Source organism: Podarcis pityusensis (assembly GCF_964106645.2).
Source record: "Podarcis pityusensis genome assembly, chromosome: 2".
Lineage (NCBI taxonomy): Eukaryota > Metazoa > Chordata > Lepidosauria > Squamata > Lacertidae > Podarcis > Podarcis pityusensis.
In genome coordinates, this window is record NC_138029.1 from 113,342,708 (window position 1) to 113,481,990 (window position 139,283).

At 46.7% G+C, this 139,283-nt stretch overlaps 8 protein-coding genes and 2 long non-coding RNA genes across 16 annotated transcripts in view; 5 read left to right on the plus strand and 5 right to left on the minus strand.

Moving 5' to 3' along the window:
• The first annotated feature begins 1,560 nt into the window (after positions 1-1,560).
• On the plus strand, positions 1,561-72,461 carry LOC308470060 (E3 ubiquitin-protein ligase TRIM11-like). 2 transcript variants are annotated; one of them, XM_080993307.1, is made up of 3 exons: positions 1,561-1,796; positions 68,261-68,515; positions 69,957-72,461. In XM_080993307.1, exons 2-3 carry the CDS (start codon positions 68,392-68,394, stop codon positions 70,592-70,594), a joined length of 762 nt encoding a protein of 253 aa, XP_080849433.1. In that variant the 5' UTR covers positions 1,561-1,796; positions 68,261-68,391; the 3' UTR covers positions 70,595-72,461. The 2 variants fall into 2 exon arrangements, with proteins under 2 accessions (XP_080849433.1, XP_080849434.1); XM_080993308.1 differs by lacking the exons at positions 1,561-1,796; positions 68,261-68,515 and adding exons at positions 63,575-63,713; positions 67,269-67,472.
• LOC308469758 (tripartite motif-containing protein 10-like) lies at positions 2,962-19,276 on the plus strand. Of its 3 annotated transcripts, none has more exons than XM_080992674.1 (8): positions 2,962-3,130; positions 6,249-6,674; positions 9,237-9,332; positions 11,516-11,746; positions 12,299-12,321; positions 13,278-13,393; positions 15,653-15,706; positions 17,236-19,276. In XM_080992674.1, exons 2-8 carry the CDS (start codon positions 6,261-6,263, stop codon positions 17,781-17,783), a joined length of 1,482 nt encoding a protein of 493 aa, XP_080848800.1. In that variant the 5' UTR covers positions 2,962-3,130; positions 6,249-6,260; the 3' UTR covers positions 17,784-19,276. The 3 variants fall into 3 exon arrangements, with proteins under 3 accessions (XP_080848800.1, XP_080848801.1, XP_080848799.1); XM_080992675.1 differs by lacking the exon at positions 2,962-3,130 and adding an exon at positions 3,724-3,792; XM_080992673.1 differs by lacking the exon at positions 2,962-3,130 and adding an exon at positions 5,134-5,303.
• Positions 21,635-38,796, plus strand: LOC308469738 (zinc finger protein RFP-like). The gene is made up of 8 exons (XM_080992629.1): positions 21,635-21,710; positions 24,551-24,964; positions 27,659-27,754; positions 33,192-33,422; positions 35,285-35,307; positions 35,431-35,549; positions 36,599-36,625; positions 37,614-38,796. The coding sequence occupies exons 1-8, from the start codon at positions 21,648-21,650 to the stop codon at positions 38,159-38,161; spliced, it is 1,521 nt and encodes a 506-aa protein (XP_080848755.1). The 5' UTR covers positions 21,635-21,647; the 3' UTR covers positions 38,162-38,796.
• LOC308469924 (uncharacterized protein) lies at positions 46,099-53,908 on the plus strand. Of its 2 annotated transcripts, none has more exons than XM_080993038.1 (5): positions 46,099-46,302; positions 48,512-49,004; positions 50,446-50,550; positions 50,815-50,889; positions 53,270-53,908. In XM_080993038.1, exons 2-5 carry the CDS (start codon positions 48,512-48,514, stop codon positions 53,755-53,757), a joined length of 1,161 nt encoding a protein of 386 aa, XP_080849164.1. In that variant the 5' UTR covers positions 46,099-46,302; the 3' UTR covers positions 53,758-53,908. The 2 variants fall into 2 exon arrangements, with proteins under 2 accessions (XP_080849164.1, XP_080849165.1); XM_080993039.1 differs by having other exon boundaries at positions 46,294-46,383.
• LOC308470202 lies at positions 54,065-61,498 on the minus strand. The gene is made up of 3 exons (XR_013982253.1): positions 60,528-61,498; positions 54,280-55,570; positions 54,065-54,212 (listed from the first exon to the last, which is right to left on the minus strand). It is a non-coding gene; the product is annotated as an uncharacterized lncRNA (long non-coding RNA).
• A 509-nt stretch (positions 72,462-72,970) lies between the features above and the next one.
• Positions 72,971-90,763, minus strand: LOC308469989 (32 kDa beta-galactoside-binding lectin lec-3-like). Its single transcript, XM_080993174.1, has 9 exons — positions 90,706-90,763; positions 86,997-87,076; positions 86,715-86,874; positions 84,686-84,790; positions 81,148-81,246; positions 79,668-79,781; positions 76,718-76,797; positions 75,246-75,417; positions 72,971-73,188 (listed from the first exon to the last, which is right to left on the minus strand). The coding sequence occupies exons 1-9, from the start codon at positions 90,712-90,714 to the stop codon at positions 73,042-73,044; spliced, it is 966 nt and encodes a 321-aa protein (XP_080849300.1). The 5' UTR covers positions 90,715-90,763; the 3' UTR covers positions 72,971-73,041.
• On the plus strand, positions 77,516-111,675 carry LOC308469697 (uncharacterized protein). Of its 3 annotated transcripts, XM_080992536.1 has the most exons (11): positions 80,756-80,856; positions 91,564-91,730; positions 93,321-93,394; positions 95,253-95,379; positions 96,954-97,067; positions 97,507-97,589; positions 98,665-98,791; positions 99,372-99,482; positions 100,175-100,435; positions 101,703-102,116; positions 109,998-111,675. In XM_080992536.1, exons 3-11 carry the CDS (start codon positions 93,371-93,373, stop codon positions 110,342-110,344), a joined length of 1,608 nt encoding a protein of 535 aa, XP_080848662.1. In that variant the 5' UTR covers positions 80,756-80,856; positions 91,564-91,730; positions 93,321-93,370; the 3' UTR covers positions 110,345-111,675. The 3 variants fall into 3 exon arrangements, with proteins under 3 accessions (XP_080848664.1, XP_080848662.1, XP_080848663.1); XM_080992538.1 differs by lacking the exons at positions 80,756-80,856; positions 96,954-97,067 and adding an exon at positions 77,516-77,530; XM_080992537.1 differs by lacking the exon at positions 80,756-80,856 and having other exon boundaries at positions 100,178-100,435.
• Positions 111,676-118,066: 6,391 nt separating this feature from the next.
• Positions 118,067-124,876, minus strand: LOC308470057 (butyrophilin subfamily 1 member A1-like). Its single transcript, XM_080993303.1, has 4 exons — positions 124,778-124,876; positions 123,078-123,167; positions 120,266-120,349; positions 118,067-118,941 (listed from the first exon to the last, which is right to left on the minus strand). Exons 1-4 carry the CDS (start codon positions 124,857-124,859, stop codon positions 118,418-118,420), a joined length of 780 nt encoding a protein of 259 aa, XP_080849429.1. The 5' UTR covers positions 124,860-124,876; the 3' UTR covers positions 118,067-118,417.
• Positions 124,877-130,685: 5,809 nt separating this feature from the next.
• LOC308470213 overlaps positions 130,686-139,283 on the minus strand; it is a 143,058-nt gene continuing 134,460 nt past the window's right edge. The window contains exon 2 of the long non-coding RNA XR_013982266.1: positions 130,686-131,010. This is a non-coding gene — a long non-coding RNA (uncharacterized lncRNA). The remainder of the gene's footprint in view (positions 131,011-139,283) is intronic.
• The window catches only part of LOC308470058 (butyrophilin subfamily 1 member A1-like), an 8,951-nt gene continuing 353 nt past the window's right edge, over positions 130,686-139,283 (minus strand). The window contains exons 1-4 of the mRNA XM_080993304.1: positions 139,142-139,283; positions 136,517-136,606; positions 134,453-134,536; positions 130,686-133,007 (exon numbers count right to left, since the gene is read on the minus strand). The exon at positions 139,142-139,283 is cut by the window's right edge and continues 353 nt beyond it. Coding sequence (XP_080849430.1) covers positions 132,487-133,007; positions 134,453-134,536; positions 136,517-136,606; positions 139,142-139,223 — 777 coding nt within the window. The 5' untranslated portion in view covers positions 139,224-139,283 and the 3' untranslated portion in view covers positions 130,686-132,486. The remainder of the gene's footprint in view (positions 133,008-134,452; positions 134,537-136,516; positions 136,607-139,141) is intronic.

Consider the following 139,283-nt stretch of genomic DNA (forward strand, 5'->3'; position numbering starts at 1 on the left):
AAGCCAGTTTAGGGGAGATAGCTTTGTGAACTAGCAGGCTGGAATGGTGGAGAGAATGCCAAGCCTGAATTCGGAGTCCAAGGCTGTGGTTATGGGAGAAGACCAACCCTTTTGGGGTGTTATTACTATTAACCCCTCCATCATAGGCTCAGGTTGTATATACAGTGGTACCTCGGGTTAAGAACTTAATTCGTTCTGGAGGTCCGCTCTTAACCTAAAACTGCTCTTAACCTGAAGCACCACTTTAGCTAATGGGGCCGCTGCGCTGCCGCAGCACGATTTCTGTTCTCATCCTGAAGCAAAGTTGCTGGTTTTTTCCTTCATTTTGGGGGGGGAAAGTTTTTATTATTAAAATAATTCAACATTAATACACACATATTGCAAATATACAAACATACATTTCATACAATCCTTAAAAATGTTCAAACATACCTACACTCAATCCCACAGATAATTCCTTCTGGAGGTCTGTTCTTAACCTGAAACTGTTCTTAACCTGAGGTACCACTTTAGCTAATGGGGCCCCCTGCTGCCGCCACGCCGCCAGAGCACGATTTCTGTTCTCATCCTGAAGCAAAGTTCTTAACCTGAGGTACTATTTCTGGGTTAGCGGAGTCTGTAACCTGAGGTACCACTGTAGGTGTCAATAAACCATATATCCTGGAGACGCCGCAGTCTCTGCTGTGCCTCAATTCCAAAAGGAAACACGAACCCTGCAGCAACGCCTGGAACCCCTGAAATGTCACCTTTCAGAGTTTGGGGTGGTGGTGAGCAACACTATTAAACCCTGCATGCGTTAGTAAGACTAGCATCTTGGCCACATCAGGCTGCTTATCCCATTAAAAAGCCCCCCTTTATGTTGCTTCCTTTCAACTTGTGTGCACAAAGAACTGGATTATCCAAAACATTGCAACGGAGAGAAGCTGCTAATCTTGTTTTGTGGTCTTGGCAGTGATCCCTCTTTTTAACGCCAAGGACACACAGCTGTTCCACCTTTCTTCATCTTTTGACGGTTAGCAAAACCTAGTAGCAAAGGTGCATTTGCATGCAACCCTATTTGAGTCCTCGGCCAATAAAGCAAGATGAGCGCCTCAACCCATATTCCCCTCTTTTCCCCTTTCTCCTGTGATGAGGCTGTATTTTAATGTTTTAATGTTGTATTTTAATCTTGTTTTTAAGTTGTATTCATTCAACTTGTTTTTATTGCTTGTTAGCTGCCCTGAGCCCAGCCTTGGCTGGGGATGGCGGGGTATAAATAAAAATTATTATTATTATTATTATTATTATTAAACTCCAGAGTCATTCACGACTGGACTTAGCTGTCAGAGGTCCTTTACATTTGCCTTTTTTATTGAGTTCTGTGAGGTTTCTGTCAAGGAAACACCAGATTGCAGCCATGTTACCTTCCCAAGGAATCTAGTTTTGGCTCAACCAGCCAGGCAGGACCTGGGGGGGGGGGCACCTCAGGTTTCCCACTCCCCACCCCCTGTTTTGCATATGGTAGGTGAGAGTTCGCACCAGAAGCTTCCATGGGCATAACCAGGATTTAGGAGGGGCAGGCTTTGTGTTGGGGGGGGGGGGCAGAACTGAGTTATCTGTGACACAATTGGCCAGTTAAGTATTTTATTTACTTACTTACTTACTTACTTGATGGGACGCGGGTGGCGCTGTGGGTTAAACCACAGAGCCTAGGACTTGCCGATCAGAAGGTCGGCGGTTCAAATCCCCGTGACAGGGTGAGTTCCCGTTGCTCGGTCCCTGCTCCTGCCAACCTAGCAGTTCGAAAGCACGTCAAAGTGCAAGTAGATAAATAGGTAGCGCTCCGGCGGGAAGGTAAACGGCATTTCCGTGCCCTGCTCTGGTTCGCCAGAAGCAGCTTAGTCATGCTGGCCACATGACCTGGAAGCTGTACACCGGCTCCCTTGGCCAGTAAAGCGAGATGAGCGCCACAACTCCAGAGTCGGTCACAACTGGACCTAATGGTCAGGGGTCCCTTTACCTTTACTTACTTGATGGGGGGCAGCTCTCCCCCCCCCCCAGGCTATGCCCATGGCAGTTCTCCTGCTTCACCCTCAGACCCTAGAGAGTGAAATATTTTGATTTCCTTTTGAACAACACATAAAACACTACGGTCATACCTCATGTTACGTCCGCTTCATGTTACGTTCTTTTAGGTTACATCCTGCGGGGACCTGGAAGTACTGGAAAGGGTTACTTCCGGGTTTCGCCGCATGCGCAAAATGATGTCACGCGCGTGCGCAGAAGTAGCAAATCGCAACCCACACGTGCGCAGACGTGCTGCTGCGGGTTGTGTTTTTTTCATGTTGCAAACGGGCCTCCAGAATGGATCCCATTCGCAACCAGAGGTATCACTGTATATGCATATACCACTGTATATGCATATATGGTGTACATTTTTAAAGCAATAATCTTAATTGCATTATCCTTTTTTTGTAAACCGCTTTTGGAGGTTTTTCCCTATGACTGAGCCATAAATAAAATTTTATGAAATAAAAAATTTATAAATACAGGAAGATTTCCTTCTCCCTCCCCCCCCAATAAAAGCTCATAAAGATCCCATACAAAAATAAATTTTTAAAATCTTATTTCATATCCTGGTGGGCTCTCCTTCCTTGGAGGTTTTTAAGCAGAGGTGGGATGGCCATCTGTGACGGATGCTTTAGCTGAGGTTCCTGCATTGCAGGGGGTTGGACTAGATGACCCCTGGGGTTCCCTCCCAACTCTAAAATTCTAACAATTCCTTACACGGAGGTTTTAGAGAGGGGACTCATGCAGCCACTTTGCACAGGGAGGGTCCCAGGTTCAAATCCCCGTGGGAGGCAGCTAGCTCTTATTCCCAATTCTTCCCACCCCAGACAGCATCGCAGGAAGGGCTGGAAAGAAACGAGATTTCGGGGCGGGGTGCGTTTATGTGTTGTAATTGCCCTTGGTCCGCCCCGCCCCTCTCCCCGATTGGACGGAGGAGCGCAGCCTGAGCCGTCCTGACCAATCCCAGGCGAGGCGCTTTCGAATTTTCAGAGGGACTAGCGCCTTTTATCCTCCTGTTTTGGTTTGTCTCCCATTCGCAGCCTGGGAAAGCGGCGCTCGCTCTGCAAGCGGATAAGCTAAGGTGATGGTTTTGTGCAGAAGGGCTGTGAGAAGCGAGAGAGCCTTTGGGGGGGGCGGGGGGTTGCAGGGTTTGGGTGGTCCGCTGTCCTGAGCAAACAAAACAAGCCACCGTGCAAGAAATTCAATCCTCCTCCTCTTTCGTAGAAATGTTAGAAAGTATGTATTGTATTTGCTTGCATTTTCTATCCCGTTTTCCATCCAAGGAGCGCAAGGTGGCGCACGTGGTTCTCTTCCCGTTCAAAATTATGTGTAATTTATTAGTTTATTTCTGAATTCTTTTTTTTTAAAACGCTGTGTTTTAAATGGCTGTGACCTGTCCCGAGGCCTGGGTAGGCAGTAAATCAAATACAGCCAGTAAATAAATAAATAAATCTATATCTGGGTTGCTGTTCTTTTAATTTTAATTTACCTTAATTGCCTTCTGGATTTCAGCTGCTTCTCATCTACCGTTTTTACTAGAGACTGCTTTGATTAAGCGGTTTATAAATGCTATTAGAATGAAGAGTGACACACGTGGGTTTAGCAAAGGGGTGTGTAAGTGAGAGTGAGGGCTAAGCGTTTCAAAGTGCCAATTTTTTTAATGACACCCCGCCCCTTGAGTTTGCAACAGGGTGTGGCTAGCAGCCAAGAAAGCTTCAGCTTTCATGTTGGAGGCAAAACGAGGTAGGGCAGGGCCTTGTTGTTCCAGTGTGTTAGCCCCACTCCTATTCAGTATTAACTGCTGAACATTAAACGTATCAGCTATCAGCTCCCCTTTCCCATCTATGGTCCATTTGTCCCACAGCCCCATGCAAAGATTTATTCTACAGTGGTACCTCGGGTTAAGAACTTAATTCGTTCCGGAGGTCCGTTCTTAACCTGAAACCGTTCTTAACCTGAAGCACCACTTTAGCTCATGGGGCATCCTGCTGCCGCCGCGCAATTTCTGTTCTCATCCTGAGGTAAAGTTCTTAACCTGAGGTACTATTTCTGGGTTAGCAGAGTCTGTAACCTGAAGCGTCTGTAACCCAAGGTACCACTGTACTTGAACTGTGCCCAGTAGTGTGTGAAATGGTATTCAGACATCTTGCGAAGGCGTATCTTCTTCCTCAGGAGTTGCCTGCTCCTTTATTTTATTATTGTGTTTATATCACATTTTCTCCGAAGAGCTCAAGGTAGCACCCACCCTCCTTTTTTCAGGGTTTTTTTAACAACCCTGTTAAGCTGAGAGTTGGAGACTGGCCCAAGGTCACCCAGCCAGCTTCTGGTTGTTGGGGATTTTAACATTGGTCTCCGGAATTTCTGTTTTTATAATGCTGTTTGTTTGCATTTTGTGTGTGTGAGAGAGAGATAGGTAGTCTTTTAGTCTTTATTTGTTATTTTGGTATATCCCCTGGGAATTTTAAAGTGGTTTAGGCATGGATTTCGAATGAGATAAAATCTCAAAAGGATATAGTTCTTGAGCAAGTACAGAGTAATAATGACTCTGAGGCTCCCCTTCCAAAATTGCAAGTGCTGTTCTTCCTCCTCATAGGAAGAAAAGCACATTAAAAAGAAAAGGTGGAAACAGGATCCCTCTTTTGCCTTCAGCTTTGTCTAGCACAACAAAAGGATGTGGGAGAGGAAACATTTTTTTAAGAAACAGTTTGATTGGTAGAATTAAGTAGCAATGGAAAATTTAGTTTTTTCTCAGTGTACAACAGCCAAGCTCTACAGATTCCTCTTTCCGGTCCATCTTAGGGAGCAAGAGTTGTGTCTGTACTTCCATAGGTGGTGGTTTGGGTGATGGTAAAGGAAGGGATGGATTATCCCATATAAAATAATCAGAGCAGCAGAGGAGTGAATGTAAAAGAACTGGAAAAATACATAAAAAAGAGGTATGTGAAAGCAGTCATATGGACCCAGGGGATCTGAGTGGGTCTCCCTGCCCCCATCTCCCACAGTTCTAGGCAGGGAAAGGCAGTGCGGTGTAGTGGTTAAGGCTAGGACCTGGGAGACCAGGCTTCAAATCCCTGCTCAGCCATTTTGTTCACAGGGTGACTGTGAGCTGGGCATGGTCTCTGGTGCCCTTCCTCACATGGTTGTTGTGAGGAAAGACCACGCACGCTGCCTTCAGCTCCATGGGGGAAAGGTGCGATCCGGCACCTCTCAGGTGGGCGCCATTGCCATCCTAAGAGAACAAGGAGGCGTTCATGGTGAGTTCCGGCACCTCTTTTTTCCCTAGAAAAACAGCACCGGATAAAGATGTACAGTGGTACCTCGGGTTACATACGCTTCAGGTTAAATACACTTCAGGTTACAGACTCCGCTAACCCAGAAATAGTGCTTCAGGTTAAGAACTTTGCTTCAGGATGAGAACAGAAATCGTGCTCCGGCGGCGCGATGGCAGCGGGAGGCCCCATTAGCTAAAGTGGTGCTTCAGGTTAAGAACAGTTTCAGATTGAGTACGGACCTCCGAAACGAATTAAGTACTTAACCTGAGGTACCACTGTACAGTGGAACCTCGTGTTACGGACAAGATCCGTTCTGGAGACCCGTCCGCAACACAGAACTGACACATGCCGAAGCGCTGTGTCTGGGCACGCACGCAGCACAATTTAGTGCTTCTGCGCATGCGCGAGCAGCGAAACCCAGAAGTAACCCGTTCCGGTACTTCAGGTTGCCGCGGGACGCAACACAAAAACACGTAACCTGAAGCAGTCACAACATGAGGTATGACTGTACAGTGGTACCTCAGGTAAAGAACTTAATTCGTTCTGGAGGTCTGTTCTTAACCTGAACCGCCACCAGAGCATGATTTCTGTTCTCATCCTGAAGCAAAGTTCTTAACCCGAGGTACTATTTCTGGGTTTGCAGAGTCTGTAACCTGAAGCGTATGTAACCTGAGGTACCACTGTAGTGATAAATAAACGAAGCACAGCCTCATTGGGTTGGACAAATTCATGGCAGACCGAACTATCAATGATGACCGTATCAGAGGAAATGCTCTGCTGAATAACAGGGGGAAGGGAGGGATGTTGTCCTCACGTCCTGCTCACAGGCTTTTGGTTGGCCACTGTGAGAAAATATTGCAGGCCTTCGATGGGCCTTTGGCCTGATCCACAGAGCTCTTGCTAACCAAGCCTGTCCTTTTGCTTCAGAGGGAGGCAGCCATGGCAACCAGGAGTCCCACCAGCGCGTCATTCTACGATGAAGTAACCTGTCCCATCTGCCTGGACTACTTCGAAGACCCAGTGACTGTAGACTGCGGGCACAACTTCTGCCAAACCTGCATCACCCAATATTTGGGGGAGTCCGACACAGACCCTTCCTGCCCGATGTGCAGAGAACGGCTTGAGGCAAATAACTTCAACCCAAACTGGCAACTGGCAAGCCTTGTGCTTATCAAGAAGATTCAGGAGGAAAGACAAGTCGAGGGAAAGGATGGGGTGTGCAAGACGCACGGGGAAGCCCTGAAACTCTTCTGCATGGATGACGAAGTCCCCATCTGTGAGGTGTGCGACGGGTCGAACTTGCACAGAGGCCACAGTGTGTTTCCCGCTGAAGAGGCTTCTCACCAGTATAAGGTAGGAAATTGCCATAGCAGGTGGGTGAGGAGCAGCGTTCAAACTTAGCCAGGCGCCAGGCGCATTTTGCACCTGGCTCCCGGCCACTTGCTGGGACGCGGGTGGTGCTGTGGGTTAAAACCACAGAGCCAAGGACTTGCCGATCAGAAGGTCAGCGGTTCGAATCCCTGTGATGGGGGTGAGCTCCCGTTGCTTGGTCCCTGCTCCTGCCCACCTAGCAGTTCACAAGCACGTCAAAGTGCAAGTAGATAAATAGGTACCGCTCCAGCGGGAAGGCAAACGGCGTTTCTGTGCACTGCTCCGGTTCGCCAGAAGCGGCTTAGTCATGCTGGCCACATGACCCGGAAGCTGTCTGCGGACAAACACCGGCTCCCTCGCCGTATAGAGCGAGATGAGCGCCGCACCCCCAGAGTCGTCCGCGACTGGACCTAATGGTCAGGGGTCCCTTTACCTTACCGGCCACTTGCGACCCATTGAAGATGCCTGGGTGTCAGGATGGCGCCTGACATCTCCACCATCTAGGGATCTTTGGATCTGGACTGTTTTCTTTTTCTTCTTTTCAATTTTTAAAATTAATTTTCACATTAATCACATAGAAAAGAAACAAGAAAAAAAGAAACATTACAATACACAAAAATAAAGAAAAACACATAAAAAAGAATTTTAACTTCCAAATCCTAATTTCTTTACATTGATAACTGACTTTCTCGGATCCCCTCTAACTGAATTTCATTATATTGCCAGATTAGCAATTCTCCAAATTCATATTTCTAATAATATTAACTTCTTTCATTTACTAACTTCTTTTCCATTATTAATACTCCATTCCTTAATATTCATTAACAACGTAATCTTATTCTAACCCTAGGCCTTTTTTTTACTTCCAAGAGGTTTCTCTTTATCTTATATTACAGTATTTAGCCAAATATTCTTTAAAATTCTTCCAGTCATTTTTGTGTCTCTTCTTCTTTCTGGTCGCGGATTCTTCCAGGCAGGTCGGCCAGCTCCAAAAAATCCATCATCTTCATCTGCTATTCTTCTATTGTTGGTATCTCTTGTGATTTCCAGTTTTTGGCTAATAAAATTCTTGCCACTGTAAAGGTAAAGGGACCCCTGACCATTAGGTCCAGTCGTGGCTGACTCTGGGGTTGCGGCGCTCATCTCGCTTTTTTGGCTGAGGGAGCCGGCGTACAGCTTCCGGGTCATGTGGCCAGCATAACTAAGCCGCTTCTGACGAGCCAGAGCAGCGCACGGAAACGCCGTTTACCTTCCCGCCGGACTTGCACTTTGACGTGCTTTCGAACTGCTAGGTGGGCAGGAGCAGGGATTGAGCAACGGGAGCTCGCCCCGTCGCAGGGATTCGAACCGCCAACCTTCTGATCGGCAAGCCCTAGGCTCTGTGGTTTAACCGACAGCACCACCCGCCTCCCCTTTGTGCTGTAGTGGCATACAAAAACAATCTAACATCTTTTTTGGGCAATTCCAATCCTATTATTCCAAGCAGAAAGGCTACTGGATCTGGACTGTTTTCACACACTAATACCCCCATCCTGTAGAATTCTATCCATTATATTTTATCTGCGCAGTCGGAATGAATATATTGGAACCCAAATGCATCTTCTGTGCAGCCTGAGCGAGAGCAGTCACCATTAAGGAACAGAGGCAGAAATAGGCTGATATATATGTGGACTGTCCCTGGGTCAAGTGACTTTTAAAAGGGACGCTGATGGCACTGTGGCCTAAACCACTGAGCCTCTTGGGCTTGCCGATTAGAAGGTCGGTGGTTCGAATTTCTGCATCGGGTTGAGCTCCTGTTGCTCTGTCCCAGCTCCTGCCAGCTTAGCAGTTTGAATGCACACCAGTGCAAGTAGATAATTAGGTACCGAATGGCGGGAAGGCAAATGGCGTTTCCGTGCGCTCTGGTTTCCGTCACAGTGTTCCGTTGCACCAGAAGTGGTTCAGTCCTGCTGGCCACATGACCTGGAAAGCTGTCTGTAGACAAACGCTGGCTCCCTTGGCCTGAAAGCGAGATGAGCTTTCTCTGGCAAGTCTTGCCCAAAAAGGTCTTGCAAAACTAGGATCCGACACTGATTGAGCGCTGGAAAGCCCTATGCAAATGTCCAGTACTATTATGGTTATCTCCATTTAGGCATAGTATTTAATAATAATAAGTTTTACTTTTGTTTCAAACCTTCTGGTTTTCCTGTTTTCAGTTGCTGTTTGCTGTTCTGTTTCGCATTGCCTAGAGACTTTGGTATAGAAGGCAATTGATAGCAATAACGAAGCATGTGACCCCAAAGTTTCAACTTCTTATTGACGTTCTTCCCATCTCTTCCCAAAATATCACCACTTTGAGCAGGCTAGTCAGAGATGGGGACAAGAAGAAGAAGAAGAAGAAGAAAAAAGCAGTGATACTTGATTGTCCTGGAATAAAGGGGAGGCAGGCAGGGCAGGGAAGAATCTGTTGCCTTGAATCGGGGTTTATTTTCTAAGGAAATGGCTGCTTAATATCAGGTGGGTTGAACTCCTGACCAAGCTAAATGACTTTTCTGTTCTCTTCAGGAGAGAATTGGTGTCTATGTGAAGTGTTTGAAGCAAGAGAGGAAAAGGCTTGTGGACCGGAAATTAGCTAGAGATGAGAAAAAGCAGAAATGTCTGGTAGGTTCATGTCATTACGGTGGGGAATCTGTGGGCCAGTATTGACAGATGGGCAGGGGCCACCCACCTATCAATCAAATGACATCATGGCCAAGTGACTGATAAAGTCACCTGTCAAAGTCAACTTGCAGGGCTGAGATGGGGACGGGTTTGCCTCTCCACCACATTTCATGCAGACAATCTCTTGTCAGAGAGATTGTGGGTACGATATCGAGTCAAGGTGCCCCCTTTTCTGTACCCGCAAGTTCTGAACAACCAGCTATGTTGGTTTTTGTAATTCAGACCTCCCTGGCTTGGTAATTCAGAGGGCTCCCTGGCCCTCAAGATTGTTTAAAAAATACAGTGGTACCTCTGGTTAAGTACTCAATTCGTTCCGGAGGTCTGTTCTTAACCTGAAACTGTTCTTAACCTGAAGCACCACTTTAGATAATGGGGCCTCCCGCTGCTGCCGTGCCACCAGAGCATGATTTCTGTTCTCATCCTGAAGCAAAGTTCTTAACCCGAGGTACTATTTCTGGATTAGCGGAGTCTGTAACCTGAAGCATATGTAACCTGAAGCGTATGTAACCCGAGGTATCACTGTAACTAAATTATTAAGACTTTTCATAATGTGTTACACTAAAAAACTTAATCTAAACAAAACTAAAACAGAAAAAGAAGAATACAAAATCCTCTCTCCATCGGCATAGCTAAGGGGGAGCAGGGGCCAGTTGCCCCCCCCCCACAGTAAAAATAAAAACAAATCTGAAGTTCTGTCCTCCTAGCAAAAGCCTGCCCCATCCCAAAAAATCTTGGCTACTTCCATGCCTCTCTCACAGGTAGATCTTATCCCACTATGAAAGAGGTAAACTCTCCCAGCCGTCCCTTGGGAGCTTCTCTTCCCATCAGTCCCAACAAGGACAAGCAATGACCAGGATGGTGGGATTTGTTGTTCAGCAATATCTGAAGGGCCCAAGGTTCCCCAACCTGATCCGACTCTTCCAGTGCTAGATTCACGTATAAGCTAAACAAGCTGTAGCTTAGGGCCCCACCCTCTTGGGGGCCCCCCCAAAAAAATAAAGGGGAAAAAACTGGGTGTACATTTCCAAAATTGTATTTCAGTTCAACAATTACTTTGATAAAATACATATTTTGTTATGTGCAAATGGCTTTAGATACCTATGGAGAGCCAGTGTGGTGTAGTGGTTAAGAGTGGTAGTCTCGTAATCTGGGGAACCGGGTTTGCGTCTCTGCTCCTCCACATGCAGCTGCTGGGTGACCTTGGGCCAGTCACACTTCTCTCTGAAGTCTCTCAGCCCCACTCGCCTCACAGAGTGTTTGTTGTGGGAGAGGAAGGGAAAGGAGAATGTTAGCTGCTTTGAGACTCCTTAAAGGGAGTGAAAGGCAGGGTATCAAATCCAAACTCTTCTTCTTCTTCTATGAGGTACATAAATTACCATATAGCATATATTCAACACAAAACACAGCGACAATTTGTTGTTGACAAAGGACAGCTGGACATATAAAGGGCCCCATTACCCTCAGTAGCTTGTTGTTGTTTAGTCGTGTCCGACTCTTCGTGACCCCATGGACCAGAGCACGCCAGGCACTCCTGTCTTCCACTGCCTCCCGCAGTTTGGTCAAACTCATGCTGGTAGCTTCGAGAACACTGTCCAGCTATCTCGTCCTCTGTTGTCCCCTTCTCCTTGTGCCCTCCATCTTTCCCAACATCAGGGTCTTTTCCAGGGAGTCTTCTCTTCTCATGAGGTGGCCCAAAGTATTGGAGCCTCAGCTTCAGGACCTGTCCTTTCAGTGAGCACTCAGGGCTGATTTCCTTCAGAATGGAGAGGTCTGATCTTCTTGCAGTCCATGGGACTCTCAAAAGTCTCCTCCAGCACCATAATTCAAAAGCATCAATTCTTCGGCGATCGGCCTTCTTTATGGTCCAGCTCTCACTTCCATACATTACTACTGGGAAAACCATAGCTTTAACTATACGGACCTTTGTTGGCAAGGTGATGTCTCTGCTTTTTTATATATATCATATATTCAACACAAAAAACAGTGACAATTTGTTGTTGACAAAAGACAGCTGGGCATATAAAGGGCCCCATTACCTTCAGTAGCTTAGGGCCTCCTCAAACCTAAATCTGGCCCTGTTCTTCTCCCTTATTTTTCCTTAATGTATTCTCTCCCACTCCCAGAAACAGTTAGAAACGGAGAAGCAGAAGATCATGTCCGCCTTTGAGAAAATGCACAAGTACCTCGTTCAGAAACAGCACCTCTGGCTAGAGCAGTTGGAAGACCTGACCAAAGAGCTGGAGAGGAAGCAGGAAGAGAACCTCACCAGAGTCTCTGAGGAGATTTCCCGGATCAATGGGCTGATTGCGGAGATGGGAGGGAAGTGCCGGCAGCCCCCGAGCGAATTCTTGCAGGTGAGACTTAGAATCACATACACACAAACAGACACAAAATGCATGTTTCAGGACCCTTGGAATGAAGGAGGCACGATCCTAGGAATGGCCATTTGCTTTCCACAGACAAAGAAATCACCACTAGGACAAGAGGAAGCCCTGTGTGTGTTTTGTCTGTGTAAAGGTAAAGGGACCCTTGACCATTAGGTCCAGTCGTGGCCGACTCTGGGGTTGCGGCGCTCATCTCGCTTTATTGGCCGAGGGAGCCGGCGTACAGCTTCTGGGTCATGTGGCCAGCATGACTAAGCCGCTTCTGGCGAACCAGAGCAGCGCACGGAAACGCCCTTTACCTTCCCGCCGGAGTGGTACCTATTTATCTACTTGCACTTTGACGTGCTTTTGAACTGCTAGGTTGGCAGGAGCAGGGACCGAGCAATGGGAGCTCACCCCGTCGTGGGGATTCGAACCCCTGACCTTCTGATCAGCAAGTCCTAGGCTCTGTGCTTTAACCCACAGCGCCACCCGCGTCCCTTTTGTCTGTGTAGCTGAGATCTATTTCTCTCTTTCTTTCAGGACGTTAGCAATGTTATCAGTAGGTATGTAGCTCCCCTTTTCGTGTCCTTTGCTCTTTGCATGGACGAGTTTCGATCACACTGGGGGGGGTTCCTGCAAACAAATGACGCGGTTTTCCTTCACTGTGTGTGGTTCACACTGTTGTCTGTCTGTCTCTTTTAATTTTGAGTTGGTGCTGCTCTGCTATTTTTCCCCGGGGGGGGGGGGGTGGTCCCACCCCCCCACACATTTGTTTTCATTTTAAAAAACAAGCATAAATGGATCTCTGCAAAATATGGTTCTAACATTCCTTAGATACACTCAACTGCTGCAAGCAGTTTTCTTCGTAGGGGTAATATGGAAGAATGTGACTTTCTTATTTCCTCTGCAATGTGAGAGCTGTCTACCTGCTTTTGGGGTTTCATGGAGGATAAGTTTATCAACGACAAAAGGATGCCGGGCCAGATACAATCTGGGCCTGATCCAGCAGGTCTCTTCTTACTTTAGGAGAGCAGCTCTTTTTTAATTACTATTTTACATTGTTTTATGTGACCCACTTGGAGGTGTTTTTTTTCTTTTATGATTAAGTGGTCTATAATTTTTATTTTTGCAGTGGTACCTCGGGTTAAGTACTTAATTCATTCCGGAGGTCCGTTCTTAACCTGAAACTGTTCTTAACCTGAAGCACCACTTTAGCTAATGGGGCCTCCTGCTGCCGCCACGCTGCCGGAGCACAATTTCTGTTCTCATCCTGAAGCAAAGTTCTTAACCTGAAGCACTATTTCTGGGTTAGCGGAGTCTGTAACCTGAAGCGTATGTAACCTGAGGGACCATTGTACTAAAAATAAATTTTAAAACATACAAGAGGTCTCAGGCTTTAAAATGCCAGGCCCAGGCACTTGTTCAAGAGTGGTTCTTGAGTTAAAAGCCCGTATTGTCCTTTAATGATACAAGTTCACAGGAGAATGGCATTATTATACTATTTTGTATTTCCTTCCAGGTGTGAGGAGAATTTAGTAGAGCCTGTGGTGGACCTTCATTCCTGCTTGGAAGCCCGTTTCAGAATCGCCATTCAGAAAACCACCGCTTTAGAGGAGGCCATGGAGAATTACAAAGGTAGTTTGTTGATGTCTGTGCGGCATTTACACTTGGGTTTTCTTCTTCTAATAGACTTGCAGCGGAGTTTCCTTTTAACTGAGTATCTTTATTATTTACAAAGATGTACACTGGTTGGATACAAATAAAATAACACAATCCTTTCCTCTTCCACCCATCTGGCCAGAAACGACCCTTGTTGATCACGTGCCCTTAGTAAAGGCACCTGTTGCTGGGTAGATTTTTCTGTTGCCAAGCAACCTGTTCAAGACCAATTCTCAAGTTCTTTCTAGAATATTCCAACACAGTTGACATTTGAAGGAAGGGAAATGGCTACAGGTGTTCTCAGAAAGCTCCAATTTCAGGCTCCTCTGCATAGCTGTCAACGTTTCCCTTTTCTTGCGAGGAATCCTATTCGGAATAAGGGAATTTCCCTTTAAAAAAGGGAAACGTAGACAGTTATGCTGCTCTGCAACGAATGTAATTTAAAAAGGGGGGGGGGAGAGAGAGAATTCCCCTGCAAAGTCCCTCTGTAGGTCTTCAAAAAAAGGCATTGTCTGCTTCTATTTCTCCTTCACACAATATATATTCCAGCTACGGAATTTGCCACCACAACATGTAAGGCTGCTGTCTTAGATGAGTTTACAAAAGGCTCTTGGTGGCTACAAATCATGATAGCTGCAAGTCCTGTGAAGGTCCAAAAGTGTAGGTGGGTCCCCATGAGACAAGACACAGTGATAACAGCAAGAACATTTATTGAACTAGCAAAACTCGACAACAGGGGCAAAGCAACTGCTTATATACATTTCTGAAGGCCTGGGCCACTCCCACCCCCAACGTGATTGGCTGTCTGAACTTCCAAGCTGCCAATCATGACTCAGCGTTTCAGGGCCAATGGCAGAGGCCCAAATCCTGAAATGTCCTGTGATTGGATATCATGTATCGAATCAGAACACAGCGGCTCAGAATCCGTAGTCCAGACTCAAGCTCAGGCAAACAGAGCCCACTGAATAAATAACAGGTCCCATCTGCGGTATATTGGAAGGTGGGTGCTTTTGACGGGGTGACCCTTTGTGGCTTGCTCAGTAGGGCAGGTGGGCATGGTTGACCGAAAAGGCTTCACAGGTATAAACGGGCAGATACAGTACCACCATTGCTCTGTCTCTGCCCCAGTTAGCAAAAAGTCTCTGAGTGCACCGGCACAAATGGAAAGAGCCTCCTCTTCCTGCTTTGGGAATCCTCCCCTCACTTTCACCTCCGTATGTCGTTGGACTCGATTACAGGCTTTAAGAATACAGTGTAATTCCAAACAGCATGATCTCAATTTAAATGCTGACTCCCTAGGGTTTTCTGCACCTTGAGAGAGCTGGTTTTTGTTGGTGTTGTTCATGAAATCACCATCAAAATAAAATTTATATACCGGCCTATACCTGCAGGGCGGTTCACAAGATAAAATTACAATAGAAAAACACAAAATACATAAAATATAAACAAAAGTGGCTGGATAACACCCCCCCCCAAACACACACACGCAGAGTGTTAAAACAATTTTTAAAAACGTAATTAGAAAGCAGTTTAAAAGAATGTAAGCAGTACTCTCTGCTGGGTGGTAAGCAGTCCTTTTGTAGTCTAGATTCAGGTAGGTAACTGTGTTGGTCTGATGCAGTAGAAATAATAATAATAATAATAATAATAATAATAATAATAATACAGTGGTACCTCAGGTTACATACGCTTCAGGTTACATATGCTTCAGGTTACAGACTCCGCTAACCCAGAAATAGTGCTTCAGGTTAAGAACTTTGCTTCAGGATGAGAACAGAAATCGGGCTCCGGCGGCGCAGCAGCAGCAGGAGGCCCCATTAGCTAAAGTGGTGCTTCAGGTTAAGAACAGTTTCAGGTTAAGAACGGACCTCCGGAAAGAATTAAGCACTTAACCCGAGGTACCACTGTAATAATGAATTGTCCAGTAGCACCTTAGAGACCAACTAAGTTTGTTCTTGGTATGAGCTTTCGTGTGCATGCAAAATACCAAAAGCAGATACCAAAAGCAGATACTAAAGCTCATACCAAGAACAAACTTAGTTGGTCTCTAAGGTGCTACTGGACAATTTATTTTATTTTTAATACATATTTCTTTTGTAGTCTGTCAGGCCCCACTCTAGGCCTGGGGAAGAGAGGCAGGAACAGGACCCTCAAACTCTCTGCAGATGTTCCTTCCTTGCCCATGGCCATTTTCTTTATGTTTGAGGGTCTAAGCAATTTCCCTCTCCTTCACAGATTCTCTGGAGCGAGCTCTGGACGCAAGCAACTTGGAGGAAGCTGTCAACACAGGTAACTTCCCTGGCAAGACAGAGAGAGGGGACATTTTAACAGAAGGTGGTACTTAGGCGTTGGGGGCTACTTTTGCAATGAGGATGTACGGGAGATGGAATAGCATAGGATGAGGGCACTGCCCTGAGTGTGAGATCAAATGGCACTCCGGCCACAAACTCACAAAATTGGTTGGGAAACCTGTGGCTATTTGCTGTGCCTCCTTGCCTACATTCAGCTGAAGTTTTGGGGAAGAGTCTGGGGGTGATTCTGCAGCAGGTGAAGATTATCCTTTGCATGGGAAGCTGTGTTGTACTGACTCCAACTACAGTGGTACCTTGGTTCTCGAATGGAGTCCGTTCCGTTCAAGATCCGAAAATGTTCAGAAACCAGGGTGCAGCTTCCGATTGGCTGCAGGAGCTTCTTGCACTCCGCTGGAAGCCATGTTGGACATTCAGCTTCCAAAAAATGTTTGCAGACTGGAACACTCACTTCCAGGTTTGTGGCGTTCAGGAGCCAAAACGTCCGAGTCACAAGGCGTTCGAGAACCAAGGTACCACTGTATTGGCCGATCCAGTTCAGTATGGTCTACAACCAGGGTTCCCCGAACTTAGGTCTCCAGCTGTTTTTGGACTACAACTCCCATCATCCCTAGCTAGCAGGACCAGTGGTCAGGGATGATGGGAATTGTAGCTGAAGACACATATTTGGGAAACCCTGGCCTCTCCCGGTATGCCCCACGGAGAGCCTCAAGGTCCATAAATAGTAACACCCTAGTGGTCCTGGGCCCTAAGGAAGTTAGATTAGCTTCAACCAGAGCCAGGGCCTTCTCAACACTGGCTCCGGCCTGGTGGAACTCTCTGTCTCATGAGACCAGGGCCCTGCGGGATCTGATCTCTTTCTGCAGGGCCTGTAAGACAGAGTTGTTCCGCCTGGCCTTTGACTTGGAGCCAATTTGATTCCCTCCCCCTCTTTCTTTTTTTCCTTTCCTTTCTCCTCCTGCGATGAGGCTACATTTTAATATTTTAATGTTTCAATATTTTAATGTTGTATTTTAATTTTGTTTTTAAGTTGTATTCATTCAACTTGTTTTTATTATTGCTTGTTAGCTGCCCTGAGCCCGACCTTGGCTGGGGAGGGCGGGGTATAAATAAAAATTATTATTATTATTATTATTACTCTGACTGGTAGGGACCTTCAGGCTTCTCAGGCACGGGTCTCTCCCAGCCTTACCTGGAGTTGCCCGGGATCTAACCTAGGGCTTTCGACATTACCTGTTTAGGGAAGCTTTTAATGTTTAATGTATTACAGTATTTTAATATTTTTTTGGAGGCCGCCCAGAGTGTCTGGGGAAGCTCAGCCAGATGGGCGGGGTATAAATAAATTATTATTGTTGTTGTTGTTGTTGTTGTTGTATAAATAAGTTGTTGTTGTTGTTGTATAAATAAATTGTTGTTGTTGTTGTTGTTTATTATGCAAGGCATGCACCTCTACCGCTAAGCCACAGGCCTTCTTCCCTGAAGCCACTCAATCTTCCCTCTTTCCTACAGTGAATGTCATTCTGGATCCAAACTCAGCACACCCCTATCTCGTTCTCACTCCGGACCGGAAGAGCGTGCGATGGGAACCGTCGTGGAAGGAGAGGGAGTGGCGGAAGAAGAACGTTTCCCAGCATTTGGACAGATTTGACTGGGAGGTCTGTGTGCTCGGCCGCGAGAGGTTCATTTCGGGGACGCAATGGTGGACGGTGGAGGTGTTGGGAGAAGGAAGCTGGACCCTGGGGGTGGCGAGAGACTCGCTCGCGAGGAAAGGATCCTTCAACTTCAGCCCTGACGAGGGCATCTGGGCTCTGAGGAAGCCGTTTTGCGACCTGCCTCACAAAGTCTTGGCCTTAACTTTCCCCGAAACCACTCCGTTGATGTTGACCAAGGAGCCCAAGAAGATTCTGGTGGCCCTGGACTATCCGTTAGGCTGGGTGGGCTTCTTTGACGCCGATACCGACGAATTCATCTTTGCTTTCCACTCGGCATCATTCGCTGGGGAGAGGATCAGGCCCTTTTTCCAGCTGCGGGAGAGGGGATTCGCTCTGAAGTGCTGACTCTTGAGGGGGCCTCCTGTCACCCCCAAAAATCCCACCCAGAATGGTGGTGACACACTAGAGCTTTATCTGTGACTATATAAGGGCGGCCATTTTAACTGGTTTTCAGGCAGGATTCCGTTTCCTGACCACAGCTTTTAGATTGTTTCCCCATCTGCTTTATTTGCATGTTTCCAAGAAGGCTTAGAGGCCCTCCGTGTCATTACTGTGTTTTGAAATAATGATTCCTTCTAACTTATTTTTTATATATAAAAAAGCTGCAGACAATTGAAAAATTTAGGGGTATTGATCCAGTACCTTTGACAGGGGGGGAAATGAACGGATTTGAGAATTGCCCTCACTGTGCAAGTGTCGGGGGCAAACAGAAAATGTGAACTCTACCAGAAAACCTTTTCAAAAATTATTTTGGGGTAGAAAGTAGGTTTATTTTAGGATATTGCAGTTGGAAGAAGCGTCATAACTGTGCTCACTTAGGGCTTTTGCATTTATTTCCCTGCGCTTTATTTCCACCATTCTTTCCCTCCATATGAAGGAATATATATATCTGTCCCTCAACAGCTGCAAAGGGGCAAGTTTCCCCCTTGTAGCCATTCCACGCAATTGGGTCCCCTCCACAACTCCACAGGGGTTGTGATCGCAAAGAGTGGTCTGTACTTAAACAGCTGCTCATGCCTTACTCTCTCTTTCGGAAATGTCAGAGGGTGGCTTTGGGGTGCAATTTTGGGATGGGGCTCACGGCGCATGCCTCTGCTTCCCTTCTACACAAAGAGGCTTGTAGCTGCAATGGGGAGGTCTCACGGGTGAGGAATACGTTTATTTTGGTGGGTGAAGGGTTTATGTAGTCACGTGACATTCTAGGTCAGGTGACTGTGAACCTGAGAGCCTAGGCAGGAGTTTCCTGCGGGAGGGGAACCACTATAAAGAGTGGACAAGTGTGGTAGTGGAATGAGGTCAGAATAAGACAAACTTAATTCCCATCTTTGCAGTACGTTTGAAGCTGTTTTGAATAGTCATGGCTTCCCCAAAAGAGTCCTGGGAACTGTAGTTTATTAAGGGTGCTAAGAGTTGTAAAGAGCCCTCTATTTCCCTCGCAGAGCTAGACTTTCCCTGGGAATGGGGAATGATTGGAAACCTCTCTGGAAATTGAGGCGTGTAGGGGTTTCCTAACAACTCTCAGCACCCGTAACAAACTACAGTTCCCAGGATTCATTGGGACTGTTCAAAGTGGCACGCTACAGCTTTAAATATTTAGTGTAGGTGGGCCCTTAGAGATTGGGACATACCCCTCAAGTGATTTGATTGCTAATAGGGAGAAATTCCCACTTTTAAAATTCTTCTTTTATTACCTTTGACACGATACTGATTTGGGAACATACAGCTCACACTTTCCTCGTAAAAGTGTCGTTACTTCTGTTTTTAGGGGTTTTTTTAGCCATCATTTGTGTGCTTTTAAAAGGATTGTGTAACAGAGAATAAAGTTACTTTTTTTGAAATTTTCATTGCTTCAGCTGGCTATGTGTGTTTCCCCCCCCCCCAAAAAAAAACCCTGCAGGTGTTCATAACATTTTAAAATACTTGCAATTTGAATGCTAGCAGCTTGAATTAAATACTTCTGTCCTGTCATTCTGCACTCTTACGATATTGCATCCCTGATTTTAAACACACACACACACACACACACACACACAAGCAAGCAGCTAAAACGCACCGGTTCCACTTTAAAAACTGAAGCAAAATATTCCCGATAGGCATGTTTTAGAAAACAACCAACACAAAACAGCTGTTCTCAACATTTTGGGCCTTAAAGCACTCTCTAAAGAAGAGGTGGCGAACCCGGTGACCCTCAGGATAATAGAGTTTTATAAGCAGAGATTGGATGGCCATCTGCCATGGATGCTTTAGCTGAGATCTCTGCATTTCAGGGGGTTGGACTAGATAACCCCCGGGGTTCCCTCCCAACTGTATGATTCTATGATCCTTGCAGATCCTGCCATCTTAAATTCTGTCGATGTGGAATAGCATAGACGTTGCTGAGACAGGTGTGTGAACACCTGACCATGGACCTGTTTACTAGCAAGCAGGGCATCACTCGCAAACAAAAACTCTTCTGAGAAACGAAGCTGGTGGAGGCGAGAGGACAGAGAACATTCTGGACAAAGAGGATGATTCGGAGATATCATTAATCCTCTCCAAGGTTGCAGAAAAGGCCTTGTTTCCTTCTCAGTTCTCCTCCAAGGCCAAATCAAGCACTCATTTGCCTGCCAAAGCCTTGTGCTCCGTTGACTTGCATGCAGACTGGTTACGCTTTTAGATATCATAGTAGAGTTGGAAGGCACCCAGTGGTCATCTGGTCCAACCCCCCGCCACAATGCAGGAATCCAAGCTAAAGCATCAGTGACAGATGGCCCTCCAACCTCTGCTTAAAAACCTCCCAAGGAAGGAGAGCCCAACACCTCCCGAGGGAGTCCGTTCCACTGTTGAACAGCTCTTACTGCCAGAAAGTTTTTCCCCATATGTTTACAGTGGAACCTCGGGTTAAGTGCCGTATTTTTCGCTCTACAGTGGTGCCTCGCAAGACGAAATTAATCCGTTCCGCGAGAGTCTTCGTCTAGCGGTTTTTTCGTCTTGCGAAGCAACCCTATTAGCGGCTTAACGGATTAGCGCTATTAGCGGTTTAGCGGCTATTAAAGGCTTATCGGCTTATCGGATTAGCTGCTAAAAGGCTATTAAAGGCTTAGCGGCTTAGATAAAGGGGGGGAAAGCGAAAAAAAAATCGCAAGACTCGCAAGACATTTTCGTCTTGCGAAGCAAGCCCATAGGGAAATTCGTCCTGCGAAGCAACTCAAAAACGGGTTTTCGTCTAGCGGGTTTTCCGTCTTGCGAGGCATTCGTCTTGCGGGGCACCACTGTATAGGATGCACCTTTTCCCCTTCAAAAATTAAGGGGAAATGTGTGTGCGTCCTATGGAGCGAATGCAGGCTCCCTGGCTTCAGCGATAGCAACACAAAGCCTCCGAAGCCTGCGCTCCGGAGGGTTTGCGTTGCTTTCGCTGAAGCTAGGAGAGTCTGGTCTTTGAGGCTGGCGGTGGGGGAAAGCAGTGCTTCCCCCCACCGCCAGCCCCACAGGCTCGGTCGAAAAGCCCGCAGGAGCCACACGCTCTTTAAAAGGTGCGCGGCTCCTGTGGGCTTTTGCAGGAGATGGAATCCCCCCACCTCCCGCAAAAGCCGCGCGCTCTTTAAAGGGTGCGCGGCTTCTGCGGGCTTTTCTACAAGGTGGGGGAATTCCCCCACCTCCTAGAAAAGCCCGCAGGAGCCGCGCAGCCTTTAAAGAGCGCGCTGCTCTTGGGGGCTTTTCCCCAAGGAGGAAAAAGGGACAGACTGGCCGAGTCAGTCCCTTCTCCCTCCTGTGGGCTTTTGCGGGAGATGGGGGAATTCCCCCACCTCCCGTAATAGCAGGGAGAAGGTCTGGGAGAAGTGCACAGGCTGCGTGTAGCCTGTCCGCTGCTCCCAGAGCTGGGGGGGGGGGGGAATCATATTTTTTCCCTTTATTTCCCCCTCTGAAAACTCAGTGCGCCCAATGGTCAGGTGTGCCCTATAGAGCGAAAAATACGGTACTTAATTCGTTCCGGAGGTCCGTTCCTAACCTGAAACCTCTGGCTAGGTTTCCCCAGCCACTCTGGGCGGCTTCCGACATATACAAAAAACATAGTAGAAACAGAAAGCTCCAAAGAAAAGCAGGTGGTCTCCTCAGGGAAATACTGGAAGGGGAACTCACTCGCCCCAATAGCTGTGGGTTCAGCCTGGGCAGCCAAAAGAACCCAGACCCCAATTTGTCAAACCGGGCGCCTTTATTAAAAGTGTTGCAATGGTTGTCACTTCACCCCCACAGATTCCCTTTAGGCAAAGAGGAAGGTGCCACTGCCTCAGGGTAAAAGACGCCACAATATTGATGCCTCAAGCATTCATAAACAGCAGATGTTCTGTCTTGCTCCAGCAAAGTTGCATAGCAACGGCCTTCGGCCTTCACTCCTTATCTTCTCTTCCCTCCAACCTCCTCCTGCTTGCGTGCTACTTTGACCTTGTCTTTTGGAAACACAAGCTTCCCATGCTGAACCCTTCCCACACATATTTCACTTTTCATTCTATAGTTTCTATAATCACTCCAAAAGCCTGAGTGGGCTTATTCAGGCACCCCAAGCAATTTTGTGGGGGTGAGAATGAGTTAACCAGCTTTTATCCACTGCTCGTATTAAAATGTCCCATCTAAAGTTTCTTTGACATTGGCTGAAAACATTTCTCCCATGCGTTGACAAATGAGAATCAGAGAATTGTAGAGTTGGAAGGGACCTCAAGAGCCATCTAGCTGAACCACCTTGGCCATGCAGGAATCTCAGCTAAATTAGCCTGCTTTAATTTCTGCATTTTTTCCATTCATGTCGGTTTGGACACCTTAATATTGTTTCTTTGCAATCTGTATACAGTGGTACCTCGGGTTACATATGCTTCAGGTTACAGACTCCACTAACCCAGAAATAGTGCTTCAGGTTAAGAACTTTGCTTCAGGATGAGAACAGAAATTGTGCTCCGGCGGCACGGCAGCAGCAGGAGGTCCCATTAGCTAAAGTGATGCTTCAGGTTAAGAACAGTTTCAGGTTAAGTACGGACCTCCGGAACGAATTAAGTACTTAACCTGAGGTACCACTGTAATGCTTTATTTCATAAAATGTGTACACTGGTACCTTGGTTCTCAAATTTAATCCGTTCCGGAAGTCCGTTCCAAAACCAAAGCGTTCCAAAACCTAGGCGCGCTTTCCCATAGAAAGTAATGCAAAATGGATTAACCCGTTCCAGACTTTTAAAAACAACCCCTAAACACTCAGAATGGAGCACGTTTGGCTTCTGAAAATAGTTCGCAAACCAGAACACTTACTTCCAGGTTTGCAGTGTTTAGGATCCAAGTTGTTTGAGTACGAAGGCATTTTGAGAACCAAGGTACCACTGTATACCTCTTGATGGTAAAAAAAGAAAAGTGGTTTTGTAGAAACGATAAAATGATGAGTACAAACAGCTATTTAAAGCATTCAAAAAGTAATCAGAATCAACAATAGGCTAATAACGGACGCAAACACATGTCAAATGTTGTAAGGTGGTACCTCGGGTTACATACTGTCAGAGTTGCTTCCAGATCCTAGCTCACAGAGGATCACGCTAGCCAGCGATCATTAAATAAAAGTCTTTATTGAGTTACAGTTTCCATTCTCAAGCTGCTGCGTGCAACCCTACGTCTAATGGTTAGATCGGCGAAGCTCCATCTGAGTCTCCGCCCCTTGTACACCAACTTAATATCCTAGCCTTGCTCCACCTTTTCCGCCTGACTGTTCTTCTCTGGGTCCCTCTGCCCCCCGGGGTCTCTTCCTTCCGGGATTCCTCTGACGCTGACGCTGACCCCCCTGACTCTTCTCCCTCCTTTCGGCGGGCTTTAGGACCTGGCTCCCTTTCCGGGCTGCCTACTGCGCCACCTTCCTGTGCATTTGAACTTGTCGCGCGCGCCCAACCTTCCACCTTCCGTCTGACCGTTTCTTCGCTCCCCGATGGAGGTGTGGCCACTCCTGACTCGTGCCCTCCCCCCTGTTGTGAGCTGCCAGCGCTTGATCCCTGGCGCCCTTCCTCTTCCCTGCTCTCTGGCGGTGACGCTGGTCCCGATTTCCAACTGCTCCCCTCTGAGTCCCCTCTGGCTCTATCTTCCTGGGGTGTCCCCCTAGGCTCCCCCCTTGCCCTGGCCACTGGTGCTCCTTTCTGTGAATCTTCTGATTCACTGGAAAGACTCGGAGATCTCGGGTCGTCGTCATCACTCATCTTTTCTTCTGCCTCCTCCCCCTCGCTCTCTGTTTCCTCCCTTGCCCTTGCCTCTGCTCCTGAACCCCTGACACATACGCTTCAGGTTACAGACTCCACTAACCCAGAAATAGTACCTCGGGTTAAGAACTTTGCTTCAGGATGAGAATGGAAATTGCGCAGCGGCAGCAGGAGGCCCCATTAGCTAAAGTGGTACCTCAGGTTAAGAACAGTTTCAGGTTAAGAAAGGACCTCCAGAACGAATTACCGTATTTTTTGCTCTATAAGACTCACTTTTTCCCTCCTAAAAAGTAAAGGGAAATGGGTGTGCGTCTTATGGAGCGAATGCAGGCTGCGCAGCTATCCCAGAAGCCAGAACAGCAAGAGGGATTGCTGCTTTCACTGCGCAGCGATCCCTCTGGCTTCTGAGATTCAGAATATTTTTTTTCTTCTTTTCCTCCTCCAAAAACTAGGTGTGTCTTGTGGTCTGGTGTGTCTTATAGAGCGAAAAATACGGTAAGTTCTTAACCCGAGGTACCACTGTATTTTGTAAGTGTTATTGTCAGGTGGATGGTTTGACTGGAGATGGGAAGCTGTTCTATGGTGGCATACATTTTTGCAGGGCTTTTTTCTATTTTAAAAAAAAAAAATTAAGGTAATCTCATTTTCCTACTCATATTGAAATACTGCCCCTCAATGAGGCCAGACGTAGATTCACAAAATGTTTAGGGGTATGCGTCCCCCCAGAAAAAAAGCACTGTGTTTTTGAACGAATCTTTGGCAACAGTCAACGCCCACCTTTTAATATGAAGGGATGTGGCTTAGAACGCTTAATCTGGGATGACTCATGCTGGAGAGGCTGGCAGTTCCAGGAAACAGTCGGCGCCTTGAAACCAAAAGCAAAACACCCTCCCTTTCTCCCTTCTGTTTCAGAGCGGAGCAGACATGGCAAGCGTGCTCCTCGCCCAGCAGTTCCTGGACGAAACCTCCTGCCCCATCTGCCTGGACTATTTCACAGACCCGGTGATTCTGGACTGCGGGCACAGTTTCTGCAAAGCCTGCCTCACCATGTGCTGGAAAGAAACCCAGAGACCGGCATCTTGCCCCCATTGCAGGCAGGTAGCCCAGAGAACCAGCTTCAGGCCGAACCGGCAGCTGGCCAACGTGGTCGAAATAGCCAAGCAGTTCAGCTCTCAGGCGGAGACAACCGATTGCGAGAGACATGGGGAGCCCTTGGAGTTTTTCTGCAAGGTTTGTGCAGCCCCCATCTGCAACGTCTGCAAGAGGTCGCAAGAGCACAGCGAACACGCCTTGATTAATCTGGACCAGATTTCACAGCGGATGAAGGTAGGAAATCTCCTTCAAGCATCAATTCTCAGAACTGTGTCTTAGGTTGCATGAGCACTCTACCTGGAAAGCCCATTTTCCCCTTCAAAGAATTCTGGGTGTTGTAGTTGGTTCCTGAGAGTTGTAACCCTGCGTGGGGTGAACTATAGCAGCCAGAATTCTTTGAGGAAGGAGATGTGCTTCAGAGGTCTAGCTTTAATCCTCACCGTGCTATGATGTATAGATGGTACCTAACGCCAAGCAAATTAGCCAAAATATACCGTATTTTTCACTGTATAAGACACACAAGACCACAAGACGCACCGTTTTTTGAGGAGTAAAAACAAGAAAAAAAATATTCTGAATCTCAGAAGCAGTGAAAGCAGCAATCCCTCTTGCTGTTCTGGCTTCTGGGATAGCTGCGCAGCCTGCATTCGCTCCATAAGACGCACACACATTTCCCCTTACTTTTTAGGAGGGAAAAAGTGAGTCTTATAGAGCAAAAAATACGGTATATAAATCAACGTCAGATCTTTGTTGGAAATGTAAAGAAGTAGAAAGTATTGTATAAATAAAAGTTTGTAGGGAGGTAAAAAGAAATTATATAAGAAATATGTAACTGGGCGGTATAAAGTAATGGATAGATAAAGTACAGTGAGATTAATTGGAAGTCAGTTTTAAATTTCTTCTCTATAAGTTTTATAATTGTGTTCAATACCAGAAGTATATACAATGAGGATTATATTAATTTTCTTATATCTTATAGTGTGGTGGTTTGTTTGATCTTTCTGTTATTTGTTTGATTGACTGTATGCTTGTTTACCTGTATATACGTCTGTTTTTTCATAAATGTGTTTATTTTAAATTAATAAAGATACTTTTTTTTATAAAAAAAAAAGAAGAAGTAGAAGGCTCCTTTTACCACATGTGGCGGATGTGCAAAGTAGCTAAGGAGTTTTGGGAGATTGATTTATAATGAGTTGGAAAAGATATTTAAGGTAGCTTTCCCAACAAGACCGGAAGTGTTGTTGTTTGTTTCCTAAGGTTAACTGGAGCAGCCTTTTCCATTTGCAGCTTCTGCTTAAAAGGGGGTAGCTGAGTCACCTCCAAAGTGCACATCTGTCCTTTAGCATGAGAAAAGTTGAGCTACAGCAGACTTCACCCCTGAGAATAAGGCCAGGGCAAAAGGTTTAGCGCAGTGATGGCCAGACTCGGCCCTCCAGCTGTTTTGGGACTACAACTCCCAACATCCCTAGCTAACAGGACCAGTGGTCAGGGATGATGGGAATTGTAGTCCCAAAACAGCTGGAGGGCCGAGTTTCGCCATCGCTGGTTAGCGGTTTCCAAAGATGGATTTGTTATCAGTAGGAAGTGGTATCGTTGATTTTGCGGCTTAATTCTATGTTTTTATATTGTAAAGTGCCCTGTGATCTTTAAATCTTCAGGCGGAGTGTAGCGTTTAAATTTAATACAGTGGTACCTGAGGTTACATACGCTTCAGGTTACATATGCTTCAGGTTACAGACTCCGCTAACCCAGAAATAGTGCTTCAGGTTAAGAACTTTGCTTCAGGATAAGAACAGAAATCATGCTGCGGTGGCGCGGCGGCAGCAGATGGCCCCATTAGCTAAAGTGGTGTTTCAGGTTAAGAACGGTTTCAGGTTAAGTACGGACCTCCGGAACGAATTAAGTACTTAACCTGAGGTACCACTGTAGATGTAATAATTAATTGCCAATGGATTGTGTAGTGCGGAGCCTACTAATAGATCTTTGGTGATGGAAGGAATCGGGAGGAAGGATTCCACTTATAAATGGAATTAAGATTTATTAAGGATTTCTGACTCTTAATTGTTTCACAATGGCGCCACCTGCACATTTGGAGCACTATGCGTTTAATACCATTTCAACAGTCATGGCTGTTCTGGGGGCTGAACGTTGTTAGGAGACTCACTCTTCTCCTCACAGCTACAGTTCTCAAAATTCCCAGGGAAGAGGGATTGGTTGTTAAACTAGGGTTCTCATATTTCAAAAAAGTGAAAATCTGGACACAAAGGTGTTGAGGTGTGGGGTTTTTTTGGCAGAATCTCCAAAAATATTTTAAAGGAATTTCCCCCTCAGACATTGTAGACGTCTGGAATTGTACCTCTGAGAGGCGAATGAGGGGGTCTCCAAACAGCTCTCAGCACCCAAAGCAAACTACAGCTCCAATAATTTTTTTGGGGGGGGGCGGGAAGCCATGACTGTTTAAAGTGGTATGGCAGTACTTTAAATGGGGATAATGACAACAGCAAAAAGACCCTTTCTTTCTCTCTCTCCACACACCCATCAAACTTCTGAAATGAGGAAGCTTGTGGGGCAAAACTGGGTTCTTGAAAAGTGTGGTTAAAAAAAAAAAAAAGACTAATAGCATGTACACATACCCCACAAATGAATAAAAATGAATGCTCAATAAAGACTGGACATAAGGCACTTCCAAATGACTTGTTTATTGAGCATTAATTCTGATTTGTTCGGAGGCTATTTGATTAGCGTTAATTCCGGTTTATTTCTGGGGAAGTTCGATGACTTTTATCCCATGCTTTCCAGTGCATTTCCTTGTCACTCTCCTTATTGCAAAAATAAAAACAAATCCAATATTTTGTGGGGGGAATTGTGTCTGGGCATCAAACTGGCTGATTTCTCACAGGTCAAAAAGTCTCATTTTGTTTTCCACAGCAAGGAATCCCGACTCGGGTGCAGTTTCTGGTGAAAGAGAGACAAGTGGTTAGGGAATGGAAACGGGCTGAAGAAGAGAGGATCAAGGCATTTCCGGTAGGTCTTTGCTGTTATAGTTCCCATATTGGGGATGAGTCTTGGCTGGACAACAGTTCTGTCATCCTGGATATGTATGCCGGCAGATATATCAGGCTGTGTTCACGTTTGTTTGTTCTTAATGATTTTTATTAAGTTTCTAGGGACACGGGTGGCGCTGTGGGTTAAACCACAGAGCCTAGGACTTGCCGATCAGAAGGTCGGCGGTTCGAATCCCCGCGACAGGGTGAGCTCCCGTTGCCCGGTCCCTGCTCCTGCCAACCTAGCAGTTCGAAAGCACATCAAAGTGCAAGTAGATAAATAGGTACCACTCCAGCGGGAAGGTAAACGGCGTTTCCGTGCGCTGCTCTGGTTCGCCAGAAGCAGCTTAGTCATGCTGGCCACATGACCCGGAAGCTGTACGCCGGCTCCCTCGGCCAATAAAGCAAGATGAGCGCCACAACCCCAGAGTTGTGGTCAGGGGTCCCTCTACTTTTATTATTAAGTTTCTAGCAAATATAACACCTATTACAACAGAAACTGAAGAGACAAAATTAAAAATATAAACAAAAAAGATAATAAGAAAAATAAAAACACATATTAACACACACCCAAACCACACAAATTAATTGACTGTTTAAACTTCTAGCGTCATTAACATCATTTGGACTTCCTCTGAGCCCTCCCTTCTGAATTTCCTTGTATTTAAATGTAGCAGTTTTCCAATATCATTATTAAAACACAACATTCCAATTAAATTCTAATTTGTTAACTTTTCTTAAAGTTCAGATCTCAGTTATTTTAGCAGTGGCGTAGCGTGGGGGGTGCAGGGGGGGCCGGCCGCACCGGGCGCAACATCAGGGGGGGGCGCTCGCACTCGCAGCTCTCTGCCCCTACCTGGCTCACTCACTCTCTCTCACTGCAGTGCTGGCTGTGCGAATCCGATCCGAGCCGCTGGGTCGCCGCCCACTGTGGAGGGGGTGGGTGCCAGGCGTGCGGTGCGGAGAGAGAGCAAGGGACTATCTGGGGGAGGGACAGTGCAGCGGCCGCCCAGCGCAGCGCTGAGCGCAGGAGAGAACCACACCAGACCAGACCAGGCAGCAGCAAGAAGAAGCTGGCAGCGGCGGCAGGTTAGGGGTTAGGGGGCGCAAATTACTTGCCTTGCCCCGGGTGCTGACAACCCACGCTACGCCGCTGTATTTTACAACTCTTACTTTCTAATTTCTTAGTTTCTAATTAGTACTTTCTTTTTTTTTTTTTTTAAATAATGTTTATTAAAATTTTCAAAAATACAGAAAGTAAAAAGTTAAAATACATTCAGAACCTTATTTTCATATATCCACTTTCTGGGACTCCCCCCTTCCCCCACCCCTATCATATTCCTGTTTCATATTGTTGGCTCCACAAGCTCTCAATTCTGATTAAAAACTTAATTTGTTTAGACCATTGTTCGAATTTAAAATTCCTACACTCCTCATCAATACCCTTAATCAAAAGCCAAAAATTTCTTTCCCAGGGCCCACCCCATGTTTATTCCACAATTTCCCTTTTTTTTTTTTTAATAATAAAGACTCCCCACATAATAAAAATATCAGAAATAAGAAATAAAAGATAGAATAGATGAAACAAAACCAGTTCAAGAAAAGAAATTGACAAGCCTTTGGATTTTAGTTCTCCCCCTCTGTCCCCGGTTTAATTTCCCCCTGACCACCAAACCATGTTATCCGCCTGGAATTCTTACAATCCATAAATCACCTATTTTCCCCCAACTCCTTGCTGGTTTTTTTTTTTTGTTTGTTTGTTTTTTCCCTTACATAATTTATTTTTTAAAGCACTTAGCTTCAGATCTTTAATAAAGCTCCCCCCATTGTTCTTTCCAAATTGTAGTCCAGTTTCCTCTTGTTCCGCTGCTGAAACGTTCTAATTCAGAAGCTTAGTAAGTCTGCAGGGATTATTGTTATTCAGGAACAAAAACTTGCGTTCAGTCCCTTCCTTTCTTCAATAGAAAATTCTATTGTCTCCTTTAGCTGTACACCCTGTAGACAAAATATTATTTCCGTTTTGCAGCTTTCCCAGAAGATAACCAGTTCTATAAAATTCCAATGGTATTTTTCCACTTACGACCATCTTTGTAATGTCCCGAAACTCCTCTAGGGGGATTATTGTAACTTTGTTTTCTCTAGTCCAAAAGTCCGATTGTTATCCATGTTTTCGCCATTTTGTATCCAAGTTTTAAAAAGTTGTAGCAAATTGTAACAAATTTAGCCAGCAAAGTTCTCATAATAAAATCCTCGACTTTGACAGCTACTTTGACAGCTGTCAAAATCTCCGACTCTTTTCACCAGGCTCTCTCTTCAATCACCCCGGTTCCCAGGGGGGGGGTTACGTTTCTTCTCCCTCAATTCGTCCTCCAGCACAGTTCTTATAATTTCCCATCGTGGAATTCTTAGGTTTTATCAGCAATACAAATCTTTTTGGACCTTGGTTTCCCCGTCCTTGTCTTAGAAGGTTTACAATAGGGGGGGGGACTGACTTCCTTTTTGGATCCCCCCCCGCTCGTGTCCAAATCGAAAGGAAATTCTTTTTTTTTTCCTCCTTTTAAACCCAGTTTCCAAATTACTCACGGGTTGTTGTTAAAAAGTCCGAATTTTCAATGGAAGAAGTCAGCGCTCTCCGCCGGATGGCATGCGGCTGCGCTCGGCAGGGATAGCAGAGGACTCAAAGCACCACGCTTCTCCCCGGCACCCGATCCGTAGCCTTTAAAAAGGCTCCTTCACGAGTCGGGAGGGCGCTGACGGTGCCAGCCGAGTCTCCATGTCCACGGCCCTCGTGGCCGTGGTTTTTAAGGGTCCCCGCATCGCCGGTGCGGTAGGACCCAGCCCCTGCCGAGCAGGCTCCCTCCGGAGCTCGGAGGGAGTCCGCCATTCGGCGATGGCGCCAACCCGGAAGTCCTAATTAGTACTTTCAAGTAGTTTCTAATTTTTAATATTATAATATTTGTTCAAATGGTCTCTAAATTTCTTCCACTCTTCTTGATGTTCCTCTTCTTTCTGGTCGCGGATTCTTCCAGTAAGGTCAGCCAGCTCCATATATTCCATCATTCTCATCTGCCATTCTTCCACAGTTGGTAATCCTTGTGTTTTCCATTTCTGAGCTATAAGAATTCGAGCAGTGGTTGTGGCATACAAAAATAACTTTACATCGTTCTTGGGCATTTCAGAACCTATTATCCCAAGGATAAAGGCATCTGGTTGTGTTTACGTTGTTAGGATATTTCCGTTCCACCTTAAAAGGGAGCAGGCTTTGTGAGTCACAGAGTCTGCGTATTTCCTGTTCACAGGAAGTTTATGTTTGTACATTGCTTTCGTTTTTCTCTCTGTGCCTGAGACATCGAAGCAGGCAGTCATGTTTTTTTCTTTGTTCGGATCAACGCTGAATAAACTTGTAAATATGCTCTCCTGAGTGCACCTTTCGTTGTGCGAACTCTGCTGATAGAGCGTGCACGAGCTCTGGAACGTGGAAAGCTATTTCTGAGGCTTCATGTCGCTAATTGACTGATACTGCGTATCTACCAGAGATCGATGGATCGTCCGGCATCGGCGTGGGGGCATGATGGAATTTGTCTCCCTGGCAGTATCCCAACACACGTTTCTGCCTTGTTGTTGTTGTTTAGTTGTGTCCGACTCTTCATGACCCCATGGACCAGAGCACGCCAGGCACTCCTGTCTTCCACTGCCTCCCACAGTTTTGTCAAACTCATGCTGGTAGCTTCGAGAACACTGTCCAACCATCTGTGCTGGGTGCCCATTTGCAACTGGCTCAGTGTCTCCTGTGTTAATATGAAGAGCCTTGAACATCTTGCGTCCAGGATACCTTAAAGCAGGGCCGGCCCAGGACATTTTGCCAGCCCTGCCACCAAGACCACCCGAGCCCTTCTAATCAAAGACGGGGATAACATGAGGGAGCAATGTTAGTTGTTTCAAGGGCTTTTTCCCCCAGCCGGAGCCCGGCTTGGGAATCTCTCAAGTGGCCGCCATTCTAAGAGAACAAGGGAGAAGTTCGTGGTGAGCTTCCAGCACCTCTTTTTCTAGAAAAATAGCACTGGTTGTTTCCCATGTTAGAGAGGCCTGGCAGACCTCCACAAGAAATCAGGTGTTTCGTGTCGCAGATCCCATGTTGTGGAATGCTATTCCAACAGATAAATGGCAGGCAGCCTTTGCAGGGCTGGATTAAGACCGTTCAAGGCACTTAAAAATTTTTGGTGCTCCCATATACAGTGGTACCTCAGGTTACATACGCTTCAGGTTACATACGCTTCAGGTTACAGACTCCTCTAACCCAGAAATAGTGCTTCAGGTTAAGAACTTTGCTTCAGGATGAGAACAGAAATTGTGCGGCGGCTGCACGGCAGCAGCAGGAGGCCCCATTAGCTAAAGTGGTGCTTCAGGTTAAGAACAGTTTCAGGTTAAGTACGGACCTCCGGAACGAATTAAGTACTTAACCCGAGGTACCACTGTATATCTAATTCAAAATATAAACACGTAAACCTTGGTGAACCGCGTGGCCGTTTTTACCAGTTACCTGATTCTAATTTTGTTGCATTCCCAAGATTAACGTATATCATTACTCTCTAATGTTGCTATTTATGTATGTATGTATGTATGTATGTATGTATGTATGTAGTGTGCACTGTGTGTACAGTGGTACCTCGGAAGTTGAACAGAATCCGTTCTGGAAGTCCATTCGACTTCCAAAACGTTCGGGAACCAAGGCGCGGCTTCCGATTGGCTGCAGCGGAAGCTGCTTCAGACGTTCGGGTTCCAATGAACGTTCACAAACCGGAAAAGTCACTTCCAGTTTTGCGGCGTTCGGCAGCCAAAGCGTTCGACTCGCAATGCGTTCGGTAGCCGAGGTACGACTGTATGTAATTTTTTTTTCATTTATTGTGAGAGCCTTTCCCCCCCAGCTTGCACCATAAGCTCCATGGTAAATCTGGCAACGGAAAAATTTCTGCGGTGTCCCCCTTCCAAAGTCAGTACAATGATACCTCGGGTTAAATACGCTTCAGGTTACATACGCTTCAGGTTACAGACTCCGCTAACCCAGAAATAGTACCTCGGGTTAAGAACTTTGCCTCAGGATGAGAACAGAAATCGACCTCCGGCGGCAGTGGGAGGCCCCATTAGCTAAAGTGGTGCTTCAGGTTAAGAACAGTTTCAGGTTAAGAACGGACCTCCAGAACAAATTAAGTACTTAACCCGAGGTACCACTGTACCACAAACAAAAAAAAAGGTTCATTCTTAAGAATCCTGTGGAAATTTACTGCACTGTGGTATGTTAAAGAAGCATTATGTGTAGAATTCTTTTGCAGTATCCATCGCAGGCCTGTAGCTATGCTCCCTTGGACGGCACTCAGCTTCCATCTCTACTCCCTCCCCAATTTCTATTTCCCCTTCAGGCGGAGCTAGAGGAGGAGAAGAACAAGATCGCAGGCGCTTTTGAACAAATGCATAACTTCCTGCATGAGCTGCAGCGCTTTTGGCTGACTGAGCTGGAGGATCTGGAGAAAGAGATGAAGACGAAAAAGGAAAGTAATATCGTCAAGCTCTCACAGGATATCGCCTTTCTCAGTAGCCACATCACAGACATGGAAAAGAAGCGCCAACTGCCGCCTATGGAGTTCCTGCGGGTGAGACAGTGAAACACAAAGGCAGCTCCCTGATCCTGGGAGTACGGGTCTTGACTCAGAGTCAAGAGTGGATTTCATGCTCTTTATTCAGCTCATAGTGGTGAGGAGGAATGAAAGTTCCCCCAAAGTATCTGCTTTATATACATTATTTACACAATGGGCTGCACATGATTGGCTAATTCTGGAATTCTACTGTAAGCCAATCAGGTTGTGGATTCACTTCTATCTGGAGCATGATTGGGTGGTTCCTGCCAACCAATCATACTGCTGCATTGTTCTAGGACCAATCAGACTGCTGCATTCTGAATCCTATTGTTCTAGGACAAATCAGACTGCTGCATTTTGGATCCTATTGTTCTAGGACCTATCAGACTGCTGCATTTGGATCCTATTCAACTCAGTACATAACACCTGGGGAGGACACTTGGGCTCTGTACAAACTTATTATCCATTTGTTGCACAAAGGAGTAGCTTTTTCTCAGTGTGGAACCATGCATGCTCATCCTCAACATTCTGGTTTCAGTCCAGGTTGCTTCTAGAACCTTCCATCCCCCAAAGTGGGTGTGATTACTTGATACACATTTGAAGATGCTCTTTCGGATTAGATTTCTCCTGACTTTTCCTCCCTGCCCCATATCCCAGGCGAACAAAAAAGGAATTGGGGGTTGAAATCTTGGTGTACGCCCAGCCACAGTGACATTGGGCAGGTCCCAGCCCCCATTGCTGGGGCTGCCTCCGTCCATTTTCAAATGGAGGGGGGCGGGTAACGCAGAATTGATCTGCGTTAAGCTTTTATTTGGAGAACGAAACTGATGTGTGAAAAAGCGCTTTCCCCAGGGCAACGAATGTGTAATAGGTCCAGGTTGTGTATGGACTACTTGATAGAAGAAAATACAATCTCTGTGTCCATTGAATATACAAAGTTTCTGTGCGCTCTGGCTTCTGTCACGGTGTCCCGTTGCACCAGAAGCTGTTTAGTTATGCTGGCCACATGACCCAGAAAGCTGTCTGAGGACGAACACCGGCTCCTTCAGCCTCAAAGCGAGATGAGCACCGCAACCCCATAGTTGCCTTTGACTGGGCTTAACCATCCTGGGGTCCTTTGTTGTTGTTTAGTCGTTTAGTCGTGTAGGACTCTTTGTGACCCCATGGACCAGGCACTCCTGTCTTCCACTGCCTCCCGCAGTTTGGTCAAACTCATGCTGGTAGCTTTGAGAACACTGTCCAACCATCTCATCCTCTGTCGTCCCCTTCTCCTTGTGCCCTCCATCTTTCCCAACATCAGGGTCTTTTCCAGGGAGTCTTCTCTTCTCATGAGGTGGCCAAAGTATTGGAGCCTCAGCTTCAGGATCTGTCCTTCCAGTGAGCACTCAGTGCTGATTTCCTTCAGAATGGATAGGTTTGATCTTCTTGCAGTCCATGGGACTCTCAAGAGTCTCCTCCAGCACCATAATCCAAAAGCATCAAGGTAAAGGGTAAAGGTAAAGGTAAAGGGGTCCTTTACCTTTTTATAATATTGTGTGCATGGAGCCTTCCAAGAAAAGTAATATCCAATACAGTCATACCTCGAGTTGAATGTGCTTTGGGTTGAGCGCGTTCGAGTTGCACTCTGCGGCAACCCGGAAGTAACGGAGCGCGTTACTTCCGGGTTTCACTGCTCGTGCATGCGCAGACGCTCAAAATGACGTCATGCGCATGCACAGACGCACCGTTGCATCTTACGTTCCGTTTGGGATGCGAATGGGGCTCCGGAACGGATCCCGTTCACATCCCGAGGTACCACTGTAGAGCAAAATGCCCTGTTTGTGTTCTGCCTGTGCAGCTGAGACCCATTTCTCTCTTTCTCTCTTTCTCTCTTTCAGGGCCTTGGGACTACGGTGGTCAGGTACGTGGCTCTTTCTCAGTCTCCTTCCTATTCTTTTCCAGTGGCCGGTCACACACATTGGGTGCTGTTGCTGCTGCTGCTGCTGTTTAAACCATCTCTTAGGCTGACCCACCTTCCTTACAGGTTTGTGCTGTGGAAAAGAAAGCGGACAGTGCTGGGAATCTCTACAGGCATGGAAGAGAGACTCATAAGTTACACTCAGAAAAATTCATTTCTGAAGGATACCATGGAGAAATGCAAAGGTATTTTTTGGGGTCGGGGGGTCAGTTCATGGAATGAGGAAGGACGCTGTTTGTCAGGCAGTTCCGCATCTCTGTTGGTTGCTGCGAAAGTCAGAATTTTGCTAAAGAGGAGCTGACTCTTACCTGGAATGATCCAGCGGGTCTCGAATCACATTTTCCCTCATTCCATCCACTTCCTAGAATTCCTTTGATGCCGTGGCCTCCTTGGCTGTGCACACACGTAGCCATTTGTAGCACAAAAATGCAGTTGATCTCAGTCTGGAATTTTTTCCTCCTCGTCCTCAACATGCTGTTTTCAACCTAGGTGAATTCTAGATCCTGCCATCCCTAATGGGGCGTGTGGTTGCCCTCTAGGTGTTTGAAAACCCTTCCCTTGAATAGGTTATCCATGCCTTTCCCTCCCTGAACATGCCCCAGGTGAGCGAAGAAGCAAGGAAGCGGTGTTTGTGATCTTGGTATATACATGGCAAGTTCACACAGAATCCATTTGCGATTATATTTTTTTCTCCACATACCAGGGATACTCTGAAAAGGAGAGGGGATGAGAAAACCTGGGATTGGGGAAGGCGAAAGTGTGGGGAGGTGCTGATTTAGAGAAGACCCATCATATTGACGGAACCTTACGGCCCACATTAAACAACAGTATGGACGAGCCCTTAGCTGAGAAGAGGATGGAGAGAAAACTAGAAATAGTTTTCTTTGCTTGTCATTGACTCTGGCGCCATCTAAAGTTTGCCTTTATGCCTGCCTACCCCCCATTCCCAATGGCAGAAATCCACTGCTGATCTATGAGCAGAACGTGTGCCAATTTTATTCACAGTTGTAGTTTTTCTTTTTAGGCGATGCATATCCTTGTTTTTCGTCCGTGAGTAATTGGCCACCTGACCCATCTTCTGCCCCCCCCCCCCCAATTATATCCACGATAGGCCTCATTAACCAAGAATTTAGTATGAGGGTGGGGCTTGGGGGGCAGGGACGGTTAACAAATGATATACTTGATGGACTTTTGACCACGTTTTTAATTAGTCGCTCTTTCTTCTGTGTAACAGAGCTGCTGATGCAGGCACCGAACAAAGGTAAACTATCTGTAAGGAATGGAAGAAAAGAAAATGTTCACCAGTGTCAACCCCTCGTTCAAGTATTTCAACTGGTTGCCTTCATTTTTCTTTTATTTAGTTTGTTAAATTTATATACCCAATCTTAATTAGAATATCTCAGGGCCTTAGGCGGGTGGCTTGTTGCAACCCTCTTCGGGAAAAGTCAATTTATTTCCTTTCATATGAACAGAAATTGGGCTCATCAGTGAGAGGACAACTAAGATACTGGATGGCAGGGATTCCACATGTGGTATAGTCAGTGCCTGCTTAATCCAGAATGGGGCAGCTAGACTGGTGACTAGGAGCAGCTGCCGAGACCATATAACACCGGTCCTGAAAGACCTACATTGGCTCCCAGTACGTTTCTGAGCACAATTCAAAGTGTTGGCCTTTAAAGCCCTAAACGGCCTCGGCCCAGTATACCTGAAGGAGCGTCTCCACCCCCATCATTCAGCCCGGACACAGAGGTCCAGCTCTGAGGGCCTTCTGGCGGTTCCTTAACTGAGAGAAGTGAAGTTACAGGGAACCAGGCAGAGGGCCTTCTCGGTGGTGGCACCCACCCTGCGGAACGTCCTCCCCTCAGATGTCAAGGAAATAAACAACTACCAGACTTTTAGAAGACATCTGAAGGCAGCCCTGTTTAGGGAAGTTTTTAATGTTTGATGTTTTGTTGTGCTTTTAGCTTTTTATTATTATTATTATTATTAATAATAATAATAATAATAATAATTTAGGAATGTGGGACTTCCAAAATATCCATATGTGAGTGGGTGTCCACAGTGCCTCTCTGTCCTCAACCTGCCTGTAATTGAAGGAGTGGTCCTTTCCACTCTTTGCTGGGCCCCAGAAACAGGCCTGGAGTGTTTTCGAGTCTCTCTCCAGTAGTGAGACCGAGCCTTCACCTGGCATCATCAACCACCCAACCTCCTTTGTCATATCCTCCTCCTCTTCTTCTTCTTCTTCGCAGTGAGCATCACTCTGGATCCAGGAACCGCCCACTCCTTTCTTGTAGTAACCGAGGACCTGAAGAGTTTGAGAAGAAGAAGGGAAATGCAGGACGTTCAGGACAACCCTGGGAGATTTGACAGCATGCTCTACGCGCTGGGCCATGCAAAATTCACCTCAGGAAGATATTGGTGGGAGGTGGTGGTGGAAGAGGAGAAGGAGGAAAGGGAACGGGCCAACTGGGCCGTAGGGGTTGCAAAAGAGTCTGTCAGGCGCAAAGGCTTTGTCCGCATGAGTCCTTCTGAGGGGATCTGGGCCATTGGGAAGGGAAAGGATGAGTCAGCCTCATCTGATCCCTTCTGGGCTTCAACCCTCCCTGAGCGGACCCCTTTGAGCTTGAGCTATGAGCCCAGGAAGATCCGGGTGTCCCTAGACTATGATCAGGGCTGTGTGGAATTCTATAATGCCCACACCGATGACTTGATTTTCAATTTCCAACAAGCCTCATTCTCTGGGGAGAAGGTCCAGCCCTTTTTCCATGTTTGGTGGGGAGCTGGTCTGAAGTGTTGAGTCCTGAGGACGATCCTCACCGCCCCCTGCTCTACCACCCCCACCCTGAGAGAAGGTGACAGCCTAGCATTTTCTCTGCAGTGTTAAGAGTTTGTGGGTGCCAGGCACCCTAAATTTCTGGATCCAGTAAATGTTAGAATTTAATCTGTGTGTGGTGTGTTAGAACTGGATGCCAGACAGTAGGTTTAGCAAGCATTAAAATATAAACCAGGCCAGCTCCCCCATGTCAGGAAGTGCCTGGGAGACGAGCCATAGCTCCCACAACATTATTTTTCCACTTTATTTTGTACAACTTTATTTTGTGCAACTGAAAAACTTTAAAATGTTAATAATAATAAAAACTACATGGTGGAAGGAAGAAAAGAAGGAAGGAATGGGCCATTAAGAAAAGTCAAGGAGAATGGGATTCTGGACCAGATAGCTGTTGGGTGGGGCCCCTCCTGCAGTTCTGAGTTGGTTCAGAAAACAAAGCAGAGTTTGAAAGGAGAGTCTTTAGAATTGGTGACCTAGGGGGAAAAGGTTGCAGTCTGGTAAAGGCGGCAAGCTGGGGAGAGGGTCAGAGCACAACGGTTGATGTTATTTTCTATGGAAGAGTTTGTTTTTTGATAAATAAAAAAATGAAAAAAACCTACAAACTTTTGCAATCCTATTTCATGTTCTTCACACACACATTCCTATGAGGTCAATAAAGGTAAAGGGACCCCTGACCATTATTAGGTCCAGTCGTGGCCGACTCTGGGATTTCGGCTTCTGGCGAATCAGAGCAGCGCATGGAAACACCATTTACCTTCCCGCTGGAGCGGTACCTATTTATCTACTTGCACTTTGACGTGCTTTCAAACTGCTAGGTTGGCAGGAGCAGGGACTGAGCAACAGGCGCTCACCCCGTCGCGGGGATTCAAACCGCCAGCCTTCTGATCGGCAAGTCCTAGGCTCTGTGGTTTAACCCACAGCACGTCCCATGAGGTCAATTTGTTGTTGTTGTTTAGTTGTTTGGTTGTGTCTGACTCTTCGTGACCCCATGGACCAGAGCATGCCAGGCACTCCTGTCTTCCACTGCCCCCCACAGATTGGTCAAACTCATGCTGGTAGCTTCGAGAACACTGTCCAACCATCTCGTCCTCTGTCGTCCCCTTCTCCTTGTGCTTTCGCAACATCTTTCCCAACATCAGGGTCTTTTCCAGGGAGTCTTCACTTCTCATGAGGTGGCCAAAGTATTGGAGCCTCAGCTTCAGGATCTGTCCATCCAGTGAGCACTCAGTGTGGTGTAGTGGTTAAGAGCGGTAGACTCCTAATCTGGGGAACTGGGTTCGCGTCTCCGCTCCTCCACATGCAGCTGCTGGGTGACCTTGGGCCAGTCACACTTCTTTGAAGTCTCTCAGCCCCACTCACCCCACAGAGTGTTTGTTGTGGGGGAGGAAGGGAAAGGAGAATGTTAGCCGCTTTGAGACTCCTTAAAGGGAGTGAAAGGCGGGATATCAAATCCAAACTCTTCTTCTTCTTCTTCTTCTTCAGTGCTGATTTCCTTAAGAATGGATAGGTTTGATCTTCTTGCAGTCCATGGGACTCTCAAGAGTCTCCTCCAGCACCATAATTCAAAAGCATCAATTCTTTATGGTCCAGCTCTCACTTCCATACATCACTACTGGGAAAACCATAGCTTTAACTATACGGACCTTTGTTGGCAAAGTGATGTCTCTGCTTTTTAAGATGCTGTCTAGGTTTGTCATTCCTTTTCTCCCAAGAAGCAGGCGTCTTAATTTCATGGCTGCTGTCACCATCTGCAGTGATCATGGAGCCCAAGAAAGTAAAATTTCTCACTGCCTCCATTTCTTCCCCTTCTATTTGCCAGGAGGTGATGGGACCAGTGGCCATGATCTTAGTGCACTATACAGTAGTGGAATAGCAGACTTGTAGAACTAACCTTTTGTTTATCTATTGAAACATGCTGAGAGTAGAAAGGACATTGACTGGAACAGTTGCTTCAAAATGTCAAGGGAAGGGTTTTCCTCTGATTACTTCCTCTTTTGATGCTGCTTATCTAATTTCTATTCCCACCCCCCCACCCCCCCACCCCCACCCTGCTGCTAATATAAATAATTACTCCAGTTTCCGGAGTCAAAAACAGTGGGGTGGACAGGCACTTACAGTAATAGCCTAAAATGGGTTTGAGACCCTAAATGCCCCTACTCCAGAGTAACCCACCCGAACAGTGGGTGATTTACTCCTGATCGACGCCTCATGATCACATCACCCTTTTTTATTTTTTTGCAAGCAAACAAAAATTTGCACAGACTTAAAGCCAGATGGGAAGCCACAATGCAGAACAGCTTGTTCACCGTATGTGAAAGGAACTGAGCATTTCCTAGAAATGATTAAGCAATCGTGAGGATTTGAGGGAAAGCGGAGGAGATTTATGCCCATTTTATGCATGGAACATAGCAGAACATGCATTAAAAATGCTACACAGTGTGCATAGAATTCCAGATCTGATTCCCCAGAGAACTTAAAAATGGAAAATGGACAGTTGCAGAGTGCTAAGGACTAGAGATGATAATACGTCCGTTTCAGTCTCACTCTGTTTCTTATTGTTCTATACTTCAATTTACCGTATTTTTTGCTCTATAGGACACACTTTTTCCCCTCCAAAAATGAAGGGGAAATGTGTTTGCATCCTATGGAGCGAATGCAGGCTCCTTGGCTTCAGCGATAGCAACGCGAAGCCTCCAAAGCGCAGAGGGAGAGCTCCCCCCGCGCTCCCGAGGCTTTGCGTTGCTTTTGCTGAAGCCGCCTGAAGCCCCCGGAGCGCAGGGAACTCCCACTGCGCTCCGGGGGCTTCAGGCAGCTATCCGCAAGCCTTCTGAGCACAGCAGGAGTTCCCGTTGCGCTCCAAAGGCTTGCAGATGACCACCTGAAGCCTGGAGAGCGAGAGGGGTCGGTGCACACCAATCTCTCTTGCTCTCCAGGCTTCGCTTCATTGGAGAGGCGCTGCACAGTTTTCCCTCTCTGAGCAGCGCCCCTTCAGCGAAGCGGGAGGAGAAATGGAAGGGGCTCCGTTTCTCCTGCCACTTCGCTGAAGGGGCGCTGCGCAGAGAGGGGGAGAAGTTTTTTCCCCCTGTTCTCCCCCTCCTATGGTCCGGTGCATCCTATAGAGCGAAAAATACGGTATATCCTGCCTTTCCTGCAAAAGGAGCCCCGGCCAACTTAGGCAGAAGGCAGCATTCTTTGGAGAGGTCTGGGACCCCTTCCTGACCTCTTTAACTGGAACTTTCTTAGGTCTAGCTTGAGAGTCTCTGTGGCCCCACCAGGAATCCTGGGAACTATAGTTTTCCCCTGGAAAAGGGTGCCATTTGTGGCATCCTCAACAAACCACAGTTCCCATGATTCTTTGGGGGGGGGAAAACATGTGCATTGAATATGCTTTAATTGTATAGCACGGATCCACCCTAAAAGCTTTTATTCATGCTAATCAATAAAATTGGAAATAGAACTAGCGTGGCTTTCTGACCAGAGATGTTATATTGTAGGTGTTAAGTTGTGGGCGAACATATCAGACGACACAGCGATTCTTCAAACAGCTCTTCTTTATTCTGAGGCCAGAACTGAACTGAGCTAAAGGGCTCAGTCAGCCTGCTTATATAGAGCGCCAGTACCTTGTTACTGTAACAACTTTCTAAAACTATCCAATCACTGAACGTCACTTTCGATCCTTCATTTGCATACAAACTATCCAATCACTGAACGTCACTTTCGATCCTTCATTTGCATAACTATCTACAGTATCCCCCTGCTGGCCCAGGGTGAGAACTTCAGTACATAACAGTAGGAACCATTAATGCCTCCATGTTCTGGTTGTCACAAGATCCCTTTGCGGCCATCGCTCATCCACAAGCCTAGGGGCTGAGGTCCTTTCACACACACCCCAATAAAATATTTGAGGCAGCTGCCCGCCCAGTTGATGGCCATTGCCATTCAAATGGTGTTCGTGCACCCCGTCATGTGATCAATTATGTGAGGCGACGCTTACCTGGGCTCCCCATTCAACTTGGCACCCCTGTCGCCAAAGGCATAAAGGTGCTTCCTCACACCACTGAGGCTGGGTTAGGTGAAAGATGTGCACCTGTTCTGTTGACCTGTATCCGAGATAGATAAGGTACCTCCAGAATGGAATTCAGTTATGTACTGTCAAATTCAGATTGCACCATTGAAGTTGATTTGGCGCTGTTGTGGATTAAACCCGCTTCCCCTACAAAAGCACTGGGGAAATGCTGGGGAAAAGCACTGGGAGGTGTCAGATAACACTTGCTTTGACGCAACATCATTTAACTTCCCTGAAATCAAATCAGGATGTTCCATAAACAGCCGGTGTCCCTGTAAGCTTTCTCAAAACAAATCAGACATGTTCTCCGGAAGCTGATAGCTGAATAGATATCACTGGGCAGATTTCATCAAGGCTGTCCAATTCTGGAATTAATTTCTGACCAACTGGAGGCAACAGGGACAATTCCGCTCAGGGTCAGCCCAAGACATTTTGCTACCCGACAGAGAAGAGCAAATCACACACGCACACACCAGTCAAAGCGCACCCCAAGTTATTTTGGAATCCTATAAGGACCTCTTCCTTTCCCTAACTGGAAAAAACACAGCTGTGATAAATAAAACAATTTGAGGCCCTTTCATGATGCCAAAATTCATGTCACCTGAGGCAGCCCTAAAGTTGGGGCTGGCTCATTGTAGGGCACTGTCTCTGCATTTTGATGGGGGGTGGGGTGGAATACAGATATTTCTCAAACAGGGGAGCTTGTATTGCTGGTGCTAGTCTGAGCAAGCAAGCTCTCCTAGCGATCAGTTTGTTGCATTTGATTTTTGTGACTGCCAGCTGAGTTAAGCGTGGTTTTTCCTACCTTTAGCCCAGTCAAGGTAAAAGTGAGAACGGAATCCCCAAACCTTTTAACAAGCTTGGTAAGTTGACTGTTTTTGTGCTGGTTTTTCATACATATTTTTCCGCTTGGCCACAGGGAGGTGTGGGGTGGGGACTCCCGGCCATAGCAATAGTTTGGAATGGGGATTGACTGAGCTGATTTGACAGAAAATCGCCCCAAGGAGTTCAGGTGGGGAGGTGAGGAGGTATGGTTTTGAGAGAGGAAACCTTTAACTTTTAGCTTTCCATTCTCTTTGCCAGATATCGGGTGCGTTAATGATGTACAGTTATATCCCTAAGATGCTGAAGAAACCCTGAGGAGAATCTTTGTGGCCTTTTGGGTTGAGGCATAACCTTTCATGGAATAGTCTACTTCAGAAGGTGCATGAAGTGGTGCATGTGTTGTGCTAAGTGCTTACTTTGGTGCTACTTTTGGATGTGAAATTATTGATGAGCATTAAATGCTGATATATGTCAAACGACTTGCTTTCTGTAGGGCTGTAGCAATATACAGTGGTACCTCTGGTTACGAACTTAATTTGTTCTGGAGGTCCGTTCTTAACCTGAGATACCACTTTAGCTAATGGGGCCTGCCGCCGCTGCGCAATTTCTGTTCTCATCCTGAGGTAAAGTTCTTAACCCGAGGTACTACTTCTGGGTTAGTGGAGTCTGTAACCCGAAGTGTTTGTAACCCGTGTTGTTTGTAACCCGAGGTACCACTGTACGGTGGTACCTCGGGTTACATACGCTTCAGGTTACATACGCTTCAGGTTACATACGCTTCAGGTTACAGACTCCGCTAACCCAGAAATATTACCTCGGGTTAAGAACTTTGCTTCAGGATGAGAACAGAAATCGTGGTCCGGCGGCGCAGCAGCAGCAGGAGGCCCCATTAGCTAAAGTGGTGCTTCAGGTTAAGAACAGTTTCAGGTTAAGAACGGACCTCCGGAACAAATTAAGTACTTAACCCGAGGTACCACTGTATCTTTCATTGCTATTGTATTACTGTATTTGGGTTGCACTCGGCCAATTTTTACTCGGAGTAAGACCCATTGCAATTAATCGCCATGACTTGGTTCCCTTTGTTTCCACGGGTGTATTCTGAGAAAAAGTTGGTGGACTACAGCCCGTTGTTTTATTGTGAACTGCTTTAGACCGCTCCTCTTCATGTGAACCGTGTATTATCTGTTGGAAATAAAATATATTAGGGGCCGAACCTCTGCTTGCTCTGCTCACCAACCCCTTGGCAGTCCACCTGCTGCATCAAACACCACGGCAGCCATGATGGGGCTCAACTGGACGACAGTCATGGGAAAACTCAACTGTCTGCTGCTTTGGTGCACTTTCGCTGACTCTCAGGAACAAGGTGGATGATCGTTAAGATTAAAGACAACATACCCTCAGCATAAACAGGATGTTCTTTGCCTCTTGAGAAAACATGAAGAAAATAACACCACAAAGCAAACGGAATTGTAAAACATTGTTTGAATGTTTCAGACGAATGTGCTGGAAGAGCAAGGGTGCCAGCCGTACTTTCCTCCAGGTTATGGCAACAAAATGTGAAATGTAATAAAACTGATGTAAAACATGTCTCATGGTGCAGTTCTTGACCACTGTTCAGCCCGGACACTGAGGTCCAGATCCGAAGGCCTTCTGCAAGAAGTGAGCTTACAGGGAACCAGGCAGAGGGCCTTCTCAGTAGTGGAGCCCTGCCTTAAGGAGATAAAGAAATACAGTGGTACCTCAGGTTAAGTACTTAATTCGTTCTGGAGGTCCGTTTTTAACCTGAAACTGTTCTTAACCTGAAGCACCACTTTAGCTAATGGGGCCTCCTGCTGCCGCCGTGATTTCTGTTCTCATCCTGAAGCGAAGTTCTTAACCCGAGGTACTATTTCTGGGTTAGCGGAGTCTGTAACCTGAAGCGTCTGTAACCCGAGGTACCACTGTACACAACCTTTAGAAGACATTTGAAGGCGGCCCTGTATGGGGAAGTTTTTAATGTTTGATGTTCTATTATGTTTTTATATGTGTTTGTGTGTCTTACCCTAACCTACATCACAGGGTTGTCGTGAGGATGAAATGGGGAGAAGGAAAACCCTGTACACCTGTACATACTTGAGCTCATAGCTGTCAATGTTTCCCTTTTTAAAGGGAAATTCCCTTATTCCGCATAGGATTCCTCGCAAGAAAAGGGAAAAGTTGACAGCTATGCTTGAGCTCCTTGGAAGATGTAAAGTGGTAAAGGTAAAGGGACCCCTGACCATTAGGTCCAGTCGTGGCCGACTCTGGGGTTGTGGCGCTCATCTCGCTTTATTGGCCGAGGGAGCCGGCATACAGCTTCCGGGTCATGTGGCCAGCATGACTAAGCCGCTTCTGGCAAACCAGAGCAGCGCACGGAAATGCCGTTTGCCTTCCCGCCGGAGCGGTACCTATTTACCTACTTGCACTTTGTCGTGCTTTCAAACTGCTAGGTTGGCAGGAGCAGGGACCGAGCAACAGGAGCTCACCCCGTCGCGGGGATTCAAACCACCGACCTTCTGATCGGCAAGCCCTAGGCTCAGTGGTTTAACCCACAGCACCACCCGCGTCCCGTAAAGTGGTATATAAATATAATAAAGAAGTAAAATAAGGCATTTAAGTCATATGCCAAAGTTAGATTGTTCCACGAATAGGGCAACCCATGAAATTAAAAAAAGAAACCGGCGCTTCTTTTGACATGCACTGGCCAAGGTCGGCTATACTACGAAGGGCTGCCTGAGGGCAAAGAATGAGGCAACCACAAAATCGGGGTCCCCAGAGTCATCTAGTCCACCCCCCCTGCTATGCAGGCCTCCAACCTAAAAAGGAGGCGCGTGGCTGAAGGAGCTCTGCTGCCCCCCAGCGCCAAAACCCGGAGTAGCATGCTTTCAGTAACGATACGCGCACACATCCCAGTGCACCTCCCAGGAAGGAGCAATCCGAAAGCAAAGCTCCACGGATCCAACCACTTCCGCTTTCCGCGCGGGGCGGGCGCAGAAAGCCGTGCGAATCCGCGGTGCCCCCCCCGCCCCCCCGCCTCGCTCCACGATTGGACGAGGGGGCTTCCTGGAACGTTCCTGAGCCGCGCCAGGTCCAATCAGAGGAGCCGCTCCGCGCCGCCACCCCCGGCGACTCGAGCCGCCTTTTGTTTTGGGCTCCGCTTTGCAGGCGCGGCTCCTCCTCGTTGCTTCTTCTCTGCAAGGTGTTTGGTGAAAAATCCGTCGGTGGTTTTTTTGGGGGGGCGGCGGGGGGGTGCAATAGTTTCCGCGTGGACTCCCACCTCGTAAGCTGTTGCTGCCAAGCGGGGAGGCAGGCGGCGGGTGCCCCCTCTGCGCTGAATCGGGTGGCATTTTAGGGTGGGGTGGGGCAGATGCAGGGCCGGATTGAGGTTTGATGAGGCCCTAAGCAGCCTTTCTCAACCTGTGGGTCTCCCCAGATGTTGTTGGACTACAACTCCCATCACCCCTAGCAAGCAAGGCCAGAGCTCAGGGATGATGGGAGTTGTAGTCCAACAACATCTGGGGACCCACAGGTTGAGAACCGCTGCAAGGTAATGGGGCCCTTTATATGTCCAGCTGTCCTTTGTCAGCAACAAATTGTCACTTTTTTGTGTTGAATATATGCTATATGGTAATTTATGGACGTAATAGGTATCTAAAGCTATTTGCACAAAACAAAATACAGTCATACCTGAGGTTAAATGTGCTTCAGGTTGAGTGTTAAATTGGAATTTCTAAAATAAAATGCTTTTGGAGGAAAAATCTTTATAAAGATAGTTTTCTATTTAAGTTACATTATAGTCCATCAGGAAATAAGGATTTGTTTTAAGTTTTTCATGTGTGCTAAAACTCAGGTTAAGGCTTAAAAAAAGAAAAAAAGAAAAATGTTTAACCGCATCAGTTAACAAACCTGGATACATATGCTATAATGTTATTGTTTTAGTTAAATAAATTGTTCAAATTGTTATTAAGGAAATGATTATTTTCCTCCTTCCAATAAAGTACAACAGAAAAGTTGTCCAAATATAAACAGTTAACTTATTAAACCTCATAAAATAATTTCATAATTATCGGTCTATGTATTTCTAATAGCATAACCGAATTAGTAACTGTAAAAACTACTCTGAAAATTTGTTATTCCAAAAACGAAGCCTTCATCTGGTTGTAAATATTGAGATTATACCAGCAAGAATGTCTTTCTGTAAAAAAATGATTTAAATCAAGTCTTACCACCCTGCCTGTGAGGTAGGTTGAGTCTGGGACTGACTCCCAGAGTTGCTTCATGACTGAGTGGAGGATTATGAACCCTGATCTCCCAGGTCTTAGTCCAACACTCTAACCCCTACACCACTCTGGCTTCCTAGAGTACTACTGCTAGGGCGGAACTCTAAAGATTAAGTAGGTAAAGAAATACGGGGAAAGCAAAGTGTCACTTACAGAAGGATCTGAACTATTTTCCTTGAAGCTTGAATTTGTTTTATCCTGGATGGTTTTATTTGATGTTTTTATATGTTGCAAACTGCTTGGAGGTTTTTTTTTCATCTTTAAAATATAAAGCGGCATAGGAACGAGGTGAATAATAAAAAATAAATTTCGTTTTTAAAAAGGTGCCTAGACATTAGGTTCTGGTGACTGCAACCTAGGCTTAATTTGGCAATTAGCTTAGAGGTCTGAATTTCTAACGCTGGTCCGGAGGGTTTCAGACAGGAGAACTCTCCCAGCTCTTCCAGGACATGCCAGAGACTGAACCTAGAACCTACCTGAGAGTAGGAGTAGTAGTAATAATAATAATAATAATAATATTACTAATACCCCGCCCATCTGGCTGGGCCTCCCATCACTCTGAGCAGCTCCCAACAGAATATAAAAAACACGATAAAATATCAAGCATTAAAAACTTCCCTAAGCAGGGCAGCCTTCAGGTGTCTTCTAAAAGTCAGATAGTTGTTTATTTCCTTGACATCTGATGTTACAGCCCTTTTCCATTCCCCTACATGACAGCGATACTGTAGTACAGTGGTACCTCGGGTTAAGTACTTAATTCGTTCTGGAGGTCCGTTCTTAACCTGAAATTGTCCTTAACCTGAAGCACCACTTTAGCTAATGGGGCCTCCTGCTGCTGCCGCGCCGCCGGAGCCCAATTTCTGTTCTTATCCTGAAGCAAAGTTCTTAACCTGAAGCACTATTTCTGGGTTAGCGGAGTCTGTAACCTGAAGCGTATGTAACCTGAAGCGTATGTAACCTGAGGTACCACTGTAGTGGTTTTCCTGTATTGATAGGTGATAGAGCTAGATTAGCTTTTTTGAGGTCTCTTTAGTTTGGTTAGCTTTTAAGGTTCTGTCGGTTGTAGCTTATGCATTCTCTGCGTGCGTTTCGAAACTCTCTTTGTTTTCCTCCCCGTCGTTTCGATAGATGACTGGCCACAGCAGCGCGGGAACCAGCAACGGCCGCAAGGGCCGTGGCGTTTCGTGGCGGCTCCAGGAAACCTTGAATCTCCTGGACATCTGGGGAGAGCAGAAAATCCAGGACCAGCTCCGCAACAGCCACCAGAACATAGACTTTTTCGAATACATCGCCCAGAAGATGGCCACGCGGGGCCATCGCCGGACCGCCCTGGAGTGCCGCTCAAAGACCAAAGTGATGAGGCTGGAATACAAGCGTGTGATCGATCACAACTCCAAGGCGGGGAGCAGCAAGGTGACTTGCCCTTTCTACGAACAGCTGCACCGCATCCTCCAAGGCAACGCGAGCATGAAACCCAGCCGGGTGGGGCGAACCCTGAGCTTCCACCTGGTGCCACAGCCGGAAGCGGCGCAGGAACAGCCGCAGCCGGCAGCGGAAGAAATCATCCCACCCGACGTCCATGTGGTTAATGTCGGAGAATACCTCAAGCAAGAGGACTCTGGTAGGTTTCCACAGCCACAGCTGCCCTGAGTCCTGCTTACGCTATTCGGTCATTTTAATACAGTGGTACCTCGGGTTACGTATGCTTCAGGTTACATACGCTTCAGGTTGCAGACTCTGCTAACCCAGAAATAGCGCTTCAGGTTTAGAACTTTGCTTCAGGATAAGAACAGAAATCGTGCTCCGGTGGCGCAGCGGCAGCAGGAGGCCCCATTAGCTAAAGTGGTGCTTCAGGTTAAGAACAGTTTCAGGTTAAGAACAGACCTCTGGAACGAATTAAGTACTTAACCCGAGGTACCACTGTATTTCTCCACACCGATATTTAGCGATGCCTGCTCAACAGGATCATTTCTAGGGAGGGAGTTAGATTGGCAGTATGTGTTGCGGCCTCCTCTTTTCTTTCTCAACAGAAAATTGCCGCAGTTATAGTTTTGCTCTGTAGCGTACAGTGGTACCTTGGTTCTCAGACTTAATCCGTTCTGGAAGTCTGTTCCAAAACCAAAGCGTTCCAAAACCAAGGTGTGCTTTCCCATAGAAAGTCATGCAAAATAATAATAATAATAATAATAATAATAATAATAATAATGGATTAATCCGTTCCAGACTTTTAAAAACAACCCCTAAAACAGCAAATTAACATGAATTTTACTATCTAACGAGACAACTGGTCCATAAAATGAAAGCAATAAACAATGTACTGCAGCCACACAATCAATCAGTAAGTAGCAGAACTGGGTTCCACACAGTCACAGAAACGAAACAAAAAGAGCTGCAAAAAACGCAAAATTAGCAAAGACAGACAGACCTCAGCGTGGCACTCAAAACGGAAGTAACACTCAAAATGGAGCACATTCAGCTTCTGAAAAAAGTCCGCAAACAAACACTTACTTCCGGGTTTGCAGTGTTTGGGTTCCAAGTTGTTTGAGTACCAAGGTACCACTGTACATGAATAAACGCTATTCTCTATGTTATCTTTTTCAGTCCTTGGTGGAACTGAAATGAAATTTGGGGGGGTCAAAGTTTTTTTACCCGTTTCACTAGGCCAGCCTTCCCCAATCTAGTTTCCCCCAGATGTTTGGGGCTACAGCCAGTAGTCTAAACATCGGGGGGGGGCACCAGTTTGGGGAAGGCTGACCTGGGCTATTGGTCATTTTTACCTGGTGATATCCTATTATTTTAGCACCTGCCATGAATTGTTGAGGGTCAAGCATCAGGGGTTGGCATGAAAGAGAAAAAATTAAGCCACAATTTTAAAAAAAAAAAAAGCATTTCTTTATTATTTTCTTAAGTTGCGTTACAATCCGAACCAGTTGTCTGAAATATTTGTATAAGAAGTAAAGCACCGCCTGTGTCTTGGGAACATGTCTCTGTGTCTATTTCCTTTAGCTGTTTTAACTTTGACTATTGGTGGGTATTTTTTCCCTGCTTGCTTTGTTCTCCAGATGACACAGGAATGGTGACTGGGAATGGCACTGAGGAAGACACGGCAGAGGCTGGGGAGAACGACATGGCAGCGATGAAGGAGGAAGACAGCAATGAAGGCAGTGGTAAGAGTTGGCCCCTTGAACTGTGCGTTTGGTGGGTGTGTTGCTTTGCCCTGTGGGTGCTGGAGAAATTGCGGTGAAAATGTTCTGCAGGGTGACTCTGCTATGAATCTTTTTGCTGTTTCATTTGCAACACCCTTAATCTTTTTGTGCAACAATTTTTTAAATAAAAAAACCTGTGCATTTCTGTTGTGCAAACCCAGCTATGCTAACCTCCATTGGTCTCAGATGTTTCTGTTTTGTTTTTCTCCCTGCGTTTTGCCACAGGAAGAGACCTGGATAATCAGAGACCCCAAGTTAACCAAATAAGCCCCTCGCATCAGGATGCCCACGTCAACACAGGTACGCGTCGTCTAAATGCAACTCTTGGTTTGGTTTTGTGTGCAACATAAATTTACATTCAAGGATAGTCACGGCTGATGTTTTTACTGTTCCTGCAATTGGTGTACAGTCGTACCTTGGTTTTCGAACAGCTTAGTTCTCAAACGCCGCAAACCTGGAAGTGACTGTTCCGGTTTGTGAACTACTTTTGAAAGCCAAATGTCCGACGGGGCTTCCGTGGCTTCTGATTGGCTGTAGGAGCTTCCTGCAGCCAATCAGAAGCCACGCTTTGGTTTCCGAACATTTTGGAAGTCAAACGGACTTCCGGAACGGATTCTGTTTGACTTCCAAGGTATGACTGTAGCTGTTGCTTTCTTTTGTTACCATAGTAACGATTACTAAGTTTTTTTGAACTCTGTATAGTCTGTTAGTCGCCTGGAGACTATTTTCATATTAGATGACTAATAAATAGATGATAATAATATCGGTTCAGCCATTTGAGATAGATGGAAGAATTCATTGTGATCTGTGCTCAGTTACTCAGTTGAAGAAGTTCCAGCAGATCTGATTCTTGAGTACAGTGGTACCTCAGGTTACATACGCTTCAGGTTACAGACTCTGCTAACCCAGAAATAGTACCTTGGGTTAAGAACTTTGCTTCAGGATGAGAACAGAAATCGCGCGGTAGCAGCTGGAGGCCCCATTAGCTAAAGTGGTACCTCAGGTTAAGAACAGTTTCAGGTTAAGTACAGACCTCCAGAACAAATTAAGTTCTTAACCCGAGGTACCACTGTAATGTGGAAAGAGCTTTGGCTCGGTTGCATCAGGTTTTCTGGGAGTGGTGAGATTGAGCCCAAAGTGTCCGCAGCCTCTTCTTCTGCTTTCCATCAAGTCTTTTTCACACACACACACACACACACACACACACACACACTCACGGTTGCCAGGACATGGCTATAAGGGACGAGGCCTTTTCCTTGACCTCATGCTACCTCTTAAAAATGTAGTGCAATGGAAGCGCCTCTGCAATCCACCTCTGGCTCAGAGCCAAGAGGGGCATTCTGGCTTTCTCTGCGGGTGGCTGGTACAAACTGTTCCAATGGCGGGAAGGGGTGGGGTTCTCCGTTGCTGATGGGTTTCTGAGCAGAGGCTGGACCTCTCCTGCAGTACTGTCATGGTTCATGTTTATTAAAGTCAGGAAACCTCTCGTAGACCTTTTGCACTAAAAAGAAATAATGACATTTGGATTTGAGAATAGAAGATAATGGTTTGTAGAAAGTGGCTTTATTAGTGGCTTTATACTGGAGTGGATGAAGTGAATAATGTCTATATATAGTGGACAGAGGAAAAAGCAGAAGTTATTTAGCTTTTTAACTTTTTTCTTTTTCTTCCTTTTTTTCTATTTCACTTTCACTCTTTCAATTCCTTTTTCTTTATATCTCCTTCCTTCCTTCCTTCCTTTCTCTCTCTCTCTCTCTCTCTCTCTCTTTCGCTTGCTTTTTCCTCTTCTTTACTTTGGACAAAAAAAAAGATATTTGACAATAATCTTTCTATTTTTCTTTATAAATTATTATTATTATTATTATTATTATTATTATTATTAAGGAATGCTGTAGTCCTTGATTTCCTGCTTTGGTAGGGGGTTGGGCTAGATCATCTGACTCCAAATAATACTACAGTGGCACCTCAGGTTAAGAACTTAATTTGTTCTGGAGGTCTGTTCTTAACCTTAATCTGTTCTTAACCTGAGGTACCACTTTAGCTAATGGGGCCTTCTGATGCCGGTGCACCCCTGCTGCACGATTTCTGTTCTCATCCTGAAGCAAAGTTCTTAACCCGAGGTACTATTTCTGGGTCAGCGGAGTCTGTAACCTGAAGCGTCTGTAACCCGAGGTACCACTGTACATTGTTTATTGCTTTCATTTTATGGATCAGTAGTCTTGTTAGATAGTAAAATTCATGTTAACTTGCTGTTTTAAGGGTTGTTTTTAAAAGCCTGGAACCCGAGATACCACTGTACAGTGGTACCTCGGGCTAAGTACTTAATTTGTTCCGGAGGTCCGTACTTAACCGGAAACTGTTCTTAACCTGAAGCACCACTTTAGCTAATGGGCCCTCCTGCTGCCGCTGCGCCGGAGGAGCACGATTTCTGTTCTCATCCTGAAGCAAAGTTCTTAACCTGAAGCACTATTTCTGGGTTAGCGGAGTCTGTAACCTGAAGTATATGTAACCTGAAGCGTATGTAACCCGAGGTACCACTGTACCTGTGTGGGAGAGCATCTTTTGACAAACCATTGTTTCATTTCTTCTTCTTCTTCTTCTTCTTCTTCTTATTATTAAAAAGTTAAATAAAAGTAAATCAGTAAATAAATTTATCATTTGTATTTCCTCCTGCCCTCAGAACCCCCCGTGGCCCACCCGCCCCCAGCCCCATCTCCCCTGGCTGACTTTGCCATACTGCGGCCCAAGAAGAGGAAAGGGGCCGAGACCCTGTTCCAAGAGTTGCTGCAGCAGTCGAGAGAAGAGCAGGAGGAGCTTCTCCTCGAGATGGGCCGCGACAGAGAGGTGGCGCTCAGTCTCCTGAAGACCCTGAGGCAGGACGCGGCCGGGTGCCGGGAGGAGCGGAGGCAGATTATGGAGACGATGCGCGCCCACAACGAGATTCTGAAGGGACTCGCCGCCAACCTCAGCAGCCTCACCGACGCCTTTGCCAGCCACCCACAGGCCAGGACACCTCGCCCCGGCGTGCCAAACAGCGCTGCGGCCCCGAGGGGCCACGCCAGGCCCAATGACGAGAACTGCAGCCCGCGCAGCCCTCTCCGTCGGTTGCACTCCAACAACCTGTCCTCATCGCTGTTCCCTGCCAACAACACGCACCACGTAGCCTAGCCTGGGAGAGACCAAAGAAATGGCCGCCGCGAATGGCAGCCACGGAACTTGTGGGTTTTTTTTACCAAGAGACATTTTCCAGTAAGTTTTTGAAAACAGCTTGTTGTGAAAGAACAGGTAGCTTGAAATAAACTTGTTGCTGAAAAAGGAACTCCGGATCACCTGTTTCTCTGCGGGGCCATTCATCCAACTGCTTACAGCACAAAGGTATCTTTCAAAGGGTGTCAAACCGCCCTGGTCCATTGGGAAAGGCAGGAGGAAATCATCCTTTAGTTGGGAGCCCTTAGTTGTCTAGCTAGTGCTTCCCGTGCATGCTGAAATAACAACAACAACAATAATAATAATAATAATTTATACCCCACCCATCTGCCTGGGCTGCCAACAAAATATTAAAATACAGTGGTACCTCAGGTTAAGTACTTAATTCGTTCTGGGGGTCCGTTCTTAACCTGAAACTGTTCTTAACCTGAAGCACCACTTTAGCTAATGGGGCCTCCTGCTGCCACTGCGCCGCCAGAGCACAATTTCTGTTCTAATCCTGAAGCAAAGTTCTTAACCTGAAGCACTATTTCTGGGTTAGTGGAGTTTGTAACCTGAAGCGTATGTAACCCGAGGTACCACTGTACCGCAATGCATCAAACATTAAAAGCTTCCCTAAACAGGGCAGCCTTCGGATGTCTTCTAAAAGTCTGGTAGGTTTTCTCTTTGAGGGCGTTCCACAGGGCGGGCGCCACTACCGAGAAGGCCCTCTGCCTGGTTCCCTGTAACTTGGCTTCTGGCAGTGAGGGAACCGCCAGAAGGCCCTCAGTTTTGGACCTCTGTGTCCGGGCTCAATGATGGGGGTGGAGGCACTCCTTCAGGTGTACTGGACTGAGGCTGTTTAGGGTTTTAAAGGTCAGCACCAACACTTTGAACTGTGCTCGGAAACATACTGGGAGCCAATGTAGGTCTTTCAAGACCGGTGTTATGTGGTCTCGGCGGCTGCTCCCAGTCACCAGTCTAGCTGCCGCATTCGTCCAGTCCCTGGCTTAATTATTATTTATTGAATTTATATACCAAGGAATTCAAGGTGCTATACAGGGTTTTCCTCCTCTCTGTTTCCTCTTTGCAACAATCCTGTGAGGTAGGTTAAGGTAAGAGATGGTGGCAGCTTCAAACACATGTGAAAACATAATAGAACATCAAACATTAAAATCTTACTGATACAGGGCTGCCTTCAGATGTCTTCTAAAGGTTGTGTATATCTTTATCTAAAGGGAGGGCTTTCCACAGGGAGGGTACCACTATTATTACCTTATTATTATTGATGGAATTTATACACCGCCCTATACCCGGAGGTCTCAGGGCGGTTCACAAAACAAAATCAAAATATAAAACCATCAAATACCTAATCAAAATAAAAACAACAACCCAATAACCTCACCCCACCCCCATTTTAAAAGGTCAACCAACTGAACCAAAGGCCTGGTTAAAAAGGAGCGTTTTTGCCTAGCGCCTATTGGTGTATAGTGAAGGCACCAGGCTAACTTCCCTGCGGAGAGCATTCCGCAGACAGGGAACCACCGCAGAGAAGGCTCTGTTCTCGTGTTGCCACCCTCCGAACCTCTTGAGGAAGAGGCACACGAAGGAGGGCTTCAGAAGATGATCTCAGGGTCCGGGTAGGTTCATATGAGAAGAGGAAGTCCCTCAGGTATTGTGGTCCTTAACTAGAGTGTTACATCTTCCCTCTTGTTTTCTCAAACAGTTTCTGGGGTGGTTTAACAATCCCTCTCTCCAGGGAACTGGGAATGGTCGTTCATGGAATAGGGATCTCCTGGTGTTAGGTGGTGGGTTGACATAGTAGCCGGCACAGCGATTTCTTCAAGTAGCTCTTTATTATGGTAAGCTGGAATAGAACTAACTGCGAACAGCTCAGCCGGCCTGTATTTATAGGCAGCCGGCTGTCAACATTGTAACCACAACAGCCCAGAGTTCCCGCCTAAAATAACTGCCGCGGACCTGAGTGAAAACTATCTACAGACCTGAGTGAAAACTATATACAGTATCCCCCTGTTGGCCCAGGGTGAAACTACATTACATAACACCCCTCCCCACCGAGATAAGGCGTTAGTTACAATCGTAATGGTTTCCTTATATACAGCACTACGCGTAATGGTTCAATTAAGCACAAAAGCATATCGGTTACATTTCCCATACTTAGACCAACAGTGATACCTGTCCAACAACATAGTCCTTTAAATAAGTTGGGCGCTTGGAAACTCTGCCAGACCGCCGGGGACTGGTAGCCAAGTCCGGAGGGCCACACAGTTCTCGCTGAGGCTGTGGTGCGACCCTAGGTGGCGTTGGAACCAACTCCCCTGGATCCGCTGCTGTGGGTGGAGCCTCCGCAAGTGGAGTGGTCTGAGTCTGTTCTGAAACGGCTTGGTTCGGCTCCACGCTGGCAGTTTGCGAGGGAGGTGTAGGTGGGGCCTCGCCATCTGTACGTGTCTCTTCTGGAGCCGCAAGCGCAGTTGGGGGCACCTCGGTAGTGTCCAAGTCCCCAACCCTGCACCTAAGCTGGTCTATGTGCCGTCGCCACAAACGTCCGTCTTCGAGTGCCACCTGGTACGAGCGAGGTCCAGTGACTCCCACTACTGTGGCTGGCACCCAAGGGATGTCCCCCACATAGTTCCGGGCAAAGACCTGGTTTCCTGGGACAAATGACCGTGGTGCGTTGGCACAGCCTGGGGGTTCAGCCACGGCAAAGTCTGGGTGTAGCCGGTCGAGCGGTGACCTGAGGCGGCGGCCCATAAGCAGTTCAGCAGGACTCCTCCCTGTGGCCGCATGAGGGGTGATGTGTTGCACGAACAAGTATTCGGCGACCCGCTCATGCCAGTCTCCCCGGTCCAGGCGCGCCAGTGCCTCTTTTGTCGAGCGCACCATTCTTTCCGCTTGCCCGTTGCTGGATGGATGAAAAGGTGCCGTTAGGGCATGGCGGATGCCCAGTCCCAAAAGATACCGCTCAAACGTGCCTGACGTGAACTGCGGTCCGTTGTCAGAGACAAGGACATCAGGACACCCATGCGTTGCAAACAGGCCTCGCAGCACCCGGATGACAGCTTCGGTAGTGGTGGAGGGCATCAGGGCGACCTCCAGCCATTTGGAATAGGCGTCCACCACTACCATAAAGGTCCGGCCGTGAAAGGGGCCAGCCAGATCGATGTGCACCCTCGACCAGGGTGTCTTTGGCGTCTCCCAGGTGTGTCCCTTAGCTGCCGGTGGTGCAGGCCTCGACTCCTGGCACGCTTGACAGGCGGACACCCAGGCAGTGATGGCATCGTCCATATTAGGCCACCAGACGTAACACCGAGCCAACGCCTTCATTTTGACAATTCCCGGGTGGCCAACGTGCAGAGCCTCCAGGACGCGCTGACGGAGTCCCTGGGGAATCACGACGCGGTCTCCCCACAGCAGGCAGCCACGATGAGCTGAGAGTTCATGTTGTCTGGTTGCGAAGGGCTGGAACTCCGATGCAAAAGGCCCTTGTGGCCACCCCCTCCACACCCAGTTGAGCACCCGGCTGATGGTGCGATCCTGGGCAGATGCGGAGGCCACAGTGGCAGCCGATACAGGCGCTGCCGGAAGATCCTCAATCAGAAGGAGCGATGAAGCTGGAGCCGGGTCTTCCACAAATGCTGGAAGAGGGCAACGGCTGAGGGCGTCGGCATGGCCCATCGATTTCCCCGGGCGATGGATGAGCCGGTAGTGGTAGGCAGCCAGGAAAACAGTCCATCGCAGCATGCGTGGTGAGAGGACCGGTGGAGTTGGACGATCACCGGCGAGGAGGCCCAGGAGTGGCTTGTGGTCAGTGATGAGGTCAAAAGTCCTGCCATAGAGGTATTCATGGAACCTCTTCACTCCAGCCACAAGTGCCAATGCCTCCTTGTCGAGCTGGCTGTAATTCCGTTCCGTCGGAGATAGTGTCCTGGAAAAGTAGGCGAGCGGTGCTTCTCTTCCATCTGGAAAACGGTGACTAAGGACAGCACCGATGCCAAAAGGTGAGGCGTCGCAGGCAAGGACCAGCGGCCTGGATTCACTGTACTGTACCAGCACACTGTCTGAAGAAAGGAGAGCCTTGACCGCGTTGAAGGCCGCCGTCTCCCGATGACCCCAGGCCCAAGGCGTCTTAGTGCTAAGGAGTCGGTGAAGAGGCTCAGCCACTGTGGCTTTGTGGGGCAGGAACATGTTATAAAAGTTCAGCAGCCCCAGGAATGCCTGCAACTCCGTTTTGTTCTTTGGGGTGGGGGCCTGCTGGATAGCGCGGATCTTGGATGTGGTTAGATGAAGACCGGAGGCATCGATAAGATAGCCCAGGAACTCTACCTGTGGAACGGCGATCTGGCACTTCTCCCTCTTTACCTTGAGCCCGGCCTCCTGGAACCTGGTCAGCACGGCACGGAGGCGCTCGAACAGCTGCTGGTGTGAGTCTGCAGACACCAAGACGTCATCAAAATATGGTACCACGCCCGGAAGCCCTTGCAGGAGACGCTCCATAAGGCTTTGGAAGATGCCAGGAGCCACACTCACCCCGAACTGCAACCGGCGGCAACGGAAAGCCCCCGGTGGGTGACGATCGTCTGGGCTTCAGCAGTGGCATCATCGACTGGCAGTTGTTGATAGGCTTGGGCAAGGTCCAGCTTGGCGAAGACCTTACCCTCACCCAGGGAATGCAGCAGGTGTTGGACAACAGGAACCGGATAAGCGTGCTGCTGAAGTGCCTTGTTGATCGTGCACTTGTAGTCAGCGCAGATTCTCACCGACCCATCTGGCTTGACAGGCGTGACGATGGGGGTTTCCCACTTTGCGTGGTCAACCGGCTCCAAAACTCCTTGGGCGATCAGTTTGTCCAGTTGTTCATCCACCTTAGCCTTGAGAGCAAAGGGAACCCGGCGTGGCTTTAGCTTGATGGGGGCGACTTGTGGATCAAGGCTAAAGGAGATGGGCGTACCTGTATATTGGCCCAAGGTGCCGTCAAAAACCTCGGCAAAGTCTTTGACCAGACCCTCAGTCTCTGCGTTAGAGATGCAGTTGATGCCGGTGACTTCCAGGCCGAGGGCATCAAACCAGTCTAGCCCTAGGAGGCTTGGCCGCTGACCTTCGACCACCACCAACCGGAGCAGGCCCGAAAAATCCTTGAAGGCGATCCGGAACCGGCCAACGCCTACCACGGGAATGTCGTTTCCCTGGTAGTCTCTCAGGTGTACGCGGTGAGAGTCGAGTTGCCTTTTGGACACTCTGGGTACCAGTCTTTTGATGGTGCTCCATGACACGATGGACAGGGCAGACCCGGTGTCGATCTCCATGTCACATGGAGCTCCTTCAATGAGCACCGTGACGTTCAGCTTGCGTCGCGTAGGCGAGTCGGTTTGGCCAATCGTGGTTCCAGACGGGCAGCGGCAGTTGGTGAGAGCGAAACAACTTTTCTTGGCAGACTGGAGTGAAGACTTGGACTTGCGAATCGATGAAGGGGGGGTGTCAGACGGAGCCGATCGGCAGACCTTAGCGATGTGGCCCCTTCTGGAACACTTCCTACAGATGGCGTCTCTGAATCGACACTTGGCACGGGAATGGTTGCCTCCGCAGCCAGCACATTCCGGTTGGCCCTTGGACTTCTGTTGGAACTTCCTGCGCTCCCGCTTTGTCTGGTGCACGTCATCGTCTTCACTGGAGGATGCCTCCTCACTGCTGGCCTTTTCATGATGCACCGGAACTGGCTCCCTAGCAAGACGCGGGCTGCTGGACTTGCGGATCTCCTGGGCGGAGCGTTCAGCAGCTTCTGAGGCCACAGCCTCCTCAATGGCTTTCTGTAGCGTGAGGTCTGGCTTGGCTAGGAGGCGCCGTTGCAGATGGATGTCCCGGACCCCGCAGACGATTCGATCCATCAGGGCATCGTCTAAGTCTCGGAACTCACAGTGCATTGCAGCCTGTCGCAGGGCGGTGGTGTAGTTGTTGATTGACTCCCCCTCTGCCTGGTTCCGGTGGTAGAACGCATGGCGGGCAGCAATCTTGGACGGCTTTGGTGCGTAGTGGTTGCGGAGCTTCTCTTGGATTGTGTCCCATGGTGTTGCCTGGACTGCTTCAGGCGCAACCAACGCTCAGGCCGTCTCAAACACCTCAGGCCCACAGAGGCTGAGGAATAGGCCCCGCTTCCGCTCCTGTGATACTTCTGTCAGCTCGTTGGCTTGGAGGTAGCAGTCGAACCGAGCGAGGTAGGAGTCCCATGATTCAGAGGCTGGCACAAACGGCGGTAGAGGCACAAGTGAAGCCATGATTCCGATGCCGGCGTGAAGGGCGATGGATGGAACACAGTGCTCTAGCCAGAACAGTCAGCTCTGAATTGGTTCTGCCCAGTGATTTCGCTCAGTGATTTCGCTCTGTGATTCAGCTCAGTGATTCAGCTCAGTTCAGAGGCTGGCCGCATCTGGCTGTGCTCTGATGTCCATCAATCCCATCCTCGTCGCCAGTGTTAGGTGGTGGGTTGACATAGTAGCCGGCACAGCGATTTCTTCAAGTAGCTCTTTATTATGGTAAGCTGGAATAGAACTAACTGCGAACAGCTCAGCCGGCCTGTATTTATAGGCAGCCGGCTGTCAACATTGTAACCACAACAGCCCAGAGTTCCCGCCTAAAATAACTGCCGCGGACCTGAGTGAAAACTATCTACAGACCTGAGTGAAAACTATATACAGTATCCCCCTGTTGGCCCAGGGTGAAACTACACTACATAACACCTGGCAACACTTTTTAACAGATTACATTTCCCAGGATTCTTGGGGGAAGCCATGCCTGTTTTAAAATGGCGGGACACTTCTCTAAATGTAGAGAGTCTTGTGCATCTGTGGTTGCTGTTTTGTATAATTTGTTCCTTTGGAAATAAACAGTTAAAGAGCAACTGCCGCAGAAGAGCTATGGAGTTTCCACCCTGCGGTTTCTGTTTTTCGTAATCACCAGCTTTCTTTTTCTCCTAAGTTTCAGTTTCCTGGGCTGACCCTTTGAACCACTTGGTAAAAACAGTTGCGGGGGTTAATGATGATAATTATATTATTTGTGCTCTGGGTTACCCCAGCCAAACTCTGTGGCTTCCCGCATATAAACAAACATAATTAAGCATTAAAAACCTCCCTATACAGGGCTGCCTTCAGAAAACAACCATCGTGTTATCATGGAAACCAAATAGAGTTGGTGAGACCATTTCACTCCTGCACAAAAACATATACAGTGGTACCTCGGGTTACATACGCTTCAGGTTACATACGCTTCAGGTTACAGACTCCACTAACCCAGAAATATTACCTCAGGTTAAGAACTTTGCTTCAGGATGAGAACAGAAATTGTGCTCCGGCGGCGCAGCAGCAGCAGGAGGCACCATTAGCTAAAGTGGTGCTTCAGGTTAAGAACAGTTTCAGGTTAAGTACGGACCTCTGGAACGAATTAAGTACTTAACCTGAGGTACTTCTGTACTCCCAATTTTCCAGGTGTCTGCTGTGAGCTCTAGCTGGCTAATCCACCGACACAGCTTTTTCCACCCTCAACTTTTATACTTGCAAGCCGCCTGGAAGCTTCAGAGATCTTTGACAGACCACTTCATAAAAAATATATTTATTTACAAAATTTCTACGTCACCTTTCTGTGATTCTATGAGAGTGGATAGGGAAGGGGTTGTACCATTGCAGTGTGGCCTGGGGCTGGTCCTGGGATCACTAAGGTGATTTGAGGGTATTGATGAGGAGCAAGAAAGGTTTGGTTCATTTGGCATCTCAGGCTGAGCCTACCCCATTCACACTTTCTGAAACAGCACAAGAACTGAAAGGCAGCCATCCTTTGAAACCCGTGCTTCTCCAGATTTTGCAATGCAGCTGTCCATTTGTGCGTGCAAAAGTGCATGCAGTGATGTAAAGTGTGCATACAAATGCGTATAATGGGTGGGAAAAACATACACATAATGCGTTACATTAGGCAAAGTTGCTTTGCAAAAATGTATCAATTTGGAGAAAGGGGCATTAAAATGCTAATTAACTTTCACGAGTCCTTTAACAATAAAAACACCAGAAACGAATGTGGAGAACGGAGCTTGAGATTGGAAAAATGAGAAACTGAAAAAGAAATTGAGACATTTGCCCGTCTGTACTTGATAGACCTTTGTACCCGGGTTTTAAACATGCAGCTGGAAAGTCCCAAGTTTACAACTGAGATTGGAAATGCCAGGCTGAAGGCCATAAAACCTTTAGTTGGCCTTACGATAAATCATATGAACCTGAAAGTGGCAATAAGAGAAGTGCCCTTGAAAAATGGGCTGTATCCCTCTAGATTGGAGCCCAATCCATATTATACATTTAAAATAGCACCATACCCCTCTAAACACCCTCTAGAATAGCACCATTTCCCCTCATAAAATCCTGGGAACCAGAGTTCGTTTAGGTTTCTGAGAATTGTTAGATGAAACAAACCCTGTTCCCCTCACAGAGCTTCACACAGCTTCCTGTGGGAATGAGAGCTCTGTGTGGAGACCTAGAGAGGTCCTAGCAATTCTCAGCCACCTTTATCATAAACGACAGATCTTTTACGGGGTTCTTTCGAGGGGCTAGCCATGACTGTTCTAAAGTCTAGACTGCTTTGAGTCTATTGTGCAGATGTGGCCTTCGTTCCCGTGCAAACCAATGGGCCTGAAGTCATGGCACGTGGTGTCCCATTGATTTCAGTGGGAATAGACTACAACTGGGCAGACTGGGGGATTTTTTCTGCCTCCAAGCCCCTCTGGAAAAGGGTGCCTCGCTGGCTGGCTGCAGAGAGCACAGCTGAACTGCTTTTTGGAGGAAGTGTCGATGTCACCTGTCGGCTTTCCTCATTGACTTTGTGGGCTCCTGTGGTTGAGCTAGAGGACCCGCACAGCCCCTTCCAATGCTACAGTTCCTTTTTTAAAAAGATTCTTTATTACAAAACAATTTACATAGAATGTAAACAAAATGGAAAACAACATAAACAGACCATAAAAGGTAAAGGGACCCCTGACCATTGGGTCCAGTCGTGACTGACTCTGGGGTTGCAGCGCTCATCTCGCTTTATTGGCCGAGGGAGCCGACGTACAGCTTCCAGGTCATGTGGCCAGCATGACTAAGCCGCTTCTGGCGAACCAGAGCAGCGCACGGAAACGCCGTTTACCTTCCCGCCGGAATGGTACCTATTTATCTACTTGAACTTTGACGTGCTTTCGAACTGGTGTGTTGGCAGAAGCAGGAACTGAGCAACAGGAGCTCACCCCGTCGCGGGGATTCGAACCGCCGACCTTCTGATCGGCAAGCCCTAGGCTCTGTGGTTTAACCCACAGCACCACCTGTGTCCCTCCTGTGCATAAAGGTACCAACCCCTTTTTTGCATCTCCAGCAATGTCAGAGCTTTTCTTGGGCATCTTGGCCAGTTTGGCCGGGGTCAGATACTATTGGTACAGCGTTTTCATTAGGTTTTCTCTCAAATTATAACATGCGGTGAACCTTATGTCTTCTCTCCACGCTGCGTACAGTTCCATGAGGAGGGTTCTCTGCCCCCCAGGCAGCCGCCCCTCTCACATCTTTCCAGGGTGCCCCCTGAGGCAACCACCTCGCCTCTCTTTCCCCCAATAACTTAGCTCATAAATATAGGCTTGTTTGAGCACTTACGTCCGCTTACGTAAAATACGACCATTTATGAGAAATGCAAAACCGATAAGCAAAGGTTTCGTTTTGCAGAGCTTGGCCTTGCCAAAAAGTCCGCTGAGCAAACAGTTAGGATTGCATCGGATGGAGTAGTATCAAGGGCAGGCTATAAAACCACCTGAGGAGAGAGGCGGTGAGAAACATTGATGTGGAGTCTCTGCCTGGAGGCTGCTGTCAACTTCAGAGACACGGAAACTTGAAGACTGGAGAGGTCCGATTAGCCAGCAGGTCTGTTTATTCCGCTGTTTCGTGTCCTATTGTGGATGGAAGTGTGGTCTGAGTTTCCCCCGGCAGCCTCATCTTGTGGCTTTGCTTGATATCCCGAGTCTGCCTTGGCCTTTGTAAGTTCCCTTGTATGTGTGCGCGATAACTGCAAATGTGCATTTTGCGGCGATGCCTCCGGTTGTCTTGAGTTATCCTCTGCCTCAAAGCAAAAAGGTTTCACAGACAGAGGAGTTCTGGGTCTGGGATCAAGGTAAGGAGGAAGGAGCAAGATGCAAATATATTTATTTGTTTGTTTGTTTGTTTGTTCGTTCGTTCGTTTATTGTGTGCTTACTTGCTTACACTCTGCACCTTCAAAAAGTTCCTATTTTGTTTTTTTAGCCCCCCCAATCATTTAATTTTAAAAATAATTTATATACCTCCTTAAGTACCACAGTTTCTAAGCAACATACAAAACACAGATACAGCAATAAGAAATAGCACCTTATAAACGGAAAACCTCAAGAATATTAAAACTTTGCAGAATAGAAAAGCAGGATAAAAGCACAGTGGAATTTAGAACATTTATAAATTCCCATTAATGGGTCATATTTGCTGAGACTGGTATTTTTTTAAAAAAATAAAAAAGCAGTTTTGGGATTTATGCTGGGAAGCAGTAGTTTTTCTAGTTTTTTGTCTGTCCCCCCAAAAACCAGTGATTCTCAGACTTCTTCCTCACTCCCATAGACTACTTGAAAATTGCTGGCGGTCTTAGCAGACCAGTGGATTATTTTAATTATTTTTCCTGTTGTAGCTATTGTAATCATAGCTGTCAACCTTCCCTTTTTTTTGGCCGGAAATTCCTTTATTCCCACTGCTATCCTGGATTGTTAGATATCCCATAGACTGTCCCTGGGACAGGTGAGGCTGCTGATCCCTTATTTTCAAATCTGAAAGTTGACAGCTATGATTGTAATTTGCTAGGTTTTTCACTGTATTTTTACAGCTTCTTTCATTTCTTACATTGCATTTTGCTTCGTCACCGTTTGCATTCCGTAGAATTAAAAAAAAACCTGTAAAACAACAAAAATGCACGGCAAGAAATAAAATAAGCAATCGAACGTGCAGTTAATAATCAAGATGAACACTTAATGTAGAGATGCCATGGACCACCAGAACGAAGTTCACATATCACAGTTTAGGAAACCCTATGCTAACCTATTAGGAATAGAGGAGCAGCTGTTTATTATGGAATGGCAGTTCTTGGGGGGGGGGGGCAAAATGAAGTTCTGATTGTGTTTTTCCTCACTAGAGTAATTTATATGGCCACAGAACAGTCCTCCCCACCCCTTTTAAGACCACCTAGTCCAGGGTTTCTTAAAATTACTTTGCAGCACCACAATCTTGAGGGACAATGGTTACCTAGGTAAAGGTAAAGGGACCCCTGACCATTAGGTCCAGTCGTGGCCGACTCTGGGGTTGCGGCACTCATTTCGCTTTACTGGCAGAGGGAGCCGGCGTACGGCTTCCGGGTCATGTGGCCAGCATGACTAAGCCGCTTCTGGCGAACCAGAGCAGCGCACGGAAACTCTGTTTACCTTCCCGCTGGAGTGGTACCTAATTATCTACTTGCACTTTGACGTGCTTTCAAACTGCTAGGTTGGCAGGAGCTCACCCCGTCGCTGATCAGAAGGTTGGCAGTTCAAATCCCCGCAAGTCCTAGGCTTTGTGGTTTAACCCATAGCGCCACCTGTGTCCCTTAATGGTTACCTACTCTAGTTTAAAGCTCATCCTATTATGGAGTTTCCTTAGGGTGCCTCCAGGCAGGAGTCTGCTGTGAGATTGGAGCCTCTCATGGTTGCAGGACTTTCACAGTACCCACAGGATATCATTGGCCAGTCCATATTCCCCCACACCCTTTAATCCGTATTTGCCCTTTCCAAGGAAAATCCCATAGAATCTGCTTGCAATACTCTACCAGCATGTTCGTAGTACAGTGGTACCTCGCGTTACAGATGCTTCAGGTTACAGACTCCGCTAACCCAGAAATAGTGCTTCAGGTTAATAACTTTGCTTCAGGATGAGAACAGAAACCGTGTGGTGGCAGCACGGCAGCAGCAGGAGGCCCCATTAGCTAAAGAGGTGCTTCAGGTTAAGAACAGTATCAGGTTAAGAACAGACCTCCAGAACGAATTAAGTTATTAACCCAAGGTACCACTGTATTAAGCTCTCTTCTGGAAGCGCCCGTACTCTTTCACTTTGACTTTCAGTTCAGTAAAAGGAATGCTGTTGTAGATGTAGCTGCTGCAAACCTCTTTCGGTTATCGCTTCTGAGCACGTCTGAAGTTAGCCATGGACCGAAGGAACCTATCGACACATCTGGCTGGCAAAAGTACCCCATGTTGTCTCCTTAACCCGGGGTAGGCAACCTAAGGCCTGGGGGCCGGATGCGGCCCAATCGCCTTCTCAATCTGGCCCACAGATGGTCCGGGAATCAGCATGTTTTTACATGAGTAGAATGTGTGCTTTTATTTAAAATATTGCTTTGCGGGCTCGCGAAGGAACGGGGGAGCTTACACGACACGGCTGCGATATATGACATTGCATTAAGTTGCAGAACCACCACTGCAGCGTAAAAACTAGTAAACACCACCCACATGCTGAAAAAGCAATAGAATAATGCAAAGGAACTCTCACTGTCCCCTACAAATGCGCACAAATGGGAGATACTGGTGAGAAGAGTTTAACCATAATACTGCCGCCGCGCGGTTTCTGTTCTCATCCTGAAGCAAAGTTCTTAACCCGAGGTACTATTTCTGGGTTAGTGGCGTCTGTAACCGGAAGCATCTGTAACACAAGGTACAGGGTTGGAGAAAGTTCCCATCAGGCAGCATAGTCAATGTTCAGGGATGATGGGAACACCTGAAGGGCTGAAGGTCTCCCAGCATTTCTGTAAATGGACCGTTCCCTTCCCTCAGGGTTGGGGAGGCAAAGAAAGAGGAGGTGACCCGGAAACTACAACTAATCCAGAATGCGGCAGCTAGACTGGTGACTGGGAGCAGCCGCCAAGACCACATAACACATGTCCTGAAAGACCTACATTGGCTGCCACTACGTTTCCGAGCACAATTCAAAGTGTTGGTGCTGAACATTAAAGCCCTAAACGGCCTCGGTCCTGTATACCTGAAGGAGCGTCTCCACCCCCATCGTTCAGCCCGGACACTGAGGTCCAGCGCCGAGGGCCTTCTGGCGGTTCCCTCACTGCGAGAAGTGTGGTTACAGGGAACCAGACAGAGGGCCTTCTCGGTAGTGGCACCCACCCTGTGAAATGCCCTCCCACCAGATGTCAAAGAGAACAACAACTACCAGACTTTTAGAAGACATCTGAAGGCAGCCCTGTTTAGGAAAGCTTTTAATGTTTAATAGACTATTGTATTTTAATATTCTGTTGGAATCCGCCCAGAGTGGCTGGGGAAACCCAGCCAGATGGGTGGGGTATTGTTGTTATCCGTTTGCTTCAGCCAGATGGGTGGGGTATTGTTGCTATCCGTTTGCTTCAGATTAAATGTTTTGCCTTGCAGGATTCATGCCACACCACAGTCATGGGAAGGACTGACCTCTGAGTGAACGTTTTATTCTTCCCAAAGTCACCCCTCTGCACTGCCGAAGCCACCCATTTCTGCACCGTTGTGCCGGCAACACGAAACCCATGGCAAGGTTGTGCCTGCATGAAAAGTTCAAGGAGAACATGCCTCTACGAATCCTTTCACAAACACGGAAGAAAGGTAGATCTCCGCGACTGAAACATAAGGGAGCTTTTGGCTCTTTAAATGCATGAGATGGAGGTCAAGTAGGAGGCCTTTGCGTCAAATCGCACCTGCTCCCCATGAAAAACATCATTTCAGTGTAATCCTATGTCAAAACAAGCATTTCTTAACATGAGATTGCACCTTGCTATATGTTAGAGCACCTAGGTAAATCTAATAATCGGTTGCCAGTCCAGTTCTTGGTGAATTTAAGGTGCTCTTGTTGGTGGTGTTTAAAGCTCTAAATGGCGCCAGGCAGCCATTTAAATTTCATTGCATTGAAATCCCATACTTTTGTAAGCTCGAGGTGGCTTACGTTGCTCATATTTAATACTGTATACTGTGTATAGTTTTACTGTGTATACTGTGTTAGTTTTATGATGTTAGTCGCCCTGAGCCCGGCTCCAGCTGGGGAGGGCGACGTACAAATAAAATATTATTATTATTATTATTATTATTAATCCCCGCAACATCTCTGTGAGGTAGATTACGCTGGCCTCCTGACCAGCAGCTGGTGGAAAGCGAGTTTTGCGAGTCCCTCTCTGGTTAAGTTTATGCTTCTACTGGCACCATACAACATACCTCCACATGTGGTGGGAGTGCCCCAAAATCCAACTATTCTGGACAACAGCCACACGAGAAATGCATAAAATAACTAAGCAAGTATTAGACATCGCCCCAGAAATGGCCCTACTAAATATCTTCCAAGACAACAATGCCCATTTACACCACAAAGAACTCATAACCCACCTACTTTCAGCAGCCAGAAACATCATAACCAGACACTGGAGAGACCTGTCAGGAGTAAGCATGGACCAATGGTACCAAATAGTATGGGAAACAAAAATCAAAATTGGAAACAGAATTGTTAGACTCCAAAATTAAGAATTTGTCAAAAATGTGTAACTTGCTGTTGAAATGGAATACCCAGGATGAAACGGTGAAATCAGCAATGATTAAATGGGCACAAGATGTTGGACATAACATAATGATGGCTGACTGGGAACAGTTATGGACCACAGGTATGAAATTTACGGCATGTAATGCTCTAAGAGAAAACTTAATGAAAATGATTTATAGGTGGTACATGACACCAGTCAAGCTTGCAAAAATCTACCATTTGCCCGATAACAAATGTTGGAAATGTAATGAGACTGAAGGCACATTCTTTCACCTTTGGTGGACATGCCCAAGGATTAAGACATTCTGGGAGATGATTTATAACGAAATGAAAAAGGTATTTAAATATACCTTTCTGAAGAAACCAGAGGCCTTTCTCCTGGGCATGGTTGGCCAATTGGTGCCAAAGAAGGATACAACTTTTTTCATGTATGCTACAACAGCAGCAAGAATACTCATCGCGAAGTATTGGAAGACACAAGATTTACCCACCCGGGAAGAATGGCAGATGAAGTTGATGGACTATATGGAATTGGCGGAAATGACTGGCAGAATCCGAGACCAGGGAGAAGAGTTGGTGGAAGACGATTGGAAAAAATTTAAAGATTATTTACAGAAATATTGTAAAATCAATGAATGTTAGAAAAATGTTGGAATGAAGTTACATGGCTTTAGTAGAAATGTTATAAGGAATAAAGTATAAATAGATTAATAGAGTATTAAAGGAAAAAATAAGGTTAGAATGAGTTAAGATAATTATAGGATAGAAAACAGAGGTAGATGGAAAGGAATTGCTGAAATAATTAATAGAAGTGGAATACAAAAAGGGAGGTGTGAGGAGGTCGAGGAAATAAGTGAATGAAAGATGGGATAATGAAATTTGATTTATTTTATTGTTGTTGCATTTTTTTGTTAGTTTAATGTATTGTATTGTATGTGTTTTTTCTTTTCTTTTAGTGTAAATTTTTTTTGGAAAAGTAATAAATATTATTTTTTTAAAAGAAATAGTATGGGAAACAGCCTTACTAGAAAAATTAACCAATAAACTCAAACTGACACGGGGACAAACAGAAGAAGACGCCTTTACCCCGGTATGGCTCCCCTTTATCACATACACAGCCCAACAAGACAATGACAATAATCCACCAAGAGCATACAAATCAATATGGCTAACCTGATCCAAAACACCCACCCACCTCACTCACACACGAAAACAAAGATCACCACAGCCAATCACAAACAAACAACCACACCTTAGGCCAACCCCAACCTCTCTCACCACCAAAGGAACACAAGTGAACAGCACAAGCAGCGCTGACACCAAACCCTACATACATTAAGCATAATAGAAACATCGCCACCCGACCACACCCCCACCCATCTTCCCCCCCTCCACCCCTTTTTTCCCTCCCCCTAATGTCTCAACAAATGAAACGGATTTGTAAAAATGGAAAAAATACGAGAGACATTACACATACTTCTGTAAAACAAGAAAATCTTTAATAATAATAATTTTAAAAAATCCAACCATCCTTCTTTCCTTCTTTTTTCTCTTCTCCGCAGTGAACGTGACTCTGGATCCCAGCACAGCTCATGTCAACCTCATCCTCTCCCAAGACCTGAAGAGAGTAAGATGGGGATGCAGGATGCAGGACCTCCCTGACAACCCTTCGCGATTCGACTGGGAGCCCTTTGTGCTGGGCCAAGAGAGGCTCGCTTCGGGAAGACACTGGTGGGAGGTGGAAGTAGAAGAGGCGACGCTGCAGGCCCTGTGGACTTCGCAAGAACCGTCCGTCAGGAGCAAAGGAGAGTCTCATCCAAATGAAAGGCAATGGGAGTTGAAAGAAAACATGGAGATCTGGGCAGTGGGAGCTGCCAGAGAGTCCGTCATGAGGAAAGGAAAGGTCAGTTTCAATCCCAACGGGGGAATCTGGGCTCTGGGCAAGGCCCTGCCAGACTCACTGAGGACGCCATTGTCTCCTTATCGGCTCACGGCGTTTACATCCTCTGAGAGGACCCTCTTGAGCTTGAGATACGAACCCAGGAAGATCCGAGTGTACCTGGACTACGAAGGAGGTCGCGTGGATTTCTTTGACGCTGATACGGATGACTTGATATTCAGTTTCCCTGCAGCCTCGTTCTCCGGGGAGAGGATCTGTCCCTTTTTCGGGGTGTATTGGGGAGTCAGACTGAGCTGCTGAAATCTCAAATTCCCCAGCAAAACCCAATGGCCGAGTGGCAAATTCTGAACTGTGAGTGCTTTGTGACCAGCCGCATGTGAGGCATAAAAGGGAAATGGATTTTTGACCAATGCAGATGTCAAGAGCAAGACAGCTTTCCTCCATCACTCCTCTTCCTTGCTTTGCTTAACACCTACGTTCTGGTGGACTCAAAACCTTTTATGATTTTATTGTCTGGTTTTATAGGTTGCTGTAAACCACTGACATTTTTTTTATGATACAGCAGTATAGAAGAAGAGGAGGAGTTTGGATTTGATATCCCGCTTTATCACTACCTGAAGGAGTCTCAAAGCGGCTAACATTCTCCTTTCCCTTCCTCCCCCACAACAAACACTCTGTGAGGTGAGTGGGGTTGAGAGACTTCAAAGAAGTGTGACTGGCCCAAGGTCACCCAGCAGCTGCATGTGGAGGAGCGGAGACGTGAACCCAGTTCACCAGATTACGCGACTACCGCTCTTAACCACTACACCACAATTTCTCTCTTATATAAATATTTATATAAATAGCTAAATAACTAAAAGCTTGCTCACCAATTTGTGACATTTTGGTTGGCCATAATGTTCAACTAATTACAGGTAGGTTGGTCTGCCATAGTCGAAACAAAATAAAAAAAAATTAAACTAAGACAGCTGTAAGGAGACAGTTACCATATTATGGCGACAGAAAGATCTGAACTCATTTCTTTCAAGTACAGCCATACCTTGGTTTTCAAACAGCTTAATTCTCAAACGTTTCCGTTTCGGCTCCAAAACACCGCCAACCCAGAAGTGAGTGTTCTGGTTTTTGAACATTCTTTTGGAAGCTGAACGTCCAACAGGGCTTCTGATTGGCTGCAGGAGTTTCCTGCAGCCAATCAGAAGCCGTGCTTTGCTTTCTGAACGTTTTGGAAGTTGAATGGACTTCCGGAACGGATTCCATTCGACTTCCAAGGTACGACTGTACTGCATTCATTGTATTACACTGGGTGCTCGTGTAATCTCACTGTATACAAGTTGTACAAGTGACAATAAAGTATTTCAATTTCAATTCTTTTAAGGCACCAAGGGACCAGATTGCTGTCACCAAGAAGCTCAAATACATAAGGCCAGGGAGGCATTCGTACTTTTCACACACACTGTAAGATCATGGGAGCTGTGGTTTACGCCTCAGAGAGATACAAAGCTCAGCATCCTTAAAACTAGAGTTCCCAGCATTTTGGGGGAGGGTCCTTTAAGCATATGGTGTGTGTACACAGCCAGAGGGTTGTGCCACACTTTGGAAGAGCTTAGTGCTTTTGCTTCACAACTTCACTGGCAGAATTATTGCATTTCTATACATTCTATTAAATGCTTATTTACTGAAGTCACCTGAAATGATAACCTGTCAGGAGGTAAGAGAAGTGAAAGCAAAAACTTTTGGCTCCTGCTCTCCTTGAACAGCTTCCATCCCAGCTGGTCATTCAAAGAAATTGTAACTAAAAACTGTTCTGAGTTTGCTTACTTCCTCCTCCCAATCCATTTTCCTTTTGTGTTGTCTTTTTAAGATTCTAAACTCAAGAACTGGGACTGTTTCATTTTCATTGATCTGGGAACAGCAGGGTAAAAACACTAAATTGAGTTCAATGAAACAAGGGTTCTAGATAAATTTCATTGAACATAATGAAATTGTGCATGCATTCACACCTTAGCCAAGGAGAAAACCTGGAATTCAAATTGGGAACAATCTAACTTTAATCCAAGTTCGCATTTGTCGTTGGCTGGTATCTGTTTGCCTCCCAGAGTGGAGTGATATTTGTATGTCAATAGGAATCCAATGACAAGCAATGACAAACCTAGACAGCATCTTACAAAGCAGACAAAAGCCAACAAAGGCCCGTATAGTTAAAGCTATGGTTTTCCCAGTAGTGATGTCTGGAAGTGAGAGCCGGACCATAAAGAAGGCTGATCACCAAAGAATTGATGCTTTTGAATTATGGTGCTGGAGGAGACTCTTGAGAGTCCCATGGACTGCAAGAAGATCAAACCTATCCATTCTGAAGGAAATGAGCCCTGAGTGCTCACTGGAAGGACAGATCCTGAAGCTGAGGCTCCAATACTTTGGCCACCTCATGAGAAGAGAAGACTCCCTGGAAAAGACCCTGATGTTGGGAAAGATGGAGGGCACAAGGAGAAGGGGACGACAGAGGACGAGATGGTTGGACAGTGTTCTTGAAGCTACCAGCATGAGTTTGACCAAACTGCAGGAGGCAGTGGAAGACAGGAGTGCCTGGCGTGCTCTGGTCCATGGGGTCACGAAGAGTCGGACATGACTGAACGACTAAACAATAACAAGGAATCCCCAGGAAAATGGCAAGGCAGACAAGGTCAAGCAACACATTTTATTTTCTGTTTTTCCTTCTATAGACATACAAAATAAGACATGGCTGAACTTCAGTCAAACTTGACACTTCTGATCGCAATGTCTCCCTCCACTGAGAATATTTTTGCAGAATTCGCCCCAAGCCGATTAGGGAACTTGACTTCCTGGTCTCCATTGATCTTCACAGTCACTGCCTCGTAATCAAAGGACAAACAGATCTGGGAAGAAGAGGAGTCAAGGAGTTAGGTTCATGGGTTGTTCCTTGGAAAGAGGCAATTAGATGCTTCCAAGAGATTTATGGCCCAAACAGGAGTGGATTAATGGAGGGAGGGAGGGAAATACAAACTACTATCACCCTTGCAATTACACCTCCTGACCAATTTTGTTTGGGGGGTTCTGTTAGGGCAGTTCAACCTGAAACCATGACACTCATCATTTGGCTGTAGAAATTAAGGTTGGGGAGAGAAATTCAGAGTTGTAGCCAATGCCAGTTCTACTTAGAGTAGGCCCCCTGAATTAATAGGCATGGAAAAATTGAGCTCATTCATTTCAAGGGGTCTACTGTAAACACGACATGGATGCAGCCCTCTTTTTTAACGAAAAAAACCCCAGCTAATTGATGCTTTTCATACCAAAACACACCTATCCTCTCCCTCCCTCTAGTGGTGCAGCAATAAAATTGCTAGAACGTTTGAAAAGCTAAGCAGGGTCTGCTATGGTTTCAAATTAGATGGGAAACCATGTGTTGAGATGCCTGCATTGCAGGGGGTGTCGAGGCAGTTGGAGGATGGATGGCGGCTAACAGATTGAGGTTGAATCCTAACAAGACAGAAGTACTGTCTTCTTGGGGGGGGGGGCAGGAGGAGGGCAGGTGTGGAGGACGCCCTGGTCCTGAAAGGGGTTACTGTGCCCCTGAAGGACCAGGTGCGCAGTCTGGGAGTCATTTTGGACTCACAGCTGTCCATGGAGGCGCAGGTCAATTCTGTGTCCAGGGCAGCTGTCTACCAGCTCCATCTGGTACGCAGGCTGAGACCCTACCTGCCCACGGACTGTCTCACCAGAGTGGTGCATGCTCTGGTTATCTCTCACTTGGGCTACTGCAATGGGCTCTATGTGGGGCTACCTTTGAAGGTGACCCAGAAACAACAACTACAACTAATCCAGAATGTGGCAGCTAGACTGGTGACTGGGAGCAGCTGCTGAGACCACATAACACCGGTCTTGAAAGACCTACACTGGCTCCCAGTATGTTTCCAAGCACAATTCAAAGTGTTGGTGCTGACCTTTAAAGCCCTAAACAGCCTTGGTCTGGTATACCTCAAGGAGCATCTCCACCCCCATCGTTCAGCCCGGACACTGAGGTCCAGCTCCGAGGGTCTTCTGGCTGTTCCCTTACTGAAAGAAGCCAAGTTACAGGGAATCAGGCAGAGGGCCTTCTCGGTAGTGGCACCCACCCTGTGGAACGCCCTCCCATCAGATGTCAAAGAACAACAACTATCTGACTTTTAGAAGACATCTGAAGGCAGCCCTGTTTAGGGAAGTTTTTAATGACTGATGTTTTAATGTATTTTTAATCTTTTGTTGGAAGCCGCCCAGAGTAGCTGGGGAAGCCCAGCCAGATGGGCGGGGTATAAATAATAAATTATTATAAGAAATTATGTGCCAAAATTGAGAGTGTCACTACAAATGATCATACTTCACTTCAGAACCCCCTCAGAAAGGCAGAAGTAGCAGAAGAGAATTCATTCATTACATTCCTATCTGGTTAGCAGCCCCTCTGAGGATGCTATAGCCCAGGGGAAAGAGCAACCATATCACATGCAGAAGATTCTGGGTTCAATTTTTCAGCATCTTCAGGTAGCCTCTCCCTGAAACCCAGGTGTTATGTATTGAAGTTCTCACCCCGGCCACCAGGGGGTATTGTGTATATAGTTTTCTCTCAGGTCCACGTCAGTTAATTTAGGCGGGAAACCCTGTGTCACTATGATGTTGACAGTCGGCTGCCTATAAAAGCAGGCCGGCTGAGCTGTTTGCAGTTCAGTTCAGTTCCAGTTTACTTATAAAGAACTACTTGGAGAAATCTCTGTCGTCTGCTATGTCCACTCACTACTTAATACCAGGAGAGTCAATGCCAGGTAGCGAAGGCAGTGCTGAGAGAGATGGACCAAAAATCCAACTTATTTAGAAGTTCCCAGTGCCCAAGGAGCCCCCCAATCCAGGAATGACCACTGCCTCTCCTTGAAGTTCTGGCGGTGCTGAGGCTATTCCTGCTCACCTTGGTGTCTTCTCCCTGCTGGAAGGGGAACACCGACTCCCGCAGCTCCGAGTCCCACTGACCATTCGTCTTTGAGTTGCACACAATGGTGTTGACGTCTCCGTGACTATCAAAGCGAGGATTGAAGTGGAGGATCGTGTCTGAATCATCGTGGCACAAGTTGAGGGCAAAGCTGGAAAGAGGGGAGGACCACATGAGACAAACACTCACAAGGTGGATTAGCAGGAGCTGGCGGAGACAAAGTCTAACGGTTCTATTGTTATGGTGATATTGGAAGTAGGATGCTGTTGCTGATTGACAAGAACCTAGCCTGGGTTTGTGACTTGGCTAAAGTCCTGTTTGGCAGTGGTGTAGCGTGGGGGCAGTTACCCGGGGCACAAATTTCAACACCCGGTGCTGCCTCAATACAGTTGTGTGCTTTTGTCGCTGGGCTCCATTGAAAACAACTTCTCCATGTGAACCCGGAAGTAACCTCTGCAGACAAAGGAAGTCAACTCTTCTTATCTCTGCAGCTGCTATCTCCCGGGTGATGCGGATGCCATTAAGCAGTCGAATGTGCATGCGTACTACATCCATTTACCTCCCTCTCACCCCCTCCATGTGGCCCCGGGCACTGCCAACCTACGCTAAGCCACTGCTGAAGGTATCTGACTGCATCTTTCAAGTCCTTTAACAGACTGGTGGTGGTGATCATGGGACCGTTTAACTCGCTTGTACTAAGAGGAGTCAGATAATGATTAATGGGAAGATATGTAACCTCCCCCAAAAATCTATGCTCTGCCTCCACAGAACCAACGCTCAGTAAAGAGCAGGCATTGTATAAGCTTCACGTAAGCTGTGAAAAGCAGGATGAACAGTTCATCTGGAGGAGCCCATAAAAGCACACAAAAATAGCATCTAATAATTCTTAAGGAAAGTTAAGCTAAGCATCCTTTAGTAGTGATCAGCATCAGTGGCTGGTTAGATTACTAATTAAAAATATATGGTTGTACTGCATCTTTTACCTGATCATTCCAATAATGTATTGGTTGCTCCAACAGCACGGCTCTCATAAATCATGATTGAGTTCCTATACCAATAATTTAGGCACTTTCACCACTTTGTAACCAAGCTAGGTTTTACTGCCTGTGCAACTTTTCTGAAGCACATGAATCTGACCTTTGGAGAGTTTGTAAGTAAACCATTTATAACATACCAAACATGTGGTCTTTTCTTATGCAGGGGGAAGAGAGAAACTTTGGAAATATTTTTTTAGGGGGACATTTTGGAGGGGCATATTTTAAATATAGCCTGTATTTCCACGCTCTGCTTTGCTGCATATTTTGTGACTTTAAATCTCTGCTGGAGTTCATTCACCAGAGTACTTGCCCCAAACTTAGATCTTGGCATTCAGGAATTCTCCTTTCTATATGTTTTTTGGGGGTTTTTTTGCACCAACAAAAATAAACCAGCCCACCTTCAATAACACAAACCTTTTGGCCTCTGGTGGCACTTTCCCCTTCACTTTGATGCATTCACCGGGCTTGATTGACAAGTGGGAAAAAACCATTTGCTGGAGGAAAGGTAGAAACAAGAGCATTAGAATGCACACAGGTAACATCTTCTCCAAGGTCATTCCTATCTGGAAAGGGGAACCATTTCCACTACAATTTCTTTTGGAAGAAACTCTGCAAATATTTGCAGTTCCCAGAAATGTCCCAGCTGCACCTAATCAATGAAGTATTGTTTCCTTGTCCCCACCCCCCACTGGCTTGGCCTCTCTATTATTGAACACACAACCCTTAAACATGCCCACAGCTCACTGGGTTCCAGAATTAGATATCCACCTATTCCGAATGAAGGAGACATGTAACAGGCTTCTTGCTGTGAGCAAGTGGGGGCAGTGGCCATTATTTCCATTGATGGAGGGGACATGTCCATATCATGTTCTGGTCCATAGCTGTCAACTTTTCCCTTTTCATGCGAGGAATCCTATTCGGAATAAGGGAATTACCCTTTAAAAAAGGGAAACGTTGACAGCTATGTTCTGCTTCTGGTCTTTCAGATGTGGCGGCCATTTTGCATTATGCTATGCTGCACCGCCACCGCCATCTTGAATTGCGCCACAATTCCACAGGCACCATTTTGCATTATCCCAACCCCACGACAACAGCCATGTTATGACTGGTGCCCACCCCCCAAAAAAAGGTTTGGAACACCCCCACCCTTTCCCAGGAAACCTGGGAACTGTAATTTTGCAAGCATGGAAGGGGAAGGGAGAAGGAACCAGAGATCCAACCGGAGAAGTAGGTCACATCTGTATTATACATTTAAAACACTCATACCACTTTAAAACAGCTATGTTCCCAAAGATTCCTGGGAACTGTAGAGGGTGCCAAGAGTTGTTAAAATCTTAAACCACAGTTCCCAACATTCTTTAGGGGAAACCAAGTGTATGAGCGATTTAAATCTATGGTCTGGACATGATCACAGACAAAGTGTTACACAGCTGTTATTGCTGGTTTCCTTGTAAATGCTCCCATATGCAGAGCAGGAACACAGGGCAAGAAATTATAAGCCTTCCCCGTTTCCCAGCAATTCTAGGAATCCAGCTGGAACAGCGGCATTTTCGGAACAGCTCACCTGTGGCCTCCAGCTCCCATCAGACCCCAGCAAAATGGTCAATGGCCAGAGAGAATGCGAGTGGGAGCCCCCAACAGCTGGAGGACACTATGTTGGTTGCAGATGTAGTTCACATCAGACAAGGGAGTCACACAAAGAGTTCATTACTTCAGAATAAAATGTGGGGCGAGGCACAGAAAACCATTAGTGCTTTAACAAATGTGTTTGTACAGGTGAGAAAATTTGGCTATTTCGATTCCGTTTCACAAGAAGCCAGCTGCAGGCTCTCTCCATGTAGTTAATGAGTAAATGAGCAAGACCGAGTTGTTTGAGTTTCTCTGACCCAATCCAACAGGAATGTTCTTTTTTTGGTTAAGAAAATCAAAGACGTCTTTTTTCAGGAATGTCCGTTATCATGAGGAGCTATAGCTAAGCGTTTGCCTTTCCGTTTTGCTCACAGGGCCTCTGCCCTCCTCAAGGCCAGACCAGACAATGGCTGGCATCCTCCTACCCACAAGTCTTCCACGTAGTATCATGGCTTGCAGAGCAACAACAAACATGTACAACCCCTAATAAGCCCAGTGGCATCATCAGGGAAAACTTTCGGGCAGAGATTCAGGGCCACACTCTGTGGAATATGCCGGAAGGCCCCAAACATAGCAGAGTTGCTTTGCTACAGTTTGAAGTGAATTTAAGTAATAGGCATGATCTAAACAGGAAAACAATAAGAAAATGAAGCCCAGAGAGCTTTAAGCAATTTAATATCTAGCTGCACCGCCGAATAATTTCTAAAGGCATGCCTGGTCACATGCACAGCACAATAATTAAATTAGTTTATTACCAGCCCTTATATCAGCAAATAGCTACTCTGAAGGCATGAGTAACTGCCGTAGCCTTGACTCCTTCTGTTCATAATCAACTCATGGATAAACATAACTGTAGAGTTGGAAGGGACCATGAATGTCATCTAGTCCAACCTCTGCAATGCAAGAATTTTTCATCCACCAATGACCCCGAGATTAAGAGTCTCACGCTCTACCGAGCAAAAACAGGAATGACCGTGAAAGATACATTTTGTTGCCCAAAGCAAATTACGCACAGCCGGCCACCTCTAACAATTTACAGGAACCTTTCCTTTTTCTAGCAGTAAGGAGATACGGGAAGTTAGATACCGCAAATTTGCTACCCTTTCACAATGCCCAGCGTCAACTGCCTGAGGCTGGAATGTCACCTGGCCTAAACGGTAGGGCCAGGGCAGTTCTATGAGCTCGAAGTACTAGGCAATACTAGCCTTCATTCAGAAGGGACTGCTGCAGCTATGAACAGTTCATCCACCTTGACCCATACGACAAGGAACTAGGAAACTACCACCACTGGCTGCGATTCTAACCCCACGTTTACACCCAGAAGTACACAGAAGCACAATAGGATTTGCAACCTCGCAGACCCAGACAGAATGGATTGGATTGGATTGCTAGTTCCTTTTGCATTCTGTCCAGCAGCGGAGCTTTTGGGGAGAACGGTTTTAAGAAGGTTTTGCTAGAGCAACATTCAAGAATCCTTAGATATGGGCATGCCACAATGAGCCGCAGAAACCTATTATTGACTCAGAGCCGCCAACCTCTGTTCCCCGACTCATTAAGGCTGCAATCTCTCAGCTCCACTTAGAAATAAGCCTCCATCTATTCTACCGGGCTGACCTCCGTACTTAAGAAGATTAAACAGTAAGCTAAAATGCTTACCAGCTGACCCTATCTAACATTAAAGAACAAAATAAACTCCTCTCATACTCTCATAGCCCACTCCCTCCGGACAACTTACAGTCTCCATTGTGAAGGTTTGATGACTCAGCTGCTGACAAACACAAAAGCAAGCAAGTCTTCCTTCTTCTGCCTGAGCTTTAAATAGTGGCCAAGAGGAGGTGTGGCCTTCTTCCTGCCAATCAGAAACAAGCCTGTAAGGACCAATCAACCAGAGAGGAAGAGAATGGCCAATGGAAATTGGATTCTCTCCAATCATTAACCAAATTGCTAAGTGACGTGACTTGTGTCTCTCTCGGTACATTCAATGTCCTTTGCATTCCTGACTCCATGTGAGGAACCCATAATTTTAGTCAGGTCCCAGCATTATGAACATAGAGCAGTAATGGCCAAACTCGGCCCTCCAGTTGTCTTGGGACTACAACTCCCATCATCCCTACCTAACAGGACCAGTGGTCAGGGATGATGGGAATTGTAGTCCCAAAACAGCTGGAGGGCCAAGTTTGGCCATCACTGACATAGAGCATGGGTAGGCAAACTAAGGCCCGGGGGCCGGATCTGGCCCAATCGCCTTCTAAATCTGGCCTGTGGATGGTCTGGGAATCAGCGTATTTTTACGTGAGTAGAATGTGTGCTTTTATTTGAAATGCATCTCTGGGTTATTTTGTGGGCCTGCCTGGTGTTTTTACATGAGCAGAATGTGTCCTTTTATTTTAAATGCATCTCTGGGTTATTTGTGGGGCATAGGAATTCGTTCTTTTTTTCTCTCCCAAAAATATAGTCCGGCCCCCCACAAGGTCTGAGGGACAGTGGACCGGCCCCCTGCTGAAAAAGTTTGCTGACCCTTGACATAGAGAAAGTGTTGAACTACAATCCCCATCATCTCTGGCTGTTGGCCATGCTGATGGAAGATCAGGGCATCACCACCCACAAAATGTCCAAGCAATGTTTTTGAGTCTGTCACTGTTTTTGAGTCTGTCACAGAACAACCTCACACATCTACTCAGATGTTAAGTCCCATTGGATCCAGGTAAATTACACCCAGGTAAATAAGTATATAGGATTGCTCCGGGCAGCTGCTACTGGAATGATCTCTCAGAGCCTCAATTCTCTGTGATTTAACAGTCAATCCCTCAGGATATCTGCGAATCGTTGCTCCGAAGGGAATGGGGTCTCCATGCATCTCTCATTATCCTTAACGAACTACAGTTCTCAGGATCCTTTGGGGGAAGCCATGGAAGTATAAAGAGGTATGATACTGCTTTAAATGTATAGCACATTGTTGTAGTCCTTGTTGGAATTTGGCAAATACCTTGCAGATATAACTTACACCTGTAGTGACCAAATGTAAAGCCTGAAAGAAAGTGAGCTACTTTAGCAGCAGAGCAATTATTATGTTCTTACAACTTTGTTCGGAGGCCGAAATCAAACCTTCAGACAAATAAACCTTGTTTTAATCTGTAAGACTTTAAGCCATATATCTCCCCCTCTCTCTGAATTCCCCATGCATGCCTAGAAAATAAAAGTGTGATTGACCTTACCAGTGAAAACATGGGCAAAATTACTGTGTAATGTATCCAAACAAAATCTTTCGTTGGAGATTTCTCCTCTTCTTTGGGTGTAGAAATGATCCCTCTGTCCTGCCAAGGAAATTGAAGAACATATTTATGTACGCGACAACGGCGGCAAGAGTCTTACTCTAGCACAAGGATGGAAGAAGGAAGAAATCCCGACCAAATAACTGTGGCAAGAGAAACTGATGGATTATGTGGAATTGGCGAAACTGACACATAAACTGCGTGATAAGGACAACGGTGACTTTAAAGAAGAATGGGAACCTTTTACAAAGTACTTAAAGAAACAACAGAGTGAACTGGACTCCTTGGCAGGTTTTGAATAAACATACACAAATTTATTACAGTGGTACCTCGGGTTAAGTACTTAACTCGTTCCGGAGGTCCGTACTTAACCTGAAACTGTTCTTAACCTGAAGCACCACTTTAGCTAATGGGGCCTCCTGCTGCCGCCGCGCCACCGGAGCACGATTTCTGTTCTTATCCTGAAGCAAAGTTCTTAACCTGAAGCACTATTTCTGGGTTAGCAGAGTCTGTAACCTGAAGCGTGTGTAACCTGAAGCGTATGTAACCTGAGGTACCACTGTATTGGTAACATATAGACAGATAAATTAAGGATCTTTACAATTTTACAATATGCAGAAAATAACATATGTTGAAAAACCAGAGAGAGGACCTGAGGGAAGTCTGGGGGTGGGAGGGGGTGTTTCTTGGGGAGGGAAAAACTAAGGGGGAAAATGAGGATGATATGTTTTTCATAAACTGTTATGTTGAAAATTCTAATAAAAATTTTAGAAAAGAAAGAAAGAAATGATCCCTTTGTTACAGGGACTCTCTCAACAACACCATCATCAAAGTAAAGTCCCTAATTCTTTTGGGGAAAGCCACAACAGCTAAACATCAATTACCGCACAGCATTTTTTAAAGGCGCTAAAAAATGATGATGATGATTAAGAATCTCTTGTGTGGATTCCTCCTTGGTGAATTCACACTGTGCAAGTCTGTGGGTGCCTCCCAGGGATCATTAGCTCAGACACAGTTGGGAGACGTTAACAGCCAAATTACTCCCAACTGCATCTGCGCTGATGCTAATAAGATGTTTTAAATGGAGACCTGCCAACTTAAAGGGCCCCCTCTGTGCTCCCATAGCTTCTATTTGCATTGAAGCTGATTTGACAGAGACGGTGGGCAGGTGTTTCTCTTGTCGCCTTCCAAAACACCTTCCTCTGTCCCCGGGGGGGATAATCTTAGCTGCTGTCATTATAAGAATTGGTCGGCCTGTTATGATCTTGCACCTTGAACTCCAGAATTGTACATGTACAAAAAAGTTATTAATGAGGCCTCTAGAGGCACGTTGGTGGCGCTGTGGGTTAAACCACAGAGCCTAGGACTTGCCGATCAGAAGGTAGGCGGTTCGAATCCCCGCGACAGGATGAGCTCCCGTTGCTGGGTCCCTGCTCCTGCCAACCTAGCAGTTCAAAAGCACGTCAAAGTGCAAGTAGATAAATAGGTACTGCTCCGGCGGGAAGGTAAACGGCATTTCCGTGCGCTGCTCTGGTTTGCCAGAAGCGGCTTAGTCATGCTGGCCACATGACCCGGAAGCTGTACGCCGGCTCCCTCGGCCAATAAAGCGAGATGAGCCCCGCAACCCCAGAGTCGGTCACGACTGGACCTAATGGCCAGGGGTCCCTTTACCTTTACCTTTCCCTCTGCCAGACTCACGATGGCTCAGCTGGCAGGAGCACTGCTCCTGAACAGGTTTGGGTCAGGCGTGCTTTACACCAGCTTCACCTAAACCGGCATAAATTGCGCTGGCTTCCCATAGTTAGGATTGCTCCCTCGTATGGCTACATCTGTTTAGGGAAGTTTTTAATGTTTGAAGTTTTATTCTGTTTTTAATGTTCTGTTGAAAGCCGCTCAGAGTGGCTGGGGAAACCCATCAAGGTGGGCAGGGTAGAAATAATAATAATCATCATCTCTGCAAGTTGCTGACTCTTTCAGTGTGGTGTAATAAGAGTGCTGAACTAGGACCTAGGAGACTGGGTTTGAATCTCCACTCAGCCATGAAACTCAAGAGCCTTGGACCAGTCACCATCTCTCAGGGCTGCTGTTAGGATAGAATGGGGAGGGACAGCTTGAGCTCTTGGGAGGAATATCTGGCATTATACAGAGGTACCTCGGGTTACATACGCTTCAGGTTACACACTCCACTAACCCAGAAATAGTACCTCGGGTTAAGAACTTTGCTTCAGGATATGAACAGAAATTGGGCTCCAGCGGCGCGGCGGCAGCAGGAGGCCCCATTAGCTAAAGTGGTGCTTAAGGTTAAGAACAGTTTCAGATTAAGAATGGATCTCCGGAACGAATTAAGTACTTAACCTGAGCTACCACTGTATAATAGACAATACACTAAAATGGACTAAAAGGCAGAGGCTGCTAAGGGTCCCTCCAGATAAACCATTTATTGAGTATATATCCTGATTTGCTTGCACACTGATTACAGAGAGGTTAGATTATAGCTGGCCATTTGTTCTGATTCATTTACGGTTCAGCAATGAGCATTCGTCCTGATGTTCTTGCAGGGCGTTTACACGACCTTTGTCATTCATCCACCCAAACCCCTGGAGGTATTTTGTCATCACATTCCAAAATGCAAGTTTGTGGCTTTATTTATTTCTGTTTAAGTGGATTTGTTGCACTAGGGCAGCACAGCACTTTAACCCCCTTTAAGTGTGCAAACCAAAAGAAGAAGAAGAAGAAGAAGAAGAAGAGTTTGGATTTGATATCCCGCTTTATCACTACCCAAAAGAGTCTCAAAGCGGCTAACATTCTCCTTTCCCTTCCTCCCCCACAACAAACACTCTGTGAGGTGAGTGGGGCTGAGAGACTTCAGAGAAGTGTGACTAGCCCAAGGTCACCCAGCAGCTGCATGTGGAGGAGCGGGGAATCGAACCCAGTTCACCAGATTACGAGACTACTGCTCTTAACCACTACACCAGACTGGTATGCAGCTCAGTCCCCTCCAGCAACCACTGACAGCCCAGAGGCACCCTGAGTTAACACCTTGGTTAACTACCATATTTTTTGCTCTATAAGACTCACTTCCCCCCCCCTAAAAAGTAAGGGGAAATGTGTGTGCGTCTTATGGAGCGAATGCAGGCTGCGCAGCTATCCCAGAAGCCAGAACAGCAAGAGGGATTGCTGCTTTCACTGCGCAGCGATCCCTCTTGCTGTTCTGGCTTCTGAGATTCAGAATATTTTTTTTCTTGTTTTCTTCCTCCCCAAACTAGGTGCGCCTTGTGGTCTGGTGCGTCTTATAGAGCGAAAAATACGGTAATTGGTGAAGTAATTTGGAGGACATGGTTCCCGATTTCGCATTCAAACAACAGAAACTCTGGGAGACGGGACTTTATTTGCACATTCATTCCCCCAGCTAGTTCAGAGCTGCAAAGGGAGCATAATAGTTCAGAAACTTGACGGATTTGATCTTGAAGTCTCCAGCCACCGAGAAGAACTGTGCAGAATCCATCCCGAGCCGGTTGGCGAACTTGATCTCCTTGTTTCCTGGCATCGTCACCGTCACTGCCCTGGCGTCAAAGGAGATGGAGATCTAGCAAGGAGAAACCAATGACTTAGCCAACCTGGTGCTCACCAGAAGTTGTTGGGGTGCAACAAGTGTCAGCCAGGCTGTTTGCTGGGGTTGATGGGAGTTGTAGTTCTAGATAGACCTTTGGTACAATGCGGTCCATTCTTTCTTCTCCAGCCAGAAGGTGGGAGCTGACTGAGGGCAGAGGGAAACTGGTGGAGCAAATGGCCCCAAATTGCAGCAGAGGCACTTTGGACAGCGCTGCATGATGCCCATTCTGGGATTACCAGAAGGGCTGTGTTTAGCAGATGCGGCGCCGGGGTGCAAATATCCACCCAGTGCCCTCAAATTACCATGGATGGGGGGGTGTGAAGCTGCGCACTGCCAGCCGGGGGGGGGGACTATATGGTGCAGCTGGTGGACGTGCAGGGAAAGGGGAGGCTGCTGGCAAAGCCGCGCAGCTCCTCCACTCGCTGGGCACCCCTGAGGCCGGCGCCCTGGCGCAACGAACCACTAAGCCCTATGGGAAAGATGGCTCTGGTTACCAGGAATAGGGCATTCAGTGTGGCAGCACCACATTATCCAACTCACCGTACAAGGAACACAGGAAACGGCCTTAAAGCGAGTTAAGACCATTGATCGATCATCAAGCTCAGTACTGAGGTATCTCTGGATACGAATGAGAGCCGCTCTGGAGCCCCGTTTGCATCCTGAAGCGAACGCAACCCGCGTCTGCTTGTGCGCAGGTCACGATTCGCCACTTCTGTGCATGCGAGTGACGTCATTTTGAGCGTCTGCGCATACGCGAGCAACGAAACCCGGAAGTAACACGTTCTGTTACTTCCGGGTCACCACGGAGCGCAACCCGAAAACGCTCAACCTGAAGCAACTTCAACTCGAGGTATGACTGTATTGTCTAAAGCACTGGTTCCCAATTGGGGATCCACGTAACCCACCCAGAAGGTCCATGGCAAATACCTATTAACACCCCGTTTTTGAGCACTGTGCTCTCATGTTGGTCATGTGACTTGTGCAGGAGTGTGGCCCGGAAGGTGCACAGCCTGGTTTTGTGCTAAGACATGTTGGTGCCTAGGGCTGAGGGATTTCTGGTTTTGCAACATCACAATATATCACCAGCTAAACATTGCGATATATCAAGATGTCTGAAATAAGGATGGAGCTATGTAGAGGCATTGGCTGGTTTCACTCCCCACATTGTGATTTTTGCATAGCGCGCGCACACACATTTCACGATTCACCATGTATTGCCAGCTCAAAAACTACAAAACCATTATCACAATATGGACTTGAAACTGGTTTTGGACAGTATATCTATTGCCCAGTCCTAGCACACATCACGATTCGCGATATATTGCCAGGTCAAAAACTATAAACCGATTATCACGAGATGGACTTCAAACCGGTTTCAGACGATATTATTGATATATCGCCCAGCCCTAATGGTGGCACAGAAATATCAACATTTTCAAAAGTGTGAGAGTCTGTGGCTTGGCTTTTGGAAAAATAGAGGGTTCGCAGTACAGTGGTACCTCAGGTTACGTACGCTTCAGGTTACATACGCTTCAGGTTACAAACTCCGCTGACCCAGAAATAGTGCTTCAGGTTAAGAACTTTGCTTCAGGATGAGAACAGAAATCGTGCGGTGGCAGCGCAGCGGGAGGCCCCATTAGCTAAAGTGGTGCTTCAGGTTAAGAACAGTTTCAGGTTAAGAACAGACCTCCGGAACGAATTGAGTACTTAACCCGAGGTACCACTGTACTTAGCTATTTGGGAACCACTGGTCTGGAATGATTGGCAGTGGCTTTCCTGAGTTTCAGGCAAGAGACTTTTCCCGCTCTACCTGGAAATTCCAGGGACTGAACCTGTGACCTCTTGCTTGTGAGGTCGATGCTCCACCCCTGAGCTAATGCCGTATCCCCATATTCACCTTGGCTTCTTCTCCCTGCTGGAAAGGGAACAGCGACTCTCGCAGCTCCTGACCCCACACTCCACATGCCTTGGAGTTACACACAATGTCGCGTGTATCAAAGCGAGGGTTGAAGTGGAGGAGGAGGTTGTGGCGATCCCGGCCCAGGTTGATGGCAAACCTGTCATGGAGACGGAGGAGATACTGGAGACGAAACTCACATTTGATAGGAAGCAGCAGAACCCCATGCGGGTCCATCCCTCTTCAACCCATGTATTTTTCTTCTGCTTTATCAGTACAAACCTCTTGGCATCTGGGGGCACTCTCCCCATCACCAGGATGCCATCGCCAATCTTGATCGTCTTGTCGGTGACAGCCAGCTGCTAAAATAAGACCAAAGGGCAGAGTTAGACCAGGCATGGGGAAACATTGGCCCCCTTATTACTTTTTTGACATACGATGTCCCATTTTTAGTTGCTACTTTAATTATAAAGGGTCGCGAGTGGCGCTGTGGGTTAAACCACAGAGCCTAGGACTTGCCAATCAGAAGGTGGGCGGTTCGAATCCCCGCGACGGGGTGAGCTCCCGTTGCTCGGTCCCTGCTCCTGCCAACCTAGCAGTTCGAAAGCACGTCAAAGTGCAAGTAGATAAATAGGTACCGCTCCGGCGGGAAGGTAAACGGCGTTTCCGTGCACTGCTCTGGTTTGCCAGAAGCGGCTTAGTCATGCTGGCCACATGACCCGGAAGCTGTACGCCGGCTCCCTCGGCCAATAAAGCGAGATGAGCCCCGCAACCCCAGAGTCGGCCACGACTGGACCTAACGGTCAGGGGTCCCTTTACCTTTACCTTACTTTAATTATAAAATTGTTTTCCCTCTTGTTTTTAAGTTTCCATGCCTGGTTTGTTTGCAAATTCAAAAGCTCATTGCTTTAAATCATGGGTAGCTAAACTAAGGCCCGGGGGCCAGATCCAGCCCAATCGCCTTCTCAATCCGGCCCGCGGACAGTCCGGAAATCAGTGTGTTTTTACATGAGTAGAATGTGTGCTTTTATTTAAAATGCATCTCTGGGTTATTTGTGGGGCAGAGAAATTTCTTCATTCCCCCCCCCCCCCAAAAAAAAATATAGTCCGCCCCCCGCAAGGTCTGAGGGAGAGTGGACCGGCCCCCTGCTGAAAATGTTTGCTGACCTCTGCTTTAAATATTTCAGCTTCTGCTCCGACATAGATAATTTTCGCAAGATTTTGATGGCTTGTACAATTTCACCTTTTAAAAAATTTGTAAGTTCCCTCTCTTTCTGAGCTATTCCCAACATGGTCTCTTGATTTTTCAACTTCTTCTGCTTCTTAAAACGTGAATTCCACTGGAAGGGAAATCCTCTCATCACTGCTTTTCCAGCATCCCACACTATCTTAATATCTGTTTCTTGGTTTTCAAAATTCAAAGTCATCTTTTAATTTTAGCTAGCCCTTTCCCACTACTTTTTTTTAAAAAGTAGGTATTCATTAAGGCTCCATCAAAATGATGTTCATCTGTCCTTTCTCCATGTAAATACTATCGCGTTGTGGTCTGAAAATGTTCTGGGTTGAAAAGCTTTTCTACAGAGATCCACATTTGGAACGCTAACTTGGAACATTAAGTTGGACACTATGAAAGACTTATACAGTGGTACCTCGGGTTAAGAACTTAATTCGTTCTGGAGGTCCGTTCTTAACCTGAAACTGTTCTTAACCTGAGGTACCACTTTAGCTAATGGGGCCTCCCACTGCCGCCGTGCGGTTTCTGTTCTCATCCTGAGGTAAAGTTCTTAAGCTGAGGTACTATTTCCGGGTTAGCGGAGTCTGTAACCTGAAGCGTCTGTAACCCAAGGTACCACTGTAATTGGAACAAAAAGGTAAAGGTAAATTAACTCATTGAAAGACTGAAAGACTGCTGCGCCATAAATGCCATAAATCAAGACAAGGAGAGTTGGCGTGCGTTCAGAGAGTTGGAACAGAGCCCAGAACCTGGAAGATAAAATGGTGAAATGAAAGACTGAGATGACTACACTAAAAATCAGTTAAAGGATATGAACACAGAATAAACTGCCTCCTGCATGCTAAAAGAAAGATGGATTTGTTGGACACGGTAGAGTCATACACCAGGACTGTGAAGACTAAACAATGGGTTAAGATCGGACTTATGAAATTGGGGAAAAACAAGAGAGATAAACGCAGGAACAACTGTAAGAGACTTTCTCCAGACATCCAGAACATGGGAAGTCCCGAAATTCTTTTAATTTGGAATGTATAATTGGTTTATATTATTTGTTTATATTATGATGTGGCAAGATTTGATACAAATTGGAATATTAAATGAAAATTAATAAAAATTATCTACAAAAAAAGAGAAAATGTTCTAGGACAGTTGAATGCCCATTCTTTGAATACAAGTACCGTAACGCAGGGGGCGCTGTGGGTTAAACCACAGAGCCTAGGACTTGCCAATCAGAAGGTCGGAAGGTAGGTACTGCTCTGGCGGGAAGGTAAACGGCGTTTCCGTGCACTGCTCTGGTTCGCCAGAAGCGGCTTAGTCATGCTGGCCACATGACCCAGAAGCTGTACGCTAGCTCCCTCGGCCAATAAAGCGATATGAGCACCGCAACCCCAGAGTCAGTCACGACTGGACCTAATGGTCAGGGGTCCCTTTACCTTACCATAATAATGGGTTTTGATGGACAACTCCCATGATCCCTGCCCACTGGCTATGCTGCCTGGGGCTGATGGGAGTTGTAGTTCGGCAACATCTAGGGGGTCAAACATCATGGCATTGATAATGAGCAGAGCCAGTTCAACATATCATCCAAACAGAGGAGAGTTCCTGCCATGGTTATCTGCCACTACTTTCCACAGACCTATCTACTGTTTTATATATATTACCCCCCCCCCCTGTCTCTCTCTGTTGTAGGGCAGGTAAAAGCAGAACTCAGCCAAAAGCAAATTTGCACTGTCAATCAGCTGACTGATGCCGCCAGTCAGCTGGCTGGTGCACTTGCAAACCTTAACAGCTGATCATTTGGTATAACACAGATGGCTTAATTTCTTCTTTTAAAAAATTGCATTTTCAAAAACAGGAACGGGTGCTACTAGCCCAGAGATGCAAAGAAGAAAGAGTCCCTACCAAAGAGGAATGGCAGATTAAGCTGATGGGACTATGCCAAAATGGCAAAGCTGACTGGGAAACTCAGGAACCAAGAAGACAAAAACTTTATAAAAAAATAATTGGGGGAAATTTATAATTTACTTAGGAGACCACTGTAAACAGATGAAAATATTAGCAGGATTTTAATTTAATTTATTATTAGAATTTAATATCACTTGTAATGTAACAGGTATTATGGATAATATGGATAAATACAAAAAATAGATCACGAAATAATATGTTTTTGAAAATGTTCACACTAGGACCCAAGGAAGGGTTGGAGGGGAAGTCGTGAGATTCAGAGAAATCTCTTTAAATGGATATGGATTTGGTATTGTTATAAACTTTTTTTGTTTGCTTGTAAAATCTAATACAAATGAATTTTTTTTAAAATAAAACAGGAACAGAGAGCATATTTAAACCCCTCCTGTCCCACTTCTCTTTAAAAAAAACAGGGCCATGGTAATTAAATTGGTTAGTCACTCATTACGAAAGAAGATCTCCAAGCAACTTACAACGTAAGTAAACAAAAAAACCCCACAATATAGGCATATTTACACAAACATGCATATTATTAGTAAAATATACAAGCAGCTGCCACCCCAATGGAAAACCAGGTACTGCTCCACTGACAAGTCGCACAAGGGAGACTGAGTCACCAGACTCCTCTTTCTCCTACACTTTCTATAACGACTTGACAAAATTGCAATTTAATCTGCTCCCCCTAAGAGGCATTACATAACCACACGCCCCCGACAAACACAACACAGTACGGTAGTCAGCTAGAACTATTCCTATTACTACACAGATCGGTCACACTCGGGAGTAACTTACATACTCCATAATTTTCTCAGAGCTGCTTCAAAAAAGACACAGGAGGAATCCCCAAAAGGGCTTCAAAGCCTGACCCTTAAAGTGGTGGTCAGGTGTCTGTCCTTCCTCCTCCCATCCAATCAGAGGTGCAGGCCTGTAAACACCATGCAGTCAAGAGTAGGCGAGGCTGGTCAATGGAGAAGATTGGAGCCATCTCACCAGGTGAGTTCCTTCCAGACCAATTGTTAAGTGTTGTTGCAGGAATTTATGTATATGTTTGGGGGGGGTGCCCCTCCAGCAGATATCATGCACATGCAGCCCATTACCAAAATCAGCACAATCACTTTTGTGATTTGCCCCCACAAAACACTTCATCACAGTTTCTTCCTATCTGTTCAAAGGGCCTTTGCTGCAAGATACCAAACGTAACAATTTGCTGATAAATGTATCTATGTACTGGCTCACTGGGGAAACTTCAGAAATTCATATAGACACTTCTCTCTCTCTCTCTCTCTCTCTCTGTGTGTGTGTGTATATCTGTTTTACAATTTAGAATACTCATTTAAGCGTCATTAAAATATCAGTGACTTTCCTTCTTCTCTTTTGATGGTTCATTTTGCATAACATAAAATCCCTGCATACTTTACATAAACTAAACCATTCAGCATTCCATTATTACATCCATCACAATTTCTTTACACTGTTGAATTTATCTGAATGCTGCCAAGATTCAATATTTGAATTCCAAACAAGAATGAGAGCTGTTGGACAGAGAGAGAGAGAAGCGACATTTTAAAAGGGATTCAAGCAGTTACAGAGAACCTGGGGCAGTGGCAAACACAATATACTGTATGACAAATGCGTTGCTTTCTTGCCCAGCTCCTGTTGCGTTAAGGGTTAAAAGCCAAGCGAGTCTTTTCCTAGCTCGGCTGGGTGGCGGGGAGATCGATGGCGGATGTCGCTTCCTGCTCCGCCCACCGTGGGAAATAATTCATGGAATTTCCCAGGCCTTGGGGCGGTGCTTTGTTCTTTGGGGGAGAAAGCCGGTGAGTTTAAAAATAAATAAACTGAAAAGCCCGTGGGTGAAAGGAGCAATTCCGGGTGGAAGAAAAGGAGAAAGGAAGGGGGTGCAGATTGGATTCGTGGGGCCGGAGGGAGGCGAGGCATTGTTCGGGCTAAGAGCATCCGAAGATCAGGATCAGGCCAGAGGAATCCCCAGTCCAGCGGCCAACCAGTTGCCACAACGGCAAGCCTCTCCAAACAGGACCTCCCCACGCGCGGTCCCCAAATACTCGTTTCTAAGGGAATAAATAGCCATTGGCACAGCCTTTGCCCTCTTTTAAAGCCGTTCTTGCATTTTTGGGGGGTGGGGTTGGACTAGATGACCCTTTCAGCCTTACAATTCTAGGATTCTACCTCTTGTACGGAGCAAATTCCACGCGTGCAAATTCCACTTTCTTTTGTCTGTCCCCAATCTCCCAATATTATGCTGTCCGTTAGTATGCTTTTCATTACGTTTTTATTACTGATGTTCCATAAAACGTGTGTCGTCGTCCCCCGCCTTTTCTTAAATCAATTTTTTATTGGTTTTTCAACAAATACAATAACCCTTAAACACTTATCCAGCAGTACAGCTAACGGTGTTTGTTTTAGCCATCGTCTCAGGATAAACGTTCAACATTCAAGCAAATTACTTAACATAACCTCTCCACTGACCAAAATCAATATCTTCTTATACCAACCTCTCGGAATGTGCTCTTAATGTTGTACAGTGCCCTGGGGGTCTTTTGATAAATGATGATAATAATAATAATAATAATAATAATAATAATTTATTATTTGTACCCCACCATTCTGGCTGGGCTTCCCCAACCACTCTGGGCGGCTTCCAACAAAGATTAAAAACACATTAAAATGCCACACGTTAAAAATTTCACTGAACTTCGCCTTCACATGTGTTCTAAATGTCAGATAGTTGTTTATTTCTTTGACATCTGATGGGAGGGTGTTCCACAGGGCGGGCACCACTACCGAGAAGGCCCTCTGCCTGGTTCCCTGTAGTTTGGCTTTTTGCAGTGAGGGAACCACCAGAAGGCCTTTGGCGCTGGACCTCAGTGTCCGAGCTGAGGGATGGGAAGGAGATACTCCTTCAGGTATACTAGACCGAGGCCGTTTAGGGCTTTAAAGGTAAGCACCAACACTTTGAATTGTGCTCGGAAACATACTGGGAGCCAATGTAGGTCTTTCAGGACCGGTGTTATATGTTCCTGTATGTAAGCCAAATAAATAAGGACAATAGTAATCTTATGCACACTTAACGTGGGTGTTAGCCCCGCTAAATTCAGTGGGATTTACTTCCAAGTAAGCATGGGCAGGATTGTGATTGTTCCGTTGTCCCACTCAGAGCCTGGCTGGGAGACTTTTGGCTTGCTAGATGTTGCCTGAACTACAACTCCCATCTTAGCTGACCGTTGGCCGAATGATGGCAGATGGAGTCGGTGGGATCTGGAGCTCAGCAACATCTGGGGTGGAGACCACAGGCTCCTCAACCCTGAACTAGAAGATTTCAAGCACATTTTGAGGCAAGATGTGATCCCCATTCCTGAAACCATCTCCTTTCCACTTTGTCTTCACAGGCTGTGGCACGTTTCAGCTCTGAGGGCCCTTTCATCCTGAAGGAACAGAGATGTCAGTAACACACCTGGCTCAGGTATGCAGGAGGATGAAGGTGCCAGGGAGGTGTGAGCTCAGAGAAATGCTCTTTTTTCTCCAGCTCTTGCCAGCCTATTACTATTGTTAATCCACTGAGCCTCTTGGGCTTGCCGATCGGAAGGTCAACAGTTCGAATCCCCGTTACGGGGTGAGCTCCCGTTGCTCGGTCCCAGCTCCTGCCAACCTAGGAATTTGAAAGCACGCCAGTGCAAGTAGATAGATAGGTACTGCTGTGGCGGGAAGGTAAACGCCATTTCTATGCGCCCTGGTTTCTGTCACGGTGTCCCGTTGCACCAGAAGTGGTTTAGTCCTGCTGGCCATGTGACCCAGAATGCTTTCTCTGGACAAACACCAGCTCCCTTGGCCTGAAAGCGAGATGAGCACCACAACCCCATAGTCGCCTTTGACTGGATGTAACCGTCCAGGGCTCCTTTACCTTTTTTACCTGCTACCCAAAGGTCTCCAAAGAACTCAGAACACAATTGAAAACATTAATACATTATGCCCAGGGTTTGAAATTCCCCAGGCGCGTTTTGCGACTGGCGTGAGTACTTCCACTATGGGGCAGCTCTGTGAACTGGGTAGGGAAATGCCGGGAAAGCAAAATGTCACTCAGAGAAGGATCTGAAATATTTTCCTTGAAGCTTGAATTTGTTTTATTCTGGATTGTTTCATTTGATGTTCTAACGTGTTGTAAACTGCTTTTAGTTTTTTTCTTTAAAATATAAAGCTGTACAGTTGTACCTTGGTTGTCGAACGCCCTGGAACTCGGACTTTTTGGCTCCCGAATGCCGCAAACCTGGAAGTGATTGTTCCGGTTTGCAAATGTTCTTTTGGAGCCTAAATGTCCAATGGGGCTTCTGCGGAGTTTCCTGCAGCCAATCAGAAGCCGCAATTTGGTTTCCAAATGTTTTGGAAGTCGAACGGACTTCTGGAACGGATTCTGTTCAACTTCCAAGGTACGACTGTATAGAAATTAAATGAACAACAACAACAACAAACCCCACCGTGGGGGGCAGGGACGATGCCTAGGCATTTTGTTGAAGGCGCCATTTGTTGATTAGCTTATATATTTTAACACTGGTTATACTATCAGTACAACCCTGGTGACAGCCACAATAGGAATAGCACACTAGTAGCAAATCACTATCACCTCAGTCTATCAAAAGGCTGGGGTGGAGGGAGGTAAGCCTTTTCCTGGTACTGAAAACATGTCAGTAAAGTCACCAGGTGGATCTTGCTGGGGAGAGCATTGCACAGAGGGGGAGCCACCACTGAAAAGGCCCTCTGCCTTGTCTGCACCTTCCTTAGAGAGGGGATCTGGAGAAGATCCATCCAAAAAAGATATGCGTAGGTTCCTATTGGGGGAGGCATTCCTGAAGATATTGGAGTCCTTGTTGTTATTTATTAGAAAAGCCATGAGCTTTGTGTTTTCGTTGCTGCCTCCTGTATAATGTTGCGAGCCTCCATCCATAAACGACTAAACAACAACATGAGCTTTGTGTGCCCTCTTCAACCTGGGAAGTAAACATGGCACACGTTGCAACCATTTTTCTTTATACAGTGGTACCTCGGGTTAAGAACTTAATTCGTTCCGGAGGTCCCTTCTTAACCTGAAACTGTTCTTAACCTGAGGTACCACTTTAGCTAATGGGGCCTCCCGCTGCCGCCGTGCGATCTCTGTTCTCATCCTGAGGTAAAGTTCTCAACCTGAGGTACTACTTCCGGGTTAGCGGAGTCTGTAACCTGAAGCGTCAGTAACCTCAAGCGTCTGTAACCTGAGGTACCACTGCATTGGTGAAATCAGCCTGTCTCTTTTGCATTTCCTTCTTGTAGTCATTTTCCCCCCCTTTCAGATGCTCGTGAGCTTTGAAGACGTTGCTGTCTATTTCACAAAGGGTCAGTGGGATCTTCTGCATTCGCATCAAAAATCTTTGTACAGCGACGTCATGGGGGAGAATTACAGCCATGTGGCTTTCCTGAGTAGGTACTACTTCTCATCATTTTGTTGGGACAAGTATATTCTTAATCAGCCATCTTACACCCCTGTTAAATGTGTGGGAGGGGAAGCGGGGCTATTGGTTTCTTTGTTTGCTCTTGTTTTTAAGAGGTATTTTGTGCTCTTATGTTGTATTTTTATGTTGCGAACCGCCCTGAGCTCTGCGGATGAATGACGGCATGCACATTTAATAAATAATAATAATAATAAGGCTGTTCTGGAAAATCAGTTGAGGGCATTTGCCAGGTATAAGAACACCTGAAGAAGACTTGCTAGATCAGGCCAAAGGCCTATTTAGGCCACATTCACAACATACATTGCAGGGGGTTGGACTAGATGACCCTTGGGGTCCCAACTCTGCGATTTTATGATTCTATACATCTAAAGCCCTATGATAACATTTTAAACGGTCCTGGCTTCCCCCAAAGGATACCGGGAGCTGCTGTTTCTCAAGGTTTGCACCTTCATTATGCACCTTTACGCGCCAGGCAAAAATGTTTCTTTTTAACCAGGCCTTTGGTTGACCTGATTGACATCCTATACCCTTTTAAAATGTGGCTCTTTTTTGCGGTGTGTGGGTATTATTGGGTTATTTTTAATTTTTATTTTATATATTGTGATCTTTTCTGTGAACCGCCCTGAGACCTCCAGGTATCGGGCGGTACAGTGGACGCTCGGGTTGCGAATGTGATCCGTGTGGGAGGCACGTCCGCAACCCGCAGTGTCCGCAACCCGCAACACCACGTCTGTGCATGCGCAAAGTGCGATTTAGTGCTTCTGCGCATGCGCGAGTGCCAAAACCCAGAAGTAATCCATTCCGGTACTTCCGGGTTTCGGCGTGTCTGTATCCCGAAAACGCACAACCTGAAGCATCTGTAACCCGAGGTATGACTGTATATAAATTCATCATAACAAACAAACAAACAAACAAATAAATAAGGGTGTCAAGAGTTTGGAGGCCCGCAGGTGGCACTGTGGGTTAAACCACAGAGCCTAGGACTTGCCGATCAGAAGGTCGGCGGTTCGAATCCCTGTGACGGGGTGAGCTCCCGTTGCTCGGTCCCTGCTCCTGCCAACCTAGCAGTTCGAAAGCACGTCAAAGTGCAAGTAGATAAATAGGTACCGCTCTGGCAGGAAGGTAAACGGCATTTCTGTGCGCTGCTCTGGTTCGCCAGAAGCGGCTTAGTCATGCTGGCCACATGACCCAGAAGCTGTACGCCGGCTCCCTCGGCCAATAAAGCGAGATGAGCGCCGCAACCCCAGAGCCGGTCACAACTGGACCTATTGGTCAGGGGTCCCTTTACCTTTACCTTTATCTCCTTCCCAAAGCTACACTTCCAAAAGTAGTGGAACAATCAACCTGTCTTCACCGCCTCTGATTGCTGTGCTGTTTTCATGGGCTTTCTTATATTGCATGTTTCAGTTATGGATGTTCATATGTGCAACTCGCTTTTGTACTTCGTAAAGCTCTTGGAAGCCAGTTTTTGACGTTAGGCGGTATATTGAGTATTGAATAGCAACCGGAACAGTAATAATAATGTTCACATCCTTACCCAAGGGGGGTCTCCAGTTCTCAAACCCGACCTGATCTCTCGGCTGGAACAAGAGGAAGAGCCCTGGATTCCGATCCGCTGTGAGGTGGATGGAGGGAAGACTCTGGACTCTGGACCAGGTGCGAAATTAGACAAAGCCAGCTTTCAAATAAGGTGTTTGGGATTGTGCACGATGCAAAAAACCCCAGATTTTTGTTGGACTACAACTCCCATCATCCCTGTTCAGGGAGGGAAGATCCCACTCGGGCAGGAAGTTGCCAGCATGGTGGGGTGGTGCCACAAAGTTGCCCTCACGTAAGCCCCCTTGAGATTATATTTCGTTGCCTTGAGAACCGCGGTTTAGCTCACAAGGGTGATGATAATCGATGTAATCAAAATGGTGCTACCTCTCTGTGCCTGTTGCCCCCCTGCATGCATTTTCTTCTGCATGTGGTATTTGCTGAAGGAGAAGAATTCCTTTCTGCAGAATTCGCTCACTTTCTGAGGCTTGGTTTGAATGGAGCGTCAAAATTCTGAAATGGAAATGGAATTGTTCTCTGCATTTTTTTGTGCCTTCAGGTGCAAGAAGTCCATACTCTCTTTGTGCTGGTGCATCCGCTCCTCCTGGTGGAAGGGATACAACTGAGGCAGACCCTGGGCAGGTAGGAAACTCTGATTGCAGAGCCCAGCAACAGACATCTGTCATTCGCCCACATTGAGAAGCCAGTGTAGTGGATTGAAATCCTGACTGGGCCAGGGAGACCAGCATTTCAGATCTCTGTTGGGCCGCTTGTTTTCTCTTGGCCACCCCTGCCTCACAGTGTTGCTGTGAGGATGGCATCAGAGAGTCCCGCTATGTGGCTGTGGGAGAGGGGAGGCATACAAGCTAGTACCTCGGGTTACATACACTTCAGGTTACAGACTCCGCTAACCCAGAAATATTACCTCAGGTTAAGAACTTTGCTTCAGGATGAGAACAGAAATCGTGCTCTGGTGTGGCAGCAGTGGGAGGCCCCATTAGCTAAAGTGGTACCTCAGGTTAAGAACAGTTTCAAGTTAAGAACAGACCTCCAGAACGAATTAAGTTCCTAACCCGAGGTACCACTGTATTGTCTACAGAGCCTGTGATGACTGGCAGAAGCTCTCCCAGGTTTCGGGAAGTGGGTGGCACTGTGGTCTAAACTACTGAGCCTCTTGGGCTTGCTGATCAGAAGGTTGGTTTGAATCCCCGTGGCAGAGTGAGCTCCCATTGGTCTGTCCCAGCTGCAGCAGTTCAAACCACACCAGCGCAAGTAGATAAATAGGTACTGCTGTGGTGGGAAGGTAAACAGCGTTACCGTGCGCTCTGGCTTCTGTTACGGTGTCCCATTGCACCAGAAGCGGTTTAGTCATGCTGGCCACATGACCTGGAAAGCTGTCTGAGGACAAACGCCGGCTCCCTCGGCCTGAAAGCGAGATGAGCGCAGCAACCCCATAGTCACCTTTGGACTTAACCGTCCAGGGGTCCTTTACCCTTTTTTTGCCTGGGGTGCCAGGGATTGAACCCAGACAGACACAAGCTAGCTGAGGACAGACTGAGTTGAGTGCCTCCACTGAATCTCAGATCAGAGCAAAACCACATTTCGAAGCAGATATGCCACTATTGTGTGTGATTTGGGGTAGAAGCCTCTTTGGGATGGTATCTGGGGAAGTGAAGATCTTTAGTTTGCAGACCTGTTGTCGTCGTCATTGTTGCAGAGACCAGTGACCTTTGAGGATGTGGCTGTGTACTTTTCAGAGCAGGAGTGGGCCTTGCTGGATCCGGCTCAAAGAAGCTTGTACAGGGATGTCATGCTCGAGAACTATGAAAATACATCTTTGCTGGGTAAGTACCTTGTCAGGTTGAATCCTAACAAGACAGAAGTACTGTTTTTGTGGGACAGGAGGCGGGTGGGTGTGGAGGACTCCCTGGTCCTGAATGGGGTAACTGTGCCCCTGAAGGACCAGGTGCGCAGCCTGGGAGTCATTTTGGACTCACAGCTATCCATGGAGGCGCAGGTCAATTCTGTGTCCAGGGCAGCTGTTTATCAGCTCCATGTGGTACACAGGCTGAGACTCTAAAATGCAGCCTCATTTTAAAAGTAGCCCATAGATCAAAACCATGAGGGGATGGAAACATAAGGGTCAGGCTGTGCCTTGGCCAAAGGCCAGGCGGAACAGCTCTGTCCTGCAGGCCCTGCGGAAAGATGTCAAGTCCCGCAGGGCCCTAGTCTCTTGTGACAGGGCGTTCCAGCAAGTCGGGGCCAGTACTGAAAAGGCCCTGGCCCTAGTTGAGACCAAGAAATGACTGATTCCTCTTTATAATAATAATAATAATTTATTATTTATACCCCGCCCATCTGGCTGAGTTTCCCCAGCCACTCTGGGCCACTCTTTGATGCTCTTAGCCTTTTCTCTCCAAACAGGGTCTCCTGTCCTCAAACCCTCCCTGATCTCCAGCTTAGAAGAAGAGGAAGAACCTTGGGTACCAGATCCACAGGCCCTGGAGGAAAGGAAGGCCTTGGACTCCAGCTCTGGTGAGAGAGGAAGGATGTGAGATTTGTTTGCTTGTTTTGAGTTGAAGAGCATTTAAACATAACACTGGGAAACAAAAAAATTGTTGCATTGACACCTGCAGTTGTTCTAACCTAATTTAGAGGTGCTGATTTCATATCTGAAGTTGGTTTTGTTCTGTAAGCTCTGGGTTTTTTTGCAATTCATGCACCAGGCTTGTTTATACATTCTTGTCTACTTGAAGAAGCCATGGTCCGATCTGAAGAATACAAATATTTAGGTTACAAAACTAAAAATAAAGAAAAATTAAGTTTGCAAAACAATAATTACCATGTGGTTAGGGTAGATCAACGTGTCAGTGTCCAGTTATCCCCAGTGTAAATATGACATATCGGCAAAAGTCGGAAATTGAAAGATAACTATAGCACGTACACGAAAATCGATTTCAGATTTGAAATCAGCATTGAAAGAACATATAAGAACAGTTGAAAAAGCTCATGCAACAGAAAATGAAAAAAAAATATTCCTCAGTGCTCCCCACCTGTTCCTGGAGAGGACTCTGCCTCATGTTTTTTCAAACATTTTAATTTCCTCTCAGCTCTTTCTAATTTGTTTAGGTTTGTGTTCTGTTATTACTCCCTCATGTTCTCAGCTCCTAAAATGTCTCTGGTGTATTCCTTTGTTTACATGAGCGCTCTCTCTGTCTCCCTCCCAGCAGGCGACAAGAAAAAAAGGCACTTTTGCCCAGATTGTGGGAACAGTTTTACGGTGCTAGCGAGCCTCGTGAGGCACCAGAGATCCCACACGGGGGAGAGACCTTACAAATGCCTCGAGTGCGGGAAAGGGTTTCGCGACAAAGGAGGCCTCGTCAAACATCGGAGGATCCACACTGGCAAAAAGCCCCACGAGTGCCACGAATGCAGGAAAAGGTTCACGGAGAGAGACGCGCTTATTCAGCATCAGAAAACCCATCTTGGTGAGGGAATTGTGGTCACCGTGCTTTGGGGTGTCGCTTATTTATTCGCACACTGCTCTGCAACAACTAAAGTTTAATAAAAATAGAAATTTTAATAGAGACAGACTTCAGCGGGCAATAAAAATCTACCATAAAAGCAAAACCTAAACCAAACAGCCTGAGCAAATAAGTTTTGTTCCCCTGTTCTGAAAAGAGGATAAAGGCAATACTCATTTTAGCATTTCCCCCCCTATTTTTCTCCTCTTCATTTTCTGTCGGCTACTCTTTACCAGTTCCTGCTAGACTTTTGCTTAACTATAGCACATTCCCAAATATCAAGAAGAATTGTTCTTCGCTTTGTCAGCCCACGTAAATCTTTATTTATAAATCAATAATACGAACGTCACAACCCGTCTCTCCCACTGTTTTTCATACATAAATGCCTGACTAGTTTTAGTAATAATACTAAAACTACTACTACTAATATTTTATTATTTATACCCCGCCCATCTGGCTGGGTTTCCCCAGCCACTCTGGGCAGCTCCCAGCAGAATATTAAAAACACGATAAAACATCAAACATTAAAAACTTCCCTCAACAGGGCTGCCTTCAGATGTCTTCTAAAAGTCAGATAGTTGGTTTTTTCCTTGGCATCTGGTGGGAGGGTGTTCCACAGGGCTGGCGCCACCACCAAGAAGGCCCTCTGCCTGGTTCCCTGCAACCTCACTTCTCGCAGTGAAGGAACCACCAAAAGGCACTCGGAGCTGGACCTCAGTGTCCAGGATGGATGATGGAGGTGGAGACGCTCCTTCAGGTATACTGGGCCGAGGCCGTTTAGGGCTTCAAAGGTCAGCACCAACACTTTGAATTGTGCTTGGAAACATACTGGGAGCCAATGTAGGACTTTCACGACTGGTGTCATGTGGTCTCGCCGGCCGCTCCCAGTCACCGGTCTAGCTGCCGCATTCTGGATTAGTTGTAGTTTCCGGGTCACCTTCAAAGGTAGCCCCATGTAGAGCGCATTGCAGTAGTCCAAGCGGGAGATAACCAGAGCATGCACCACTCTAGACACAAACTCCTTTGCAGACACAGATATACCTGACATCTTTCGATTCTCATTGTTATAGAACTCAGTGACCTCAAATTCCCAGGCTTCAAAATAATCTCTGGACCTTTCTGTTTTAACTTCGTCCCTGCCAAGCATCAAGTAGGGAGGGAGAGAAGGGCATTAGTCCTGCCACCATCATTTCCCGAGGGGTCACTCCTTGCCTGCTTGGTCCCTTCGCAGGTGACCTGAGGAAGCGCTACCTGTGCCTCGAGTGCGAGATGAGCTTCCTCAGCAAAGGAGGCCTCGAGAGGCACCAGAGGGTCCATGCGGGAGAGAGGCCCTTCCAGTGTCCCGAGTGCGAGAAGAGCTTCTACGACAACGGGAGCCTGGTGAGGCACCAGCGGACCCACCGGCAGGACAGGCCCTTCCCCTGCCTCGAGTGCGGGAAGCGCTTCAACATCCGCTCCAACCTCGCCAGGCACGAAATCCTCCACAAAGAAGCCAAGCCCTTCCAGTGCGCCGACTGCGGGAAGCAGTTCAGCAGGAAGGGGCGCTACCTGAAGCACGCGAGGGAGAAGCCCTATGATTGCCCCGTGTGCGGCAAGGCCTTCTGCGAGAGGGGAGACATGGTCAGACACCGGAATCAGCACCCAGGTGAGCGGGGCAGCGCCAGGGGGATCTTCTCCAGGTGGCAAGGCCACAAGAAGCCCTCACCAGGTTACTCCAGTACAGTGGCACCTCGGGTTAAGAACTTAATTCATTCCGGAGGTCCGTTCTTAACCTGAAACTGTTCTTAACCTGAAGCACCACTTTAGCTAATGGGGCCTCCCGCTGCCGCCGCGCAATTTCTGTTCTCATCCTGAGGTAAAGTTCTTAACCCGAGCTACTACTTCTGGGTTAGCGGAGTCTGTAACCTGAAGCGTATGTAACCCGAGGTACCACTGTATCCTGTTTTCACAGCGGCCAGCCAGATCTTACAACTGGAAGGGACCACAAGGGCAGCTGTGATGGGACGATGAGCTGCTTGTGTGTAAAATCCTAGTCCCTCAGAGTTTGGTCAAGTTTGCAAACCTCTGTCTGTAACGGAGCCCCTTAAACATGGCTCCGTCAGTCGCTGGCAGATTCCGACAGTGGTTGCTTTCGGAATCGCTTCCAACATAAAAGCTCCTTAACGGAAACACGTCTTCTGGACTCTCTGCGTGACAGTTTCCGGCGAGGAGTGGGTGTCCCTACAGGAGGTCCTGAAACCTCCCCACTGTTTTCGCTGGAAGTGTCTCTGAGCCATCCCTCCAGCTCCCTTTCCCTCAGCTCAGCTCCTCTCCCCCTACTGGTTCCCTCTTCAGCTGCTGAGTCTCTCCCAACCTGTGTGAGCCCTTTCACTTCCCTTCCTTCCGATGGCAGTTCCCTGACATCCACCTCCCCTCCAGGGCCCCCTTCATCCCCTCTCGCCCCCTCCTCTACGGGCGGTGAGGAGGCAAAACCCCGGAATGAACTTCCTTCATCTTCCGATGTCCCGAACACTTCTCTCCACCTGTTGCGGTTCCTGGTCTCGAAGTACTCCTCCTCCTCAGAGTCCATCTCCCCTTCCCCTTCCGATTCCGAGAATCCTTCCAACTCCTCCTCCTCATCGGTGGTCCCAAAGTATTCCCTCCGGAACCTCTCCACAGGCTGAGGTTTCCTTGGGAACCTTTGATGGAACGTTTCTATCAATACCTCGTCATTGATATCTTCTGCCATTACCCAAGTGTTTTCTGACTCCGGTTCTCCTTCCCACGCTACCAAATACTCCACCTGATCCCCCTTCCATCTGGCGTCGAGGATTTCTGCCACATGGCTGCTGCATTCCCTTTCTTCTATGACCGGTCCCCGAGTGGCCATCCCTTCTCGTCCCCCCTCATACGGTGACAGTAACGACCTGTGAAATACTGGGTGCAGTTTCATGTGGTTGGGTAACCGGAGCCTGAAAGCCACTGGGTTGACCTGTTGAATGACCTCAAAGGGACCCAATCTCCTGGGTCTTAATTTCTTACAACCTCCTTTGAACGGCAACCCTTGGGTTGACAGCCACACCCTATCTCCCACCCTTATGGTTTCACCTTCCCTTCGGTTCTTGTCTGCCTGCCTCTTGTATTCTTCCTTCGCCCTTTCTAAGTTGAGTTGGAGCTGACGATGGATTGCTTCCATTTCTTCTACAAAATGCTCGGCTGCCGGGACACCCCATCTCTCCCCTTCTCCCCCTGGGAAAGCCCTGGGATGACACCCATAATTAGCCAAGAAGGGGCTCATCCCTGTGGACACATTCTCGGCATTGTTGTAGGCAAATTCCGCCAGCGCCAACTTTTCTACCCAGTCATTCTCTCTGTCATTGACATAACACCTCAGGTATTGCTGGAGGACCCCGTTTGCTCTTTCCGCCTGCCCGTTGGTTTCAGGGTGCCGGGCAGTCGAAAAGTTGACCTCCACCTGCAGTAAGCTCATGAGCTTCCTCCAGAACCTGGAAGTAAATTGTTTTCCTCGGTCTGAGACCACCCTCAATGGCACCCCGTGCAACCTAAAAATGTGTTCTACAAATAACTTCGCTGTCTCTTCCGCCGTGACTGCATGCGAGCAGGCTACAAAGTGGCACATCTTTGTTAGTAGGTCTACCACCACCATGATGGCTGTTTTCCCCTTGGACTTCGGCAGATCAGTCATAAAATCTATCGACACTGCCTCCCAAGGTCGTTCTGGGGTTGGTAAGGGTTCTAATAGCCCCGCCGGTGCCCGCCTCTCCCCTTTGGCTCGCTGGCATTGCTCACACCCTCTTACATACTCCCGTACATCTTCCCTCACCTTAGGCCACCAAAATTCCCTGGTGACCAACCACATGGTTTTGTGTTGTCCAAAATGCCCCGCCGTGGGGCTGTCGTGCAACTGCTTGAGTACCCTCCCCCTTAAGTCTCCTTCAGGGATATACAGTGCCCCTTTGTAATACAAAGCTCCATTTCTTTCCTCGAAACCCCCTGGTTCCTCTCCCTCACCCCTAAGACCTCTGAGCTTATTCTGGGCGTATTCATCATTCTCTGTTTCCTCTACCAGTTCTCTTTGTCCCACCAATGCCGCCCCACACACCCAGCGGTCCTCTGGAATGACATGTCTCTCTTCGGGTGCTCCCTCCCCCTCCAAATATTCAGGTTTGCGTGAGAGAGCGTCCGCCCTAATGTTCTCTGGGCCTGGCACGTAACAAATCTCAAAGTTAAATTTGGAGAACTCCTGGGCCCATCTCACTTGCCGTTGGTTGAGCACTCGTGCCGTCCTCCAATACTCTAGGTTCTTGTGGTCAGTGCACACTTGCACCTTATGTTGTGCGCCAATTAGCAGGTGCCTCCATCTCCGGAACGCCTCATGAATGGCTAGTAGTTCTCGGTCATACACCGTGTAGTTCCTCTCGGATTTGTTCAGCTTTCGCGAAAAAAAGGCACACGGTCTCCACTCTGACTCCTCCTTCCCTGGCTGCAGAAGCACCGCCCCAATAGCTCTGTCTGATGCGTCAGTTTCCACTCTCATCGGTTTTTGTAAATCCACATGCAGGAGTTGTTGTTCCGAGGCGAAGGCCCTTTTTAGTTCCTCAAATGCTCGCTCCGCCTCCTCAGTCCAAACGAACTTCTTCTTACTGCTGAGACAGTCCGTAATGGGCGCCGTCAGGTGGGCAAAGTTTCGGATGAACTTACGATAGAAGTTCCCAAATCCTAGGAACCTCTGCACATCCTTCCTTGTTTTGGGTGTTTTCCATTCCAGCACCGCCTGGACCTTGCCGGGATCCATGGCCAATCCCTTGTCTGACAGGCGATACCCCAGGAATTCCACCTCCTTGGTATGAAACTGACACTTCTCCAGTTTCACCCACAGCTGGTTGGCTTGCAGCCTGCTCAACACTTCTCTGACGTCTCTCACATGCTGCTCCTCATTCTCAGAATACACCAACACGTCGTCTAAGAAGGCCACACAATTCTTGTAAAGCAAAGGCCCCAGGACGTGGTTCATAAACGATTGAAAGCACGCGGAGCCTCCTTGTAGGCCGAAGGGCATAACTAAATATTCAAATGCCCCCAAAGGGGTGAACATGGTGGTTTTCCATTCATCCCCCTTCCTTATTCGTATCAGGTTGTACGCCCCCCTTAGGTCCAGTTTAGTAAAAATCTTTCCCTTCCTGACCCTTGTCAAAATGTCGTCAATCCTGGGCATAGGGAAAGCCACTGGTTCTGACACTGCATTTAAGGCCCTGAAGTCACACACAAGCCTCGGCTTGTTCGTGTTTTTTTTATCCACAAAAAACACTGGGCTGCCCCCCACCGCCCTGGACTCTCTGATGAACCCTCTCTTCAGGTTCTTGTCAATGAACTCTCTTAGCTCCTGCATCTCTCTGTCTGACATGGCGTACAGCTTGCCTACAGGGAGCTGTGCCCCAGGGAGTAAATTGATTTGACAGTCAAAGGGTCTATGCGGGGGTAGTTGGTCAGCTTCCCTTTCGCTGAAGACGTCGCGGAGATCTGCGTATTGTCGTGGTACCTTCACGTTCTCCGTTACTTCAGTCCCTGCTAGGGTGGCTTGGGCCCCTGCCAAACCCTTTCCCTCTTTGCAGTGTTCTAAGCAATGTGCTGAACCAAAAGAAACCACTCTCTGATGCCAGCCCACCAGCGGATCATGTAACGCTAGCCAGCTCATCCCCAATATAATGGGAGCTCCTCCCAAGGTGGCCACATTAAACGCTATCAGTTCGGTGTGCCTTGCCACCTTCATTATCATTGGGACGGTCTGCAAGCTGACTTCTCCTCCCAACAGCTCCCTGCCATCGATCGTGGTCACCTGCAGGGGGTTGCTTAAAGGGATCGTCTGTATCTGGTGTTCAGCTGCAAACTCTTTGCTCATGAAATTGCAGGAGCTGCCTGAGTCCAACAGCGCCTTTATCTTTAGAGGGTGTCCGTTTGGCAGCTCTAGCGCCACTTCTATCACTAGGGCGGGTTTAGGAGGTTCTGGCGTGGGCACTTTCACTGCTCTTTGGCCTGGCTGCTGTGCCCCGACGGTGGCAGCCAGGCGTTGGCTTTTACTTGCTTCGGTATTTCTTCCTCTCTTCCCTCCACAGCTCCTACCATCCCTTGCCATTCCTTCCTCTGGGGGCAGACTCTGGCAAAGTGACCTGGCTGTTGGCAGAGATAGCATTTCCGGGCGCCTTTTCCCTCCTTCTTTCCCCCCTCACTGGGCTTTGAAACTGCGCGCGCGCGCGCTGTTCCGATTTCCATCGGCTCTGCCGGCGGGAAAGTTGGCTCTGGAATGTCTGGAATGCGGAACTCCTTCCAACGTTCCCCCTTCCCTTCCCGCCTCTCCAATGCTCTCGCCTCCTGGCGCGCTCCTATGGTCAGCGCTGATTTGGTCAGCTGGTCCATAGACTCCGCCCTGGGCGCCCGGGAAAGTTCGTCTTTCACAGCCGAAGAAAGCCCTTCTTCAAAGAGCATTTGAATGGGTTCCGCCGATAGATCCCACCCCAATTTATGGATCAACATGGTGAACTCAGTCCAGTACTCACGGACAGATCGGCTCCCCTGTTTGCAAGCCATTAACTGTCTGCGGACCACTCCCTGTTCAATATCGCTGGAAAACATCAGATCCATGGCGCGAAAGAACTTCATCGTGTCCTTTAGGACGTCACTATTCGCTGCCATCAGGGGTCTAACCCAGTCTCTCGCCCCCTTTTCAAGATGCCCAATCACGAAAGCCACTCGTGATTCCTCGTCAGGGAATTCATCAAACTGCAGATTGAGGGCATATTGCATCTCTGTCCGAAAGCCATGATAGTCTTTGGGCTCCCCCCCAAACTTCTGCACCAATCCTGGTACCTTTCTGACGAGCTGGGTGTCTTTCCCCTTTTTGTTTGCATCCTGAGCCCTCCTCTCCTCAAGCCTCGCCGTCTGCAGCGCTAGCTGGACCTCCAACACCCGGTACCTTTCTTCCAGGCTTGGACCCGCTCCAGCTCCTGCTTCTCCGGTTCCGGCTGGGTTGCTCATGATGCCTTCTCCTGCACAAGCTGCTCACGAAGACTGTCGGAATGCTGTGATGGGACGATGAGCTGCTTGTGTGTAAAATCCTAGTCCCTCAGAGTTTGGTCAAGTTTGCAAACCTCTGTCTGTAACGGAGCCCCTTAAACATGGCTCCGTCAGTCGCTGGCAGATTCCGACAGTGGTTGCTTTCGGAATCGCTTCCAACATAAAAGCTCCTTAACGGAAACACGTCTTCTGGACTCTCTGCGTGACAGTTTCCGGCGAGGAGTGGGTGTCCCTACAGGAGGTCCTGAAACCTCCCCACTGTTTTCGCTGGAAGTGTCTCTGAGCCATCCCTCCAGCTCCCTTTCCCTCAGCTCAGCTCCTCTCCCCCTACTGGTTCCCTCTTCAGCTGCTGAGTCTCTCCCAACCTGTGTGAGCCCTTTCACTTCCCTTCCTTCCGATGGCAGTTCCCTGACAGCAGCGTTTGAAACTCCCATAATTCCAGGCGCATTTTACGACAGGGAATTTCATTAGCGCGAGCGGTTTCTGAGCTCTGGGCGCAGTGCCGCGCCTAAGATTTCGGATTAAAACTGCAGAATGGAAGGAAAGGAGGGCCTTTTTCTGCCTCCCCACTTCCAGCTACTCTCTGAAGACTGGGGAAGAAACCCTCTTAAGAATATTAGGGGGGTGGGCAGGGGAAGGACTAGACCCTGTGAAAAATAAACATGATACTTTAGCTGCGGTTCATTCATTTTTCAGCTTTGCATTCTTGTTATTAAAAAAGCACACATAGACATTCTGTTTTCCAATCACAAAAATAATAGCAGGTTTTAATTCTTTTTATAAAATAATAATAATAATATTTTATTGAATTCACACAAATTTCACATAAAAAATCCAATACAGTGGTACCTAGGGTTACAGATGCTTCAGGTTACATATGCTTCAGGTTACAGACTCCGCTAACCCAGAAATAGTACCTCAGTTAAGAACTTTGCTTCAGGAATCGCATGGCAGCAGCGGAAGGCCCCATTAGCTAAAGTGGTACCTCAGGTTAAGAACAGTTTCAGGTTAAGAACGGACCTCCAGAACGAATTAAGTTCTTAACCCGAGGTACCACTGTAATATTTTAGCTGCAGTTCATTCATTTTTCAGCTTTGAATTCTTGTTATTAAAAAAGTGCTCATAGACATTCTGTTGTCCAGTCACAAAAATAATAGCAGTTTTTAATTCTTTTTTTAAAAAAAAATTTTTTATTGAATTCACACAAATTTCACATTAAAAATCCAATACGTAATAAATGTTTATTTTATTTTAATGGCTTCATGTCCCATTGTCTGTGGGGTTTTTTTTTTATTCTGTCTCATTGCTTCACTCTGTTTTTAAATATCGGTGGCCATATTTCAAAAAGTAAAAACCAGGACATCCTGAAGGTAGTTTATTTAGGTAGACTCCAAAACTTTTGAGCTTTTCCCCCCAGACGTCATCTTGGAAATCCTGGACGTATGGCACCCCTATTTTATATCGTAACCATAATACAATAATCTCTCATTCTTATTTATTATAATAGATCCTGCTTGCAAATTCATCATATTATTATAGTCTGAAAAATGCTTCCGTTCTTCCAATAGGTTTTAATTCCTCACACCCTATTTTTAAGGCTTCTCGCTGAGTTTCACATCCTAAAATGGCCTCCCTTTTCTCTTACGATTCTTGCCCGCTCTGGACTTTGAATGTGTGCCTGTTCCCTAAAGGAGAGGAGGCTGAACTACACAGGCACAAGAGAAACTAAATGGACGTGATATATATATTAAAAATGGGATATTATAACAGATAGAGAGATCCTGTCAGGGGCCATGCAAACTGTAGCATGATTTGCCTTACAAAAATACAGAGAGACACAAGTGTCAGTGTGTGTGTATACATATTATATATGATTGAATATATATACAGTATATAGATATATGCACATTCTTCAGGTTACATACGCTTCAGGTTACAGACTCCGCCAACCCAGAAATAGTGCTTCAGGTTAAGAGCTTTGCTTCAGGATGAGAACAGAAATTGTGCTCCAGCGGCATGGCAGCAGCAGGAGGCCCCATTAGCTAAAGTGGTGCTTCAGGTTAAGAACAGTTTCAGGTTAAGTATGGACCTCCGGAACAAATTAAGTACTTAACCTGAGGTACCAGTGTGTGTGTGTGTGTGTGTGTGTGTGTGTTAGTATTTTCCACACAACAACACAAAAATATCAAAAAATAACAATACACAAAACTCAAAAACCAACGTTCAAAAAACAAAAAAACCCAAATCCATATCTTACAAGTTAATAATATAAACACTAAAAAGAAAAACAAGCATTGACTTCCACCAATCCCACAGCACCTCCTTTATCTCTCATTGTGTCTTCCTGTTTTCCTTATCACCTCTATCCTAACATCTAGATACAAATCCCTCTTTCTTATCCTTTCACTTCACAAGGTTATTCCAGACTCAGCCATTCTGCTCTTTGTTCCAACAGATGAGCGGAGGGAAACGTTTGCCTGCCCGGAATGCGGGAAGGTTTTTGGCAAGAAATCCAGCCTGACGAGCCACCAGAAACGCCACACGACCGAGAGGCCCTTTGAGTGCTACGACTGCGGCAAGAGGTTCAAGAAGAAAGGAGACTTGGGGGCGCACCAAAACAGCCACACTGGAGAGAGGCCCCACAAGTGCTTTGAGTGCGGGAAGATGTTCGGTAGCAAAACAGCCCTCTATCAGCACCACCGGATTCACACGGGAGAGAAACCCTACTCCTGTGCGGAGTGCGGGAAGCAATTCACTCTCAAAGGAAACCTCGATCGGCATCGGAGGACCCACGCGGGATGAGGCAAGATGGCGGCAGGGAAATGATGTCTTTGGCCAGAAGCTGTGTGGCAGAAAAGGAGAGAGCCCTTCACCCTGCCTTTTGCGTGTGTGTGTATCGAATGACTGTCTATTTAGAGCATGGGTAGGCAACCTAAGGCCCGGGGCCGGATCCAGCCCAATCGCCTTCTCAATCCGGCCCGTGGACGGTTCAGGAATCAGCATGTTTTTACAAGAGTAGAATGTGTCCTTTTATTTAAAATGCATCTCTGGATTATTTGTGGGGCCTGCCTGGTGTTTTTACATGAGTAGAATGTGCCCTTTTATTTAAAATGCATCTTGGGGTTATTTGTGGGGCATAGGAATTCGTTCATCCCCCCCCCCCTCAAAATATAGTCCGGCCCTCCACAAGGTCTAAGGGACAGTGGACCGGCCCCCTGCTGAAAAAGTTAAGTTGTTAAGTTGTGGGTGAACATACCAGACGACACAGCAATTCTTCAAACAGCTCTTGTTTATTCACAGGCCAGAACAGAACTGAACTGAAGGGTTCAGCCAGCCTGCTTATTTAGAGCTCCACTACAACGCAACAGTAACCATTTTCTGTAACTATCCAATCACTGAACGTCACTTTCAATCCTTTATTTGCATATGTGGACCTGAGTGAAAACTATCTACAGTATCCCCCTGTTGGCCCAGGGTGAGAACTTCAGTACATAACACCCCTGATTTAGAGGAAGGCTCACCAACTGTTCTGGACCACAAGGCACCCATTTTGAATTTTGAGGGTGGGCGAGGCACCCATCTCCCCTCACACCAAAAGCCTTACGGAGCCCCATTTTAGGAAGTGGGAGCTGCTTGAACAGCGCTTTGCCGAGGCCACGCTTAACCCTGTGTAGTGGTTTAAGAGACTTGAGGTCAAATCCACACCGTTCCTTCAAAGCATGTGGGGCAGGATTCAGCTAACTAGTCCCACTAGCAGAAGCCTGTGCATTGAGGCTGCCCCACACGTCCTGAAATAGGCTCTGGAGGTGTCAGGGAAAGGGAGGGGTGTTCGTTTTGTCTGGCTGGCTGAAAAGATTGCACTGGTGGGACAATCTCCTCGGCGCCATATTGAATTCCTCACTCAGCTTCCCCCAAAGAATCATGGGAACTGTAGTTTCTTAAAGGTGCTGTGTGTCTTAGCTATGTCAGAGGTAAACTGCAGTTCCCTCCCCATGCCTAGTGCAAGGATCTTAATAATGACCCAACCCTGTTTGTCAGGGTTATAGAGTTCATGCAAAACACTATCAGCGTCCATCTCGGAAAAGAAATGTTACTCATCTTTATTATTTTTTAAATTTGTATACCGCCCTGTACCCACAGGTCTCAGGGTAGTTCACAGGATAAAATCACAACATCAAAACACAAAACACACTATGGAAACAAAAGCCCTCCCCCTATTTTAAAAGGGCATTGGATGTGAATCAGCCCAAAGCCTGGTTGAAGCGGAACATTTTTGCCTGGCGCCTAAAGGTGTATAATGAAGGCGCCAGGCGAAGCGCCCTGGGGAGAGTGTCCCACAAATGGGGAGCCACTGCAGAGAAGGCCCTGTTCTCTCCTCCCTCCCCAATTCCTGTTTGCCTAATGTTGAGCAAGCATGGGTAACCGGTGGCACAACAGCTCCCATGTTTGCTGGCCCTTGACCCTAGTGGCTGAGGCAGGTGGCCGTTGGATTCCAGTAACCTCTGTGAGGCCACAAGTGAGCCACCCCTCCTTCGTGTGTCGTTGCTGTGTTCCGTGTTGCGTGCCGCGTGTGAAATAGTGCTGAGCTGTAGCAGCCCCTTGAGCAATTTCCCCCTTTCGCAGTCGACTGCCAGGCTGTGACTCAAAACAGGAAGAGGAAAATCTGACAGGTGAGTCCAGAACGTGGCCTTTCTCCTCTTCCTTCTTCTTCTTTTTTTTACATTCCTGTTTAATTTTATTTTTTTTGGACAAAGTAATAATCATAGATACGAATAAACATGTGCACCCCACCATCGAGACCATTCCATTGTAACTATCCAACCTCCCAAAATTTCAACACCTCTTGTGATGGTTTGACCCCTTTCCATTTTAACAGTATACAAATTCTACAAATACCTTCCATATCTCCTCGAAATCATTTCTCCTGCATATTCCCCATCTTACCTTAATGGCACATGTTAATTTATCATTAATAGCTCTATCCCAAACCTCTTTATACTATTCTTCCATTTTAAATTCTGCTTGCCCCTTCCACTGCCTAGCTATAATACCGGGGGACTTCCTGGTGCTGACTTTTAAAGCCCCAAACAACCTCGGCCCAGTATACCTGAAGGAGTGTCTCCACCCCCATCATTCAGCCTGGACACTGAGGTAGGGTTACCAGACGTCGCCGGTTCCTAGGGATAGTCACCGGATTTGCAAATCTGTCCCTGGGCAAATTCCGTCTCTGGAATGTCCCCAGATTTGTAAATCTGTCCCCGGGAAACGTGACAACGGCAGCCTCAGCAGCCCGGAGCCAGCCTGGTAGCACACTTGGCTCTGGCTTCAGGAGCTGTTCGCTGCCGTGGCGCCCGCCATTTTTCCTCACCGAAAGTCCCCATATGATGTGTCTAATGCGCAACATATCATATGGCGAGGAAAAATGGTGGGTGCCAGAGCAGCAAGCAGCTCCTGAAGCCACCCAGAGCCAACTGCGCTACCAGGCTGGCTCCAGGCTGCTGACTGTCGCTGCCACTACTGAAGGGGAACCGGGGACATCCAGCGGTACAGATCTGCCCCCTTCCTCCTTTGTTTTGACTCATCGGGGGAGGCTCGGGAGTCACGGCCGGCTGTTGCCCAGTTTTTAAAAAACTGCTTGTTTATGTTTCACAGGGTGCGAAATAAGGGCTATGCACCTTGCCTGGCAGAGAAATCGTGCGCCTTGCGCCCCTCCTGGGCAATGCCCGCCTACCCGCGACTCCTGAGCCTCCCCCAGTGTGTCAAAACAAAGGGGGGAAGGGGGCAGATCATCGGGGAAGGCTTGGGATATGCATGTGTGCTTGGGCTCAGGGTCTTTTGCCTCTCCATCCCCACTACTGACTCCCTGTTGCTACTCAGCTTCAAAAATAAAAATAAAAGTATCCCCGGGTTCATTGAAAAAAATCTGGTAACCTTACACTGAGGTCCAGTTCCGAGGGCCTTCTGGTGATTCCTTCCCTGCGAGAAATGAGGTTACATGACTGGGAAGATTCAATATCAGAAAGACCAAAAGTTTATCGAGGACTGGGGAAAATTTAAAGAATATCTGAAAAATATATGTGATGCACAGACAACGCTTGTTGGTTTTGAAGAGACTCTCTGAAATAGTAAGAAATACTGCAAAAAAGAGAGTAAGAGGAAAAGGAGTGGGGAAAGGCAAAATCATGTTTAGAAATGCGTCAATAAATAGAAATTTTTCGAAAGATTGACAGAGAAACTGAGGGAAGTCAAAAATTGAAGCATGAGTGTAAAATAATTTGTTGAATGTACAAAATTTGTTTGGAAAATGAATAAAAATTATTTTTTAAAAAAAGAAAAGAAATGAGGTTACAGGGAACCAGGCAAAGGGTCTTCTTGGTAGTGGCGCCCGCCCTGTGGAACACCCTCCCACCAGATGTCACAGAAATAAACAACTAACTGACTTTTATAAGACATTTGGAGACAGCCCTGTTTAGGTAACTTTTTAATGTTTGATCTTTGATCATGTTTTTAATGTTCTGTTGGGAGCTGCCCAGAGTGGCTGGGGAAACCTAGCCAGATGGGTGGGGTATAAAAATAAATTATTATATTATTAATTTATTATCTTTGCAAGGAAATGCAAATACAGAACAAAGCTGAAGGCTCAAAGCTTTATTACCTGACAAAATATTTACACAGCGAGGCGCCCTCTCCTTTGTGGAAGTTGACCCTGGGAAGATATTCCCCAATTCGCATTCACTTATCCCAAAGACCTTGCCTAGAGATCCCATACAAGCAAAAATTGGAAGAAAGTGAGGCCTGTGCAAGCATGTGTAGCTTCTGGAGATTCCTGCTGTTTTAATACTTCTCTGGATTGTAATCTCTCCTTCAGGTTGCAATCCTTTTTCTCAATTGGTTTCTTTTCGTTGGCCTTCTCGGAATTGTCTTCTCCGTTCCAGTTGGTTTTCTTCACAGTTAGCTTTTCTGCCCAGATTGCCTTCTCTGAATTGGAATTGAGAGGGAACTGTTTTTATTCTGTAGTCACAAGTCCTGGCAAGCAAAATTTCTTCCCCTTAGAATCCTGAAAGTAAATTGGCTTGTAAAAAATGGCAGTCTTCTCTGCCAGGGCCCAGGTTTGAAATGTCTCAATAATTGTTCTCTCCACATGCATGGGAACTTTTCTTAAAGTAGCAAAGAGTTTAGATTTCTCATCTGCTAGGCCAAACCTGTGTCTTACCCATCTGCAAGCAAAATCCGTCCAGAATTTACAGGAATGTAAATGTTCTGGCCATTTTGTTTTGGTTTCAAGGCTGGAATTACTTTGCAACGGTGAAGGTCTAATTCTGGAATCCTCAACCTCGGCCCTACAGATGTTTTGGCCTACAACTCCCATGATCCCTAGCTAGCAGGACCAGTGGTCAGGGATAGTGGGAATTGTAGTCCAAAACATCTGGAGGGCCGAAGGTTGGGAATGTCCGGTCTAACTAGGTTAAAACCACAACTTTTTTTAGCTTTTAAAAGGATAGAATAAAGAGGTTTGATACATGGTTTTTTTGGCCATTAAATCCTGCCGTCCAGTCAGCGCTTCTGCTGCGCAGTTCTGCTTGGGGCTGACCTGGGCAGGAAAACAGAGTCGCAGCTGTCCTGCCGTCCGTGTGAGATAGAGGGATAAATCAAGTCCAGAGACAGTTCGTTGCTATCTCTAAAAGCGTTTATTTACAAGCCATAAATCCATCAGAACTTTCCGGCATCTCTCCGTGCTAAAAGCACACGCAGCTTCTTTTGCAGCGTCTCTCAGTCTAAAGTGAAACCAACTCTCACAGACAACACAGACAAAGCCTGTGACGTAAGACCCTGCGTCAGGCCCCTCCCAGATACAGGACACCAAGGAGTTTTAACCCTGTAAACTCCAAACTCCACAGTTTTAACGGCAGATGTGACTGTATCATAAACGGTAAGGTAAAGGTAAAGGGGCCCCTGACCATTAGGTCCAGTCGTGACCGACTCTGGGGTTGTGGCGCTCATCTCGCTTTATTGGCCGAGGGAGCCGGCGTACAGCTTCCGGGTCATGTGGCCAGCATGACTAAGCCACTTCTGGCGAACCAGAGCAGCACACGGAAACGCCGATTACCTTCCCGCCGGAGCGGTACCTATTTATCTACTTGCACTTTGAGGTGCTTTTGAACTGCTAGGTTAGTAGGAGCAGGGAATGAACAACGGGAGCTCACCCCGTCGTGGGGATTCGAACCGCTGACCTTCTGATCGGCAAGTCCTAGGCTCTGTGGTTTAACCCGCGTCCTATATCATAAAGGGTAAATGTCTCTAATAAACATTAAATTACCAGGTTGCTAAGCGGGCCCTAGTGTTTCTGTTCATTAGGGTTGAAAAGCTTTCTTGAAAAACCCAAGATGTATTTTAATTGTGAGATTAGCACAAAAAACGATGTTGCCCTGTTTAAATGTCTCTCTCTCTCGACTTCCGGGGTGGCGCCATCGGCAATGGCGGACTCCCTCCGAACTGGAGGGACCAGCTCCGCATGAAATGGGTCCTTTCCGCTGCAGCGAAGCGGGGACCCTTCTGGAAATCACAGGCGGATGAAGCCTGTGACCGTGGGACTCGGCGGGCACCCTTAGCGCCCCCCCCAACCCGCAAAGGAACCCACAAACGGGCTCCAAAGCGAAGAGGGGGAAGTGGCGCGGTGCTGTGAGTCAATCGCTTTTTCTGCGGAGCGAAGCCGCATAGCCGTTGCCGGAGAGCGCTGCCCTTTTCCTGGGACAATTTGGCATCTAAAATAACCAACCGTGAGTACTGGAACATTGAATATCTGGACTTTAAATACGAACTGGTGAAATAGAAAGGAATTTGGACTTAAAAATCCACCCTAATTTGGTACTGAAACGGAAAGGTTTAAACAGGAAGTCAGCCTTCCGTTTCCCTGTAGCCAGAACAAAGCAAAGACAACGCAAACTAGAGCTTTAAAAATCATTCTTAAAGGATTGACTTTCATCATTTAAAATCGCTGAACCCCCCTTCGATAGCAGGAGAAGAAGGGGGAGCTTTTTTGAGCTGTTTAAACCTGCAGAAGTGAATCTAAAGCAAAGTAATTTTACACCGTCCTGATCCTGGAGCGGGGTGTCAGAATTGACGGTTGAAGCTCACTGACCAGAAACAAATGTCTTTGACAGATAGTTAAAAGAAGAGAAACATAGTGACTCCATTGCTCCCTTTCGCATCTTAAAAGAACAAATATGGACAAAATATCTTTAAAAAGAAACTTTGTTGCTATTGTTTTTAAGAGAAAGAACAATCAGAAGTTTTTCCCCCTAGAGGGGAACTGTGAAATTGTAACTAATCCCTGGGAGCTTGCAGCTGTCACTGATTACAACCGTGGGAAAGGGTTTGTGACCTTGCAGGACAATGTCTGCAGAAGCCCTGTGGGTGCTCTCTGCAAAATAAATGCCCTATTGGATCAGTTAAGCCAGAAGACGGATTTGATGACTAATGCGGCCAGAACCTTTGAACAGGTAGTGGGAAACTATATGGAGCCCACCCAGGAACTAAAACAGGAGCGTGCCATGACAGAACAGCTGAGAGATGAGGATTCTGCTGAATCTTGGGCGCCAAAGACGGAAGGAGCTGCGGCCCAGCAGGAATATAATTTTTTGGATTGGGCAAATGAACTTGGAAAAGACCAGACTTGGAAAGATAAAATTTGGTTTGGTTTGGAAATGGGGGGTTGGATAGACCCCTCTATACAGGGAGATTTGGACTTTTCAAGTCTGGAAAGGGGCCGTCAGATGTCTGGAGCAGTGGGGGCTCTCAACTTTGAAGGGAATCTGGAACATGTTTTTAAATACTACATCGAGTCTAGTCTGGACTATGGAAAAGGGACTGTTTTGTTGAAAAGGGTCAAAAACATTACCAAGCTGGAGTTCCCACGAATAAAAGGAAAATATGAAGAAGAGCGGCGGAAGGGACATGGAAGAGACTTGAGGGCCTCGGATATAAGATCGGCAGGTTAATGTGCTAGATTAATAGAACAAAAAGGACTGACAAAACCCGGGAGCAGGAGGAAGGGACGCTGGATGAAGATTGGATTGCTTAAGTTTCTATTTTTATCATTAGGACTGTTTTACAAAATTGATGAATGTTAGGAAAATGTGGAAATGAAATTATTTGGCTCTTATAAAAATGTCTAAAGAATTAGGTAAGAATGTTATGGTTAGGAGAAGTTGGTAAAAATTAAGATTTAAGTTTTAAATTTTTATAAGATAAGATGAAAATAGATTAAGGTAATGTGAGGACAGAATATTATGAATTATGGAAAGGATTTGCTGTGATTATTATAAATCAGGATACAGGAAAAGGGAGGAGGAGGAGGTCAAGGAAAGAAGGTATTGAAAGTGGAGAATTGGAGAATGATGGTTTTACTTTTACTTTTTCTTTTTTTTTTTTGTCTTGTTTCTTTTTTTCCTGTAATTTTAAAAAAAAATTCTCAATAAATATCATTTAAAAAAAAACCAACAAATTCTCTCTCAAGTTACACAAAGCACCTATTCGCTTCTGTGGCTTTTGTCAAAAAAGCAAAAGCTTGCTTGTAATTGTAGAGAGTTAACTATATTGGAAACTCTCCCACAGTCTAGCCCTCTCATGTTTGGAGATGTTTACTTACATATTTTTTTTTTACATTTGTAACCCTCCCTTCCTTGCTAAGGAGCCCAGGGTTGCACATACCCAAGCTGTCAAAGCCATGCAACGAAAAATAATATAGATCTTGTTTAAAAACAAGTAAAAGCTGAGGGAAAACGAGGGAAAGGTGCTATCGAGAGGCATCGGGCGGGGGTTCCGGCATCACATAGCTTGGGTGCCCCAGAACCCTTTTGTGCGGAGTCCAGTGTCTCAGGGACGCACAATAAGTTCGGTTCCATCCCACACACGGAACCAAGGGAGAACCTTTTCCCCTCCAAAAGCGGCTGAACTGAATGTGTAGATTGTGGTCTGGGTTTCCGGATCGAAAAAATCCACCTGCCCTGCAGTGTAGTCCAAAAACACACGGATATTCCGTGGCCTCCTGCCAAGGGAGAGCCGTGTGTGTTGTGGGGAGGTGAAAGCTATGTAGTTTCCGAGTCCCTCGTATTCTCCTATCCCCCAGATGCCTGCAGCCGGGCTGAAGGCTGTCGGCCCATCTCTCTTCACAGACTCCTTGGCCACCCCCACTGCCCATTCCCCCTTGCCCTTCACGCCAACCTCCCAGCAGTGTTTGCCTGAAGTGAATCCCTCCCTGCCCAGCACAAAAGCGCGCTGGGTAAATCTCTTGGCGCTCTTGGGAAAGGTCTGCTCCACCTCTCCCCATCGCACACTTTTCTCATCCTTGGATACCACCAGCCGCCGGTGGGCCGTGTCTGGATCCAGAGTCACACGGGCTGAAAGGAAAGGAAAGAAAGTATCAGATCGTAGGATCACAGATTCCTGCCCTAGGAGAAGACTCGGTGGCTCTCGCTGACAGACTCTGTACCAGCTGTTAGATCCCACTTTCTGAACCTTGAGGAAATATATTTGATCAATCAAGGGAGATTATATTTGCACCTATCAAGGTGCAATATTGAAAGGCGAAGCATCACCTCACCTCCTTCAGGGGTGGGGGACTTCTTTTTTTAGCCTCAGGGGTCCCACTCCCACGTGAGGAACCTTCCGGAATCTTCATGCCTTAGGTTGGCAGTGTTAGGATTCCTGCTCCGTGTTTGCAGTCATGAGATTGTTGTCTATCACATGACAGTGTATGTTTACATTCCACATTGTGGGAAGTGACAGAGACAGGATGTTTTGTGTTACTGTGTTCCGTGAAGTGGGACTATTGTCCATTGTTCTTTCTCTTTTTGCTGTCTGATAAGAAAGAGGAAGGAGCTAAGTCAGAATGCTCCGAGTGTATTATATGTAAATAAAGTAGATTAGCCAAAATGCTGAGCTATTGAGTCTGTTACGTGAACCGCCAGTACTCTGCGGATCCCTAAGTGTGCTGATGCTTCTTGGTATCAGTCGCTGTGATGTTCGGGCTGAAGAAAGTTTTTGAAGCTCCCGAACAACTGACCAGGAGGGAGAAACCATGCCAGTCGGGCATGTGTCTCTGCCAGGGTCCTACACAAGAGTAGGACGATCCTAACAAGCAGATCAAAAGGCGGAAGCGGGCAGAGCAACTGTCTTGTAGGCTTACGTCTCAACTGCACAAAATAATTCAGAGGTTTCTGCGAATACCTCTCTCCCTTCTGCATGCAGGCAAGCCAGAGGCCTTACCGCAGATGAAGAAGCCATTCCAGTAAGGTGCAAACAAAACGCATGAATGTGACAAGATAGATTTAGTGAGGTATGTAGCCTGAGGAGACACCTAAGGGCCAGACAGGGAGGTACAGAGGGCTGCAGTTGAGCCTGAGGCCTGAGGTTCCCATCATTTTTCATTTCCTCACATTTCATTGTGAGGCAATCCTCACACATCTATTATGGAGGGAGCCTTCGTGGACCACAGGCCATTTCAAGAGAGGCAACGCTTCATGAGTGCTGTTGCTCAGTTCCTGCTGGTGGGCTCCCTGTAGGCAACTGGTCGTTAACTGGTGGGTTGAAACCCACAACTGGATCACTGTTTGACCTGAGCAGAATGACCACCTTGCTAACAATACAGAGAAATATTAAGAACTGGAAGTTCAGGACAGGCTTTGTATTCCAAGAGAGGCAAAGAGAAGGAGATGAAATTACCTGCTGGGCTTCCTGGGAGTGAGTCACACGAATTGGGCAAAGTCCGTGGGCAGGAACCACCTTCCATGTTTTTTATCTGGAAAACTTTCAACATAGCTCAGGTTAGGGTGGGGATGGAGAATCTGTGGCTCACCAGAGGACCTTAGGGAGCCACTGTTCAGCAATAGCAGGCAGGTGTTGTCTAATCTGGACAATCCATGGTTGCCCTAGTCCATCCACAAAAGAAAACAAGGTACCGCCCAGTCAGTCTGACATCAATACCAGGGAAGATTCTGGAGCAGATCATTAAGCAAACAGTCTGTGAGCACCTAGAAAGGAATGCTGTGATCACCAATAATCAGCATGGATTTCTGAAAAATAAGTCATGTCAGACTAACCTGATCTCGTTTTTTGACAGACTTACAAGCCTGCTAGATGAAGGAAACTCAGTGGATGTAGCCTACCTTGATTTCAGCAAGGCATTTGACAAGGTGCCTCATAATATTCTTGTAAAGAAGCTGGTAAAATGTGGTCTTGACTATGCTACCACTCAGTGGATTTGTAACTGGCTGACTGACCGAACCCAAAGAGTGCTCATCAATGGTTCCTCTTCATCCTGGAGAAGAGTGACTAGTGGGGTGCCACAGGGTTCTGTCTTGGGCCCGGTCTTATTCAACATCTTTATCAACGACTTGGATGATGGACTCAAGGGCATCCTGATCAAATTTGCAGATGACACCAAATTGGGAGGGGTGGCTAACACCCCAGAGGACAGGATCACACTTCAAAACGACCTTGACAGATTAGAGAACTGGGCCAAAACAAACAAGATGAATTTTAACAGGGAGAAATGTAAAGTATTGCACTTGGGCAAAAAAAATGAGAGGCACAAATACAAGATGGGGGACACCTGGCTTGAGAGCAGTACATGTGAAAAGGATCTAGGAGTCTTGGTTGACCACAAACTTGACATGAGCCAACAGTGTGACGCGGCAGCTAAAAAAGCCAATGCAATTCTGGGCTGCATCAATAGGAGTATAGCATCTAGATCAAGGGAAGTAATAGTGCCACTGTATTCTGCTCTGGTCAGACCTCACCTGGAGTACTGTGTCCAGTTCTGGGCACCACAGTTCAAAAAGGACACTGACAAACTGGAACGTGTCCAGAGGAGGGCAACCAAAATGGTCAAAGGCCTGGAAACGATGCCTTATGAGGAACGGCTAAGAGAGCTGGGCATGTTTAGCCTGGAGAAGAGGAGGTTAAGGGGTGATATGATAGCCATGTTCAAATATATAAAAGGATGTCACATAGAGGAGGGAGAAAGGTTGTTTTCTGCTGCTCCAGAGTAGCGGACACGGAGCAATGGATCCAAAGTACAAGAAAGAAGATTCCACCTAAACATTAGGAAGAACTTCCTGACAGTAAGAGCTGTTCGACAGTGGAATTTGCTGCCAAGGAGTGTGGTGGAGTCTCCTTCTTTGGAGGTCTTTAAGCAGAGGCTTGACAACCATATGTCAGGAGTGCTCTGATGGTGTTTTCTGCTTGGCAGGGGGTTGGACTCGATGGCCCTTGTGGTCTCTTCCAACTCTATGATTCTATGATTCTACCATACTGCTTTAAAAGTATAGTACAGATGGGACCTTTCTTTAAAAAAAAACCCCACGAAGTGGCCAACAAGAAAGAAGAGGCTGTTTTCCAGAATTTTTAAGGGCAACGTGATTCCCCCCTCCCCCGCTGATTGGCTTCCTTACATAATCTCTTAAAACGATATTTTCTGAGGTATTTTTAATAGTTAGGACTACAGTGGTACCTCGGGTTACAGACGCTTCAAGTTACAGACTCCGCTAACCCAGAAATAGTACCTCAGGTTAAGAACTTTGCTTCAGGATAAGAAAAGAAATCGCGCGGTGGCAGCGGGAGGCCCCATAAGCTAAAGTGGTGCTTCAGGTTAAGAACAGTTTCAGGTTAAGAACGGACCTTTGGAACAAATTAAGTTCTTAACCCGAGGTACCACTGTATATCTCCAAGTGCCAGACCACTGTTAAGAAATAGGATGAGAAGCGGAAGCTTTTTCAGCCTGAGGGCCACATTAGTTTTGGGGTGACCTTCTGGGGGGGGGGGCACATCCCAGATATGGCAGAGCCAGAGGCAAAAGTCGGCAGTTAATTGACGTAAATTGTTGCCTTTGCATGGTAGGCTAGTTTCTACACATACTCTCCATCCAGGCAAGTAGAGGTATTATTTGAGTTGGAGGATATATTCCAGCCAAATGAAAACACTCAAACAAGGTGCCAAGTAGGGCCAGTGAGGAGGAATCTGGCCTGGGGAGAGTCCCAGGGGCCAGGCAGAGAAACCTGAAGGGCCACATTTGGCCTCAGGCCTGGGGTTTCCCAAGCCTGGCACAGGAGGAGGGCCAAGAAAAGATGTGGCAGCCTGACTATGAGTTGGACTACGCTAGAAGCCTACTAGAGGGACACGGGTGGCGCTGTGGTCTAAACCACTGAGCCTAGGGCTTGCTGATCAGAAGGTCAGTGGTTTGAATCCCCGCGACGGGGTGAGCTCCCGTTGTCTGGTCCCTGCTCCTGCCAACCTAGCAGTTCAAAAGCACATCAAAGTGCAAGTAGATAAATAGGTACCACTCTGGCGGGAAGGTAAACGGCGTTTCCGTGCGCTGCTCTGGTTCGCCAGAAGCGGCTTAGTCATGCTGGCCACGTGACCCGGAAGCTGTACGCCGGCTCCCTCGGCCAGTAAAGCGAGATGAGCGCCGCAACCCCAGAGTCGGCCATGAGTGGACCTAATGGTCAGGGGTCCCTTTACCTTTTTAGAACCTTACCTATCAGAAGAGTGATCAGGCCCACGTTCAGCGCGATGCTCACTGCCAGTAAGACCCTCTGCGTGATGTTGCAACATTTTGAAGGAGTTTCTGTGGAGTTGATAAGTTCCATCAGGAAAACGCAACTTATTATTATTTTTTAGTCTTATCCGCCATTCCTTTGAAGTGCTCAGGGAGGGATACTTCGTTTTTAGATTCACAACACCTGTCAGTAATCCTGGCTCAATGGCCTCAAACTCCACTTCCTTCATAGACTTCAAAGTGTGGTGAACCTGCCCTGCTGTTTTGGGGGTCCCTGCTTCTCATTCTGCTGTTTGCGGCTCTGGACTTCCGCCCCCAATTCCTGCCCCCAATTGTGGCACTGGGTAGATTAGGCTGAGACAGATTAAATGCCCCAAAGTGATTTTTTGTTGCTGAGCAGGGATTTGATCACTTGTGGGGTGCCTCAGGGTTCCGTCCTCTCCCCCATGCTTTTCAACATCTACATGAAGCCGCTGGGAGAGATCATCAGGGGGTTTGGACTGGGTGTCCATCAATATGCAGATGACACCCAGCTCTACCTCTTTCAAATCAGAACCAGTGAAGGCGGTGAAGGTCCTGTGTGAGTGCCTGGAGGCGGTTGGAGGATGGATGGTGGCTAATGGATTGAGGTTGAATCCTGATGAGACAGAAGTACTGTTCTTGGGGGATGGGTGGGCGGGTGGGTGTGGGGGACTCCCTGGTCCTCAATGGGGTAACTGTGCCCCTGAAGGACCAGGTGTGCAGCCTGGGAGTCATTTTGGACTCGCAGCTGTCCATGGAGGCGCAGGTCAATTTTGTGTCCAGGGCAGCTGTTTACCAGCTCCATCTAATACACAGGCTGAGACCCTACCTGCCCGCGGACTGTCTTGCCAGAGTGGTGCATGCTCTAGTTATCTCCCGCTTGGACTACTGCAATGCGCTCTATGTGGGGCTACCTTTGAAGGTGACCCAGAAACTACAACTAATCCAGAATGCGGCATCTAGACTGGTGACTGGGAGCAGCTGCCGAGACCACATAACACCGGTCTTGAAAGACCTACATTGGCTCCCAGTACGTTTCTGAGCACAATTCAAAGTGTTAGTGTTGACCTTTAAAGCCCTAAACTGCCTCGGCCCAGTGTATCTGAAGGAGCGTCTCCAACCCCATTGTTCTTCCTAGACACTGAGGTCCAGCTCAGAGGGCCTTCTGGCAGTTCCCTCCCTGCGAGAAGTAAGGTTACAGGGAACCAGGCAGAGGGACTTCTCGGTAGTGGCACCCGCCCTGTGCAACACCCTCCCATCAGATGTCAAAGAGATAAACAACTACCTGACATATAGAAGACATCTGAAGACAGCCCTGTTCAGGAAAGTTTTTAATGTGTGACATTTTAATGTATTCGTAATCTTTGTTGGAAGCCGCCCAGAGTGGCTGGGGAAACCCAGCCAGATGGGCGGGGTACAAATATATTATTATTATTATTATTATTATTATTATTATTATTATTATTATTAATTTATTATTATTATTATTATTGAACCCCTGCCTCCTGAGTCTTAGTCTGACACTGACCACTACACCTCACTCCCCCTCCTCATAAACAGTAACAGCCCGCAACTTCACTAAGAAATTAAACACCCTTGACTGGAATTACTGCAAGCCAGCCAGCTGAAACCTGCAATGTCCAAGTTTCAGTCCATACCTTGTGCCTTTGGGGGAACAGGTGGTGAGCAGGTGTTTCTGCTTCTTTCATCTACTGCCATGTAACCTTCTTCATCTTCCATCTTCTAATATCTCTCTTAAGTCCCCAGGGGAGGAGGTTCTGCAAGCAAGGTAGTTCCTGAAAGCTAGACTTTCTGCCTTTGGAAGGAGAATTTAGCAGTTTTTAGACCACTCAAGCTGCAAAAATAGCACGTAAAAATAGCCCTCTACTCCTCAGTCTCATGAATATGAGACTTCCCCAATTGCCGCGGGAGTTGACCACACCAAACATGTGAAGCAATGCACCTTTCCACTCTGTTGGTTTGTGACACACTCGCTTGTGCAATGATTGCGTACGGCGGCAGCACACCGTAAACTGAAGCTGAATCCTGCGAAGAAGGAAATCCTGTGGGTTAGCGGTTTGCAGGTTTGGGAAACTGGAAGCTCACCTGTTATCGATGGGGTTGCACTTTCCCCGAAGGAACAGGTATGTGGCTTGGATGCACACTGTACATAAAAAGGTAACGGACCCCTGGGTGGTTAAGTCCAGTCAAAGGTGACTATGGGGTGTGGTGCTCATCTCGCTTTCATTTTTTTTTTTAATTTTTTTTATTGATTTTACAGAAAAGTTTTAAACAATACAAACAAATAAAAAGACATACAAACATGTATAGTTTCATAACCTTTTTTTCATATCCCTCTCTTCTCGGACTCCCCCAAACCTCCCCTTCCTACATCCCAATTTCCAAAATTATTTCAGCAAATTCTAAATAATTTTATCAAATATATTTTTTCTTATTCTTTTCTTCAGCTTAATCTTATGTCGCTGTAATCTCCTTTTCTTTCTCCAAACCTCGACATTTTAACATTCCTCAATTTTATAATAGTTCTTAAGATAAATTTTAAATTTCTTCCAATCTTCTTCCGCCGTCTCTTTCCCCTGCTCACGGATTCTGCCAGTCATCTCAGCCAATGTCATATAGTCTATCACCTTCATCTGCCACTCTTCCAAGGTGGGTAGTTCTTCTGTCTTCCAATACTTTGCGATGAGTATTCTTGCTGCTGTCGTAGCATACATAAAAAAAGTTCTATCTTTCTTTAACACCAATTGGCCGGCAATGCCCAAGAGAAAGGCTTCTGGTTTCTTCGGGAAAGTACATTTAAGTACCTTTTTCATTTCATTATATATCATTTCCCAGAAAGCCTTAATCTTCGGGCACGTCCAGCAAAGGTGATAGAAAGTACCTTCAGTTTCTTTACACTTCCAACACTTATTATCAGGCAAATGATAAATTTTTGCTAGCTTGACTGGGGTCATGTACCACCTATAGATCATTTTCATAATATTTTCCTTTAAGGCATTACATGCCGTAAATTTTATACCGGTGTTCCACAACCATTCCCAGTCAGCAAACATAATGTTATGACCAATGTCCTGTGCCCACTTAATCATAGCTGATTTAACTGTTTCATCTTGTGTATTCCATTTCAGCAGCAGATTATACATTCTTGACAAGTTCTTAGTATTGGGTTCTAACAGTTCAGTTTCTAATTTTGATTTCTCCACCTGGAAGCCAATTTTCCTGTCTTGTTTATACACCTCCATTATTTGATAATAATGGAGCCAATCTCGAACTTTGGATTTCAATTTCTCATAACTCTGTAACTTCAACTTATCTCCATCTTGTTCCAAAATTTCCCAATACTTTAGCCATTCGGCTTCCATATTAAGCTTTTTCAACGCCGTAGCTTCCAAAGGTGACAACCATCTAGGGGTTTTACTTTCCAACAAATCTTTATATCTTATCCAAACGTTATATAATGCTTTTCTGACAATATGATTTTTGAAGGCCCTATGCACCTTAATTTTATCATACCATAAATATGCATGCCAACCAAATGTATTGTTAAAACCTTCTAAGTCCAAGATATCTGTATTCTCGAGGAGCATCCATTCTTTCAGCCAGCAAAATGCTGCTGCTTCATAATACAGTTTTAAGTCCGGCAGGGCAAACCCCCCTCTTTCTTTTGCATCCGTCAGTATTTTAAATTTTATTCTGGGCTTTTTGCCCTGCCAGACAAATTTCGAAATATCCTTCTGCCACCTCTTGAAACAGTCTATCTTGTCAAGAATTTGTAATGTTTGGAACAAAAATAACATTCTAGGCAATACATTCATCTTAATAACTGCAATTCGGCCTAACATTGACAATTTCAAATTTGACCATATTTCTAGATCTTTTTTAATTTCCGACCAACATTTTTCATAATTGTCTTTATACAAGTTCAAATTCTTAGATGTCAAATAAACCCCTAGGTATTTCACCTTCTTTACCACTGTCAAACCTGTTTCATTCTGGAACTTCTCCCTCTCCATGACTGTTAAATTTTTTTCCAAAACTTTAGTCTTTTGTTTATTCAATTTAAATCCGGCCACCTGACCAAATTCTTGAATTAGCTCCAACACCCTTTTTGTACTAGTGTCTGGCTCTTGTAAAGTAAGTACTAAGTCATCTGCAAAGGCCCTTAACTTGTAATGTTTGGCTCCGACCTGTACACCTTTAACCTGCTGGTCATCTCTAATCATATTTAGCAACACCTCCAGAACAGAAATAAAAAGTAATGGGGAAATTGGGCACCCCTGTCGTGTCCCTTTTTCTATTTTAAATTCTTCAGTTATCACATTATTTACAATCAACTTAGCCTTTTGTTCAGCGTATATGGCACCCATACCATTCTCGAATCCTTGGCCTACCCCCATCCCATGAAGATTCTTTTTCATAAAACTCCAAGAAATATTGTCAAAGGCTTTCTCCGCGTCCACAAAGATCAGAACTGCTTTAGTGTTTATGTTCACCTCTAATAATTCCAAAATGTCTATTATGTTCCTCACGTTGTCTGATAAATGCCTTTTTGGGAGAAAGCCTGCTTGGTCCTTATGAATCTTCTCCATCAACACTCTTTTCAGTCTTTTTGCCAGAATGTCTGCAAAAATTTTATAATCCACATTAAGTAATGATATTGGGCGGTAGTTCTTAAGTTGAGTCTTTTCAGTCTCTGTCTTTGGTATGAGTGTAATATACGCTTCTTTCCACGATTCTGGTGCCCTTTTCCCCTCTAAGATCTCATTACAGACTTCCTTTAATGGTTGTACCAACCACTCCTTCAAAGCTTTATAGTATCTGGAAGTCAGTCCATCTGGTCCTGGAGATTTGCCCAGTTGCATGTTTTGAATGGCACCCTCTATCTCTTGATCTGTTATTGCTCATCTCGCTTTCAGGCCGAGGGAGCCGGCGTTTGTCCACAGACAGCTTTCCGGGTCATGTGGCTTCTGGCGCAACGGGATACCATGACGGAAGCCAAAGTGCATGGAAACACCATTTACCTTCCTGCCACAGCAGTACCTATTTATCTACTTGCACTGGTGTGCTTTTGAACTGCTAGGTTGGCAGGAGCTGGGATAGAGCAATGGGAGCTCACCTCATCGCAGGGATTCGAACGCCGACCTTCTGATTGGCAAGCCCAAGAGGCTCAGTGGTTTAGACCACAGCGCCACCTGTGTCGTGTTATATCACTTTACCAGTCATGGCTAACCCCATGGGTAGGCAAACTAAGGCCCGGGGGCCGGATCAGGCCCAATCTCCTTCTAAATCCAGCCCACGGGCGGTCCAGGAATCAGCGTGTTTTTACATGAGTAGAAAGTGCCCTTTTATTTAAAATGTATCTCTGGGTTATTGTGGGGCATAGGAATTCATTCATTCCTCCCCCCCCCCCCAAAATATAGTCCGGCCCCCCACAAGGTTTGAGGGACAGTGGACCGGCCCCCTGCTGAAAAAGTTTGCTAACCCCTGGCTAACCCCAAAGATGAACTGTAGTTTGCAAAAAGAGCCACCATTCCAGGCACCCTTAACAAGCGACAGTTCCTGGTGTTTTCTATGAGTATTCAAGTGCTATTAATAAGTGTGAATGTGGCTTTAGGTCCTTCGCTGTCCCTGGAGGCAGAGCTGGCTGAGTGACTGAGTGCTTTGTCCCAGCTTCGGTTGATGCACCAGCTGTGGCCATTCCTGGACAGGGACACAGCCTGGTCTCAGAGGTGCAGACACTGGTAATTTCTAGCTTGCATGGCTTCAATGTGCTCCTCGCAGGGCTGCCCTCGAGGTTGGTGAGGAAACTGTAGCTAGCGCAGAATGATGGGCTTCAGTTTCTAGCCAGAACAGCTCTGCAGCAGCGAGGAAAGCTTTGCATTGGTTGCCAGTGTATAACTAAGCCACGTTCGAGGTGCAGTGGTACCTCGGGTTACATACGCTTCAGGTTACATACTCTTCAGGTTACAGACTCCGCTAACCCAGAAATAGTACCTCAGGTTAAGAACTTTGCTTCAGGATGAGAACAGAAATCGTGCAGCGGCGGCAGTGGGAGGCCCCATTAGCTAAAGTGGTGCTTCAGATTAAGAACAGTTTCAGGTTAAGAACGGACCTCCGGAACGAATTAAGTACTTAACCCGAGGTACCACTGTAACATGAAATCATAATAGGTGTAAATATATGATGCAAACTACTAATAACTATAAATAGCAGAATGTAGGCACCCTACATATAGAAATGAGCAATTACGAATTAAGTTCTTAACCCGAGGTACCACTGTATTAGAATTGTAGAGTTGGAAGGGATCCCCTACAATGTAGGAATCTCAGCTAGATCGTACATGGCCTTCCAACCTCTGCTTCAAATAACCTGCTTTGAATTTCTGCTTTGGATCTTGTGGCGCCTCTTTTTCGGCCTCGTACTCAAGCTGACGTTTCTCCTTTTTCTAGCTTGTTCCGTCTCAAAGTTTGGCAGTATTTCTAGCTCCTTTGCAATCTCAGGGGCATCTATCAAAACCCCACAAGGCTTCTTGGACACTTGGGATTGGCTTGCAGCTGAATTTAAACAGCTTCCTTATTTTTTAGTAGTTTGCAAGATGGACTTCGAAAAGGATGTTGTATCATGTTGACACGAAATACCACAAACTTGCACCAGCAGTTTAAAAGCAAGCGTGTTTTAACTGTGTGTGTGTGTAATACAGAACCTCCTGCATTGCAGGGCACTAGACTAGATTGCCCTTAGGGTTCCCTTCCAAATCACAGCAGGTATAGGGAACCTTTGTGTTAAGTTGTGGGTGAACATATCAGACGACACAGCGATTCTTCAAACAGCTCTTGCTTATTTACAGGCCAGGACAGAACTGAACTGAAGGGTTCAGTCAGTCTGCTTATATAGAGCTCCACTACAATGTAACTGTAACAATTTTCTAAAACTATCCAGTCACTGAACGTCACTTTCGATCCCTTATTTGCATAACTATCTACAGTATCCCCCTGCTGGCCGAGGGTGAGAACTTCAGTACATAACACTTTGGCTCTCCAGCTATTGCTAAACTACAACTCCCATACTGATATTCTATGAAGAGCTCAGAGTTGCATTGGATTGTTAGGCCTACAACCCAGTTTGGGGATCAAACTGGATAGCAAACTTCAAATAACAACCTTGCTGTATGCGTCTATGCCATGGGTAGGCAAACTAAGGCCCGGGAGCCGAATCCGGCCCAATCGCCTTCTAAATCTGGCCCGCGGATGGTCCAGGAATCAGCGTGTTTTTACATGAGTAGAATGTGTCCGTTTATTTAAAATGCATCTCTGGGTTATTTGTGGGGCATAGGAATTCATTATTATTTTGAAAATATAGTCCAGCCCCCCACAAGGTCCGAGGGACAGTGGACCGGCCCCCTGCTGAAAAGGTTTGCTGACCCCTGGTCTATGCTGAGACACGCAGTGTAAGGTGTTTTCTTTGCAAAAGGGAATGCAAAGGTATCAGAATGAACAACCAGACCACAATCTGGGATTTTCCTTTGCAAAGGAATATACAGACAAATAACCAGACCCAAAACGAAAGCTCAAAGCTGACAAAATACAACAAAGTGTTTTCGCCCTTGTGGGGATTGACCCTGCGAAGATTTTCCCCTGTTCATATACGCATCTACCAAAGACCTCAGCCAGAGATCCTGCACAAGTGCAAATAGGGAAAAGGGGAGATATGCAGACGGGTGCAGCTCTTTGAATTCTGCTGTTTAAGTCTTCTCTGAATTGTAATCCTTTCTTCAAACTGTGATCCTTTCCTTAATTGGCTTCTTCCAATTGTCCTTCTCCGAACTGATCGTCTCATTCCACGTGGTCTTCTCTACAGTTGCATTCCCTGCCTTCTCTGAGCTGGTATTGAGAAGGGACTGTTTTTATAGTGACACGTCCTGGCAAACAGAATTCCGCCTCCCTCCATTGAATCCAGAAAGCCAATTGGCTTATGAAAACAGCATTCTTCTCTGCCAGGATCCAGGTCTGAACTATCTCAATTTTGTTCTCGCAACATGCACGGGAACTTTTTCTCAAAGTAGTCCAGACTGCCAATATTGCTCATCTGCTAGACCAAACCTGCTTTGAAGCCCTCTGATAAGCAAAATCTTTAAACCATGCTTAAAGATACAAGATGTATACAAGATGCTAAATTAGCACAAAGTAGGATGTTGCCCTGACCAATGACTCACATGCTCCCAAGTTACTCGAAGCACCTAGGGCGGACCTACGCTCGACGTTTATAACGTTAAAAATGCGTCATTAAAATGTGACACCAGAGGGCGCTGCAGAGCAGCAAGCCACTGGCAATGGAAAACTGCATTATTGGTAAACATCACAGTTGTACCTTGGTTCTCGAATGCTTTACTATTCGTACACAGTGCTTTTTTTCCAAAAAAATGTTTAGGGGTACTCTCATTTTCCTACTCATATTGAAATACTGCCCCTCAATGAGGCCAAACTTAGATTCACAAAATGTTTAGGGGCATGCGTACCCCTGTGAATCCCCAGAAAAAAAGCACTGCTCATACGTTTTGGCTCCCGAATGCCAAAAACCCAAAAGTGTTCCGGTTTTCAAACTTTCTTCAGAAACAGAGCTTCTGATTGAGTGCAGGAAGCTCCTGCAGCCAATCAGAAACCGCGCCTTGGTTTTCGAAAGTTTTCGGACGTTGAATGGACTTCTGGAATGGATTATGTTCAAGAACCAAGGTACGACTGTATATAACATTATATTCAATAAAGTTTAACTGGTCAGTGTAGATCGGTTACTCGCTTCCGTGGTTTCCTTAAAAAGAAAACCAGTTTGCTTGCAATTATGGAGATATAACTATATAGGAACCTCTCCCTTAGTCTAGGCCTCTATAATTTGAGAGGATTATCTTACTTATTGTTCATTACATTTGTAATACAATGGTACCTTGGGTTACAGATACTTCAGGTTACAGACGCTTCAGGTTACAGACTCCACAAACCCAGAAATAGTACCTCAGGTTAAGAACTTTACCTCAGGATGAGAACAGAAATTGCGTGGTGGCGGCGGGAGGCCCCATTAGCTAAAGTGGTGCTTCACGTTAAGAACAGTTTCAGGTTAAGAACGAACCTCCAGAACAAATTAAGTTCCTAACCTGAGGTACCACTGTACACCTTTCCTTCCAAAGGACCCCAGGATCGCAAGCATCGAAACACTAAAACAATGCAACTGAAATCAAAACATTTAAAGACAATTAAAAACTATGTAAAAACACTGGAAGGTGCTATGGAGAGACATCAGTCAGGTTTTCGAGGGTCACAGATCCTAGACTGTTCCAGAGGCGGAGTCCAGTGTCTCAGGGACGCACAATAAGTTCGGTTCCATCCCACACACGGAACCAAGGGAGAACCTTTTGCCCTCCAAAAGCGGCTGAACTGAACGTGTAGATTGTGGTCTGGGTTTCCGGATCGAAGAAATCCACCTGCCCTGCAGTGTAGTCCAAAAACACGCGGATCCACTGTGGCCTCTTGCGAAAGGAGAGCTTTGTGTGGGGAGTGGTGAAAGCTATGTAGTTCCCAAGTCCCTCGTATTCTCCTATCCCCCAGATGCCCGCAGCCGGGCTGAAGTCTGTCAGCCCCTCTCTCTTCACAGACTCCTTGGCCACCCCCACTGCCCATTCCCCCTTGCCCTTCACGCCAACCTCCCAGCAGTGTTTGCCTGAAGTGAATCCCTCCCTGCCCAGCACACAAACGCGCTGGGTAAATCTCTTGGTGTTGTTGGGAAGAGTCTGCTCCACCTCTCCCCATCGCACACTTTTCTCATCCTTGGATACCACCAGCCGCCGGTGGGCCGTGTCTGGATCCAGAGTCACACGGGCTGCAAAAAAAGGAAATGAAGGATCAGACCGTATGTTAAGTTGTGGGTGAACATATCAGACGACACAGCGATTCTTCAAACAGCTCTTGCTTATTCACAGGCCAGGACAGAACTGAACTGAAGGGTTCAGTCAGCCTGCTTATATAGAGCTCCAGTACAACGTAACTGTAACAATTTTCTAAAACTATCCAATCACTGAACGTCACTTTCGATCCCCTATTTGCATAACTATCTACAGTATCCCCCTGCTGGCCGAGGGTGAGAACTTCAGTACATAACACCATAGGATGGTAGATTCCTCCCTGGCTGCTATATTCCACCTTCCAAAACTTGGAGAAATATATTTGATTGGCAGGTGCAGAGGCAAAAGCAAGCAGAGCAGCAGATGTGACTGTGTTGTCAGCTGCACACCTGTTTTTGAATCCTCCTGTGGGCTTGGCTGGAGAAAGGAGAGAAGGTTTGTTACCTCTCTCCTCTCTCCAGCTAGGCCAGCAGGAGACCTTATCATAGCTGTCAACATTTCCCCCTTTTTAAGGGAAATTACCTTATTCCGAATAGGATTCCTCGCAAGAAAAGGGGAAAGTTGACAGCTATGGGCCTTATCTCAGTTCAAGGACCCATTCCGCAGGTCAAAAAGGAATGCGAGCCAAGCAGGTCGGGTGAGGAGTGTGGCCTGGGGATTAATCCTAAAGGTGAGACACAGAGGTGCAAAGGTCGCAACAGGGCTTGAGGTTCCTCAGCCCTTGCCTACTCTTTCTGTTGACACTTCAACGTGAAAGTGGACCCTTCCATTCCTCCTTGCTCCCTGTTTTCAATTTCCTCCTCCAACACACAACTGGGCATACTCAGTCCTCCCTGGACCATTTTGCAGTAGGTTATTTTTTCCTTGTCACTTTGCCCTCGTAGGATATGTACTCATCCACTGAAAACGTCAGTGGACGCGGGTGGCGCTGTCGGTTAAACCACAGAGCCTAGGACTTGCCGATCAGAAGGTTGGTGGTTCGAATCCCCGCAACGGGGTGAGCTCCCATTGCTCGGTCCCTGCTCCTGCCAACCTAGCAGTTCGAAAGCACATCAAAGTGCAAGTAGATAAATAGGTACCGCTCCAGTGGGAAGGTAAACGGCGTTTCTGTGCGCTGCTCTGGTTCGCCAGAAGCGGCTTAGTCATGCTGGCCACATGACCCGGAAGCTGTACGCCAGCTCCCTCGGCCAATAAAGCGAGATGAGCACCACAACCCCAGAGTCGTTCGCGACTGGACCTAATGGTCAGTCGGATTCGAACCGCCGACCTTCTGATCGACAAGTCCTAGGCTCTGTGGTTTAACCCATAGTGCCACCCGCGTCCCTTAACAGTAGTACTACCACCTTACAAATGTATGGTAAAATTATTAAGGAGGGTTATGGTAGGCTTTGCATTCAAAGAGAGACAAAGGTGTTTAAATTACCTGTTGGATTTCCTGGAAGTGCAGTGCATGAATTGGGGGAACTCGGCGAGCAGGAACCGCCTTCCGCGTTTCTTACCTGGAAAACTTTCAGAATAGCTCAGGTTAGGGCAGGGATAGAGAACCTGTGTCCTTATGTAACCAGCATTGACCAACAGTAGGCCTCATGCACAGGCATGCACAGACAACAAACAGTATAATAAACTAAACACACGTTTCTTTATTATGTATGTAAATTATGTACCGTATTTTTTGCTCTATAAGACGCACCAGACCACAAGACACACCTAGTTTTTGGAGGAGGAAAACAAGAAAAAAATATTCTGAATCTCAGAAGCCAGAACAGCAAGAGAGATCGCTGCTCAGTGAAAGCAGCAATCCCTCTTGTTGTTCTGGCTTCTGGGATATCTGCGTAGCCTGCATTCGCTCCATAAGACACACACACATTCCCCCTTGCTTTTTAGGAGGGAAAAAGTGAGTCTTATAGAGCAAAAAATACGGTATATACTGTCGGGCCGTCCAACACCCTTCAGCGCCTGAGGCAAGGTCTGCCACCAACGTCCTCCGTCCAGATGGTCAGGTGGGAAGAGACCAGCAGCAACATGGCTGCTCTGTGGGAGCCTCCCCTTTTCACTGCCAGTCTTGACAGAAAAGGGGCATTCCACAAGGTGTTGTTGCTGGTGTCTCCCCAACTTTGGCTTTCAAATATGTTTTTGGCTTACTCAGTCTGGTTCGGGATCTCCTGCTGTCTGTGGAACATGCCACTTGAGGCAGATCACCTCACACTGCCTCATTGATGCACCAGTCGTGCTAGGGCAACAAGCTGAAGCCTTTCTAGCCCGTCTCTGCACCTCAGGTTTTGCCACCTCCCTCTGCCACATGGTAGAGCCGGCCCTGATATACTGTATAAATATAAAACTATGATTCACTGGATATACATCAAGCAGGATTGTAAAAACATCTTCAGAACTCCTGGGGCTGCGCTGGACAAAAAAGAGAGGAGGAGGAGGAGGAGGAGGAGGAGGAGGAGGAGGAGGAGATCTAACATTTCAAGAGATTTCAAACTCCAAGGGCAAGTTCTGCCCGGGATAAAGGTCACACTTTCTTGCAGGCATACTCCACTGCATTCCACAACAATATCTGATGGTAGATAAAGAACCTGGAGAAATATGCAATTACCGCAAACAAGACTTAAAAGAAATATCCAGGCCTCCTCCAAACTCCTGTGGATCAGCCCATCTGCCTGCTTCTGGAACGTTCTTAGAGGACAGGCTACTGAGCATGCTCAGCCACTGTGCAGAGAAGAAGAAGAGGGGTCCATTGATAGGTTTTTGGTTTTGCAAAGTATTGTCCCGATCTTAATAATGAGGATATAGCAACATGCTTTACGCTTAGACTCTCATCACTGCTGATCATCTTGAGTGACCTTGGGCCAGAGAGCAGAGATTCAGGCCAGGCCAATTCCACCCAGTCCAAGTCAATCATCATCATCTGACACGGACAGTTTGGTTAAGAGCAGTAGACTCATAATCTGGGGAACCGTGTTCGCGTCCCCGCTCCTCCACATGCGGCTGCTGGGTGACCTTGGGCCAGTCACACTTCTCTGAAGTCTCTCAGCCCCACTCACCTCACAGAGTGCTTGTTGTGGGGGAGGAAGGGAAAGGAGATTGTGAGCCGCTTTGATACTCCTTAGGGTAGTGATAAAGCGGGATATCAAATCCAAACTCTTCTTTTTCTTCTAACAAACCTTCAGTAGCCTGCTTGATCTCTGCTTCTGCCTCTGTTTCTGGACTGCTGTCTGCCACAGCCTCTTCCTGCTCACTAAACCCTGTTGCCTCTTTCTGCTCCCTACACCCCCTCCTCCAAGTCGGCTCCCTCTTCTCTCTCCAGCCACTCCTCGTTGTCCCACCACCAGTCCCCTGGCTCTGAGTCTTCTTCTCCCACCACTCCTTGGCATCCAGCCAGTCCATGATGACAGCTTGAGGTTCCCCATGTCTCTGACACAGGAGCAGGGCCAGGAAAAGATGGGGCAGCCCCACCATGAGTTAGAATAGGTCAGAAGCCTACCTATAAGAACAATGATCAGGGCCACGTTCAGAGCGATGCTGACTGCCAGTAAGACCCTCAGCGTGACTTTGCAGCATTTCGAAGGAGTTTCTGTGGAGTTGATAAAGTTTCATCAGGAAAACGCAACCACATCCATTTTATGAAAAGCAGAAGCGAATGGGGTGCTCGGATTCAGGGTTCCAAGTGAACCCATCTGGGAATACTCCATTCCACCACCACCCCTCCAATTGGTCTTCATTCTGTGCCCCTGGAGTGAGCAATATTATTTTCATTGGTTTGTTTTGGGGTTCCCTTCCATTAGGGTCCCACTGCTGCCCACACCCTCCAATATTTATTGTACTTTGCAAAACCTGGAATCCACACTCTGGCTTGCTGATTCCGTAGATGGTGCTGTTTTTGCTACCTAAGGATCCCCACTTAGAGAATGAATTCACTATTACTAGATAAGGGGTGGTAGTTAGCTAGATTTTACTCAGAGCAGACCCACAGAAATGAATGAACAGGATTAACACGGGTTCATTGATTTTGCTCTGTCTGCTCTGAGTAAAACATAGCTGAATAGCACCAAAGATTGTTTTGCCCTCCTTGCCACAAATGGCCAACGTTCAGAGAGGACTGAGGCTAGTTTAAAGCCACTGCAGGACTTTGAGCTGAACTAACGGCTTCTTGCTCATGTGCCTGATGACTGCTATGGTACAAAGAGCCTGGCCTTGATATTCCAGAAGGGGCAGGTTTGCCATACATCTAGAATTTCCTGGACATGTCCAGGATTTAACTGGGGGAAATAGCGTCTGGGGGGAGATTTCGTAAAATCGGCACAAAAAATCCAGAATTTTGAGGTCAACAACTTTTGTGTCCTGAATTTCACTTCCAGAAATATGGCAACCCTAAGAAGGGGGCTTTTTAATGGGATTACAGAAATGTCAGGCAGGTGTAAAGTACTACTCTTGGATATACTTAGGAATACAGTTGCAAAAACAACAGCTATGCAAGCAAATGGTTGGCCCCTGAGAGATGTTGGCTCCTTTTCTTTAAGTTCTTATGAGTCACAGTGAAGTGATCAGATCCTGGAAGGAACCTTGCCTAATATTAGGCATGACGTACCGCCCTAAAAGTTTCCATTCTTGCTGAATAGTTCCTCACCACAGAGGCAAAGAAAGAAGCGCAATCCGCCTGAATAGGCTACTTTCCCAAGCACGACTCTTTTACAGCTATATGTGGAGAGCTGATAAGATTAATCATACTGAATGCCTGGTCCTATAGGCGGCATACACACCATACAGTTAAAATACACCCCCCCCCACCATAATCCTGGAAACTGTAGTTTGTTAAGGGTGCTGGGGGTGGTTGCTCTGTGAGAAGTAAACTGCAGTTCTTAGGACTGGGAGGTGTGGGTGCTCTAGGTAAAGCTAAAGGGACCCCTGACCATTAGGTTCAGTCATGACCAACTCTGGGGTTGCGGCGCTCATCTCTCTTTATTGGCCGAGGGAACCAGCGTACAGCTTCTGGGTCATGTGGCCAGCATGACTAAGCCCCTTCTGGCAAACCAGAGCAGTGCATGGAAACACCGTTTACCTTCCTGCCGGAGCGGTACCTATTTATCTACTTGCACTTTGACGTGCTTTCGAACTGCTAGGTTGGCAGGAGCAGGGACCGAGCAACGGGAGCTCACCCCGTCGTGGGGATTCGAACCGCCGACCTTGTGATCGGCAAGTCCTAGGCTCTGTGGTTTAACCCACAGCGCCACCTGCGTACCTGTGGGTGCTCTAAATGTGTTTTAATTATACGTAGCCTAGTCTCTTGTTGAAAACAACTGAACCCTTAACATGGTCTCCTTCAGTAATAATAATAATAATAATAATAATAATAATAATAATAATAATTTATTATTTATACCCCACCCATCTGGCTGGGCTTCCCCAGCCACTCTGGGCAGCTTCCAAAAAAATATTAAAATGCTGTAATACATCAAACATTAAAAGCTTCCCTAAACAGGGCTGCCTTCAGATGCCTTCCATCTCCTTGGCTTGTCCAGGGCCTGTGCTGTTTGGGGTATATATTCTATAAGATAAGCTTAATTGTTGGAGGAAGAAGAAAGCTCTCTTGAGAAGAGACCTGAGTCCATTTATCGTTCTCCACAAAGAGCTCTGACCTGGGTTGGGTGATTTTTTGCAGTGGAGTTTTCTCCACTCTGGGACTCGAGGCGGCTTACACGAAATTGAAAACAGGCCAAAAATTAAGAATTAGACTGAGAAAGAATAAATGCCCCAAGGTGATCTTTGTGGCTGAGCAGGGAGGCTTTGCTCCCAAGGCTCCCAAACCTTATTACAATACTCTGGCCACTAAACCACACACACTCTCCTATTAACAGTAACAAGCCAGTGACTTTGGTAAGAAATCAAACACAGTGGCGTAGTGTGGGGGGTGCAGGGGGGGCCGGCCGCACCGGGTGCAACATCTGGGGGTTAGGGTTAGGGGGCGCAAATCCACGGGTTAGGGGGTGCAAATTACTTGCCTTGCCCCGGGTGCTAACAACCCACGCTACGCCACTGATCAAACACCCTTGACAGGAATATTTGCTTGCCAGCTAGTTAAAGCTTACTGTAACTCAGTTTTGGTCCATACCTTGTGGCTTTGGGGGAACAGGTGGCGCATAGGTGTCTCTGCTTCCTCTGTCTATTGTCATGTATCCTTCTTCATCCTCCATCCTCTAGGCTTTCTCTTCAGCCCCGAGTAAAGCAGCTTCTGCAAGCGAGATGATTCCTGG

What these genes read in the sequence shown, in the direction of transcription:
- LOC308470060 (XM_080993307.1), top strand. Translation starts at nt 68,392, where the DNA reads ATGTGTAACTTGCTGTTGAAATGGAATACCCAGGATGAAACGGTGAAA. An exon ending in GGAACAGTTATGGACCACAG is followed by an intron (nt 68,516 to 69,956) that starts GTATGAAATTTA and finishes TCTTCTCCGCAG; the next exon opens with TGAACGTGACTCTGGATCCC.
- LOC308469758 (XM_080992673.1), top strand. An exon ending in GTTAGCAATGTTATCAGTAG is followed by an intron (nt 12,322 to 13,277) that starts GTATGTAGCTCC and finishes ATTTCCTTCCAG; the next exon opens with GTGTGAGGAGAATTTAGTAG. An exon ending in GGAGGAAGCTGTCAACACAG is followed by an intron (nt 15,707 to 17,235) that starts GTAACTTCCCTG and finishes TCTTTCCTACAG; the next exon opens with TGAATGTCATTCTGGATCCA.
- LOC308469738 (XM_080992629.1), top strand. Translation starts at nt 21,648, where the DNA reads ATGGTTGTCACTTCACCCCCACAGATTCCCTTTAGGCAAAGAGGAAGG. An exon ending in GAAGGTGCCACTGCCTCAGG is followed by an intron (nt 21,711 to 24,550) that starts GTAAAAGACGCC and finishes CTTCTGTTTCAG; the next exon opens with AGCGGAGCAGACATGGCAAG. An exon ending in AGATTTCACAGCGGATGAAG is followed by an intron (nt 24,965 to 27,658) that starts GTAGGAAATCTC and finishes TGTTTTCCACAG; the next exon opens with CAAGGAATCCCGACTCGGGT.
- LOC308469989 (XM_080993174.1), bottom strand. An exon ending in ATTCTGCACAGTTCTTCTCG is followed by an intron (nt 81,247 to 84,685) that starts GTGGCTGGAGAC and finishes TTTCCTTGGCAG; the next exon opens with GACAGAGGGATCATTTCTAC. An exon ending in AAACCTTCACAATGGAGACT is followed by an intron (nt 76,798 to 79,667) that starts GTAAGTTGTCCG and finishes CCTTTCCTCCAG; the next exon opens with CAAATGGTTTTTTCCCACTT.
- LOC308469697 (XM_080992536.1), top strand. Translation starts at nt 93,371, where the DNA reads ATGTCAGTAACACACCTGGCTCAG. An exon ending in GACTCTGGACTCTGGACCAG is followed by an intron (nt 97,068 to 97,506) that starts GTGCGAAATTAG and finishes TTGTGCCTTCAG; the next exon opens with GTGCAAGAAGTCCATACTCT. An exon ending in GGCCTTGGACTCCAGCTCTG is followed by an intron (nt 99,483 to 100,174) that starts GTGAGAGAGGAA and finishes TCTCCCTCCCAG; the next exon opens with CAGGCGACAAGAAAAAAAGG.
- LOC308469924 (XM_080993038.1), top strand. Translation starts at nt 48,512, where the DNA reads ATGACTGGCCACAGCAGCGCGGGAACCAGCAACGGCCGCAAGGGCCGT. An exon ending in CCTCAAGCAAGAGGACTCTG is followed by an intron (nt 49,005 to 50,445) that starts GTAGGTTTCCAC and finishes TTTGTTCTCCAG; the next exon opens with ATGACACAGGAATGGTGACT. An exon ending in AGACAGCAATGAAGGCAGTG is followed by an intron (nt 50,551 to 50,814) that starts GTAAGAGTTGGC and finishes GTTTTGCCACAG; the next exon opens with GAAGAGACCTGGATAATCAG.
- LOC308470057 (XM_080993303.1), bottom strand. Translation starts at nt 124,859, where the DNA reads ATGGAAGATGAAGAAGGTTACATGGCAGTAGATGAAAGAAGCAGAAAC. An exon ending in TGTTCCCCCAAAGGCACAAG is followed by an intron (nt 123,168 to 124,777) that starts GTATGGACTGAA and finishes TCAACTCCACAG; the next exon opens with AAACTCCTTCAAAATGTTGC. An exon ending in ACTCCCAGGAAGCCCAGCAG is followed by an intron (nt 118,942 to 120,265) that starts GTAATTTCATCT and finishes CTTTCCTTTCAG; the next exon opens with CCCGTGTGACTCTGGATCCA.